This window comes from Acomys minous (assembly GCF_964271855.1).
Source record: "Acomys minous genome assembly, chromosome: 7".
NCBI lineage: Eukaryota > Metazoa > Chordata > Mammalia > Rodentia > Muridae > Acomys > Acomys minous.
The window spans coordinates 44,492,606-44,636,784 of NC_140488.1; the positions used below are offsets into that span (position 1 = coordinate 44,492,606).

General features: G+C 44.7%; 1 protein-coding gene and 1 long non-coding RNA gene across 9 annotated transcripts; one reads left to right on the forward strand and one right to left on the reverse strand.

Moving 5' to 3' along the window:
* The first annotated feature begins 10,790 nt into the window (after positions 1–10,790).
* Positions 10,791–75,352, forward strand: TSC22D3 (TSC22 domain family member 3). Of its 8 annotated transcripts, none has more exons than XM_084790417.1 (4): positions 10,791–11,052; positions 12,660–13,091; positions 72,711–72,762; positions 73,824–75,352. In XM_084790417.1, exons 2-4 carry the CDS (start codon positions 12,775–12,777, stop codon positions 74,061–74,063), a joined length of 609 nt encoding a protein of 202 aa, XP_084646543.1. In that variant the 5' UTR covers positions 10,791–11,052; positions 12,660–12,774; the 3' UTR covers positions 74,064–75,352. The 8 variants fall into 8 exon arrangements, with proteins under 8 accessions (XP_084646543.1, XP_084646545.1, XP_084646542.1 ...); XM_084790419.1 differs by having other exon boundaries at positions 10,791–11,048; XM_084790416.1 differs by lacking the exon at positions 10,791–11,052 and adding an exon at positions 11,479–11,495.
* Positions 75,353–128,875: 53,523 nt separating this feature from the next.
* On the reverse strand, positions 128,876–132,756 carry LOC311601552. The gene is made up of 3 exons (XR_014780597.1): positions 132,740–132,756; positions 130,519–130,842; positions 128,876–129,102 (listed from the first exon to the last, which is right to left on the reverse strand). It is a non-coding gene; the product is annotated as an uncharacterized lncRNA (long non-coding RNA).
* Between the last annotated feature and the right edge of the window lie 11,423 nt (positions 132,757–144,179).

Below are 144,179 nucleotides of genomic sequence, written 5' to 3' on the forward strand. Positions count from 1 at the left end.
TCTACTGAATTGGCTAAGAGGCCCCTAATCAGTAGTTTAGGATTTACAACTAGTATCAGAGGCTTTGCAAGCTACATCTCCGAAGTAGTTGCCCTCTTCCTACCACACAAGCAACAGCATGTATGGGCAGCTGCCCCATACCTATATACCCCCACCCTTTGGCGTCCAGTCTTCAAGTTTATCCAACTTCCTTCTTCCTTTAGCCTGTCTTATTTTGGCACTACGAAAAACCACTGTATCTTTTCCATACAAAAAAGAAGACGACTCCTATATTGGGTAAAATAAGCTGGCCCGTTTAAAAAAAAAAAAAAGTCCTCCCAGGATGAAGAGAAATTGAAAGCTAGTAATGAAAGGCCATGAAAAAGCAAAGGAGTTAAGTCTCTTCTTCCTGTACTTGGTAGCAGTAAAATGAATTGTATCCAGAGGAGCTCTGTGTTAATGTGGCAGCAAGCCATCAGTGTCTGATGACCACTATTTATGAATACCCATTAAAATAGCCATGAGGTTCTAGAAAGACACTAAAATTTGTACTAGCTCAGCGAAGATGGGTAAAGTAAGCGGCAGTTGCTAGTGAGCTCCAGCTGCTAGAGGAAGATGGGATTGGATTGAGAAGCATAGTTCTGGCCTATTTAAACCCTACTGTCTGATCAGAAAGACCATCAGAAGTACTTCAAGAAAAGGAAGAGTGCTTTTGATTCACTTCTCTCAATCGGCTTTTTTTCGGCTTTGCAATACAGAAATTGTGCTGATGAGAAAACAGGAGTCATGTCTTTAATATATATATATATATATATATATATATATATATATATATATATATATATATATATATATATATATATATTGTTGAAGGCAACCAGAGTTCTGATCCACTTCTTTAGCCATCAACTTCTCTATTCTATATGTGCGCTTTTAGAAACTACTATTGGAGCATTCCATACAGCTGATGTCAGTGGTAGGGGCCCGAAGTTGTTACCAGAAAAAGCTCTAAGCACACTTGAAGGCATCATATCTGAAATGACGTAACATGACAAACTGCAGGGTCAAACAACCCAGAAGATCAGAGAGAAAATTCTATCTCAATCTAGGAGAAGCTAAAAATAACCATACTACTAACCGTCACCATTTGGTGTGTAATTGTCATACTTTAGGTACCGAATTAAAGACTTTACACATTATACATAGTCTCATTAATTTCTCATATCAAACAGACGTCATAAAATTTGTTTTTAATGCTCAGGTAGTTAGAATGACATCTATTGTTTACTGGACAGTTGCTATGCTCAGGTCACTAATTTTATAAACCTACTAGCTCATTACATGAACATTTAAAAGGAATTAGAAAATGGGCTGGAAATCCAAAATTAGTGATAAACACTTGTAATCCCAGTTATTTGTGAAGTAGGAAAAGGAGAGCCTCAAGTTCAAAGCCAGTTTGGACAACTCAGTGAGGCTCCATCTCAAAAACAGAAGGTTGCCAGTAAACAAACGGACCCACAAGGGATTTATAAGTTTCCTACAGCAAAGGAAACTATATGCAGAGTGAGCAGACAGCTTACAAAAGGAGAGAAAATTTTTGTGAGCGGTACCGCAGGTTAATATCTATAATATGTGAAAAATGCAAAAATAATTACACACAAAAAAGACTGCCAATGGACAATTGGGCTAATCATGTGAACAGTTTTTTTTTTCCAAAAGAAGAAACACACACAAATGGGCAATAAGTATTTTTTTTAAAGTGTTCAACATCCGTAGACATCAGGGAAATGCAAATTAAAACTATTTTCAAGTTCCATTCCACCCAGTCAGAATGGTTATCATCAAGAAAATAAATAAAACTGTGTGCTAGTGTGGATTGGATAAAGAGAAACCTTTATGCACAGGTTGTGGTAGGATAACCTAGTACAGCCACTATCGAAATCAGCGTGGAGGTTTCCCGAAAACTTAAAACGGATCTATCATAGGACCCAGCTATACCACTCCTGAGCATGTACTGAAAGGACTCTACCTACCGAGAGATACTTACACATCCATGTTGATTGCTGCATTATTTTCAATAGGAAGAAAATAGAACCAGCCTGGAGATCCATCAATAAAAGAATGATGAAAATGTGACACACACACACACACACACACACACACACACAATCTCAGTTTTAGTCTGTTGTTAAAAAAATGAAATTATAACATTTTCAGGGAAATGGATGGAACTGGAAATTATTTTAAGCAGGGTGACCTAAAAACACACAGAGATCACATAGTCTGTCTCATATCTGCATCCTACTTTATGTTTATATGAATGTAAATAAGTGGGGAAATGATTGTGAGTATAAACTATAGAAGTAGAAAGGAGACCAGGAGAGAAGAAAAAGAGATGTTTAAGAAGCAAGGGGATGGTGAGGACAACAGGATACAAGTGACTTGTGCGCGCGTGCGCACACATACACACTATATATATTTTTTTTTTCAGGATGCATAACAGATTATTTCTGCAAAACAATTCTATATACAGCATGACAGATATGTTAATTTGCTTCATTTAAGAGAATCATTTCACATTTTGTACATATAACAAACATTACTTTGTATCCTACACATACGTTTTTGTCAATTATACAAAAAAAAAACATAAGAAATAAATAAAAAGACACACACAAAAAAAAGGTGTACTGATTCCTGTCTTCTAGATTTAGAATTATGAGCCCTGAACCCATAGGTGACATGGATGTCCTAAGTGTTCAAAGATGTAGGCTGCTTTCTTCAAGCAGCTTACTCTGATGCTCTGCACTTATATCTCTGAAGTCTTTATTGTGAAAAGGTTGTGCGCACCCCCAGGTACCCATCCTGTGCTAAATAAAAGGCAAAGCCTTGGGTAGTAGAGTTAAGGATCAGGGGTGACCTGAGTATGCTAACATACTGGTGGAGCCTCAGCAAGGGGGCTTTGTCATCAAAGGATTTGCTTCTTCACAACGTCTAGAGAAAGGAAAAGGGCTGAAAGCAGAGTCACCACCTGGATGTCAGCGGTAGCTGCCTGGGGCGGGAGTCAGTGTTCTCCCGAGCTATTAAGTTTGTGTCATGAAAATGCACCGATAGAAGGGGAAAGCTAAGAAGAAAACTTGCTCTTGGATGGCAAAGTTGTGGGCGAGCTCTGAGAATTCAACATACCATCCTACACCGTCAGTTTTCCAAAATCATCTTTGTATTCCCTTTTCAATAAAACATTTATGTTCATATGCGCAAGCCGTGATAACTCTGGCAAACGGGAAAACTAGACAATTCCCCGCCTTTCATTCCTTTCCCCTGACACCCAATTTCCCCTCTAGAGGTAAGTGCTGTCAACGTTTTAGTTGGAAGCCTTCCGCAGATGAGCCTGAGCTGTGTCAACTTAAGCAACAGAAAAAAAAAGTGTGAATTCTGTGGGGAGTAAACCTTACTTGTGATAGAAGGCTGAAAAAACACCAACGTTAGAGTAAAATAAAGGGGTATTTAAGGAAGCTCCAACTTGTTGACTATAGGAGGGGGCTGACTTCTCTGAAATCTGCTGTCCTGAGAAGAGAAAAAGGAGGGGGAAGAGGAATGGGGGAGTCATGAAAAAGTAGAAATTCTTTCTTTCTTTCTTTTTTTTTTTAGACAGGGTTTCTCTGTGTAGCCTTGTCTGTCCTGGACTCACTTTGTAGATCAGGCTGGCCTCGAACTCACAGAGATCCGCCTGCCTCTGCCTGCGAGTGCTGAGATTAAAGGCGTGCGCCACCACTGCCCAGCAAAAGTAGAAATTCTTGAAGACAAGGACTGGATACCACTATTACGCTCTGACTCCTATTACTACTACTACTTTTCTGATTCTTCTTTCTGAGACAGGGTTTCCTGTCTGGCCGTCCTACAACTCTCTGTGTAGACCAGACTTACCTTGAACTCATACAAAGATCCTCCTGCCTCTGCCTCCTGAGTGCTGGAATTAAAAGATAATGGCGACTATTTGCTCCACTCAATGAGGAGGGAAAGCAGTCCTCAACAGAAATCAAGAAATCTGATGCATATGCACATTTATTCACTTTTTTGTTTGTTTTTCGAGACAGAGTTTCTCTGTGTAGCCTCGGCTGTCCTGGACTCGATTTATAGACCAGGCTGGCCTTGAACTCACAGAGATCCACCTCCCTCTGTCTCCCAGAGGGCTGAGGTTACAGGCATGTGCCACCATGCCCGGCTCATTTATATACTTTTTAAAATACAGTGCCCTCTCACTTGTACACAACCATATGCAAATATAACTCCGCATATACACAATATCAACAAATGCATATCAAAAACAGGTGACACATTTCCCAGAAATATATCCACAGTCACAAGGAGGCAAATACTCTGTATATATTTAATTTTACTACTGTTATGCATTTAAAAAAATATTTTATTTATTATTTATACATATTATGTCTGCATGTACACCTTCCTGCCAGAAGAGGGCACTAGATCTCATTGTAGATGGTTGTGAGCCACCATGTATTTGCTGGGAATTGAACTCAGGACCTTTGGAAGAACAGACAGTACTCTTAACCTCTGAGCCATCTCTCCCAGCTCCTCTTATGCATTTTTTTTAAGTTTGTTGTGTGTTTTGCTACGAGAGAGGGAGAGAGATGTGAGAGTCACAACATTGTTGTGTGTAGGGCAACTTCAAGTATCACTTGTCAGACCCACGTTGTGTGAGGCAGGGCCTTGTGGTTCAGCACTGCATGTGCCAGGCTAGCTGGTCTGTGGGGTCCTGAGGCTTCTCTGGTACCTGGCTGTCTTAGTTAGGTTCCTTGATGATGTAATTGGTTTTTTATTTTAATCAACTTGAGGAGGAAAGGGTTCATTTTACCTAACTCTTCCAGGTAACACTCCATCATAAAGGGAAGTCAGGGCAGGGACTCTGTGCAACAACCTAGAATCAGGAACCAAAGCAGAAGCCATGAAAGAGTGCTGCTTACTGACTTGCTCCCTCTCTTTTTCATGCACCTGTGATGGTTTGAATGTGTATGGCCTCCATAGGCGCCTATATTTGAATGTTTGATCCCCAGATGGTGAGACTATTTGGGAAGGATGAGGAGGTGTGGCCTCATCGAGGAGGTATGTCACTGGGCATGGGCTTCAAGGTTTCCAAAGCCCACACCATTCCTCGTTAGCTCTCCCTCAGCTTCATGCTTGTGGATCAGATGTAAGCTTTCGGCTTTTTTTTTTTTTTTTTTTTTTTTTAGACAGGGTTTCTCTGTGTAGCCTTAGCTGTCCTGGACTCGCTTTGTAGACCAGGCTGGCCTCGAATTCACAGAGATCCGCCTGCCTCTGCCTCCCGAATGCTGGGATTAATTAGGCATGCGCCACCACGCCCGGCTTGGCTACTCTTTCCAGTGCCATGCCTACCTGCCTGATGCCACACTCCTCTGAAACTGACCGCAAGCTACAAGTTCAAATCTTTGACGACTTGACTTGGTCATAGTCTCTTCACAGTAATAGAAAAGTAGCTAAGACAATATCCTAGGGCCACCTACTCAGGCATGGCACCATCTACATTGGACTAGTTCCCCCACACCAATCAGTAGTCAACAAATGCCCCCATAAGCTTGCCTTAAAGAGGCATTTTATCAATTGAATTCCCTCCTCTCAGATGACTCTAACTTGTGTGTCAACTGAAAAAGAAAAGCATGGACTCCCATCTTCCTGTAGGGGACAGGAATGGCAGAGGCATGCCAGTACTGTGTTAGGCTTTATGTGTGTTCTGGGGATCTGAACTTTTATAGTCAGGCTTGTGTGAGCAGCGTTTCCCCAACTCCTTATGCTCACTCTTTTTTTTTTTAATCTTGGCAATTTCATACATGTATGCAATGTATTGTTTTGCCTGCAATGACGTCTGTGGCCCACATGTGTGCACGTGTGTCCTTGAAGGCTAGAAAAGGCCATAGGATCCCATAGGACTGGAATTACAAATCTTTCTTCACAGCCTTGTGAGTATTGGGAAGCAAAGCCCTCCTGGAAGTACATCCAATGCTCTTAACCACTGCGCTATCTCTCCAGCACCCTCTTACTTTCGGTGCAGGTCCTTTCCTTCTAACACATGCATGTATGTTGTAGCTTTTAAAGTCTTTGCATAGAAAAAGTAAAATTCTGAGACTAAAAATGGATGGACACTAAGATCATCTGGCTCAGCCTTCTATCGGCAAACAGATACACATCATATTTGAGATTTTCGTCTATTTGATGCTCCTTGAGGGACAACCTTAAAACTTTGCCCAGTTTCCATCTCCATGTTTCATTTCTTGTCAGTCCATCAATCAACAAATTTCTCACTGAACATTTCCCAGGCCAAAGCACCGTGCTAAAAAATACTTGTGGAACCAAAGTAAATGTCCAATAACCGATGAATGGATAACAAAACTGTGGGGCTGGAGCTATAGCTCAGTTGGTACAGTGCTTGTCTAGCATGCATTAAACTCCAGGTTTTAACTCAACATCCCATAAAACAGACATGGTGGCATGTTCTTGTCATACCAGGAGTCAAGAGGTGGAGGCAAGAGGATCACAAATTCCAGAGGCAACTTCACAGTGAGTTCAAAGAGTTCCAGTCTTGAACACTAAAGTCTCTGTCTCAAAAAAAAAGTGTGTGTGTGTGTGTGTGTGTATGTGTGTGTGTGCATCCATGTATGTGTAGTGTATATGTGTATGTATATGATTATCCATGTGTGTGTATGTGTAGAGCCAGACGTTATTTAGATTACTTACTACCATATCTCTGGAAACAGAGTTCTTTCCCTGAACCCTTGGCTAGAATGGCTGACCAGAAAGCTCTGGGGATCTACCCTTGGTGCTCCCCTTCACTTGGCTGCTTGTCTCCAGACTCCATCCACCTTCTGCCTGGGATTACAGTCTTGTGCCAGCCTGTCAGGTTTTTTGGTTTACGTGAGTGCTGCCATGCTTATCCTTTTATGGGAGTGTTGGAGATTGGAACAAGGTCATCATAGAACAGGCACGTTACTGACTGCTGCATCTCCCCGGCTCCAGAAATAATTAACGGTTTTATGCCACATTACGCTTATTTTGAGTGTCTTTCAATAAACTCACATCCATTATTCTGAAGTTATCACAGTTATCAAAACTGCATCTAGAATCTTGTTTTTACTATATTACCAAGCAGGCATACACTTTTCTATTTTGTATATTTTGAAATCTGTACTTCTGTATGATTGATTTCCTTTGTAATCCTATGTGTTCATAAGCTTCCCTATACTGGCATAATGATGTGTGGCACAAAATAGAAAAGGAAGGTTATGACCACCCCGGTCTAGATTTTGTACCATTACCAGCTTTACAAGTCTGTCGTACGAAGGTGTGTGAGTTTTAATGAATCTGATTCCCTCTGTGAGGAGACGCTAACAAAATTGAGTATTGATGATATGAAATGAACTTGTCTACAACTCCCTTGGGTATATTGATTTGAACCTAACTACACTATATGTGCTTAAAGGGCAGCTACTTATAATCCAGATATGCTGTATCTTCTTTTTGGAGCTCAGTGTCCGGATCTAGTAAATGAGAATGGTGGTAGCATCTAATGCCGAGGGTTGTTGAGATAATTAATTTGTATGACGCCTAACATAATGCCTGGCTCATGATGGCCCTTCAAAACTGCACTTTTCTGCTTGCTGCCCCATCGTATAAATAAAAGTCTTTTGATATATTATACAGTAAAGTATTTGATGCATATTTGCCTCTGTGAATGTTCAATCTTCTTAAAACAGATGTTTCACTTTGTAAATATTTGATGAGCCTTCATTTTAAAAGTCACCTAATAGATAAGAACACAAGCTCTGGGGTTGGGGAAAATGTACATTCAAATCCTGACCCCAACATGTATTCCTTGTAGAACCTGAGAGCATCTGTAAAATCTGCAAGGTCTTGTCACCACTGAAATCACACCTACATCATGGTATTGTTGTGAGACGTAAATAAGGATATATACACACATACATATATATGATATGTGCATCTGTGGCACATAGTTAGGACCCAATATATGGTGTTTGTCCTTTCTTTTTCTTTTTTATTTCTTTTCTTTTTTGCTTTTGTTTGTTTGTTTTTGTTTTTCAAGACAGAGTTTCTCTGTGTGTAGCCTTGGCTGTCTTGTACTCACCTTGTAGACCAGATTGGCCTCGAACTCACAGCAAGCAATTCGCCTGCCTCTGCCTCCCAAGTGCTGGCATTACAAGTGTGCACCACCATGCCCTGCTCTATCTCTTTTCTTAATAATTATCTAAAGCAAGTCAAATTTATGGTCTTTTATGTAGCCAAAAAGTCAGTTTGAATGTTGGGATTACAAGTGTAAGCCACCACACTAGGCTCAGGACAAATTTTTTCCTTAATACTTTATATTGTGTCCCCCAAGATGTGGGCTCTGAATACCTTGCCAGCTCTCAAAGTCCATCGCTCCCGTTTTATTCTATAGTAACAAAAAACTCTTTTGGAATTCACAAAGGATCCTAACAGCCCCACTATTCTCATCCACAAACCTCACTCCACTAGTGCTTGATTTTCAAGGATTCTACTTACAAATTGTGTGTTTTATGATGGTGCAAAAGTCAATATGTGTTCAAATTTAGGATTTGGATGGTGGGAAGCTCCCAGTAAGCCAGAAGGCTAGGAGGGTCATATGGGCTCCGGTGTTGCTAAGCTACGGTGCTCAGCGAACTAAGTGGAGCCATTCCATTTTTAAATTTTATAACATTTGTATTTATAATTTTATTTTATAATATTTTCAGTTCATGGTGAATTTGTTATAATGAATCCTTACTGTAATTCAACCACGGAACATGTATAGATTGCCTTTTCGTCCCAAAGTCAGCGCCCCTCCACCTACTCCAGCACACACTGCTACGTGCCCACCAATCACTAAGTGTCTATTGTGTACCACTTGTAGTAGTAGGCTTGGGTTTTGTTTGTTTACTGTTTTTTAAAGATGCTGGTGATTGGACCTATTCGTGTTATACAAGTACTCCACCACTGAGCCATATCCTCAGCCCTTAACACACTTGCTTGTGAGCACATATGAAAAAGAGAGCTTGATTCACTCAATTGTTCAGGTTGGCCTTGAACCCATGACCCTCCTGCCTTAGCCTCCCCCAAAGCTGGGGTTTCAGGCCAGTACCACCAGACTTTGGAGTGTATCTTATTTACCTCTGAATTTTTATTAATGCTGTACCTGGCACATGACAGGTGCACAGTAAATGGCCGCTGAATTGTGCCAATAAGTAGATGTTTTTCTTCTACACCACTTTTGCCTCACCCTAAAAGCTACCATCTTTGTCTGATAGCACCCCAGACTCCCTACTTTTTAAGTTTATACAAGAACATTTGCTTGGACTCTCTCCAGCCAATCCAGTATATGTCAGTAAAGCAAAGCCTCACAGAGGAGAGCCAAGGGGGCCTTCCCTCCCAGAGGTATGCAGTCTGTCAACACAAGCTGGACTTGTGTGCACACAAATGCCAGCTCTCTGAGCTCTATCTCTATACTATCTAGATTCCTCTGTATCTCAACTCTATTTGCTCTTGATCAGCCTTGATATGATGTGTAAATCTGTACTGAATTATTAACAATACTGCTTTAGAGCAAGGACTACAATGGGGAAATGTCAAGGGGACAAAAATCTTGGATTTAACAGTGTGCCAAATGCCAAGAAGGAAATACTTCCACCAGGGCCTCATCCCAAGGTTACAGAAAGATAAGAGGGTTCAGGCAAGCATAGAAGCAAAAGGCCTAATTGTTCCCAAAACACAAATAAACATTTGTGGAAGTAATATATTTTATTATAACATTTAACATAAAATAATTGTAAACAAGAAGGAAAATAATAAACACTGTAATTAAAAAACATTTCAGTAGGCTATAAGTCCACACAATGCAGATGAAATTTTATATTCTACTACCTCCTCTGGCTTTTATCCAAGAACATTTAAAAAAAAAAACTAGATGAAAGAAGAAAAAAAATACAAGAAAGCGACGTGATGGGCTTTTAAGAGGGTGAAAAAAAAGAATTTTCGTAGTCTGTGAGGGTTAATATGTACCCTCAGTTATACTGTTCCACTCGATAACCAATGGCCTCTTTAATCCCGGCCTTTGGGATCGTCTCAGGAACCAGAGATACAGCAAAGTGTGAGATTTCTAGCCACTACAACACAAGAGTACTTCCCCAATTACCCGCATTTGGGGCCCCCATGTCACAGTCACAGGGACTGGGGAACAGGGGTGAGTTGGCTGGCTGCTCTTTGCTCCTAATTAATTACAGGGCCGGCTTGAAAGTTCATTTTTTTCCTATGAGGTGGGCTTTTTGAGACAACCTCATTATTTAGTTCAATCTGACCTGAAACTCACAAGCGTCCTGATTATGCTTATCGAGGAGGAGCTGGGATCTTGGAGTGAGCTGCAGCAGGCAGGCTAGGAGATTTCAAATGGATTCACGTTAACTCTCTACCAGGGAACTTTATTGACATAGCGGGACTCCTGTCCAGACTTAGTATCCCAATGGATCCTTCCACCAGAAGGCACCTGTAGTTCAGATTTTGAGCAGAAGATGGCGGTTGTATACTGCTCTATTTCAAATGCCTTGGGTTCTCACATGAAGCGAACGAAGGGGGCGGGGCGGGGGGGCGTTGTTAAGGAGTAGGACCTAAAAGAACTTTATCTTCGTTTAACACAAAACCTGAATATTGTGTTTGTGTTTTAATTTTTCCAAGGATCAAAAATGGCTCAATCTTCCACTTTGGACATATTCTAAGTGCCGAGACACCCTAAAAGCCGCCCTATTTGATCACCTTGCGCGTCCAGGAAGCTCAGAGAGGAGGGGTATTAACCCGCGGCACTACGCTGACCCCTATATCTGCCCTTTCGCTATACCTCCGCTTGACGCCTATGCTCCCAGATCCCTCCGCCGCCAGGAGGGACTTGTCACTCCTCTCCTGACTAGGCGTGCAGACAGTCGCAAGGCAAGTGTCTGCGAAGAGCGGAGGGCACCAGATCACCTGAAGAGGCAGGTAAGGGGTCTTTGAAACGCGGGGGTAGGAGTTTTGAGAAACAAGAAAACAGGGGAAACGAGGGAGGAAAAAGAGGGGGTGCCGACGTGATAGGGGCTAGAAATAAAACGAGGGAAATAAGGGTGGAAGGAGGTCGAGGCCGGAACAGAGAAAAGGGAGCGAGGGGCGGCCAGAGAGAAAGGGTGGGGACACGAGAAAGGGACTAGAGGAAAGTCAAGAGAAAAATCGAAGAAACGAGTTAAGAAAGTTAGAAAAGCCGCCAAAGGACCGAAATAGCGGAAAGAGCGGGAGAAGAGCGGCGAGGAGACGGGGCGTGGAGGGGGGGCAGGCCAGAGGGAAGCCCCCCCCCCCCAGCGGAGTCAACGCAACCTGAGGGAGATGGCATCGAGTGGGGCGCGGGGTTCGGAGCCGGTCGCGAACCAGAGCACGCGAGAGGGTGACAAGTGAGGAGGGAGAAGCGGGCACGGAGAGTCTGGGCGTGTTTGTGGGACCTTGGAGTTGGAGGTTTTTTCTGAGGTGCTCTTGGCGTTTTCTAGCACTTTCTGAAGTCGCTGCCGCTGACTTCCCAAAAAGTCGGGCTGAGTGGCGTGGCGTGGTGGTTTAAAGGCCAGGGCATGTCAGGCCCCGGGCTGGCCCTTCTGTCATAGGAAGCCTCAGCGGGCGGGCGGGCCCGGCAAGGCAATTTTTTTGCCATTGCCCTGAGCTCGAGACCCTTGTGAACGGGGCGTCGGTGGGGCGGCTGTGGCGCGGGGTGAGGGGGGGGGATGAGGGATTGAAGGGAGCGGCTGGGGGCGCTCCTTGGAGGGAGAGTTGGACATTTAACGCGAGGAGTGCCCGTGTTGGGCAAGGCAGGCAGTGCCAGAGGCGCGCTCAGCTAGGAAACGCTGGGGCGAGCTCCTGAGGAGCGTGGGTGATCGTGCGAGCGGCCGCGTGGGCGCTGAGGGGGGGGGGGTGCTGGAGTCAAGCGCGCCAGGGGGCCTCCTAGCCCAGTTAAGGAAGCTGCGGGCGGCAGCAGCAGCGGCGGCGGCAGCAGTAGTAGTGGCGGCAGCGGCCGCAGCAGCGCGTCCTCCGCCTGCCCCTCCGGGCTAATTTAAAAGCTGTCAAGGCCCCCGGCAGGGACTCCTTGGGCTCGCACACTCGCTCTGGGTTCCTGCCACCGCTGGGTCAGCGGAGCCCGCGGGCCACGGAAGAAGAGGCTGGGAGGGCGCGCCACAGGCGATCCCTTTCTGCCCGCCCTTCCTGCCCGTTGCAGGTCCGCCCGGGAGCCTTGCTCGCACTTGGGAAACTTAGGACTGCCCCCGGGGGTGGGTGGGGTGGGGTGGGGGGTGTTTCGTGGTGGTGCGTTCACGAGTCTAGGGGGAGCTGCTGAGGGGACGGCGTGTTGGGAGCGTGGGTGGGGGTTGTAGCGGGCGAGCGGCCCGGGCTTCCAGACCAGGGGGAGGAGAAGGAAGTGGAGCCCAAAGGATCCGCTGGGAGCTGTTTGTCCAGCTGTTTCTCTTCGCACCCTGAGCTGTACAACCAGAAGGGGGCCCCGAACTGAAGGTGACCGGCATATTTTTTATTTATTTATTTATTTATTAGGCGCTAATTTCCAACTCTTCTCACAGCTTGACTTTTCCAGGCACCCTGGAGTCCCAAAAGGCCAGCACTAGCTCCTCGGAGGGTGCGCACCTGCCAGCCGCCCCTGACCTCCCTGAGCAGGCAGCCGCCAAGCCTGAGAAGATGGCCCAGTCCAAGCTCGACTGCCGCTCACCTGTCGGGCTTGACTGCTGCAACTGCTGCCTGGATCTGGCCAACAAAAGCGATCTCCAGAGAAGTGGCAGCGGGGAGAACAAGCCCGGCAGCCCCACCGTGAGCAACTTTCGGCAGCTGCGGGAGAAGCTGATCTATGAGAACCTCAACGCCGACAAGCTCAACAACATAATGCGGCAGGATTCGCTGGAGCCCGTGCTTCGGGACCCCTGCTACCTGATCAACGAGGGCATCTGCAACCGCAACATCGACCAGACCATGCTCTCCATTCTGCTCTTCTTCCACAGGTGAGGAGCTGGCCATAGAGCCACGTGGGAACATGTCCCTGCTGGCACCAGCCTCTGCTGGATCTTCTCACCTCTGACAAGGGGATGGGGGCAAATCAGGAAGGTCCCCCGGGATGTCGGGTGGGGCTGGGAGGTGGGGTCAGGCTCCTAGGCTGTCCCGCCTGGATCTTTTGGCTAGTTCGAGCTCAGGGAATTCTAGCAGGTGTAAGTGTATCTTGAGTGGTGCCTGGAAAGGTTGGCACAGTAGGGCCCAGACGGTGGGGTGGCTCCATATGGGTTGAAAGTAATTGTGAGTGCACCGTGTTGAAATGTCTATAGAGCTTAGAACGTTTCTGTCCTGGGGCTCTCTTAGGAATTTGAGTTCCACCCTACTCAGTGGAACAGAAACTGGCCTGACTGTTAAACTACCGACCATCATTGACAGTTAGGACAAGTAAAATGTCATTAACAAATTGGGCTTCTGACAAGGAAAGGTCAGGGATGAGGCACAGGAAAAACCAGAAACCTATGAGAATTTTTGAGATGGAGAGGACCCGGCCACCTCTGAAGATTACGGCCTTCCATTCTGAATACAAATGAAAAGCAACCCCAGAAGAAACTAGTTTTGGTTTTTTGTGTTTTTGTTTTGTTTTGTTTTGTTTTTTTGGAGCGGGGAGCTCTTTTAGAGAGTGGCAAAGGTGAGCAAGAGGGGGAGAAACCTGGAGAGAGCACTTGCATTTGCTCCAACTGGGAAACCAGGGGCTCTATAGGGCTTTGGTGAAGTGAGAGGGTGGGAAAAAAATAGGATCATTACTTTGAGCACTTCAAGGCCTCTATAAGACAGGAGAGTGGCTGAATCTGCCTCCTTGTGTGCATGAGATTTTTCTAGAAAGTCCAAAGGCAAGAATGGGAAAAGGGAGGAGATCAACAGTGGGAGTGCTCGAGGCAGCTGCTATCCACAACAATTAGGTACTCTGTTATTAATGACTTAAAACTGAGATAATTTAGAGGCAGGAACTTCAAGAAACCCTTCTGTGGTTTTGTGTTCTTAAAGGAGAGAGAGGGGGTGGGGAGAGAGTATGTGTGTGTGTATGTGTATGCATGCACAGGAACATGTGCCTGCATGTGCATGTGTGCAGACTGGGGTGGATTTTATTCTTGCTTAATGACACAGGTTATGTAAGAGCGACAACTCTGCTATGGGAGATCTGGGTGGTAGTACAAGTTATGCTTCGATTTGTATGAGCCTGAGCAAGAGATCCAACCTCAGTGCTCTCTCTGCAGCACTTTCTAGTTCTCAGATTCTGGGTTGTGGGCTGGTTGTGTGCCCAAAGTGATGAGAAATGCTGAGCACCCATGCATTACTTGCATGGCAGTGAAATCCAAATAGGACCTCTTAGAAGCTATGAAATGAAGGAGGCACTCATTAGCCACCATGAATGTGTTTACCTCCTTGGTCCAAAGACAAATCCACTGTCTCCTCAGCCCCAGTGATTCCTGGTGGGGACAAGCAAGGCTGCTGACTTAATGTTGTCCTAGCAAGTTGCATTTCTGAGGCATTCTTAATGCCATTGAAACATTTCCTCACTTATTTCACATTAGGCTTCAAATTATTTCATGGTCTAAAATGAAGCCAAGCTATAGACAGAACAGGTTTCAAGAGAATCTTCATTTCTGGTAAAAATAGTCCTAGAAGTGTATTCAGCTCACAGACTGAAATCTTGTAGAGCATGATCCTTAACTGGCTTGTAATGATCTGCTCACCGGCATAGCTCAGATGGAGAGTGGCAAAGGTTAGGGAGAGCACTTGCTAGCTCACTTTTGCTTCAACTGGGAAAATGGGCTCTGCTGGGGCTTTGGTGAAGTGACAGGGTAATTTCTGTCTCTGTGCCTTAGGAGGGTCTGACCTGGGTGAAGTGGGAAGCTGAGTTTGCAAAAAGATTTCACATTGTGTCACAGCCCTGGAATATTCTGGTTGTTTGAGTTTCTTGAAAGACTTCCTTTGCCATCTACTTCAGTTTTGGGGCATCTGGTTTTTGGCAAAGCTTGGAAATGCTACTGAATAGGAATGTTAAAGGCACACTGTATGAGGGAAAAGAACAAAGTAGGGGGATATGCACCTGACAGTGGCTCCTGGGACCCAGGCAACTCAGTGTTCTCTACTGCTATCTCAGAACAAGCTAGAAGGCTACCAGGCTTCTTTGAAGCTCAGTAGTGATAGAATCCTTTGGTAACAACCTAATAATTATAGTAGGATAAATCACTCTCTTTCCTTAATGACTGGTATTGGAGATCCCAAACTCAGTCTAGCCTTTGCACAGAATGACATGTTCTTTGCAAACTAGAAGACTGTTGTTGCTGGCTATGAGGTCTCTCCAGTGTCTAGGCTGGACAGCTTGCTATATGAACATTTTCTTTCTCGCTTCATTCGATTCCCTAGGTTTCTACATGTATAATCCAACCATAAATTTCACTTCTGTTCCATTCGCAATAAGATGTTTCAGGTCCCTCTTTGAGTGTGTTTTCCATTATAATTTTTCAAGGCCTCATCTACCAGAGAAGCCAGTCTTCCAGCCCCTTATCTTGTAGCCCATTCTGCTATGTCAAGGCCTCCAACATTCTTGGGAAGAAGACACGGCACATTCATGATTTGTATCTGATTCATCTATTTTGGTCTGTGCCTATCAGCCAGCTTAGGCCTTGATTTTCTTAGAACAAAGAGTGCAAGCAATCTGAGGGTAGGGCTGTGGTTTTTGTTTGTTTGTTTGTTTTTGTTTTTTTGCTTTTTACTTGGTTTCTTCTTGGCTTCTACTTATGCAGCCAATACTCAGCAAAGGGGTTTGGTTTGGTCCTGGTGATTATGGCTAACTACTTAATTGTTGATGTACTCTGAGGTAAAGATTTCACAACTTGAACTTGTGAGGGGATTGAGACCCGGTTTCCCTGTGTAGCCTTGGCTGTCCTGGACTTTCTTTGTAGACCAGGCTGGCCTTAAACACACAGAGATCCGCCTGCCTCTGCCTCCCTGAGTGCTGAGAATTATAGATGTGTGCTACCACACCTGGCTCAACTTGAACATTTTTTTTCCAAAACAGGGTTTCTCTGTGTAGCCTTGGTTGTCCTGGGCTCGCTTTGGAGACCTGGCTGGTCTTGAACTCACAGCAATCCACCTGCCTCTGCCTCCCAAGTGCTGGGATTAAAGGCGTGCACCACTATGCCAGGCTCTACATTTTTAAAGTTTGTTTTAATGGTTTTGAGGGGTGTGAAAGAGCATGTGTGCACACACAGAGAAATTACATAGCTGGTATGGGTGCTAGGAACCAAACACTCTTAACCACTGAACCATCTCCCCAACCCCACAACTTTAATCATGTGCTAGAAAATCCTTACTAGTGTTTTTTTTTTTTTTTGCGGGGGGTGGGGGGGTGGGGGGGGTGGAGGGGGTTTTGGTTTTTTGAGACAGGGTTTCTCTGTGTAGCCTTGGCTGTCCTGGACTCCCTTTGTAGACCAGGCTGGCCTCGAACTCACAGCGATCCGCCTGCCTCTGCCTCCCAAGTGCTGGGATTAAAGGCATGCACCACCACTCCCAGCCTCTTAATAGTGTTTAAATGTGGATTTTTTTTCTCTTTCAGTTTTAATTACATGTGGTAAATAATAGTATGGTAGAAGTTCTGGTGGAGTGTTTGTACATATAGGAATCAATGAGAATAAGTGCAGTTTTTGATATGTAAATGGTACTATTTGGGAGAAGAAATATATTTTAAACACCATCCCTTCAATCTTGTGTAATATAACTAATAACCAGATAGGATTAATAGCTAACAATTATTGTTTATTTATAATATATACCAAGAATAGCATATGTATAATCTCATTTAATATTTATACCAACCCAATTATTAGCACTGGTTTTCTTTACTTTTTTTTCTTTTTTGTTTTTGTTTTTTGTTTTGTTTTGTTTTTTCAAGACAGGGTTTCTCTGTGTAGCCTTGGCTGCCCTGAACTTACTTTGTAGACCAGGCTGGTCTCAAACTCACAGAGGTCCACTTCTGCCTCTGCTTTCCCGAGTATTGGGATCACAGGCCTGTACCACTGCACCTGGCTTAAAAAAGCAAAACAAAACAAAACCAAAAAAAACACAACAAAAAACCTTCTTAAATCAAAATTGTGAATGAGTTTAATTGCTTTAAACTTCTAGGTGTAGCAAACTGACATGGTAACTAGTAATATTCTGTTTTATCATTGATGTTTTTATAACCTCAAATTTATATATATATATATATATATATATATATATATATATATTTGAGATATAGAGTCTTTCACTACAGACCAAGATGGCTTGGAACTTAGACTGATCTTGGCAGGCCTAAAACTCAGCATGGCCTAGGTTTTTCTTGAACTCAACACAATCCTTTTGCCTCTGCCTCTCAAATGCTGGGATTACAAGTATGAGCTAAATCAACCTGGCTAAATCAACTGCCTTTGGTCCCAGAGCATATCTGCTCAGTGTCATCCCAAATACTCTGAATTTTAATTCCCTTTAGCTCCAAAATTTCTAGGATTGTACCTGTAAGCTGACCTGCCACCAATGAGTTCTCATACACAAATTTCAGAAATAATAAATACTTCTGATAACTTGATGTGTGATAATTCATTTGATAGTCTTTTGAGCTGTTAAACACTAGCTGGAGAAAGAGTTAGATTTAGAGATCAAGTTTTGTTCATAAAAATTTCCGTACTATTTAAGATTCTGATGGTCCTTGTACCATCAGAAACTCCTCTCCCATAGCATCAGTGGTATGTAGACCACATGGTGAGAAACCCTGAACTAGTGATTGTAACCCTTTGTCAATTAATTTACCATTTGATTTCTTCGAGGACGGAATTCTTTGTCATAGAGAGGTTTTGAGTTTCTATGTGATTAAGCCTGTCATTCTTTGCCTTTGTGATTTTTGCTTTTGGTATCGTGCTTCGAAAGTCCTTCCTTAGCCCAAAGTAATTTAAAATAACTATTTCCTGAGTGTCTAGTAGTCTGACAAACAATAGGCACTCTTGGATTAAGGGACAGCCTCCATTAAAAATACAAATGCATTTGAAAACTTAACTTGCAGGGTTTGGATGCCTCATGAGAGCCCTACCATACAAAAAATTGTCATTTTGCCAAGGCACAGATGTGAATTGCATGTGCTGGCAGTCTAGTAGACGGAGTCGACTCCATATCCCCATGAGTAAGCTCAGTGCCCTAATACCACTCACTATTACATGAATATCTCTATGTTATATATACTGTGTACGTACACATTATGTATTTTATGTGTATAGTGGTCCAATATTGGCAGTGTAAAATTTACCATTTTAACCATTGCACTCACTAAGTGGCAATATCCCCATTCTCTCCTCTCCCCAGTTCCTGGTAACCTAGTACTTTCTGTCTCTGGATTTGCCTATTCTTGCTATTTTATATAAGTGGAATTGCACAATATATGATCCTTTGTGTTTGGCTTCTTTCACTCTCATGATGTTTTCAAGATTTGTCCATGTTGTAATATGAAACTGTACTTTTATGACTGAATAATATTCCACTTTATTGCTATACCAAATTTTGCTTATGCATTCATCCAGCTGCAGACACTTGGATCATTTCAAGTTTGTGTGGCCATTATGAGGAATGCTGATGTTAACACTATACAAGCATGTGCTCCAGTAGCTGTTTACAGTTATTTGGGGGTCTATATCTGGGAATGTCATTTTTAACCTATTTTTCATCAAAAAAAATTGACCACTTATTCATAGGCCTTACTTGTCATTTACTTCCTTGTATGGAATTGTTTCTCATCTCTGGGGACAGGGTGACAGCTCATAGGAGGTAAAATTCAATGTGAATGGGACATGAGAAAGGCAAGCTTACAGAATAGAAGTGAAGAGACAGTGCTGGATTCATGAAAGGCCAGATTGGGTGGGCTGTTAACAACATGAGGCACTGAGCAACAAGAGAGCACAAGAGGTGTGCCTGGAAGGTTCAGCTCTTAAAGAGGGTCAGAATGGGGCATTAATATCATCATCTTGTCGGTTTAACCCAGAGAGGACCTACATGAGCCCATACCTTAGAAAATAACTCCTTCCAGGGTGATCTTATTTTCCCTCCCTGTCTGAAGAGGTAGTTAACACCTTTGCTTATATTTTTACTTGCAGATAAGCTGGCAAGCTCTCAATTTCAGGTAGTGTTGGCCTCTTTCCAGACTCACTCCTGAAGGCCAAGACGTCTAGATAAATGGAGATGAATGTGTCTGGCCAAGGTTTCTAGGGTCTCTGGGCCCTGTGAATGATGGAAAACAACAAAATACTAGCCCCCAGCCGTGAATTGCTTGAGAAGGATGAGGTCGTCTGTGTCTTTATGTGGTGGTAGTCATTGTGCTGTGTTTGCATTATGATTCTGCTCCTACCTGAACTTTCTCCTCTTATGTAAGGCATCCCTCAAGATAACTGCAAAGCTGTAATCTGCCATGGCTGGCTGAGTTTACATAACAAATTGGTTGGTGTCATGCAATAGTCTTTTGAGCCCTTGAGAAACCAGTGTGCTGAAAGAGGCCAAAGCTTGGGCTCATTTGGAGGGGCACTTTGTGTGCTCAGTGTACTCAAGGGAGAGCATTCCATGACCACATGGGTCAGAAAGATGAAAATTCCTTTTTAGATGAAGAGAGTAATGATGACTCTGGACATACTGTACAGTCCAATGCCTGCAATAATGGGGCAAGGGTAAGGGCTTCATTTTCTGCCAGAGCTTTGGAATTCCTCTATGGAATCAGATAGGTTAGTGGGAGCTCCATGAAAGACTGAAGGCTAGATCCCAGCTTTAGCAACCAGTGAGAGGTCAGCCTGGGAAAAATGGCTTCTGCAAGTTAGTGCCTTCCCTGCTGAAATCCAGCGTAATTAAGGAGTTGTAATAAGGATAAACTAGGGACAGAAAGCAAGCTTTTCCAAATGCTGTGCTAGGAAGGAGATGATTTTATGAGCAGACAAGGTGAGTTCACTTGTACCTTCTGCCTAGGAATCTTTCCCAGAGGAGCTCTTGAACTTTTGGAAATGTTATAAGAGGTGTAAGGTCCCCACCAATACAAGAGACTAAATGAGAAGCTTCCTAGAGTACAGACACTAGTCCAAGAGAAAACTAGGGCTGGAAGCAGGTTTAGTCAGTGCTGACCAAAGCTTATTATTGCCTTCCTTTCCTGGGAGGAACATTTCTTAGATAGATCATGCCTGAAATCAGGCCCCTGCCTATGAAAGCATCACAGTGACCTCCCTCGAAGGAAGAATTTACACAAAATATAGCCTTGGGTATCTAATACTTTCTTTTCTCTTCCCTTCAGAGGAGATGAAGAGCAGCTGCTTACAACGTAGGGGTCTGGTGAGGATTCCTACTTCTCTGAACTGTGTAGGCCAGAAATTGGCTCCGACTATCCCTGAGGAAAAGGGAGTGAGAAGTGAGAGGAGGGAATGTAGAACCAGTGGCTGTATTGTGGCTTAGCCCCTTAGCACCTCTCCTACACTGCTGCTTAGCCTCACTTTCCAAACTTGGCTGGGCCTATGCCAGCTTCAGGGCCCTGACTCATATCTCATGCAGTGCCTTATGTAATAGTGCCAGGTTACTGAGACATCAAGCTTCTGCTTGCTCAGTGGTGGGCTTCCCCCAGGGCCAGGCACTCAGAAGCCTGCTTCAGGTTTAAATGGAGCTCATACTTTCCAAGGAAAAGCTTGCTATTCCCTATGTGAGGCAAACATTTTGGCTCAGAGGTAAATGCCAGACTTCAAGGTGTGAGTCGCGTTATTCCCACACCGAGAAGCAAATATAAACAGACAAGCAAGCTGGAATGGGTTTGGTTGGACTGAAGTCATTTTGGAAGGGTACTGCTATGTTTTCCTAATAGTGTACTACTAAAGGGATGGTGTGACAGGCGTCAGAACAGGTCTCAGATAGATCCTCTTCCCTTTTTCTTTATCCGATTGTCAGATCAGAAGCTTTTCTGGATACCCTAGTCTGATAGACATTAGGCAGAAAGGTGTCCCTGAAGCTAGAGGAACCATTTAAAGAAAAGCCCCTCACATGCCAATTCTCTGTCCATTTCTCCTAAAGTCTCATAGTTCCCAGGCTTCCCTGAATTCACAATGATTTTTAGGCTTATTGTTTTGTTTGGGGTTTTCTTTTTGCATATTCAGAAAATGACATTACCAGCTTGGCACAACTGAGCCCTTGTAGTAAAGTTGCACTTGCTAGATTTTCACATTCTTCTCTACTAAACAAGTCTATAAACAACACACATATCCCCATCAGTGTAATATTCTGTTGGCTCAGTGTTTGTGACTAAGTCAGTAACTCCTCCCTGGTGTTTGCCCCAGCCTGCTCCACTATGTTGCCACCAGGTAAGTGGCTCCCAGTCTGAGGTTAGCTGAGGAGAATGCTCTGTAGTCCAAGAAAAAGAGAGAGAGAGAGAAGCAGGGAAACGAGTTTTTTTTTTTAAATGGCTTGGAAGCTACTAGCAGGCATAGTCTATGTCCAGAGATTGTGCTTATGAGCTCTTGGACAAGCCCAAGAACATTATCTCAGGACTCCTGAGAGCTGGGCACTCCAAGTTCTGAAGAAATATCATGGCTAGAATCAAGGAAAACCGTAAACCCTTACCATGATTTTAAACTTGACTTATCATTCCTCCCTCTGCCCTCAGCCTTTTTGGTTCTTAGTTGTAGTGGGGAAAGGAAATGAATGAAAAAGAAGGGGGGAAAGCATAAGAACTTCTCAGTTTTAAGACCACTTAATCTGCCTGCTCAGGTGCACAGAGAAATGAATAATGACAGCATCTCATTCAGCCTTGTACTGAGCAACCACTTCAATTAAACAATCCATCATTTATTGACCAGAGGCCTGCTACTTATTGAGCATGGTAAAGGACACAGGGATGTCAGAGGTCAAGGCTAGGATCTTAGGAGTTGAAGGTATGGTCATGGGGAGTAGAGCAGCCACCACCAAGGACTCAGGCAAGGAAGTATTGCAGGCTGCAGGCCTCTAAAAGCTGAATTGAGGCTATGCTCCTTGAGAGAAAGGTCTTAAGCTTAATAAAGCTTGGATTGTGCCAAAGCAAACTAGGAAGGGAGAGTCTCTTGATGGCGGCAGCTTCCAGCAGAGCCTTAACGAATGGGTTGGCTTTGGCAGGTGTTTAGTGGCTGGCTGACTGGCTGTAAGACATTCTGGTTGGGAGAGGAGAGGAGCCGCTTGCCAGCCCTGCAGGGATCCTGTAGGAAGGGGCTGGCCTGGGGTGGGAACACTTTTTATTCTTCCTGGGCTGGAACCCAGAGTTACTAAGCTTCAGGAGCATGAGAGAAGGCTTATTTTGGCACTCTCCCTCACTGTCCTTTTATGACTCAGAACAAGCTAGACCCCAATACCCTCTACTCAGGAACTTGGGCTATTCCTGCATAGATGGAGGCATCTAGAGAATGGGAGCATGAAGATACCTCTGTCTTTTGATCATTGGAACCAAGAAGGTTGAGTTTAGGCATATAGTAGAGGGTAAGCCCCAGAAAGAGAGCTTGGGGTGTGGCTTCATACCTGGATCTCAGCTTCCATCTCAACAAGGACCCTTTGGAAGTAAATAATAGAAGCAGAAGCAGAGGAGTATCAGGGTGCTACTGTGTTTGTGTGCGCATGTGTGAGTGTGTGCGTGTCTAAAATTGGCCCAAGTATTTCTGGGAAAAAGAGGCTGGTGGCTCTCTAGAGTGTTATTTTGGGCTTGTTTACACCTCAGCAAACTTTTTCAGATGGTCTCTAAATGAAGGCCTTTGGATAGCATTAAGGAAGGTGGCATGAAGGGACAGGGAGCTAGATAGAGTAGCAACAGAACCAGCTTCAGGTCAGCTGAGCAAGGAAGGTGTTGTTTAAGGTCAGTATTCCATCGTTAGTTTCTAGTGCTCTCTACCCCAGTCAGTGTCCTGCACACCTGTGCCCACAATCCTTACAAGTGCTCTAAAGAATCCACATTTAAGTTCATGAAATGATTCTGTCAACAAGAAATAAATGCTCCTTGTACATCTTTCATGTTCTAGGTTCAGTGGTAGACACTGAGGATACAATGGGAAACACACAAAAGGCATACATGAGCTTATCTGAGAAAGTTAGGCAGAAACCAGATTGGTGATGGTTGTTGTTGTTGCTTTGTTTGTTTGTTTGTTTCTCTGTGTAGCCTTGGCTGTCCTGGACTCACTTTGTAGACCAGGCTGGCCTTGAACTCACAGGGGACCCACCTGTGTCTGCCTTCTGAGTGCTGGAATTAAAGGCCTGTGCCACCACTGCTCGGCCCATATGGTGATGGTAATGAATATATAAATTTCAAAATACCAAGAGGGAAGAGTATAACAGAGACTCCCCAAGGAAGTGGTAACTGTGCTAAAGAAAGGAATGTCTAATATTGAAGTTCTAATTATCAGACACAGGCCAAAGGAAGACATATGCAGACAAAAGGCTTTCTAGGAACCCTTCAAGTCATACCATGCAGATAGCCTTCACACCCCTAGAAATATGTCTAGGCTGTGAGTGGCCAGCAGGTCCAAAGCAGGAGGAATAACAGCAGTCTGAACAAGTAGAAGAGATAAGTTTGAAGCCCATGAGGCAACTAGCATTTCATGCCATCCTTTGCTAAAAATAGGCCATGACAATTTGGAAGTGTGTAAAAGCTAGCCCTGGGGACCAGTGATAAAGTGGGTATAGCCTGTGGGGAGGAAAATTTGCTTTTGTAAATTATTTACTGAACAGTAACAACAACAAACAACTGAGGGATTTTCTCTTGTTTGTTTTTTCCTCCTTTGAAAGCCTTCTTCTAAACTATGAATAATTCTAATTGTGCAGAGGCAACTGGGTACAGCACTTCAGATTTCACTCCTTTCTAGGGCCCAAGGTAATGTGAGATATTTGCATAGGCTGAAACAAATAACCTGGGTGTAGAAGAGAAGGGGGACTACAGTACTGAGGAGAGCACAGAAATTGATCAAAGGACCCAAGTACTTTTCTTTCCTTTTGGGGGGGGCGTTATTTGGGTTTTTGTTATTGTTGTTTTTGTTTTTTATTTGTTTTTTTGAGACAGGGTTCATCTGTGTAGCCTTGGCTGTCCTGGACTCGCTTTGTAGACCAGGCTGGCCTCGAATTCACAGTGATCCGTCTGCCTCCTGAGTGCTGGGATTAAAGGCATGCGCCCCCACACCCGGCCCCCAAGTAGCTTTCTTTGGAGAGAAGTGACCTAATCAAAATGGAAAGGCAGGTGACAGCAAAAGGTCAACGTGATCCAAGAGAAATCTGATTGTGAATGGTCAGGATTGGGATATAGGATTTGTACAGCCAGCAAGAGGTAAACCTGGAACTGGAGCTACCTGTTTGGCAAAGCTAAGAAACTAAGATCATTGATATAAGAGGAGCTTAAATACAGAAAAGTGAAGGGTAACTAAGATAGAAACTGGTATTCAAATATAAGAAAAGACACAGCTCAGATATGTTGACTAGCTGTTTCCCAGCCACACTAGGGACAGAATAAGAGGAAATAGGCCTATATCGTAGCATGAACAACTGAGATTAGATAGAAGAGAGACCTTGCTGACTATAAGCATCCAGAGAAGCTAGGAGAATGACCAAAGAGTATTATGTATGATTTTAAAGTATGGACAGATGTAATTAGATCCGTGGATAGTTGGATAAAAGAGTGAGAGGGCTGCCTTAATAAAAGCCGTGGCAGAAGGGGACAGAGAGTTGGGGAAAGCAGAGATGTTAAGAACAAGAGCTTAAACCAGGCATGGTAGCACCCACCTTTAATCCCAGCACTCAGGAGGCAGAGGTAGGTGGATTGCTGTGAGTTCGAGGCCAGCCTGGTCTACAAAGTGACTCCAGGACAGCCAAGGCTACACAGAGAGACCCTGTCTCAACCCCCCTCCCCTGAAAAGAACAAGAGTTTATATAGAAAAGGAAAGCACATGATACAAAATGAAAATGTATGGCAGTTTTATCATAAAAATGACAATGTACGGCTGGAGTGATGATTTGGCCATTAAAAACTTTTACTGCTCTTGCAGAGGACCGAATTCTGTTCTCAGCACCCATATTGGGCAGCTTACAGTGGCCTGTATCTACAGTTTCAGGGGGATCTGACACTTCTGGGGTCCACAGGCCCCTGCACTCACACATACGTACATAATTAAAAATAGTACAAATAAATCTTTGAAAAAATTATTAATTATATTTCCACTAGAGGCAAGTCATTACAGCTAGCATATATTCTGTGTGACGGAGTAGTGTATGGGAAAGAACTAAGGAACTCTTGGGACCTCTTTGAGCATCCTCCAGCCTTCTTGTCTCCTAGCTAAATTGGTATCAGTGGGGCACTCCCATCCCCTACACTTAACAGTTTGGGAGTTTGTTTTATTCTGGAGAAAGTGGAATGAGAGTGCTATCCTGGGTGCTTGTGGGAAGGACTTCTTCCTCATGCACATGACAAAGATTAGATGCAGGGGATAGAACAAACCATGCCAGATTTCCTGCCACAGGAAACTTAAAATTTAGTAGTATAGACAGGTATCAAGTATTAATTACACAATGAAAATATTGTGCTTGATCACAGAAAAAAGGCAGGAAGCTGAAAAATAGCATACAATGTCTTCACCTGGGACTAGAAAATAGGCAAAAAGATTTTTCTTTTCCTTTTTCTTTTTCTTTTTGTTTTTTTTTTTGTTTGTTTGTTTTGTTTTGTTTTGTTTTTCTGTGTAACAGCCTGGCTGTCCTGGACTTGCTTTGTAGACCAGGCTGGCCTCGAACTCATAGCGATCTGCCTGCCTCTGCCTCCCGAGTACTGGGATTACAGGCGTGTGCCACTACTACCTGGTTAAGATAATCCCTTCTTAAGGCCTTAGCAATTGCCAGTGATGTGAGTGTGTCTTACCCAAAAATCAGTATATCAAGAAAATAAAAAAAAAGTAAGCCTAGTTGCCTTTAATGACTTCACAAGTAGATTTTGAATCTCCTCCAGTTCACTGAAGCCTTGTGAAATAAGAGCAACCCACCCCAAGGAAATTTTCTCACTGCTGAGATCACATAGCCTTGATTTAGACAGAGTGATTCTCCACGTGTCACAATGGGCTGTCAACTGAAAATCTGTGCCTTGAAGCGTTCATTACCTGCCAGGTGAACAGGATGAAGATCAATGAAATGAATAAAGAACTAACATGATGAAAGGTCTACTTAAAGACTGGCCATGGTGGCACATGTACTTGAGAGGTAGAGGCCTGAAGATCAGGAGTTCAAGGTCATTCCCATTTATTTATGTAATATATTCAAGAATAGCTTGGATTACATGAGACACTGTCTCAAATAAGAAAGAACGAGAATGAGAGAATGAAAGAAAGAAATTGCACTTGAAACTGCCCCTCCCCCAGGAATAGCCATGTCTCCATAAAATGCTATGTCCTCATTTTTTTTTTTTAATGCTAAGATTACCTTGTTTCGGCCGCAGGGAAGATCCAGTGCTGAAGAGCAAGTAGCTTGGTCCTAGGAATCTAAGGTCCTAGAGAGGTAGTGCCCCATTTTGCTGTTCTTTTATCTTTCTCTGGAAACTAATTGGTTCTGGCCTGTCTGAGAAACTAATGGACTGCTTGCTATTCAGCCTTCAAAAGTGGACTACCAAGTGGCTCAGAGGTTATCAGGCATTGTGTGTTCATGAGACGTGGGGTCTTCCCATACTATGGATAACCAGGTAACATACTTGAGCTTGCAAGTTTTAAAAAATATTTTATTCATTTATTCATATTACATCTCAGTTGTTAGCCCATCCCTTGTGTCCACCCATTCCTCCCTCCCTCCTGCTTACCCCCTACTTCCCTCCCCTATGACTGTGACTAAGGGGGACCTCCTCCCCCTGTATATGCTCACAGGGTATCAAGTCTCTTCTTGGTAGCCTGCTATCCTTCCTCTGAGTGCCACCAGGCCTCCCCATCCAGGGGACTTGGTCAAATATGGGGCACCAGAGTTCCTGTGAAAGTCAGTCCCCGCTCTCCACTCAACTGTGGAGAATGCCCTGTCCATTGGGTAGATCTGGGTAGGGGTTCGAAGTTTACTGCCCGTATTGTCCTTTTGCCAGTTTTTCTAAAACACCTTGTTGTTGTCGTATAGAAATTGGTGGCAATATGATTAGGAAAATTATGGGAGAGCACACTCCCAATAGCCTTTCATTATCTTTAGTGACATTGTATGTGATACAAGTACAAAACATTATCTGGCTCTCCTTGCCTCCCTTTCTCCCTAACTCCTCTCCCTGGGTCATCCCTATCTGCTGTCACCCACAAGCTCTTTCCTGGCCAGAACTACAACTGAAATCCAATATGGCAAGCTTTCTCTCCAGCAAGGCTTATACTCTGCCTTCATTCACTCACCTTCAGGTATGAAGGACTAAGACTACGTCTGGTTTCCCTCCTTATGGTAGTGGTGCGGGGTTGGGGGTGAGTGAGCCATGGCTTTGACATTTTTATCAGACATCAAGACATACATAAGCACAGGGGTGCCTTCCTGCATTACTAGCTAATTTGTGAAGGAGTTCAGAGCACTGTGTGGCTGGGTATAGCATCTTTGAGAGCTGAAGGAGGATTCCTCCCCAAGATGGGCTGATACTATCTTCTGTACCTTGGACAGAATATAGAGGCTGAGAACTGTAGAGAGTCTCTCGATCATCTGGTCTGACCCCTCCCAGATCATCTGGTCTGACCCCTCCCACTACAAAGGAAAAAAATGAGGCTCCAAGTGGCGTGGGTACCCACCTCAAACTGAACAGCCAGTTAGTGAGCAGCTGGATAAAGAAATCATGTCTCCTGATTCTCTGACCCAATGGTCTTCCAACTTTTAATCTCTAGATGGCTGTGTGTATACCATCCCAGTAGGTACACAACATCTCCATGCCAGGAGACCAGCTTCAGGCCCACCAAGTGCCAAAAACGTGTTTTTAAAATTTGATTTTATTTAATGGAATTGACCAGTGGTTTGGGTGTTAGGGAGTCCCAGCCCTAGAATCCTACTTCTGTTCAGGCTGGGGCTGCATGCCACAGCCACAGTCATGCAAAGGGGACAGAAAAGCTTGCTGTTCGGCTTGGAAAAGAAATCAGTTGCTGAAACATTGGTCTTTTTGAAAGTTCCAACCACAGGGCCTGGCTGGCAGAGCCTCTGTCTGGGTTCTCCAGGAGGATCCGGCCCTCCCCTTTAGTCTGGGAGTTAGTTTAGGAAGCTGGCCCAACCTCTGCAGAAGATCCTGAGGGCAGCACTTGCCTCAGGAGCTCCAGTCTTCCCTCAGAGCCACACAGGACTCTGGGCAGGGAGCATCTTCCTGTCACCCCAGCAGAGCCAGCCTAGGCTGGCCTGAGGCTCCTTGAACACTTTTTCTTTGGAGGCTGTTAAAGGGTTTCCATTTGCTCCTGCCCTAGCTAGAAAGCTACATGAAAGAGAGTGAGAGGAGAGAGAACAAGAGGAGGGAGGGAGAGGGAGAGAGAGAGAGGGAGGGAGGGAGGGAAGGGGAGAGACAGACAGATAGACACAGAGAGACAGAGACAGAGAACCAAAGTTTCTCTGTACAACTGGGAAATGAAGGTGGAAAGGCTGGAGGAATCCCAGCTCATGGAAGACCCACAGCTTGGGGAGGAGGCACAGTTCCTGGAAGAGTTACAGCTCGAGGTGGTAGAAAGTGGGTCAGATTTGGATCCAGAAGATCTGGGTTCGAGTCCAGACTTTGCCACCAATCTGATGCTTGAGCTTGAGTAAGTAACTCCCTGCCCTTTTACGGGCTTCTTACCCTCATTGTACAATGTGGGAGGGAGAAATAAGATGGTCTCTAGGGTCTCTCCCAATTTAGATACTTGGGAAGAATATGTTTGTAAATTTTCTATGTGCAGGGTTGGGTGGCAGAAAACATTGAACACCTTAATGTCAGAATAATGTTTCAAGGGCACAAGCGATTCACATGAGTAAGACAAAGAAAAAAGGTGATGAATGTGGGAGTTGTGACCCACAAAATACAGGCTTAGGAGAATATTCGTTTTAATTTTTTTAACTTAGAGATTAGCCCTGGAGCATATAAGTAGTGGGAAATGGGGTGTTTGGGGTCTCATTGATGTATAGTTGCTAATAAAATCCCTCAACCAAATGTCTCCCAGTGGCACCATCCATCCTAAAATGCAGATAACGAGCCCAGATTGTGTTTCTTGTGCTTTTCATATGTAGCTTTGGAGGAATTCTCAATTGAATAGGAGGGAGGTAATATCAGATCTTTGTTCACATGCAGAACTCCTGGCAACTCACAGCTCCCACCAGACTCACTGCTGCATGACTCAAAGCCAGACCCTTTAGAGAATCTGAAGATTCCCTCTATATAGGGCTCTCCCTCCCCTCCATGATGTGTAGATAAACTGCAAAAACTTTATCTGCTTTATGTATGCTAGTACTTGGGGCATGGCACTGTGTTCAGATTCCTTAAATACTGGTCATCTTTCCCTGGGATATATGTCAAGTGTGTGTAGGCCATAGGAGGAGACATTTCACTAGGGACCAAAGAGCTCATCATTATGACAGGCATGCTAATCTGAAGTTTCTAATATAGCAAGTCACTTACATTATCTCCTATTGTTCTTATGTCCACCAACATCTCCACTGCTGGGGAAACTGCAGTGGAGACAAGTGAGTAGTAGAACGGGAGTGATTGCCCAGATACTTGCCCACATCCCTACACACATTAATCACACATTCGTTTTCTTCACCCTCACCTTTACACTTGCCCATAATTCTGCCTGAATTCACTGTTCAATAATTTCTTGGCTGGTTTCTGGCCACTAAATTAATCTTAATAGATTTCTAAGATTGGAAAGGATCTTCTTATTTCCATAGAACAACTTAAAAAGTAGCTACAGGATGTAAAATCATTTCTGGCTACTTAGGGACTGTAAGAAGAAGAAGAAGAAGGAAAAGAAAAGGACATGATTTTTACTAAGGGTAAGAGAATGAATTTGAGGGAGAGAAGGGGAGAAGGAAATTGAGAACAAAGAAAAAACAGAGGTAAATTGTGCTACCACTTTCCCTAAGTGGAAATTATATATCTAAATAAAGTCACAAATAAGAATCTACACATGTCTTTAATGCTTGCAGGGCTTTGATCCTCAGCTGAACTGGTTTTCTTTGCCTGAGGAATTTCACACTCCCTACATAGTGGAGGTACCACATGGGTGGTACATTTAGGGAGCTCTAGGAAGCAAGGGAACCAAGTGGCCAGAGTTCCCAACCACCCATAGAATAGGTCTTCTCCCTAAGGATCTCGCATCCAGAGACCTTGGAAGTTTTTATAGATTAAGGGGTAGGGGAGGAACGGAGGGTGATTATTGTTTAGCAACCACAAAGAGGCTTGTAAACCACCAAAGGACTTTAACTTTCCAACCAAAAAAGAACCTTTTACAAATAAATCATCTATAAGCAGTGGGGACACTGCCTTGACTTAGGCAACTAGCACTAGCACAAGTAGATTGTCTTGTTGATCAGATCTGCTTGTTAGGCAGCCTATCTGTTTCACCCAAATCAAATCAGCATACATCCTTCTTGCAAGCAGAACAGTTTGGTCTTCCAGTAGTGTTCCTGCTGCGGGCCTCCTTTGTTTCTTTACCACCCAGGTAGCAGGCTACCAGCCAGAGGTGTTGCCAGCTGCAGTGTTCCCAACTAGGGGCATTTTGTGCTTCATGGGGCCTCAGTAAGCACTACATATGGCACATGGGTGGGCAGATTAGCCACTGATGTGGGCTTGAGGCACTCCAGCCCATACAACCCCTGGGGCCAAGGTGGAGGAAGTCCACTCCACAGAGTGTACTGATTGAGTTAAGTGAAGTCTAGTGTGGCATTCTGGGCAGGGGAAATAGCTTGAGGGAAGGAACACTTGACCAGGAATAAGGGCCCTGTGTTCTGTTGCAAACTCCAGCTTTGGCTGGGGCTGTCACCTGAAAAGAGAAAAATAATAACTAGCTCTGAGAGGAAGGAAGGAGGGAGCCAGGCTCATGATGGTATCCTGGCCATTTGAGGCAGTCTAAAGCCCCACCAGCTTTACATTTGGAGAAAGAAATAAAGCAGTGTTTGTTGGCTATGGGAACCATCTGTATGTATGATACAGAAAGCACTCTTTCTCCAAGTGTGGTAAACAAATGCTGGTGGTGTGTAAGATGATTTTAGGTGGTATTAGGACTAACTTTTTCTATTTTTATAGCTATTTATTGATCTAACATGTATTATGGGTAAATGTGCCTAGCACATACACTCTAATTTCAGAAATAGTATTTCTAAGAATGAGGCAATTTTAAAAGGTTAATGTGCTTAAAGTTAATTTTGAGAAAGTTGAGAAACCTTGTCTCGAAAATAAAATTTTAAAAACATGGGTTTTTTTGAGAAAATTTCTTAACTACACTGTCTTTAACAGACATGGGGCAAGAAAACCCAGGGGAAAACAGGAGCCATACAGTAAGGCCTGAGGTCTTCTTTTTCATGTGCACCTGGCTCAAAGTCACCCTCTGACAACCTTATTCCAAGCATAAGATCAACCTGCTATTTTTATATCTTTGGTGTCCTGCTCTGCCCCATGACACTCAGCACTCCAGATTAGCAGTAGCCCTTTCACTCATGGTGAGCACTGTCTTGACCACACTTTAGTAAACATCAGCTAACAAGTATTGGAGAGCTGGCGGGACTGTTCCCATCTGCCTCCATTGATTTCCTTTCAGCATTTTTCACTGGCTCATTCAACTCTAAGGTACAGATCTCCAGGAAGCAAAATGAGAGATTAGTCTTTCTTTGAATGCAGAACTACAGGAGGACAGAATCAGTCACTGAGGCAATTTTGTGTGGATTTGCACTGATTTTTGGACAGATTAGAACAAGATTTTGTGAGAAATGTGTATAAAGTCAAACTGAACAAGAGACTTCTCACTTCTGTTGGGATTCCGTAATGGGCTCTGTGTACATAAGTTTAGTTCACTTCCTCTTTCTCTTGACCTCAGACAGAGAACATGATGGTTACAGAACCTGGTGTTTAATCCTGCTTTCTCCTAGAGAAATCATAATCTCCTGGCAGATTATAAGGGTTATCCCTGAGCAAAAGCAGTGAAGGTCATTCCCCCCATATTTGGTATATATTTCCTTATGGCTAGGTTGTAAGTTGTATTCAGGAGAACTGTGTGTCTTTTTTGTATGTCTGGTCTTCTGGTTTTTTGTTTTGTTTTGTTTTGGTTTGGTTTGTTTGTTTGTTTGTTTTTTGGGTTTTTTTGTTTTTGTTTTTCTCGAGACAGGGTTTCTCTGTGTAGCCTTGGCTGTCCTGGACTCACTTTGTAGACCAGGCTGGCCTCGAACTCACAGTGATCCGCCCGCCTCTGCCTCCCGAGTGCTGGGATTAAAGGCGTGCGCCACCACGCCCGGCTATGTCTGGTCTCCTGAACTAGCTCAAGTAGAGTTGACTGATCTTCACATACCTCCAGGCAAGGAAAGGCTACCATTTTCTTTGGTCATACATTCTAGTTGTTAGCTACCCCTGCTCTGAGATAATTACTCTTAGTTTTACAGTTTTTCAGTTCTCTTATATACCACTTGGTGTTTAAATCATACTTACGTTCTTTGTTAGCTTTATTTCATAAATTTGTGAAATATATTTCTATATTTTAAATTAATTCTCTGATAGTTCCATGTAATGTATTTTGATCACATTCACCCCAACTTTTCCCCTTAAGTCATCCCAGACCCCCCTTATCTTCTTACCCTTCCCCCATATTTGTGTCCTTTAGAAAAGGAGAAAATAAAAGGACCCTATCCTCTCCAGTTTGTGCTTCTACCCATATACTTCTGGGGTAGGGCCATCTACTGGAGTGTAGTCAACCTATCAGGAACCACAAATTTAAAGAAGACTGACACTCTTAGTCCCAGAAGACAACCGTTGATAGCTACGCAATTAGAGGTGGAAAGACAGAACCCTCCCCTGCCACCACTCTATGCTAGAGTGTTGACCGGCTTAGTCTTGTACCAGTCTTGTGCAGGTGACCATGGCTGCTGTGAGTTCATGGGTGCAGTGGTCCTGTCATGTTCAAATGATAGTGTTACAGTCTAGTCATCCCTGACCTCTGACCTTGCAGCCTTTCTGCCCCTGTCTTCCACAATGATCTCTAAGCCTGAGTACTCCACTGAATCTTATTTTCTCCATTTTGAGAAGTTACAACTTTCTGTATTTGCCACCATCCATTACACAAAGAAACACTGTTGAAATCTGAGAGCTGCACGAATATATAGGTAGAGAAAGATGAATTTGATATATCCACTTAGCCAAATAATAGTAATGGGGTTTCACCCCTGAAGCTCATGAGCTCCCAAGCATTGGTTCTTGGATAGATTTATAACATGAAATCTTTTTTGTTTTTTTGTTTGTTTTTTTTGTTTGTTTGTTTTTTGAGACAAGGTTTCTCTGTGTAGCCTTGGCTGTCCTGGAATCACTTCATAGATCAAGAGATCTGTCTGCCTCTGCCTCCTGGAATGCTGGGATTACAGGCATGCACCACCGTGCTTGGCTGAAATCTATTTTTTTAATAATAACTTTAACCAGCTTGTATTTCTCCACCCTTTATATAGTTTCCAAATTCTCCAGTAAAGATTTTATTTTATTTTGGTTTTTGGAGACAGGGTTCCTCTGTGTAATAGCCCTGGCTGTCCTGGAACTCTCTTTGTAGACCAGGCTGGCCTCAAATTCACAGAGATCCACCTGCCTCTGCCTCCCTAGTTCTGGAATTAAAGGCGTACGCCACCACGCCTGGCTTTATTCTATCTTTTTTAAAGGCTTGATAAATAGCGTGAACACATTTGTTTTTAGTTAGTCACCTCAATACCACTTTTGATCACTTATGGAATGCCAGGCTTGGAAAGAACCAAAAGTAACTGGACTGTGGCTGATACACCTGCCCTAAGCCCTTCAGCTAACTGTCCTTCTGGAAACTGGAGCTGTGGGGTTTTATTAGTAGCTTAATGACCATAGAATAGAGAAAGAAAAATGACCTTGAAGATTCTACATACTTTCATATCGAGATCATCCAGGATCATGCCCTTTCCTGTAATAACACTAAATCATGTAGTAGCATTTTATTGTACTTCTGCCTTTAGCTACCCATCCATGTGTCCAACTTTGTATATGGGTAGAGCCACATCTATACTATCCATTTTAATTCATTTTGTGAATTATCCATAGCAATCCCAAAGCCTCAGGTTGCCCACTCCCATACTGTCAAGGTAGTTTCTGGGAACCTAGATGTGCTTTGATTTTGAAAGAAAAAATATACACACTTGAATTCCATAACTGAAGCATGGTTGAATTTCCCATGGTAGGATCACTAAGGTAAGATATATGACACAGGATTAATATGGAAGAAAAGCAACTTTTTTTGAGACAGGGTTTCTCTGTGTAGCTTTGGCTGTTCTGGACTCACTTTGTAGACAGGCTGGCCTCAAACTCAGAGATCTGCCTGCCTCTGCCTCCCAAGTGCTGGGACTAAAGGTGTGTACCACTACATCCGGCTATGTATAGCAAACTTTAACGTTACAGTATAGGTCACATACATTTTAGTAGCTGTGCCTTTCTACTTATTTTAGCTTATAGGAAACTGAGTTTGCATCCTTGGAGTGCATAAAAACTAGGAGAAGAGACTGGGTGTAAGGAGAAACCTAGCTGAGACTAAGCATTTTCCACAAAGTAGACGGGCCTCCAAGAAACACTTGAGAGTTGCTTTTCTAGAATATGGAAATAATTTGTTTGTCTTTTGAATGTGTTATGTTGCTGTTTACACCATGGATTTGTTCAGAAAGATCTAAGGGACTTATCTACTGAGACTTAGTTTGCTTTGGGGAGATAGAACCAAGCAATACTCAGGAAATCAGTAGCTCCCTTAACCATCCTCATTATAGCCCTGTAGCTGTATCCCTGTGCCTGGCCTGATCATTTGACCTGCATGAGTCTGCAGAAGGTGGTGTAATCCATCTGAGGAAAATCACGTCGGAGACAGGAAGGGGCACGGCAGCCTCTTTGGCCAAGGATTTATGTATCTGTCATGGGAGGGAAGTGTGAGCTGAGAAATGACTCCCAAAAGTGCAAGAATTGGCAGGGGCAGCACTGCTACCTTTAGCAGTCAGTGGTTCATTCATTGGGAATCAGTGGTACTTTAGAAGGCCAGCATACTGAACCTTTTCTCCCTTCCTTCCTTGAGTCCATTCTTCCTGCTCTCTTCTTTAACCCCTGCTCTCTTCCCTCTGGCTCAGCACATACTGAAGAAAGCAACTGAACTAGCTAAGTGCACCCTGCCACTGGCCAAGCAGTGGGTGAAGAAAGGATAGCAAGGCCTTGGACTGCTTTTTGTGTGGCAATTAGAGGCTGTGGGGACAGACACAAGATGTTTGGGTCAGCCACAGCAGGCTTGCAGCTGGTGCCATGTCACTATGGCTGGCACTAATGGCAACTAATGGGGTCCTGACAGTCCCCATAGCCTACAGAAACCAGCCAGTCACAGTTGGATTCTATCTGGTCTTAATTCTTGCTGTCTTTGTGAATTGCTTTCTGCATTTTCACTAGCCATGCATATCATTGCCTTTGGGCTCTCTGCTGAGCCTGGGACTAAGTCTTTGCTTTACATACTTTCCCCTGCTGTGAGCCTGCCAGACTGGCTCCCTTGGCAACCTCATTAGGCAATAGTGGTGTCCATGGGAATCCAAGCTGGGCAGCAGGACTCATCTTTAGGGCCCTTATCCCCCCTGATGGCTTGTAACATCTTCAATGCAAAGGGGTCCCAGCTGAAAAGTTCTATCTAGCTGTCTGGGAAACATCTACCATGCTCAAAATTCGGCCCATCACTACTAAGACAGACTAAAGAAATACCAGGCCTCAAGATGCAGCTCTTTGTTTATCCATTTCTTGTTCCTTGTTTCCTAATGACTGTTGCCATCTCCTTCTCTCAAAAAGCATGAAGTGGGTCTTGACAAGCCTTGAATTTCTGTAAAGTAGACACCTCTCAGATTCTAGACCTATCCCTTCTCTCCAGCCCATGTTCTCTGTATTACATGGGAAGAGATGAAGGAATACAATTTGAGGGGAAATTCCTCAGTGTGAAAGATTTTCCCTTTTTGATTGTTCTAAATAGAAACCATTTTCACCTGGAGTAGAAGAAGCAGACCCATCTTTCAAAAATCAGCAAATGGTGTAGGATTTGATTGTAATACTGTCCTTTCTAACTTTTTTTCTCTTCTAGCAAATGATCCTTCAAACAATCACCAGCTGTTCAAAGTTCTCAACAATAGGGTTATAGCCTATGTCATAGACCTTCTCTGATCTCCTGGCCTCTTAACCATCCATTACTTTCTAGATTTGCTAGGTGCCATTGTTCTTGTTCATGTGATAGAGTGATGCCAGGTATTCTGTAAGCAGCAAACATGCTGTCCTACCTAGGTCACATTCTATTAAGCCTGGCCTTTCAAGGGGGTAAGCCAAATAAGAGATGCACGCTCAACAGGGGGCAAGTATACAGCTTTTGGGGCATTGTCCAATCCAAATCCTCTCAAATCAAACTATGCAGGCAGCCACCCTCTCCATTTGTGTGTAAGGCCATCCTTGGCCATGGTCTTTACATAGCCATAGTGGCAGGCCCTAGCAGAAGGAGCTGGAAAAATCTTGGCTAGGTAAAGTCCCCACTTGAGCCTGCAAAATTCTGCCTAGGTCTCTAGTCCTTATTCTCACCAGTCAGCCAGGCTCTTAAGAGATGCAGACAAGAAACTACAACTCTTCCCTTCCAGTGTACCTGTTTTACATGACTTTTTTAATGTCTGAGAATGCAAGAGTGAAGTAGTTACTTGCAATAGCAAACCCACCTTTGCTTAAGGGAGGATCTCTGACAACTTACAAAGTAAGTAGGGTTTATAGTCCTCAGAAAGGTCTGCTACGAAGCTATTTTTGGCTCATTTGCTCTTCTTTCCTCTTTGAGTTCTGTTCCCTTTTAGGCCCCTCACCCTCAGGAGAGCCTCTCTCTGCCTCCTTTCTCAATGCCTGTGCTCACATAGCTTACGCAGGGGAAGTAACCCCTAGCCAAGTGATTCTCTCATCCAACACATTTTCCGAGATGGTCCCACTGGTCCTTCTAGAAGAGCAGGGACAAAGACTGTCTGGGTCAACATAACGACCTCTTCCCCTCCGCTCAAGCACACCGGAATTCCAAATGTTCTCGTTTCCTTCAAGCTCAAATGGTTTTTGCTGCTGATCCTTTGCTCTGGGTTACCCATTTCCTGCTCAACCCTGGCACAGCAAATGTGTCTCTGTAGCAGCTACCTCAGGGTAATTTGAGAAGCAGCTCTAGGCCACCACATGTGGAAAAGGAATTAGGGGAAGACACATGTGGAATAAGAATCTTCTAGAGAAAGATGTTGGGCCTTTGCAAACAGCTTTAATAGTGTAGAAATGTCAGCACCGGATGTTTCTACAATGCCAGCACAATTTAAGGTGATATTTAAATGATTATTATATCCTTCCCTGGGTTTAGTGACTTTACCAAAATCATTGATACTCTTTCATTTGCCTTGGGAAATGAACTGCTACCCATCTTCTAGCTGTGTGAATATCTTGGGCACACATACCCCTATACTTCATGGAGCCTCTAACTTGTTCCTGCAATATCTGATCAGTTTCTGCCTAGTCAGTCAGATATGCCCTGTTGCTGAGCCTGTTTGGGTAGGGAGGATGGGAAAATGGAGCAAACTGTCTAGGAGGAAGCTGTTCTCAGTTTCCCTATCTTCTGCTCTCCAGATCTCTAAACTTGTTCTGTGTCTCCGGTTTCTGGGCCCCCATCCTGATCAGGCCCAACTCCCTTACCTATAACACTTGGCGTGCATTTTTGTTCACTTTGCTACTTTGGGGCTTCCACCACTCCTTTTTTGGCTCAGTTCCTAGGGCTGGTTGCAGACATCTGCCTGCCTGGCCACTGAACCCACCTAAAGAAACCCTCTTGGTCTTTTCCTCCTCACTCTGGCAGTGTTGCTCGTTTGTGGTAGGGCTACAAGTTGGAAGTTGTTTCTTCAACTGATCTATCCTAGAAGGGCAACTGATTTCTCCCCAAATCTAAACAAGAAAGCAGGTATGTAATTCTTAATTCACCTGGACCATGGCTTTGAAATATCCATTTTGGGGTCTACATTGTTAGTAGACTTTGCATGGGTTTCCAAAGCTGGGTTCTCCTAGGCATCCAATGGACAGGTTAAACATTGGAAGAGTTGGAATATGGACCACCAGAAAGATGGGTTAGAGAATGCTGCAGAAAGGCAGGGCTAAGTGCAACATCTTCTGCCAAGTAGGCAGCTTTTTCTAAATCTCATTCATAAATTTTCAGTTATTCTAGAATGGAATTACAACTTTGGAAACCCATGCAAAGGAACTGTATTTGTTGTTGTTGTTGTTGTGGTGGTGGTGGTGGTGGTGGTAGTTTTCAAGACTGGGTTTCTCTGTGTTAGCCTTGGTTGTCCTGGGCTCTCTTCATAGACCAAGCTAAACTCATATTGATCTGCCTGCCTCTGCCTCTCCAGTGCTGGAATTAAAGGTGTGTGCCATCATGCCGCGGGGCAACACTGTCAATTGTCAGGAGTACTCCTTTGGAGCCTGAGGCCTAGGGATCTACTGGAGGGATCTTGGGGACAAATTGATGTAGGCAGTGGCAGTGAGGCCACATACATAGTCCTGCCCCTAGCCCCAACCCAAGTAGTCTTGCTTTTGCCTATTTTTATAAATAGGGCTTTGTGTATAAGGCTATGTTTGAAAGAAGAGATTAGTTTTTTAAAATCACTGCTCTAAGCCATTTGTCATGTCAGAGTTCACCTATGCCTTGCTTTCCTTCTGTCTCTGAACTCTGCTAGCAGACAGTAAAAGGGATGTAGTGCTAATCAAATAATAAACCCTAAGATGTGTTCAGTGTCTCTGACTTGCTAGAAATGCCAGTTCCTTCACCTAGTTAAAGTTGTGAGGTAAACAGACAGGTTGACACTCTGCTTCTCATTTCATGTAACTGCCTCCCCACCCATCATTAATAATAATCTCTCACATTTGCATAGTACTTGACAATTTCCACAATACTTTCACAGACTTTATCTTACTGATCCTGTGGAAGGCCTATAAGTGCTGCTAGGATAGGGGCTATTATTTATATTTTACAGACTGGAAGGCTTTACTGAAGAAACTAGTCAGGATGAGATGAAGGGATAGGTAAAGGGAACAAGAGTTGGAACAAGGGTTATGAAAAGAATGGCTAAGAAGGGAAATGAGGCAAAAGTGATTAAAAAAAAAAACCTCAACAGTACTACAGATTCACCAGCCCAATTTGGGAATCATTTCAAAAGCAATGTGGGGTTTTGGGATTGGCCTACCTAAAAAGTCCTAGAGCAGTATTCAAGTCCTAGAACTGGAAAGGACTAGCCCCTCATTTTTCCAAGAGAAGAAACAGAATCTCAGAGACAGAAAAAGGTTTACTCAAAGTCATACAATAAGGTCAAACAGAGATACATTGAAATGTGTGTGTGAGTCTGTCTTTGTCTCTGCCCCCACCTCTCTCTCTCTCTCTCTCTCTCTCTCTCTCTCTCTCTCTCTCTCTCTCTCTCTCTCTCTGTGTGTGTGTGTGTGTGTGTGTGTGTGTGTGCGCGTGCAGGAGTATGAAGAATGACTGTGGACAGTATGTTGGGAATACTTGTCTGGTGAATTGCTGTAGCTGGACCTTGTACACATATGCACTAACCCGGCTTAAAGCCATTTATAGGGCCAGGGGTATGACAGGGTGTGAGAAAGACAGGGTTCAGGATTTCTCTCCCAAGGGGATTCACCCATATAAACTGCTCCAGGTAATTAAGATCCCAGAAGAATTGGCAGCTGCTTGCTGAACAAATTAGGCTTTGCCTTTATGGGCATGTTCTGTGCTGGAGATCAGAGGGCCCTCCCTGATGTTTGGTTCATTAGTCATTGTTCCCTGTCAGAGCAAGCACTCAGAAAATTGGATGTCTGGCAACAGTCTGTATTCAGAAATTCAATAGCAGGAGCAGCAACAGCAACAGCCGAGTGTCTGGGACAGTGCTCCATGCACAGTAGGTGCTTGAAAAATGCTTGTTAGCTAACTAATGAACTGAGTAAAGAAAGCCTTTAGTCTTCTGTGCTATTCAGAATGAAACAGTGTCAATAACAGATCTGATTGCTTTTCAGCTGAGGCACAGTTGAACTTTTTAATAGGCAGGCTGGTAGAACTTGGGGTAGGGGTTGGGGAAGCAGGCTTGCTGGAGGCTTGATTTCCTTAGATATGTTGCACTATATTGTTTGGGTTGCACAAACCCACTGATCCCTCTAAACTAGCTTGTGATTTCCTTCTATTTGAGTCCAAAAGCATTTTTCCCTAGTTCTAGGCTTCTTTGGCCTGAATAGACTATGCTTGGCAGGGAACAAAAAGGCCTGGGTGCATGTATGAGGAGAGAAAAATGAGCAATCTCTAAGTGACATATAGGGCCAGTGAAATTTAAAATCAGTTCTTCCTCCATAGGCCAGGCCTGCCAGGTTAGTTTAGTCAGGCAGTTTGATACTGTTCTTAAATGTCAGGGAAAGATTTCTTGGTTTTGTTTTGTTTTATACTAAATGTTCCTAGTTCAAAATACCCAGGATTCCTTGCAAAGGTCATCTAGCATAGCAGGACCAAGAGAATCTTAGAAGCTTTTGGCAGTCACTAAAGGTTACTGCTGGTGTCTTGTCTATAGGCCAAGGGAGTGAACTCTGAGCGATTTCAAATGTCCTTGACGGACTTTTCCATCATATTCATTAACTGTCAAAAACCAAACCAAACCAAACCAAACCAAAAAACCTTCAGTTCATCTAACTGTACAGTCACTGTTTTAAATTTTATTCATTGAAGAAGGAAACACTAAGAATTTATTTAACACAGACTCTTTTAGACTTTTGTTGGGAAGGAGGATGTGCATATGTGCATGCATGTATGTAGCTATGTATGTGTGTGTTGACTTTGTGCGAGTAGCTTTGGAAGTAATATAAATGTATATAAGGAGTCTGTTTACACTGTGTAGAAAAAAGGTATAGAAAAATAGATGGTGGATATATTTATGTAGGAGAGTACCTATGTTTGATAAAGGACAGCTGAAAGGTTAACACTGGCTAGGGCTGGTGTTCCTATGTGTGTGTGACTTCTGTAACTATGTGAGCCTCTTGTTGAATATGGAACTCAAGAGTCAGGGTGATAAGAGTATATATAAAGAAGCTCTCTGTGTGGTGGGGGGTGGGGTGGGGTGGAGGGTGTGAGGTTATATATGTCTGAATACTCAAGTCTTCTGCTTTGAGAACTATCTTGGCTCCTCTTCCTTTTTCTGTTATGCTCCCCCAGTCCTCCTTAAATTCTCTGTGCTTCTTACTTCTTAGGGAGTTGTTTCCTATCATGGAGTCTCTCCCTCCCACATTTCTGTTTTTACCCTTCTCCCATGCTACCTGCAGCCTTCTAAAAAAGTGGAAGTCAGTCTACCAATGCGAAAGACGGCAATCAATGATTGAGAAACAACTTCCAAGCCAATGAAATGTCTGCCTAAAGGTTGTTCTTGGATCAATGGAGATCCTGTGGGTCACCCTTGGACCGACTAACATTGTCAAGAAATGTAATATAGATATTCAATCCTTGAGTTTTGGTGAATTAATTAAAACATTGTTTTTAGTTCTATTGGGAAGGAAAATCATTTATTATCTTTAGTCTGACTCTGTGCCTTCGAGAAAACTCTCATTCCATGAAAATAAAGGCTGAGGTAGGCAATTCACACATACTTGTGAAATCTAAGCACATTATCTCACTAATGGCTATAACTTTAATAAACTAGAGTGACCTGGGTTTAAATAAACAAATGTTTGGAGCTGGAAATTTAAGTGTAAACATGACCCTAATTAATGGTTTGGTTAATAGAGAGTAGTTCTGTCTTTAGAGATCGTTAAAAAACAAACAAACAAACAAAAACTCTGCAGTCTTTAGTAATAACATAGGCCTTTAAACTACTTTTAGATTCTTCCTGTTAGAGGCAAAAAATGTTTATCCATTTAATCTGTTTTACTCTCCTGCTTCTGAAGCAGTTGAGAAGTAAAACAGCTCCTCTTTGAAGAGTGTTTTATAAAAAATATTCCTAAATACTCAGCTTTCATATCTATAAGTAGGGTCATCAAAACCCATCTCATACTTAAATTTTAAAAAGGAGTAAATTGTATTAAGCATTTCCAACAGTTTCCTATCTGTAACTCACTCTGCAACCAGTGAAGTCACATGGGTAGATTCAAAGGAGCTACAGCTTCTAGAAAGCAACCTAAAACTTCATTGTCCAAGAGATAGATGCAACAGAATAGGTGTTAGGAAGCAGAATGTCCACCAGCTCCTGGGCTTAATGGCTGCTTGGTATGAGGTAGCACCCTTGTCCCAACTGCTTATTTGTTATTTCATGAAGATGAAATGGGGAGGGGCTGATTAAGTCAACTGAAATGCTGGCTTGGGGTGTCCCTCCCTTCAAGAATAGCTCTTTCTTTGCTGTAAGGATACATCCAGCTGCAGATTTCTGTCATCACTGGACACACTTGCCGATGAATTCAGAAATTATACTGGCTTCTCCAGTTGTTGCTGAGTTGAACAATCACTACTGAGATCATCCTTTAACCCATGCCACTGTACTGGGTGCCACAAGAGGAGGGGGAGGGGAGAAAACTACAGAAGACTTGCTCCCCACCCTTTCAGAATCTTTAGATTAGGTATTTAACATGAGATACACAGATACAAATCTCTCAGGAGTAGTAACAATTATATATTGTCCATAGATATAAGACAGAGCAAACTAAATGATGTCTCTACATCAGGTGAAATTAGGTGATAGTTACTACTATTTACAATTTTGGGGGGTTGGGTTTTTGTAGGGGGCTTTGAGACAGGGTTTCTTTGTGTAACCCTAGCTCTCCTGGGCTCACTTTGTAGACCAGGCTGGCCTCAAACTCCCAGAGATCCACCTGCCTCTGTATCCCTGAATGCTGGGATTATAAGCGTGCACCACCACACCTGACTTATTATTTACAATCTTGATGTGTGTAAGGTCAAAGAGGACTTTGTTCTACTGCATGTGTTGCACTAAAACTGCTATATGGTATGTTCCACAGTATTTGTTAAGTGTTCAGAGTAGTGGGCACAATTATTTTTCATGCTGAATTCTTTATTTTAAGAGATCGTATAGCAGATATCCAGATTACCTTATCTCAGGACTCAATGTGTACTATTTTTCCACTGGTCACAGTGAAGGGCTGGCAGTTAACAAGAGTGGAAAGTTGGTCATACCACAGAGGACAGAGCAGGGATTAACCTCTGCTTCAGCCCCTGCTCATGGCTTGAGCACTGACCTATTTGATTATAATGTTGGCCTAGGCACACTAATGTCAACATTGTGGACCTTTCTATCTGCCTGCAATCTGACCCAGAACTTACTCAACATTTAGAAAACTCTCCACAGCTCATCACCCTAAAGGTAGGAGGTACTCCCACCTAACTACTTCCTCTTCTGTGCGCTACTCCAGGCTACACACACAAGTTTCGACTAAAGTATATGTAGGGTAAGAATGCACAAATTGGGTTCTGAATCCCAAAAAGGTGATAAGGGGTACATAACTGGATTTGTTCCACATTGCCCCTACCCAACTAGTGCAAAAGAACAAGTCTGGCCTTCTGCCTCCTTCCAGAAACATAAAGAAAGAAAGAACAAAGTCTCCAATCCCATTCAGCCCATTTGATTTTGAGTCCAAATACATTTCTCATTAGGCCCAACAGTGTTGTGAAGCATGCCAATTGACCCTCTCCCCAAAAAAGGTGGGGGATAGAGTGGACCAGCTCCACAATACCATTCTAGCCAGCCTCATGTCACACTAAGTTGCACTGTCTACTTAGTCTAATACTTCTGGGTCCTGATATCCCTACTTGCTCTTAAGTTGATAGATTTTCTTTCTAGCTTTTCTGATAACTAGCAGAAATTTCATTTCCATTATGAGCCTCAGTCTCCCCATATGGAAGATGCAAAGGTTGGACTACATTATCCCTAAGGTGGCCTTCTAGCTCTGACGTCTGTCCTGTTTGTTTAAATGCTCTCTTTGTTTTCATGAGGTAAACATTTCGGGGGGGGGGGGCAAGGGATGTTTGAGAACTTCCAGTTTGGAAGCTGGAGCAAAGTTCTCGGGATGGGTTTGTTTTGTGTCATGTTTGTTTCTTCCCAACTGTTTTCCCACTGCTAAGGACGAAGGGCCACTCTTGCTTGGGCTGCAGGTGGGTGAGGTAGGGCAGTAGGTCCACTCGGCCAGTGGTTCAGGGTCACTCTGGAAGCATGGGCTAGCAGAAAAATACTGTGATCTCTATTGAGATCAGTTGCCAGAGCTCCTTATCTCAGAAGTTGCCACCGACCAGTGAGGTGACCTGAAACCTCAGATGTGCAGGCAGGCGACATTGTGAGGCTAGCTGCCTATGGGACCAAGAGCTGTTTTCAGGGTTCCTGAAAAATGAGTATTTCTCTAGAATATATGAAGATCCCATGCTGATCCCAGAATGGGATCAGATTCATGTCAAGAATCTGGAAAACTTGCATGGAGGCCCTGAGAAAGGCAGACTGTGAGCCTGGGGAGAAGTATTGCCAGTAAACTACAAATGAGAGTGAGCAGGAGCCATGCAACACTGTTTCTCCAGGGGACCTTGAAGCCAGGCCTTCTAGCCTGGATTTTCATATTTTGGGAACTGGGTAGAGGAAGGAAGAAAGGCCTCCATAAAGCCACAAGGCTGAGGGCTGAAGGGAGGGAAGATTTTTTTCTGTATGATCACTTGGTGACACTAAGACTATTTCATAGTCCCTTTGATGAAGGCACTAGTGAATTGAAAGGAAACTAGGCAGGGAGAACAGTGATACAGTGCCACACAGAAAGCACTGTCATCTTCAACAAATAAGCACAGCTTCCCAGACTAATACACAATCATATTTACAAACATTTTCCTACTATACACATGTACACACTTAAATACACATGCCAACAAATATATACAGAGGCATTATTGGAGACTCATTCCAGATCCAGAACATGGTCCCATCACACTGATTTTCTGTAAAGATGCCAGTGACCCAAGCAACAACAGCTACAGGTAGAATTTCACTTTGGACAGGTGTTAAGGAGGGGCAAGTTTTGGGGAGGGGAGTGACATTTTCTAGTATTTAAAAAAAGTAAAGAAGAAAGAAAAGAAAACAAAAGAAAGGCTGAAGTCCTCCCACAGGCCGGCTCGTGCTCTGGGTGTGCTTTTGCAGGCCAGAAAATACAGAACTGGGAGTACTGCCAAGTGCTTTATCAAAGGAAGCAGCCTGCCCAACAGCTGGAGATGGTCTCTTGCCAGCTGTGTGTGCCTCTTGGTCTCCTTCTTTTTGCTCTTCTCCTATCTCCATCTATCCATTCTCCTACAGCCTTGTACTTTACATCCTTGGACCAGAGAGAAATCCTCATGCTAAGTATCTATGCAGATCACAACCCCAGCTGGTCTAGAAGAGGCTGTCTTGAGAGGGAATGTGTTGTCCAGAAGCTGGTCTCCAAGAATTGAGCAATGAGTCTGCCACTATAGCAGCTCTTTGCTACACCTTGAGTCTTCAGGAGATACAATCCAGTAGTCTTTCCTTAGCCTCCCTGTCAACCCACAGTAGGAAGTAGGTGCCTAGCCAGACTGTGTGTGCTGGCAGTAATAGGATGTTTTTCAGCAACCTCAGCAACTTTACCATCCATATTCATGAATTAGTTAATTACTTGGATTCATTTCTCTGGGCTTAAGCTTCCCACCAGGAGAAGAAACAACGATGGTGGACAGAGGGACAGCTCAGAAGAAAGGTGTTCTTTTTCTGGGGGTAGCAGAACTACCACCAGATACTAAGAAAAGAAGGGTAGGGGGTATTTCCTGTGACTTCGCTTCCTTTCCCAGCCTGCATCCACTTCAGACTTTGGGTTTGGCAGCTGAAGTGGCCAGCACCAAAAGGTATAAATTGAGATACACTTGTGGATACAACCTCATGAAAATGAAATCCTCTGAGACTGCTAAGTTCAGAGACAGTATTCATCTCTATGTGCTGAAGGTGACAGCCACAGCCTCGGGGAGGCCTAGAGGATTTGTTCTATTCTCTGATCACACAACCTGCACCTCTTTCCTCAGTTGACCCTGCAAATGGCTGATACACACCTGGACATGCCCCAAGAACACAATCCCTGTTATGTTCATCTCTCAATCCCCAAGTGGTTGCCATTCGCTAGCTGCTTAAGTAATCAATGACCTAACTACTGGAGACATTCACTTTAAAGCTTGGATCTGAATCAGTGGGAATCAATAACTTGGTCTGTGTATGTTGCTCAAAGTTACTGTGTTAGACTACTTTGTTTTTTAGCCAAGTTTTGCTGCCATCTCATAGGTATTCTGCTGCCTATCATCCCTGTCTTTCACTTAACTTTGTTGTTCTTCTATCCTGAGAATCTTCTTCTCAGTCTTCACTTCCTCCTTACATGAAGTTTCTTCTACAAATGAAGGCATTCTTACACTTAATCACAAATGGCTCTGAAACATAATGAGCATACACTTCAAGGCCAGACCTGAATCCTTAGTCACTTCTTAATCCTGATGTAAGTTTGAATTAGTTATTCGCCTCTCTGAGCCTCAGCTTTTCTCTGGGTGGACTAAAAATGATACAGATAGTAGTAACCCCATTACTTTGGGGAGGTCTAATTGTGATTACATATATACTGTATGTGAAGTGCTTTGGACATTATTTGGCACAAAGCAGACACTCAATGACCATTAGCTGCTTGTTTTTACTATTATTCCTGTGTTTGTGTAATGGTGGAGGTGTTTGTCCCACACTGATGGGCTGTTACACCTGACTTTATGAAAAAACGGAGACCGTTACTAGGACACTGAAGACTTTTCAGTAATTTCATTTGTCCAGCCCTAGCAACTACAATTTTGAATGAAGCAAGGTGCAACAAAACAAAACAAGGGCCTAAGGCTTAGTTCAGTGCCTGCCTGATTATGTCTGTCCCAAGTAATTTCCCCTTGGGCCACATAGACTACACCAGCTTCCGAGTTAGGGGGTCTCATGTCTTCTGGGAAGTTCTACCTTCCCCACAACATGTCTAATCTGGCATCCTTATTTCCTTCATTTGAGGTCTCACCTGTTTCAACTCTCCACCCTTCCCTATGTACTAATAATACACATCCCTTGCCATATATTTCCCAGTGTGTGGTCCAAGCTTAAATGCATCTTAAAATACCAAGATCAGGACTTTAAAGGACCACTACTTCCATCACTGCTGGCTTATGACTATCTCCTGAGGGTGTGAGTGTGTGTTTACAACCTTGGAGTGCCAGTGGTAAACATTGTGACAGCAAGATTTCTTGTTCCTAGCTCAACTACAGATTGTTTAATCTGCCAGTTAGCAGTGGTCTCTGGAGTGCTGGACAGTCAGGAGGAGGCTGACATGAAATTCACATGATTTGTGATCTAGGTCTTCACTTATGGAACTTTGAGGGGCTTGACTCCTCCAGCTCCCTCAAAGAGTACTTCCTCAATACTTGGCACCAGCAGCATGTCAGCTGTGGGGAGCAAATGGCAAAAGGGGAGAGATTTCAGGTCTGCATTGGCTACCACTGATTCCTTATTTCCTCTCCTTTCCCAATTTGAGAGCATTTTTTGCTGTCTGAAGGGCTGGGCAGTGCCAATACCACAATAAACAGCTTGTCCAGTACACACAAGCTCTTTGGACCCTGAAATGTCAGCTGGCCAACTGGCTCACTGCTAGACCCTGCTGCGTGCTGTTTGCATCCGGCCCCAACAATGCCACTCAGCACTTGTAGAGCCATGTGTCATAGCAACAAGGCTGGGAGTAGAGTACCCGCAGGGACCTGGCCATAGCTCTGGGAAGCCAAGCTCAGGGGCCACACTTAGTGCCTCAAATAAAAATGACTTCCAGATCTGCTAGTCTTAGACAAGCAATGTGGCTGGTCCTTCTTCATCCTGTCCCAGGCTTGGCTCCATGGGTAGCAGCCAGACAGACTCACTATGCCCCATATGGCTGGACTGGTGTTGGACAGAAATATCTCACCCAGCAAAAGGGTGTGCGATATGTGCCTCCAGAGGATGCAGACTGAGCATAAAGGGCAAGAAAGGAAAGAGAGCAGCAATGGGGTCTGGTGGCAACAGTGCTAGGCCAGGATCCAGGAAGCCTGGGCTGTGCTCCCAGCCTTTGCCACCAACTCCCTTGGTGTCCTTGAGCAAGATCACCCAGAGGGCAGGGTTGGGGTAATAGGCACAGGGCCAAAGCCTTTGCCTAGGAGAAGATGAGCTGCAAAACCTTGTTCATAGATCTGAGAGGTGGAGGTTAGGTGTTTAATCAGGAAGTTTTATCCGGCTACTTCAATGCCTTTAAGTAACTTGGATACATTTTTACCATTAACAGAAGGAAGCTTGTATGCCCAGAGGACATATCAGAAAAACAGGGTAACTTCTTTCCAAATGCTTGTCCTTGGATTTTCTTTGGAAGTCAACAGGCAGAGATCTATGCTGCCAGAACTTAGGACAGATAGAATAGTTTCTCTTTAGCCATGCAACTCTTTGATATTATCCTAACTCCCACACTCACAACCACACAGGACAACTTCTCTGGGATAGTGAGCTTGTGCCTGGTGCTAGGCGTTTATATACGAGGAGCACCACTTCAGGTGCCTCTGTCCCAAAACTCAGGGATCTACAGCATGGCACATACTTAGTCCCAGGGCCTATTTTACATCTCATCTCAAGTTTCCTCTCAAACAACATATCTGCTATTTATCAAGTCCTGTGAGTGTTTAGTGGCAATGAATGTAGGGGGTGCGCTAGTACTCAACTGCACAAAACACATTTGATAGAGGATATCAGTGCCTGACAATTAGTAGGTGCTAAGCACATATTTTTTCAAGTGATTACCGCCTAGAATAAATACATAATACTCTCATATAGAAAGGTTGCATCTATTGGTACACATTCCAGGCAGACAGACTTCTTTCCATGGCAAGACTAGTTTGAGGGTGGGAGGTAAAGGTGGTAAGAAAAAAAACTGCCAGAAAATAGTATGGAGGTACTCACTCTCTATGTAGATAATGGGAAAGTAAGATATAAATAACTATGGTATGGTGGGAAGGATGTCTGGGCAAAGGACTCACTGCATCTTGAGAGTCTGTGAGACTTCATATCAAGGAAGGCCACCATGGTGATATCTAGTTGGCTTTTGGGATCTCTCAGTGAATTGAAATTCCAGTGTGACAAAGCTTTGTCAAAGCTGAGATTTTAAGTGCTTTGGGCAATATTATTATTTCTAACCAGATACCAGTTGCCAGGAAGTACCTTGGAGTTGGGAACCACTTCCTGGGGGAATCAGAAAGGGTTAGAGTCAGGCTCTTCACCAGTTACTGATAACAAACAACGTAGTCTTTGTCTTTATTGCTGCAGGAACTCTGAGAGCTGTGGTTTTGGCATTTGCAGATTTCTGTGCTGTCTGTACCTTCACAAAGTGATAGGTGAGAGTGACCCAAAAAGAAGGAAACACACACACACACATGAAAGAGCTCCAGGTCTTTTGTGCTATTGATTTTACAAGATTTTTCCATTGGGAGGACAGTAAACTGATCTCGTTTTGCAGCCAGGTTGGGCCTTGACACCACTTTCTAGGCCATAACCTAAGAATCACAGGAGACTGTGACCATATTTCAACACAGTTGGTGTTCACCACTCTCTACAAGGCCAAGTTGCACCTCCCATGTTGGGATATAGTATGTGTGTGATTCTAGACTTTCCCTACTGCTTCCTGTTTCCCCAGAGATGTCATATAAACCTAGGCCCACATGCTCTCAGCTCTTATCAGTGAAAGGAGGCTTTTCAAGCGTGAAGGAATAGAAAAATGATGTTGACACAGCAGAAGGATGTCTGAAAGAGCATAAGGCTTGAATTGGTGACTGTGTCCCTGCTATGCCACAGAATTAACCTTCTGAATTTAGGCAGTTAGCTTCTCCCCTCTTTGTCTTTTTTTTTTTTTAAATCTGTTAATGACTAGGTAAAGAGATTCTTTCCAGCTGTAAAATCCTATAGGCTTGTGAAAAGAAAACACAACCTTAGGAAGGAAAAAAAAGTATAAAGAAGGATTCAGATTGAAAAATTTTAGGACGGTACAGAAAAGGCAAAACAGGAAGAAACAGAGATGTCTTTCATGCCTTTAGTTCCTACAACTCAGACCATTTTGTTGTTAAGGGGGAAAGTGTGTGTGTAACATTTAAGAAATAGAATCTCCGGGTGTGATGGCGCACGTCTTTAATCCCAGTATTCGGGAGGCAGAGGCAGGCAGATTGCTGAGTTCGAGGCCAGCCTGGTCTACAAAGCCAGTCCAGAACAGCCAAGGCTACACAGAGAGACCCTGTCTCAACACCCCCCCCCAAACAACAACAACAAGAACAAGAAATAGAATCAATGGTCAGTGGTGTACATTTGAAGATGAGAGGCACTGTTTGATGGTGGATTTGGGACTAAAATCTGACACACAGGACTGTGTGACTTGAAACAAGTCATTTCTCTGCCCAAATTTAAATTCCTTCATCCATAAATGGAAGAAATTAACCTAGCTGACCTTGAAGGCTCCTTTAATCTCTCTGAATATGTAAGAAACATAACATAATAAAGAGAAGCCAGAAGATGCCAACTAAACCAAAGGCAAGCATTGTGCATTCAAGGAAGCAGTCAGCCACTGTGAATCATTTATGGCAGAAGATGTATCATGGTATTTTCAAAGCAAAAGTTGGAGGAAGGGGAAATATACAGAAAGGTAGGGTCAAAAATTGTTGGAAAAGATATTACTGCATGTTTATCAAGAGACTTGGTTAGAAGACATGTTGGTGAGAAGCCATCAGCTGGGATAGAGATGAAATGGGTTCCAGAATCAGATGTTGAAGAGGGTGGTGAGTGCTACAGCAGATTCACCAAAAGTGAACCTCGATTGAAAAAGAGGGGATGTGGAACACTTCCAGATTGGGAGCTTTCTTCCATGACAAGGTGAGGTAGTGCAGAACGTGGTCAAGGGTTGTTCATTGTTGGCTCTGTTTCTTAACAATTAAACTTTATTATACAACCCAACTAGCATACACAAGAAGGAAAAAAAGGTTAAAGGGACAAAAGAGTGAACCTTCTGGTATCCATTCCATGGGACAGGTCCTTAGGTGTCTCTCTGGCCTGAGTGCTGGTCCGGCCTGGTTGCTGCTCTCCACACGCTCTCGCCTGGGCTCAACTTGTTGTTCTCTCCTCCCCACCTCCCTCAGTCACATGGAAAGGGCGGTCTCCTTCTCCCGTTGAGGGTCAATTAGGAAAACAATAGCCCAGGTGGGGTTCCCAGGTCTACTTCCTGAATTCCAGGCCCAGGATGGCTCTACTAAGTCTATCACAAGGTATTCATGGGGTGCCCCAAGGGTAAAGCCCACCAAGATTGCTTCCACCTGTGACAAAGCTTAATCTTTACCACAGTTCATCAAGTATTTGACACTTTCAGATTTTATTTTCCTTGATAATTTGTTTATTATTTTGGGTTTTTTTTTTTTTGAGGCAGGGTCTTAATTGAACTCAGATATGTAGCTGAAGATAAGACTAAACTTCTTTCTGACCCTCCTGCTTTCACATCCCATTTATACAGTGCTAGAGGTTGAAGCCAGAGCATCGTGCATGGTAGGCAAGAACTCCCTATAGAGACAAAGTCTATGTGACTATGGATTCAAGCTATCATGAACCTTATAACAGTTTCATGGCAGAACCAGGAGCAAAAGTTGTTGGAGTTTCTGTGTGTTATTCCTCTTTCATCACCTAGGTGTTCTTAAACAAGCACCAAACTGAAATGTTAGCCTACTAGCGAAAAACCAGTAAATGAAAACTCAGTAATTCCATGTAACTGGTCTCCTAGGTCCTTAGGCCAATCTACAAAGCTGGGAACTTGATGTTTTGTTTAATTTTGTGTTTGGTTGTAGAGCCTGGCACAGGCAATAAAGGCTAGATGAGGGGGAAGAATAGGAGACTACAGTTAACTGGATCTTCAAACCTAAGCTCTGGCTTTGTAATCTTAGGCTAGTTGCAACCTCTTTGGGTTTCTGCTTCCTTATCTGTCATCTAAAATGTTTTTCATTCGGTTATTATAAGTAAATGAAATAATGTGTGAAAAGTATAGCATAATGCCTGGTACATTACCAACTTTCAATAACAGTAGTTATAATCATCATCATCCTTTATAGGATTACGTTACTACTACCACTACTGTCAGTATATGACAGTTTATTATCTACCTTGCCAACATTCCACTAACTTTATCCCTTGTTTTCTTTGGAGTACTGTCTTTGTCCAGGTCCAAAAGTCAAGCCCTGCTTTTTTTGGGACCTTCTTAACTGCTTTACGACACCAGCATTCCCACTATTCCCAGGCAGCTTCCCAGGGTGTTTTGCCTCCTCCCAACCTGCCTGCCCATGTAAGCCCCCAAAGAAGGTCACAATTGGAGACAGGTGGCAGGGGACAACCAAATGTGTGCGTTCATTGCCATCCTGTCATCAATTTTCTGGCAAGGCCTAGTAAGGTCACCTTTTGCTTCAAATTTCCTCCTTTGGGGAGAGGAAGGTTGAAATGCAGCCCAGAGGGAGCACAGATAAAAGCAAGGGCTTTGTTCCCACAAGAGAGGAAGAGAATAGGGTCAACTCGTTCCAGTATTTTCCAGTCTGAGAGACATTTCAGACCAAGGTGGCACTATTACCTTGCATGTCTCTCTTGTGCTGTGGTGAGACTCATTCTCCTACCTACCCCTAGTCCAGAACCCAGGAGCTCTTAATGCTAGGTGAGAGGTCCAGATGAGAAAGTTTTGTGGGTATGATTATTCAGAGGTAGCTGATTTCTTATGCTGAGGAAACTCAAGAGTGTGTTCCGTACTTCCTCAGCCTCTCGGATCCCTGGAGGAAAGGTGAAGTCACCAGAGAAAATCATTGGCACTAGACCAACAACTGAAATCACATTGTAGCATACATGTCCTTGAAATTAAATAAACTGCCCCATTCTCTGGGTTGAGAAGTGAAGGGAAAATGAGTGGGAAAAACAGATGGGCAAGAGCGTAATTTTGAAGAATGCAGTTGTCTGTGGCTGGGCAAGATTTCAGGGAAACCAAAGCAGACACTATGGAGTCCCCCAGTCCATGTAATCAGACAGATGTGTTTCTTTTTGTTTGGTTGGTTTTGGTTTTTGTTTTGTGTTTTTGTTGTTTTGTTTTGTTTTTTTGAGACAGGGTTTCTCTATGTAGCCTTGGCTGTCCTGGATTCCCTTTGTAGACCAGGCTGGCCTCGAACTCATAATATGCCTGCCTCTGCCTCGTGGGATTAAAAGTGTGTGTCACCACACCCAGCCAATGATGAGTTTCTTGAGCACATGATTTTACCAGTCTAGTCCAGTCATTGCCCTCCTTGAGTCCCTTCCTCTTTAATGCTTTGGTGGGGAGAGCCTTAGCTCAGTGCTAGGAAAGCAGGGCCACAGACTAAAGTGGAGAACATGGCAAGAAGCTGTCACATGGTGAAAGAAAGCCTGAAGGGACAGGATAGGTGGGAAGGGGTATGAAGGTCAGGCAGGAGAAGCTATTAAATAGGGTGGAGGTGCACAGGATATCCAGTGTGCTAAGGGCCAGGCTCCGGAGGAGAGAGAAAAGTTAGGAGAGAGGGAAGAAGATAGGCCTAGAACATGTGGGTAGTTTTTGGTGTTGATTTGTTTGTTTAAATTACAATCATAGACCATGGGTAGGGGGGAGGCAGCATATCTGATAACTCATCCAAGTCCTTGCCCTTTAAAAAGTCTCTGGATCACTTGTTCTTTGGCTGCTGTGCCCCTCCCCCCAACGAATCTTAATTTTCATTATATCCTTGCCAAAGTGGATAGGTCAGAGTTAATTATCTCCATTTCACAGACGAAGAAATGAGATACGGATTAAAACAATTAACACAGGCCATTTTAATGGCAGACATGGGATCATAACTTTGGTTATAGTGAAGGTAAGATTTGTCTAATGAGTGGCCTCCTTCAGAGTATTGTTTCAAGACTCCTAGACACTCCTTCTATTTGGATTTAAACTGTAGCTCATTAGAAATGAAAGAGGCTAGTGAAGGCAAAAGTAGAGAGGGCAAGGGAGAATGTCTCAACACCTCAGAATCTGGGAGTGTTCCTAGGAGTGGGCCTGAGCTATGGCTCTGGTGGAGTAGGGCAGGGGGTATATAGGGAGGGAAGGAGCTGGTAGTGGCTGGTGAGCCTCACCCCATTTGCATAAAGAGTGGAGGAGTTGTGTCTGAGTAAATTCAAGCCGTACTGGGAGGGAGCAAGTCTGTCCAGAAGCAAGGCTGATCTCAGACAGCCCTAAAAGGTGATTGTACCAACCAACTAAATCCTTGGAAAGGAGTTTGGGAAAGACGTTCATGTAGCCTTTGTGTGGGGAAGGGGAAGGAAAAAAAAAAAACCTTGACAGTGGCTTGAGAAGGAAGCAGATTGACCTAAGAAGCTGGAATTATGGAGGGGCAGAGTCGTGGAGCTATTCAGGGAGCTGGCCTGGAGCCAGAGGCTAGTCCCAAGGGGGTGAGCAGAGGCTTGAGAGCTCCGGGACCCAGTCCAACTTCTGACCTTGAGTCACCATGCAACTCGGCACTTTTCCTACCTCAGCTCAGACCCATCAGGTCTCTGTTATCTTGCCTTCCTGTTTTACAGAAAACCATATAGAAGTTACTCCCCTGGCTTCTCCTCCTGACTGACCCTGACTTTCCTATAACCCTCATACCACCCCCTTACACCTAGTCCAGCATCCTGCAAACTTCTTGCTCTTTTGGTTCCCAGAAACCATCTCTGCACATTACAGACTACCCATGAACACAATGGTATAGACATAACTAGTTCTGCAAGCAAGAGCCTGACCTGGTTTTGGGACTCTTGACTCGAAGGTATACCTAAAAATCACTGCATCTGAGGTCATTGCAGAAAATATTAGAGCTGGTGTCAAATATAAAAGTTGGTTTTACTATTTACTTGATCACTGTTTGTTGAGCATATACTATGTGACAGATGCTGCTGTGGGTACTGAGGATATTATGCCTGAGTTTATGGATCTCAGTCTACATAAGTGTGTTGTTTGTTAAAGAAGCACCCAAACTGTATAAATTTGCAACCCTGGCCCTCTCATCTTATAGTTAAAAGGAATTTGGACCTGAAATGGTTATAGGACTTTTCAAAGTTATTTTGGTAGCCAGAGACAACCAAGCCCAACTCGGCTTTCCTCACTACTATTCCAGCACTATTTTTCTGTGATCTGGAAGGAATACAATACAGCTATAAGAGAGTAGTATTTATCCCTATACATACACTCAGAATGACCTTCTGTGAGAGCATGCCATGGCCTTCTTGGAAATATTTTTTAAAAACCCACTCATTTGCAGTCTCTACCATTACTTTCTTCACCTAAATTATATCATTGACTAGCTGGGCGGTAGTGGTGCATGCCTTTAATCCCAGCGCTTGGGAGGTAGAGGCAGGCAGATCTCTGTGAGTTTGAGGCCAGCCTCATCTACAAAGCTAGTCCAGGACAGTCAAGGCTACACAGAGAAACCCTGTCTGGGAAAAAAATTACACCATTGACTTAACCTCTTTGGGTTAAAGCACCTGCCATCTGACCAAGGAAAATGTAAACAAACTAATTTGTTCTTTAGGGCTAGCCTAAATGCTAGATACATTTCTTTTATGGACGATAGACCTGGAGTTTTCCTGAAAGACAGCATTGCCATGGAGAAGCCAGTGCCCAACCAACCCTGAAACTCCCAGGTAGTGTGAGCGCAAGGACACAGGTCACCTGAGGATAAAAGCAACAGGAAGGCACCTGAAAAGGAAGCAGGAAAGTTCTAAATACAGGCTTCTACTTCAGGTTTGGGGGGGGGGTTGCAGCCCTGCAAAGACACTGTAATGGGTGACAGTTTGTTTCAAAGTACATATTTACCTTTGCTCTTTCCTTATACTGCATTATACTCAATCTTTTGTCCCTTCTCTATTAGGGCCCATTGGGTAGTTTACACCTGTTTCCAGTACAAAGGGGCCAGTCATGGGGCCTGGAGAGATGGCTCAGAGGTTAAGAGCACTGTCTGCTCTTCCAAAGGTCCTGAGTTCAATTCCTAGCAGCCACATTGGTGGCTCACAACCATTTTTAATGTGATATGATGCCCTCTTCTGGTACGCAGGTGTACATGTAAGCAGAGCACCGTATACATAATAATAAATAAATCTTTTAAAAAGGGGGGGGCCAGTCAATGCATTGAAATGCAGTTATTCCATCTTAACACCCTAGAGGGCCTCACTTGTCCTGGGAGTTTGATGCTTTGGGATTCCTCCTTGAACTTGTTAAGGACTCCTTCCCAATTCCCATGCAGCCGAGAGGAAAGAAATTCCCCAAGAAGTGACATCAGGTGTAAGTTACAGTCACTTCCAAGAATACAACTGTTCCTGAGCACAACTAAAAAAAAAAAGATACAAGGGACTAGAAGTATATATGTTACTGATGCAGTACTTCACTTCAAACAAGCCACTACCACTGGGTGTGGTGGCACACACCTTTATTACCAGCGCTCAGGAAGCAGAGGCAGGAGGATTGCTGTGAGTTTAAGGCCAGCCTGGTCTACAAAGTGAGTCCAGGACAGCCAAGGCTACACAAAGAAACCCTGTCTCTAAAAACAAAAAACAAAACAAAAAACTAAACAAGCCACCACCAAAACTCACAGTGCACAGTTAGAGGCAAGCCAATGCTTTGGAATAGAAGGTCGATGAGTCTTATCTGGCCTGTGACACTAGCTTTGCAATTCCAGAAAAGTTATTTAATGGTTTAACATCTCTGACTCCCATCCATACAGTAGACCTAAGATCATAAGACTCAAAATGCTGAAGGGATAAAAGAAAAACAAAACCAAAAGTAGAAACTGCTTTTAGCAGAGGTAATCAGGATTTGAGAGTTGTTGCTTTTATGGTTTGGCCAGGTGGGGCTTTGGGATCTCTCATTAGGTCAAGGCCTTACAGATCTTTACTCCTGCTGTTTTCTTGTATCCATTTGCTTTAAACAAGGCCCACATCTCTTTGCTGGTGATTCAAGGGTGAGAAACATTCCACTCACCTATTTTAAGCTGTTCTACATTTTCTACCCCTGAGGTAGATGTGTTTATGCAGGGGAGGACAGTCCCAGTCAAAACAAGATGAAAATACACTGCTGGCTGGAAGCCCCAGGCTAACTGGTTTCAGGTCCTCTCCCAGCTGTCAACACCTCACAACAGGGCCCCTGGGGTGGGAGAACACCCAGACTATTCCCTTGCCACCTTCAGCAGCTCCATCTGGATCTGGTGTCTTCTGAGTTATCTCCAAGTTGGGCTCAAAGACCACAAATTGTATTGCTTTTACAGCTGCCCCTTGCATGTAGTTTGGTTTCTTGACAGCTGGTCTTGAATACTTTGGCTCACTTTGAATGTTCCTAGGCCACCAGGTAAGCAGTATTCTTTCCAATTCAGGCCAGTCTAAGATTATCACCTTCCTTGATTAAAAACCAAAGGGTTTTCTCTTTGAAAGACTTTTCATTTTAATAGAATGTCTGAAGGTTTCAAACCCAAGGGTGACATTGACAGAGAATTTCCTTTATCTTAGTGGATGTTAGGATATTTTTATCTAGAAGGCTTTTGTCTCTCCCTCCCGTTCCACCATTCAAGTTATACCACTGTCACTCAGGCCTGCTAGCCCTAAATCCTTCTTTGATATCGGTGCCAGTTGAGATTTGGCTGCCCTGCTCCTGGACTTTTATCCCCCTCTAGTGCTCCCTGTGGGTAACCTGCTCCAAACTGACTCAGCCCCTCTAGCTAAAGATGGAAACTGACCAAAGAAACAAGAGTACATACTCAGGCAAAGTGTCCCTTTTATTTAAGTGGTTGGGACTTGCTTACAAGTTATCAGTGGCCACTTACTCAGTTAGACTGTATCTTGGTTTGCAATGAATGTTTGAGTTTTCAAAGATCTTTCATGTGTTAACTGTAAAATTACTCTCAGACATGGAGTATTCCAAAGTTTTAAGTGTTAATGAAAGGCCAATACATTAATTCGCCTATAGTTCTTCCTCACTGAAGCTATTAACAAAGTTCTAGCTTTGCATTTCTATGCAGTTAGAATACTCATTTGGAATTGAAGCTGTGAAACTTCACCTTTGATTTTACACTTTTAGTATTGAATATATATTATGCACTTATATACCAACAAAATCGGAAAATCCATGACACAGTTAGAACTAGGAAAACAACTAGCTTTACATCCTCTTTCAAAGTTTGTGGTTCACCTGCATTCAGCCCTTTCTTGTCCCCTTGTTTTTACGCCTTTCTTGTTCTCTTTTCTTCATGTTACACTTTTCCACGTGCATATTTGTTTACATATATATTGTTCGCTACATTCTGCATTATAAATGAGAACATGCATGGTGGGGTTCTTCTGATATTGTGTGATCTTGGTTGGTTATGCATTCTAATTTACATATTGATGCCATTTTCATATTAATTCCTCAAACCACCTCCCTCCACATAAGCAGTATAAACAACTGCTGAAACCATAAGATCAAAAATAAAAACTGGACAGAAAGTTTGAAACAGCACTGAAAGGCTTTCACAATTAGCCATTTTTCTAGCCATGTTTTTAGGATCATGGAGTATATCATATTCACCCTTTTAACTCTCCAACAAATTAAGAAATATGACCTCCCCCCCCAATCATCTACAGCATCTTTGTTCTGTTAAAAGTAAAGCAGAATTATCTGTTTCCAGACCTGAAGGTGTTCATAACATAGGTCTATGAGGCATGATGGTTATTATGAGGTAGCCAGGTGGTGGTGGCACACGCCTTTAATCCCACCACTTGGGAGGCAGAGACAGGCAGATCTCTATGAGTTCAAGGTCAGCCTGGTGTGCAGAACAAGTTCCAGGATAGCCAGAGCTATACAGAGAAACTCTGTCTCGAAAAACAAACAAACAAAAAGTTGTATGAGGGGTGTTACTATTAAAAATAGAGTGAGGTGCAACAGATCTGATATGGAGAGATTTATTGTAGAAGCATAGGGAGAGAAAGAAGAGGGGAGGGATGCCCCAGAGAGACAGAGAGACAGATGGAGCACAAGAGTGAGAGAGAGGTGGCCTAGTTGGTTCTTTTGTATCTGGTGCCTCTGGCACACACCTGGTGGCCGGTGGCAGGTGATGACATCAGAGGTTGCTAAGCAACCTAGAGACAAGCTACAGGGGCTTCCAGATGCTAACAAGGGGAAGGACACAGTTCCATTTTTATGGATGAGGCTCTAGCAACATAAGGGGTTTAGAAGCCATCCATGCTATCTTCCAGCTAGCCAGTAGCCAATGAGAAAAAATTATTCTGGTCAACTGACAAAAATTTTTTTCCTGTTTGACAAAGTTTGTTTAGGGTGGATATTAGAATATCTGTATCCGTCAAAAATACATTAAGGGAATACCTCTTACTCTTCTGTCATTACCATCTGTCTTAGGGCCCAGTATCTCTTAAATGTGCCAAATCTATTATTGTAACTGTCTATAGAGCAATCACTGATAACATGACAGATAACCTTCTAAGTTATCTCCTAACTCTGCTCAGGCCCTGGCTTCCCAAGAAGTTCAGGGAGTACCTTTTAAAATCTCTTCTTAGCCATAGATGTAATAGCTACCTATACTTGGATAGTCCTCATTTTCCATATTTATTTTATTTCTCTTGCAACTCTGTCAACAAACCCCATGGTATTATTAGTTTCAACAAATAACAGGATGTCAGAATTATTGACCAGGATTCATTAGGTTGCTGTTAGAGCTCTATCCCAGGATACAGGAGCTAGTGTTCTTGTTTTCAAGATGTATGAACTTTGGCAAGATTTTCCTGGTCAGGCCCACCAACTCTGATGTCTGGGGTCTTAAAGGCTTCTTATGCCCACAATATCTCCACCCACAGTGACCCAGGCACATCTGCCTTTATTTATTGGCACAAACACAGCTGTAAGTTGTTCAAAAAAAATCTATGCTGGCACTTTGAATTTTTTGTTTCTGTGCTTTATCCATACACTCTTCTTCTTCTTCTTCTTTTTTGTTTTTTTGTTTTGTTTTGTTTTGTTTTGTTTTTTCAAGACAGGGTTTCTCTGTGTAGCCTTGGCTGTCCTGAACTCATTTTGTAGATCAGGCTGTCCTGGAACTCACAGAGATCCGCCTGCCTCTGCCTCCCAAGTGCTGGGATTAAAGGCGTGCACCAACACCACCCCCGGCCCCATACAGTCTTCTTGTGGCCTTTCAAGTAAGTCTGTACTTGATAAGGTGATTTCACTACTTCATATGCATGTCAGGAAGGCCTGAGAGCTAATAATGCTTTTTCATCACTATCTGACAAAATACCTGAGAACAACTACAAGTCCATTGTCTTTGGTTTCATTGATTCTAGACCTGTGGTTAGTCAGAACAGTATGGTGGCAGGAGCATGTGGCAGAGGCTACTCACCTAGTGGTGGACAGGAAACAGTGAAAGAAAGGCATGGGGAATGGGTATAATCTTCAGAGGGCAGGCTAACATGGACCTGCTTCTTTCCAGATAGGCCCAAACTCCTCCTAAAATAGCGTCACCAGTTAGGGACCAAACAGTCAACACATGAGTCTGTTGGGGTAAATTCATAGTCAAACCATAATAACTGGTGTTTTTGGCTGGCACCAAGATTTTCAAAGTTTTTGACACAAAGTATCTTTCTTTTAAAGCCTTATCCACAACACTGTTTCAATGAGCAACAGAAGAGAAAAGGTTAATAAAAGCACTCTGTTGCTGGCAGGCAACCAGGAAGTCCAGGCCTTGGGGAAAAGCATAGCCTTTGCTTATTTCTAAGCTCCAAAACATAGCAGCCAAAAAAAAAAAAAAGAAAGAAAGAAAGAAAAAGAAAAGAAATACAAAGCCAGGCATGTTGATGCACACCTGTCAATCCCCACACCTTTAATCCCAGCACTCACGAGGCAGAGGCAAGTGGATCTCTGTGAGTTTGAGGCTGCCCTCATCTACAGCATGAATTCTATGACAGCCAGGTCTACACAGAGAAACCTTGTCTCAAAAAGCCAAAAAAAGAAATAAAAGAAAAAAGAAACAGAATGCCCAAATACAGGCCACAGATCTGATTCATATCACAGAGAGCAATGAATTTCCCTACTGCTACCCCTTGATACAGGGCAGGCTCATAAATCATAGCACAGGGTGATAGTGATGAGAGAGGTAAGTTTTCAGCCTTGGATCAGGGTAGGGATGGCCATATGTGTAGCAAACAAGGGGCTGGGTAGTGGTAGCTCACGCCTTGATCCCAGCACTTGGGAGGCAGAGGCAGGCGGATTGCTGTGAGTTCAAGGCCAGCCTGTCTACAAAGTGAGTTCAGGACAGTCAAGGCTACACATAGAGACCCTGTCTCAGAAAAAAAAAAAAGAAAGAAAGAAAAAAGAAAAAAATGTGTAGCAAACAATCCCCAACTAGTCTTTTGTAGTCATCCCTAGCAAATTGCTTATGGGGAATGAGTCGTCATAGCCCTACAGCAAATTTGGGAAACTACTCAGCCCACATTTGACTGGGTAGATGTCAAGAATGGACCTTCAGTAGAGCTAGCTTCTACATATGAAGTTAAAGCTTGTTCATTGACCAGACTGTGATGTTCCGAAAAATCATACCCTTCCTATTCTCTGGCCTGAGTTCTCTCTTCCCTAATGTAGTGTCCTATTTCCAACCTCCTCCGCTTCACAGGCTAAGAATTCCCAAAGAGGTAAAGTTCTCCAATATTTAGATAAAAATCAAAGTACTTCATGAAGGCTAGCCATGGTGACACATCCATGTAATCCCAGCACTGAGAGGGCTGAAGCAGGATGATCTCCACAAATTCAAGGTCAACATGGGCTACAAAGCAAATTCAAGGCCAGTCAAGGCTGTATAGCAGGACCCTGTCTCAACACCTCTGGCCCCCTTAAAAAAGGAGTAGGTTTGAGATTATTTCCCTAATAGTAGCTTTCTTGTGGTTTGATCAAGTTTCTAAGAGTGAGAAGCATGGAAAATTAGGTAGCTGGCCATGATTTGATCACTGACTTGATTTAAAGTGTCCTGTCTTGCTATATTGCCACATGCTGTGGCCTTCTTACCTTACTGAGAGTGATAGGGAAGCTGGTAACCTAGGAGAAAGGGAGATGAGGCCCCTCTTTGCCTGCCTATCTTTAGGAATCAGACTGTGTGAAAGACTGGAGGAGGTATTTGCATAACTGTGTATATGTGTGCTTAGTGTTTCTCTTTCTAATAGATTTGTGAATTGTCAGCAGCACTTAAAAACAGTTCCTTGAACTAGTGTAGAAGAGTTGTATCCAAATCACCTAAAAAATAACCTTCCCCTTCTCCTGACAAAGTTAGAGCCAGAACAGCTCACTGGAGTGGCCCATCACTTTCTCTCTATGTTAAGATTTACTTTCTATGAATCTAAATTATGTTCTTAAGTAGATTGTTCACTGACTACAGAAATTACTGTAACACTTGAAATATTAGAGGCTGCATGTGGCACTTCTTTAGGGTTGCTTTCCATTGGTAAAGGAACTTTTCTAGTTCCTCAAAGTGTAACTCCAGAAGATACCACTGAGACCCGGAGTCATGACCATAACGATAGTCTTTATAGGCACCACAGTTGCAAGTATGGATAACAACTAAGATGATTTTTTCCTCTGCCCTTCAAATCACACGCAGAGGTAGCTGGAGAGGTAGCTGGTCACAGAAGGTACTTATGCCAGGACTGGACCTAACTATCCTTAGGAAGAGGCTGTGGAGTCATTTCTTAGGCATCCTATATGATCTATATTGTGCACAGATGGCACATGTCTTTAGTTCTCATTTATTTGAAAGACTCTATTATAATGTATGACTGACAACTTTAAAAACTGTAGTCCTGGCAGTGCCAAGGATTTCCTGTTCCCAGTGTGCAATGCTTAAAGCTGGTTTCTCAGTGACTATCTGAATGCCACTCCAAGTTTCTTCTAAGATCCTGTCACCTGTGACTTCTATACAACACATAGCTAGCTCTGAATGTCAGAATAGAGGCCATGACTTTTTAAATACTGACTTAAACTCTAGAGTTTATTTCCTCTTGTCAGATCTTATCTTCTCTCTGAGGACATAGGGAATGTGAAAATAGCAGAAGAAGAGCAAAGGGAGGGAGGGAGGGAGGGAGAAAGAGACTGTAGAAGGAATGGCCTTCTTTTCCTGTCTCTGGAAATAGGACTATATGAAAGGCTGAGGAAGGTATTTGCATGAGAAAGAGAGAATGTGAGAGAGTGGTTTTTTTCTCTCTCTCTCTCTTTCTTCCTTAGGTGTGTGTGTTTCTTATCAGAATTTCTGAAACAGTTGATAGGCTTTCCTTAACCGCTTCCATCACTCCTTGAGTGTTCTCTGGCACTGTTTCCATGGTTGGGGGGGCACTGCCCAAGGAATAATTAGATCTATTTCTCTTTCTGTCTTAAGAGAAATGTACCCCCTGTTTCCCAAGCATTTTCTGTATTCCCATCACTGTCTCCTATTCAATCTGGGCTGCCTTCTAACCATCCAGGAAGCCACAGGGTAGGATATGGACAGACCAGACCCTTTGAAATCTGCATAGCCTCTCTCCACAAGTTGAAGAGTCCCACAAAAGAGGCCCAAGGATCCACCTCCCGTGAGTGTTTGGTGATGTAAAAGAGGCTTTACTGAGCACAATGTAAAACCAGTTGTAGCTTCAAAGCCCTGAAGAGGCTGGCATTATTAACCATCCATATATTTCTTAGAGACCTTGTATCACTCCAAAAGTCACATCCTCTATTGTGGGACACACAGTGGAGCCCACTGTTCAACCTTAGAAATTCTGCCCTCTTCACAAACTCCTTGCCTGCTAGCTCTGCCTCCCTAACAAGGTCCTCTGCCTTATTTGCAAGCCCCTCGTCTGCTGGCTATGCCACTCTAACAGAGTCGTCTTGGTTTTTGTCTCCTAAGCATTTTTAGTAGCCCCTTGATGTACCAATCAAAGTAACCTTGGCAACTGCTAGGGAAAAATGATTTGGAATTTTGGCTCTCACGATGGCTTTAAAGAGCAACGAGGACAAAAAGAAGGCCCTGCTAGTGTCTCTTTGGCCTGAATAAGCTGAGACAGATTAACAAATATTCTTGTCTGCCATATTATACTCTTGTTTTCCCCAGACCTTGTAAGACAACAGTGCACCAAGATTTTTAGAGAATAGTTATTTGCCTTTGTGAACATGTCTCTTGGCCTGGAGGTGCAAACAACCTCATTACCTGCTTCATAAATGATATAGAATGAGTATCATTCTGGCCAAGGGAGAAAGGGAAAGCATATGGCAGGGTAAAGGGAACCAACTCCATATTGGCTTTAAATTACAAACCCTTCTTGGCACTGTCAGCTCCAGTATCAGGAAAAAACATAGGGCCTACAAAATCTTCATATTTTGTGGCTGCTTTATTACCAGCTCCACGTAAGCAATGGCCAAAGAGGACAGGGGGGATGGAATAAGAAAAACTCAGCCCTCATTGAGGAGTGAAGTTAGGCTCAGAAGTAGGAGTGCTATGATCCCCATAAAATCCAAGCTACATTCCTATGACAAACCCTAGTTCTTGCATTGTTACATTTTGTTTAAATAAACCTTTACAAAGGTTTAACAGTAGTGAAAACTTCTGAACATGCTTCAAACAAGATATTCTAGAAGGAAGCATATTTTATGTCTTATGTTACCAGTATTCTTTCACTTAGGTTTATTTTACAAACTTATTTTTCAGGAAGTTTACAGATAGATATTGGTAAGGGTGAAAATGAGAAGAGGGCATGGAAAAATTGGAGGCTGATTGTACCAGCCACAAGGCATAAAGGGAAAGGACACGGGCATAAATACTGATACAAGGTTCATGAAATTTAAGGTCCACTGAGGTTAAACTGCATTCCTGAGTAAATTATTATTATTTCCAGTCTTGCTGACATTCTTAATCCAAGACCTCCCAATAGTTAGCTATCAGAGTTGGGGTGAAAAAGATGGTTTGACAAGAGCAGTTTTTATGTCTGTGAATGAGGGCGAGGAGAGAACAGAATGCGTCATTTAAATGGAGTTCAGTTCTGCCTGCCATCCCTAGTGTCACATAGAGATTGTGAAGCTCACTTGGGACGCTGTCCAAGAGGGTGCTGAAAGGAACAATTCATTGCTCTTACCATCATCCCAATATTAGGATGTACCCCAAATAACTTGCTAGAGCTGCTTCTCCAAGAGAGTATCCATCTTTCTACCAGGATTCTCCTTGTCCCCCTCCAACAGCATTGCCTTCTGCATTTGTATCTACATCTTCCCCACTTTCCTGACCAACAAAGTTAGGGCTCTGGGCCCTGACCACGCAAGGCAATCTACATGATCTACAGAGAACAAGGCACGTTCTCTGTCACCCGTCTTTTCTTCTTGCTTCTCTCCTTTTGGACTTTGGGGATTTTCCATGAAGTCAAAATAACTGTGTAAGTGGCAGTGGACTTCCTGTCTATAGTCTCCCACATTGGAGTGGAACCAGAGGGGAAGAGAAAAGATAAAAAAGAAACGAGGACAGATTATACCATGGCATTTCAGCCTCCTTTTTTCCCCAGCCTCTTCAGAAAAGGAACAATTAAGTAGTCAGAACTAGATAGAGCCTCCAATAGGAGGGGGCTGTGGTGGAGGAGTAAGTGGTGAAGGAGTTTTGATCCACCATGTTAACGCTGTACTAATGCCCAGGCATTCAATATCCTTTTTGTATTTCCCTTTCTAGCTCCTAACCCAGTGTTTGTTTTTGTGGCTGGTCCCAAACCTCTCGCATCATGTCCTTTTCCGCTTCTCCTGACATAGGACCCTGTGTTTTGCTGGCAATATTGCTGAATCCTTGGGTGGAACATTCCCTGTAGAAAATACGGAAGACTTGCCTATAAATAGTTTCCTTCTGGCTGTGTGGTACACAATGCTTCAAGTGTGACAAAAAGGGAAGTAAGATGTTCTCCCTCACTGCCTCCTCCAACCTGCCACACCCACCCGAGCCTACTCTCCACCCTTTTGCAGCATGCTGAGATCCAATGTGAGGCTTCTGGCCTGTGGGAGCCCCCAAGTAGCAGGAGCCCTTGTCCTGATGACTTTGGCTTTTAAAGTAGAACAGACCAATGGGAATATGTCACATTCTCCCATCTCAATCAATAAACTACCTTCCAAGGCCTCCTTAAATGAAGAGAGTTGGTTCCATCCTCATTACAACACTCTCCTTTAGGAGGTCACCCCTGAGAGAGGTAGGGCAAGTTATGGCTGTTTCATTGTGAAGTACTGTGATTAGGCCTAAAAATGAAAGGCAGTGAAGGGCCTAGCTCATCAGCAAATGCTTCTGGTATGCTGGCTCTAGATCTAGGCTATGTTCATAAGTTATGGGTATAAGAGGCTTAGAAATATTTCTGAATGTTGATTTTACTGGGATGTTGAAGCCTTAGGTTACTAGTTCCTTATGGAGTCTACTTGTGCAAGACACAGGGATAATATCAGCACTTTACTCAGTAGTATGAGACCAGATCATGGATATAATATACTGTACAATCTTCCACTCACTTCAGAGTTTGGTGCAACTGTTTTGAGAAGAGGACTTTTCTGATGCTATGAGGCTTAACCAGAAAACTAACCATTTAGGTTCTCCTGCATCTCTAATTTCCCTTGTCCTTGTTACTAGAAAATCTTTGTATAGAGTTGTTCAATTGTTTTCTTTCATCTGACCCTGGGATCCTGTCATTCTTTGGAAACTGAGATAAAGCCTACTTTTCACACAACAGAAGTATGGGCATATACAGGAAGAGGGGTTGGTCTAAGTGTGGGCTCAATCCACAGGATAGTCGCTCAGTCAGGGGGAAAAAGACTAAGTTCTTAGTATAAGCTCCTTCTTTCCTTCCTTCCATCCTTCCTTCCATCCTCCCTCCCTCTCTTCCTCACTCCTTTCCTTCCTTCCTTTCTTTCTCTTTGACAAGAGTTTTCTGTGTAGCCCTGGCTAGCCTGGTACTCACTATGTATACCAGGCTGGCCTTGAACTCACAGAAATCTTCCTGCCTCTGCCTCCAACTCTCAGGATTAAAAGCATGTGCCACAATGCCCAGCAAAGTTTGTTTTTCTTACTAACCTCATTCTACAGTAAGAAAAAAATGGGGATTTTTTTTCCCCCGAGACAGGGTTTCTCTGTGTTTTCTTGGCTGCCCCGGACTCAGTAAACCAGGCTGGCCTCAAACTCACAGAGATCTGGCTGCCTCTGCCTCCTTGAGTGCTGGGATTAAAGGCGTGCACCACCAAAAATGGGAAAATTTAATTAAGGATGGCGGTAAGTTGGAGCCCAAAAACTTGAGGTTTGACTAGATTGTAATTGTTGTTCCAAGACTACACGCTTTATTTGGAATAGTGTGTGCTCTAGAACCATATATTCATGCCTTTCTGGAACTGCTAGATTAGATTAGTGGCTCCCATTTCTTAAACTGACATGACTTTGAGGACTTCTCAACAGTGTTTTGAACCGATCTGAATGAACATGGCCCTCTTCTAAAGTTCTTGGGTTTTGTTTTTGTTTTTGTTTTGTTTTGTTTTGTTTTTCGAGACAGGGTTTCTCTGTGTAGCCTTGGCTATCCTGGACTCCCTTTGTCACCCAGGCTGGGCTCAAACTCACAGCAATCCACCTGCCTCTGCCTCCCGAGTTGCTGGGATTAAAGGCGTGCGCCACAACATCCGGCTCTCTTCTAAAGTTCTTAAGGACAGTTTAAATATTTTCTCCATCTCCAAAATGTCAGAAAAGCTGGCTATGCTTAAAACTGAAAGTTGGTCTTAGAACCTCTTCAATACCACCAATGTTGCTGCCATTCTAGAGGCATTTTCCCTTCCCCTTTTCCCTTCTCTGACACCTCCAATTCATCTCTCCAACTTCAGTAACATCTACTTGTTTTCAGTAAACCTACTTATTGACCCACAATTATCAAATAGCTAGTATAGTAGAAAACAAACCTGGTTTATAGGTCAGTAGATTTGGCTAGAATCCTAGCTCTGCAATGTATTCACCATCTTGGGCAAAGTAGCCAGACCCTCAGTTTCTTCACTTGTAAAGGGTAGTGCCTATATAATGCAGGGTTTGTGGTGCAGTAGCATAGTGTCACCCAATAGCTAGTGCACCGTTAATGCTAACTATTAGAGTCAGTGAGCCTCAAACTCAGCTTGTTTTTTAATTAAAGTGTAATTAATGAGCAATTCAATGCAACCTTGTGAGCAACCCCTATTTCCTCTTTTCTCCTCAAACTACCTGGATTTCTCTGCCACCAAAATGGTGGTTTTACTTCTGTTCGATATCCCATTTTCTGGGTGGTATTTTGCTTCTAGCTACCTGCCTCATCCATACCTCCCACTGTCTTCTCACCATCTCCCTTGGAAGCTTGGGGTGAGTAGCAGTAGTTTAGGAAAAACTAAGAAAGGAATAAAAAGAAATCAACCCAGAGGCTCTGTCAGACCAAGAAAGCTCTAAGCAGCAGAGAGCGGATTCATAGAGAACTCCAAGAGCAGCTAAGCTGTTAATTTAAAAGGGCTTTTGGTTGGTTGGTTAGGTTGGGTTGGGTTGAATTGAATTGGGTTGAGTTTTGTTTTTGTTTTTGTTTTTGTTTTTTTTTTGAGACTGGGTTTCTCTGTGTAACCATGGCTATCCTGGGACTCACTCTGTAGGTCAGGCTGGCCTTGAACTCAGAGATCCCTGCTCCTTGCATCCCGAGTGCTGGGATTAAAGGCATGTGCCACCACTTCGGGGCAAGGAATTTTTTTTTCTTCTTTAGATAACGTTCTTGATGACCTATAAATACTATCTATACTTTGTTCTGTCTGCTACACACCGCTTAGTTGCAAATGCCAGATTCAGAGAGGCTGAAGTTTAAAATGCCCTGAAGTTGGCATTATCTCTCACCTAACATGATATGAAATGGGCTTATCAAAAGGTATGCTTGGAGAGTTCATTGGTCAGTTCTTTGCAACTGCAGGGAGCATTGATTGTGATACTATTAATGGATCCCCGTTTCAAAGCTGAAAACAGTGACCGTTCGGTGGCATAAATGCACTACAAGCCAGGAGGAAGTCAAGGCCTTCTGATTGCGCTTGGCTGGGGCCTTGTCCAGGATGTCTGTACTAGGTACCTGTTTAAGAGAAATATCCTGAAGCAAATAATTACCTCCTTTGCTGATAAGAGGTCCCAGTACTTTTCCAATAGCATGGTTACACTAGAATATTTCACTGGACCTTAGCTTGTGGAGCACTGATTTATAGGTACTTACCTTAAGATCATGCAAACCATTGTATATGTTGATGGAACCTAATGTTCCTCTAGTCGTGAGTTGGTGTAAACGATATTGGTGATTGCATCACTTATTCCTTTCACTGCCCATGTTGTTCCTTATGTTTGCAGTTCAAATTTTGTCCACGAGGTGGCATCTCTTAGAAAGAAGCAGGAGGAAAGAACCTCAAGGCTAAGGTGCCACCTTCTTTTTCATTCTTTTTCTTTCCTTCTTTCTTTTTTTTAATGCCAAAAAGAATGATGCAAACATGTGTAATTTTCATCAGACAAAAATAATTTAATTCCTTATGGCATCATTAAGCACTCTTCAATGGTATATATTTGGACAAATTACTATTAGACAGTAAGGTCCATAATATATCATCTGAGTTGTCTTTATATTTTAAAGAAAACAGAAGTTGGTAAAGAAAAGTGAGTTTACCCATAGTTTGGCAGAATACCCCCAGGGGTAGAGTTTCTCTTGGGATTCCCTGTATCATTCATCATTTCATATCTTATAAGAATAATGAAACAAAAGGTTTTTTTAAAAAACTAGGAAATATGCACATGAAGGTGGAACTGTTATGAGCAGTTTGAGATTCCTGGGAGGCATATACCCCTTGGTGTTGATGCTTCAGGGTTCTCTGCTTGGGGACACCTGGAGAAATCCTAAATCTTCTTTTCCTAAGGTTCCTGTCTATACTGTTACATCATCACAGGAAGGTATTTTTCTGAGGCAGTTTATATGTCACTTTGGTTTGTAGTTTTCTCTTCAGCTTGTTGATTATAAGAAAGTAGCAATTTTTTTGTTTTTAAAAAATAGCCAAATCATGTTGATGTGGCCTATAATCCCAGCATTTAGTGTGATTGGAGGCCAGCCTGAGCCACATAGGCAGACCCTGCCCAGGACAGAAGGAAGGGAGGAAAAAGGAAGGGTTGGAGAGGTTGCTCAGGAGAAAGAGCACTGGCTGCTCTTCCAGAGGATCAGGTCGATTGGCAGCATGCACATGGTGGCTCACAACTTTCTGTAACTCCGGTCTCAGAGGATCCATCCAGGCACTCATGTGGTGCACAGTCATACATACCAGCAGAACACCCATACACATAAAATAAAAATAGTGACATGTGCTCTCAGGTAATGGCATTGAGTATAATTTCTTTGCAGAGTAGCATGTAGAGACCAAAGACAAAAGGACTGGCATCTGTTGTCACTCCATTGCTAACTCCAGTACCTTGTCTGCTTTCAACATCCTCTGTCAGTCACCCACCTAGTGCCCCCTCCTCTGTGTCCATCCCATATTACATGCAGACCCCTGATTATTCCCATACCTGTACTTCTCAAGGAACAGATGAACTGAGTGGGTTCTGGAGTTTGGACCAGGCTGGGTAAGCATCTGGCTGGATGAGATGACAGTTGCTTTGCTCAGTGAGTAAACATGCAGAAGGAAAGTCTGTGTCCAAGGAAAGAGACTGACTGAGGGGCCAGTCAGCTGCAGAAAGTGATACTTGTAATGATGGGGGAATAGGCATTCAGAGAGTAACAGGAGAGCATTGCAAAAGCCAGTTAGAACAAGATGACTGGCACCCGAAAAGCTTTTAAATAACAGTACCACCCTCTACTGAATGTTTTCTACCTCCTATTATGGAGCATTTCTTTCTCTAGAAATCAGCTTCAGTTTGGGTTTTACCAGCCTCCAAAGTTCTCTTTGGAGATGCCAATTGGCACAAGAAAGTGCTGAACTGTTTACAGTTCCTGACTAAGGTTCAGGGAGGGGATGTGGTTTAACTAGGCCACAAAGCTCAGTACAGGACTCATTTGCATGGCCCCTGACGCCATGTGACGCAGCCGGCTCCTCCTATATAAAGAAGCGGGAGCCGAAATTATCTCTGAGTCTGGGTTGGACTGGCGGCTGTGGAGTTTGTGACACACTAGGAGACACCCCTGGAGCCACTTCCCTTCCACTCCAGCTTGGACGTGCCTGCCTGGCTCAGGGTCTGCACTGCAGCCTTCTTCCCACTCCTAGCTCCAGGGCTGGATTGCGGCGCCAGAGCCAATCCCATAACTGCGCCACCCAAACGAGCCACAGCTCCCCCGCAGCCCGAATCATGAACACCGAAATGTATCAGACCCCCATGGAGGTGGCGGTCTATCAACTTCACAATTTCTCCATCTCCTTCTTCTCTTCTCTGCTTGGAGGGGATGTGGTTTCCGTTAAACTGGATAACAGGTAACCACCGGCCCTAGCTTGCGCGCTGAAGCAAGCCAGGGAGCCTGCGGGGGGGTGGCGAGGGCGCTGGGCTCCAAATTGGATTTCAGAGCTAGTTAGCTAGCCTAGCGCTGGTCCTTGTTCCCCGCGGTGTAGCATCCTGGGAAGGGGCGGGGGTAGGAGACGCTGGAAGGGGGGAAGGGGTGTCACCGCGCTAGGATCCACCGCGGGAGCGTCCTGCGGCTGCTGCGCGGTGAGAACTAGCAGCTGCAGCTGCAAAAGCGAGGGCCAGCAGGCCAGGCAGGGCTGGGGCAAGCTCTCCACCGCCTGGGAGAAGACCGGAAGCTTCTGAATCGAGAAGGCATTCCTAGCTAGGTTTGGAGTTCGGTAGGTTTGCCCTGGACCATTGGGGCCCACAATGGGGGCTTCCCACAGGCCTACAATGGGGGCTTCCCACAGACGCGCGCTCCATTGTTTGCAAATCGCCCAAAAGCAGGCCACAGAGGCCTGGGCTCCTCAGAAACAGCGCAGGGCTCCAATCGCTTGGAACTCAGTGTGGCCTCTAAGCAAAGATAAAGGGGTTAGAGAAGCGAAGCAGGAGCTGGAGAGGGACCTAAAGACTAAAGTGCCTGGAACTCAGGCCAGGGAGGCAGGAGAGAGGAAGACCTTAGGCAGATGGAGGACTTTGGCCCCAGTTGCCTTGTACTTAGGAGTGTGTAATGGGTGGCTTTGCTTTTTGTCTTGGCAGTGCCTCCGGAGCCAGCGTGGTGGCCCTAGACAACAAGATTGAGCAGGCCATGGTGAGTGGCATCACTGCGTCATTACCTTTGACTTAGCTGCAGCTTATGTAATTCTGGACAGGTCTGAGGGATGGATGCAAAAGTGCTTACTTAGCCAGTACCCCAAGGAAAACAGCGGCCAGCTTCCCAAAGCTGGAGTACAATTAGTGGGATACCTTTTAGGGCATTCCCAGTGTGCCCTTGTTCCACTGCCTCCTATTTAATTCATCCTCCGCCCCAGGGCTTTGCAGCAGCCTCTGGCTCCTTCCCGAATGGTGCAAGGTGAGAGCTGCTACTCTTGCATTTGTCTGTCTCCTGCAGTGGCAGGGACCAGAGCTCATTGGATACAGTTGCACTGCAGTGCCTCTGCAGAACCTGGGCTGGGGTCAGGAGTCCAGAGGAAACAGAAAGCAAAGCACCCCACCCTTTTGCTGGCCTGCTTCTTTAACTAGGTAGAGGTTATCCTTCACCAAGCAGCCAAAATGCTGCAGAAGCTTGAGACTTCTTGCCGTGAGAAGCTGTGCTGTGAAGCTTAATGTCACAGTTCCCTATCCCTCAGTAAATCCAAAGAGTATAGAAAGCCCTGTACCTTCCCCAGAGCAAGGTTCCTCTGTCCTATCTGAGTCTGCAAGGCAACTGTGACTCTGAGTTACGTGCAGAGAAGGAAATGCCAAATAGATGGCATTTTTAGGAGAAAACAATTCCATATTCTTGGAGAATATTTGTAAAGCAGACCAACAATATAGGGTGCACTGTAAGCATACCCCAGATTTCTGCCAGCATCAGGACAAACTAAGAGAGCTCTTACCCTAGTCAGACTTGAAAATCATTAGTAATTTAGAGGGAACCTGCCTGGACCAAAGCTGTCCTCCCAATCCTGGTATGGCCCAAATCCTGCAACTCTCCTCTGAATAAGAGTCTTAAACGCTTCAGAAAGAGGGTGTGAAGAATTGAGCTTCAGGCACAAGAACGCTGTGGAAAGGCTGCATGATGGTGCCATAAAGGCCAGTGCAGCCGATTAACAGGGTGACGGTGCTGTGGAGGAGCCAAGATGGCTAATGAATAGCTTTGTTCCATGACAGGATCTAGTGAAAAATCATCTGATGTATGCTGTGAGAGAGGAGGTGGAGGTCCTAAAGGAACAGATTCGTGAGCTCGTGGAGAAGAACACCCAGCTGGAGCGTGAGAACACCCTCCTGAAGACCCTGGCAAGCCCAGAGCAGCTGGAAAAGTTCCAGTCCCAGCTGAGCTCTGAAGAGCCAGCACCTGAAGCCCCAGAAACCCCGGAAACCCCAGAAGCCCCTGATGGTTCTGCGGTGTAAGTGGCTCTGTCCTCAGGGTGGGCAGAGCCACAACTTGTTCTACCTAGTTCTTTCCAGTTTGTTTTTTGGCTCCCCAAGCGTCATCTCATGTGGAGAACTCTATACCTAACATAGCTGGTGCCAAGAGATGTCCCAAGGACATGGCCATCTGGGTCCACTCCAGTGACAGACCCCTGACAAAGAGCAGGAATCTGGAGACTGAGTTGCATGGGGCCTAATAACCCCAAGCCAGTGAGCCTGTCATGCCACCGGGCCCCAGGGGCTTTCAGGGCCTGGGCAACTTAGTTACAGCTGGCAAAGGAGAAAGTAGTTTTGAGATGTAATGCCAGTGTGCTCCAGAAAGTATAAGGGGTCTGTTTTCTCATTTTCATGGACATCTTCCACAGCTTCACCTGACAACGACTGTTCCTATGAAGAAGCCACTTGTGTTTTAAGCAGAGGCAACCTCTCTCTTGTCCTCTGTCTTGCCCAGGCAAGGGCAGGGATGGGAGAGATTGAGCCAAGTCAGCCTTCTGTTGGTTAATATGGTATATGCATGGCTTTGTGCACAGCCCAGTGTGGGATTACAGCTTTGGGATGACCGCTTATAAAGTTCTGTTTTGGTTAGTATTGGCATAGTTTTTCTATATAGCCATAAGTGCATATATATACCCATAGGGCTAGATCTCTATCTTAGTGTAGTGATGTATACATATACACATACACCTACATGTTGAAGGGCCTAACCAGCTTTGGGAGTACTGACTGGTCCCTTATCTCTTAAAGCTAAAGTTTTGACTGTGCTAATTTACCAAATTGTCCTTTAGAGTAAATAAGACTTGAGATATAAGGGAGGAAGAGGGGGACCAGCCTCACAACATGGCCACAGATGCCTTGCTGCTTCAACCCTCCCCAATCTGTCCACTGAAGAGACATGAAGTCCTCTTTTGAATGCCAAACCCACCATTCATTGGTGCTGACTACATAGAATGGGGTTGAAAGAAGATCAGTTTGGACTTCACATTTTTCGGTTTTGTTTTGTTTTGTTATGTTTTTAGTTCTTATGGGAAACTTTAGGGCTAATCAAAGGATGGATGGAGTCCTGTGGTGGACAAGAGAAGTAAATGGTTCTAATCCCTTGGGGGACCTGGGAAATATCCCCAGGAAGTGTGTGTAAGGAGGTTCTGTGACAGTGAACACTTTCCACTTTCTGACACCTTATCCTGCTGTATGTCTCCAGGATTTGGATTTGGATTTTTCAGATGTAGCTTGAAATTTCAATAAACTTTGCTCTTTTTTCAAAAAATAAACTTGGTGTCTGACTATATAAATGGACTGGGTGAGCACCTAGTAGAGGCAGGGTGTTTTGCTAGTCTGTCCAATATTTTTTGAATACCTTGTAAGGGCCAGACCTATGTTGCATCCATGATGGTGTGTCATCAACATAGTCCCTACATGAAGAACATGCTTGTGCTCATATACCTCACTGTCCACTTAAGGAAGGTGAGAGTTAGCAAGTAACTTGTCCAAAGTCACACAGCTCTTACGAAAATTTGGACTTAATTTGGCAGCCTTCCTACTCTGTCCTACTCTTTTACATGAAAGCTACAGAATGAATGGCTATTAACACCCAACTTTAGCTTGAGGATAGATTTGGAAAGATACCCCAAAGAGTGCTCCAAAGAAACAGGCAAGATATCCTTGTGAAGGAACACAGGGCAACCAAATTAACACAGGTGGGCCTCTTCCCACTTCTGGGACAGTCACCACAGACTGCATCTTAATTATCCACTTGGAGCCCTTGAGCTTGACAAAGAAACTAAAAGTGGTTTGATGAGAAAAAGGAGACACTGTGAGGTGGCAAAGCTATATTCTTTTAGTCTGCTTTTCCAACCCCACCCAAAGATGCCTTCAATACTTCCGGTAGTCCTGAGACTTCTTTCACCAGCTTTGTGCAAAGTCTATTCCGGCCTCCCTCTGCACCCTGTAGGGACTACTTATTACTACCTTCCCTATCCAAATTTCTCTGTGTCTCTGATGCACTTTCAACTGGACATGCACTACCCCCAATTCTGAGCCTACTGTGTTCCCAGGGATGTCACCCCATGTCAGTTATTTCATTTACTCTGGGCTTCTAGTAGAACATACAGCTATCATTTGGACACATGCAATTGAACAGAATTTTATTTTTCTTAAGCCATAAACCTCAAGGTGACCAAAATGACTTGGCCCAATTACTACCCAAGTTAAATCAAAACAATGTGCTTCCTTCTTTGTCAAATTCACACATAATGGCCTATTCTTTTCCAATTCTCGTAACTTCCTAGCAATACATCCCTGTTTGCTGGCTTCCTGGGCCCCAATTTCCCTACCTATTTCAATCTTGCTACTCAGGATGTCAAATTCATTCTGTACAGCTGTTAATTTGGTTATGGTGTGCAGAATACTCAGCTGCTGGCATAGATACAAATTGAGGGCTACTGCTGTGTCAGCCGCCAAGCAGCCATCCCTCATCTGACCTGGCTTTCTCCTTGTTCTCAAGCCCTTTCCTTTAAAACAAGCCAAGGGACTTTTGGACTATTCAGGACACTTATCAATAGACTACACACCTGTTTTTTACCTGAAAAATAACAAAAGGTTTGATCCTTAGTGCCAAAGATTGGGGGAAGGGGCACAAGTGGTCTTACTCTGGCAGTATACATCTGTTATAATCTCAACACTTGAGAGGCTGAGGCAAGAAGATAAGTTCAAAGACATGCTGGGATACAGGAGACCTTGTCTCAAAAAAGGGAGGGGGCATGAGGAGAGGAATAGGTCTGAGGGTGAGGGGGGGCTGGGAGGGGAGGTGGAGGGGCAGAAAGTAGCCCATCAAAGCCTCTGATCAACAAGCACTTTATGTTCTGTACAAAAAAGGGGGGAAAACTTGTCCCACAGTCCTTAGTGGTAAAGAGAACAACTTTGTTCCCTAGGTAACCCCGCCTAAACAGAAACAAACACTGCAACTTCTGAGGCCATGGCGGTTACTAGACCAGATAAGAGGAACTTCAGAGGTTTGTTATTCACACACAGGAGCAACTCTTTGTTATTGTTACTCCACAGAAAACCAGCTAGGATAGAAAAAGGCAGAAAAACATATTGTTGTGAACTTTCGTGGCTTGCATTCTGGGCTCAGCTGGTCCCATTAGACCCAGAACAAGGAAACAAACAAAACAACAACAACAACAACAACACCCCCCCACACCGAGAGCTGCAGCAGTAACCCTCCTTTCTGTTCTGGGCATGCCACCTTGCGAGGTGACCTATGATCTACTGTCTAATCGATTCTGGCAGTCCTACTGGCACAGGCAAAAAGATCACAAAGGCAACTGCTCTGTAACCCTATTAAAGACAAAACTGTGTTTCCTGCAGTTAGGGTTTCGTTCCACTAACCAGAAGAAGACTGAGAGCCAGAGAGCTCTGTGCAGCTCCCAGAGTTCCCACAGGTCTCATGAGACAGTGGCTTCCCGCCACGTCCAAATGTCAAAAATACTTTCAGAACCTCTCAATTCCATGATAGTTAAACATTGAATCTTTACTAAGAGGAAGAGAAAAAAGGAAAGGAGGAGCAAAAAGTAACAAAATTATTGAATTCAATGTGGCTTTTAAAAGAATTGCTTGTATTTGTCACAAAAGTAAAGACATCCATTTGTTTTTGTTTTTTTTTAAGACATCCATTTGAATACCAAAAAAGTAATGCATATGCTAACTAGGTTTACCTACACACAGAGAGAGAGAGACAGACAGACAGACAGACAGACAGAGAGACACACTGGAACTCAGAGGCTACTCACTGGGAGGGAGGCCTCCTGGAGACTGAGTGGAAGGCCACTTGCACATGGGGTATAGGAAGACAGGAGAATGCTCACGGGGAAAGAAAGTGAGGAGTCCCACTAGTTCCGGTGTTTTGAACATCATCCTACTTACTCAGGAAACTCTTACTTTCAAATATTACCTCTTCTCCTAGCAGCCTAAGAAGCAATCGATGGGCCAATTACAGCTTGAGAGACACCCAGTCCCTGGGAGCAGTGGTTTGCAGAGAAACCCACTCAGGCCCAGACACTGAAGTTTTATGCCGCATACCATTATGTTCATCTTATAGCTATTGGCTTTTTTCCTTTTTTTTTTTTTTCTATTGACTTCTTAAATCTTTTCCACAAACCTATGAGGTTTATCCTTTGAAGATCCCTGTTTAGAGACAGTTTAGCTCAGTGGTAGAGAGCACACCCAGTACAAATAAGGAAGGCCCCAGGCTTAATCTCCAGCCGCAAACCCATCAATAATAAACATTCTCACTTTACCAATGAGAAAATGAGCACACTAAAATAAAGTACAGAGAAATTAAGTCCCTTGGGCACAGTCATACAGCTAGTGCAACACAAAGCTTGGATGTGGAGGTGAGATGGATACCTAAAGAAATGGGATAACCAACTTCAATAGTTTTCTTAATTTCTCATGTAGTGTAATGCTTCCCTTTCCGATGGATAATGGAAACAATGTAGAAAGGCGGAAAGGAAAGGAGGCCAGTCCAAACTAGCAGAAGCTACCATTAAAAAATAAAATAAAATAAAGACCAGTGAGTTAGGTGGTGTGGACCACATGAAGACTATTGCTGCTTGACAAAGGTGGTGGCGCACGCCTTTAATCCCAGCACTCGGGAGGCAGAGGCAGGCGGATCGCTGTGAGTTCGAGGCCAGCCTGGTCTACAAAGTGAGTCCAGAACAGCCAAGGCTACACAGAGAAACCCTGTCTCAGGAAAGAAAAAGTTCCAGGATTTTGACATCACAAATCACATTCCCTTGTGGACTCCATGCCTCCTCTTTGGGGCTTGGACTCAGGCATCAGGGAACGATGAGGGTGAAGAGAGAAGAAGGAAAGGGGAGGGTGGAAGCTGGCTTGGCTGGCCCCAAGCCAAACGCCTTTAGATAGCATCTAAGAGGTCTCAGGAAAGCTTCTGAGTAGGAAAGTGATGTGAGGCAAGAATTATTTATAGACGATGGGTTCTGGCAGCTAGAGAGACTAGACCAGGGAAAGACTAATTAGTGGGCCAGCTGCTGGTATAATCCAAGTGTGAGGTGATAAGGGCCAGCCCAGGGAAGGGTGAGAACAGAGGTCACAAAAAGGAAAGGACAAAGCCAATACAAGGTAGCTACTTCTCAAGTGTGGTCTGTAATCCACCCCATCCAGGTTTTCCCGGAAATTCAAAATGCAGCTTGCAGAATGCAGAGCCTGTATCTCCCACAAGAGTCCATGTTGCTGGTGATGCTCCACCATGGGAAACTTTGAGGATCTTCTACCAGGTGATAAGTTAGCATGGCCTAGTGGCAAAATGAGTCATGTAGGGAGGCGGTACCAAAGTAGTCTAACTTAAAGATGACATGGATATTGATTTTGTGTGGTTTGCATACATAAAATAATTTGCCAGTTCAACCAGTGTTTTTTACTATATAACTCAAGATGACCACGGTCAATCAAGAGGTCTCTGCTTCCATTTTCTGAATGCTAAGATCACAGATCTGCAAAAGCATACCCAGTTTTAATCAATTAAAATTTTTTATTCATTTTATGCATATGGGTACTTGCCTGCATGTATGTCTGTATACCACATGCATGCCTTGTGCCCAAGGAGGCAAGAAGAGAGTGCTGGGTTCTGGAAAAGTAGAGTTACAAACAGCTATGAGCTGCAATGTCAGTGCTGGAAATTGAGCCTGGATCTGCTGGAGGAACAGCCAGTATTCTTGCGGCTGTGCCACCTCTCTGGTCCCATAAGCACCTTTCTTTTTAGATGAGGACCTTCCTAATACTCCTAGATTCAAGTCATTCTCCTGCCTCAGACTCTAAAGTGACTGAGATTACATGTCTGAGCAAGCAGGCCTTACTTCATTTTAACCAGTTTGGCAAGTAGCAAGCCCCGGTGCTAAGAATGTCCAGATTGGTGTGCAACGATCACTCACACATCTCCAGAATGTGGTCAATACCTTAAATTGGCACCGTGTCCCCAGGAAACATTCCCTCCACCTTACTCCCACCCCTGCCATGAAAGTGCTGTGTCTGGCAGATTGAAAGGGCTTTTCAAAGGAAATCCCAAAATTTGTGGACAAATGCATGGAACTAGAAATGATCATACTGAGTGAGTTAACCCAGAAGCAGAAAGACTCACATAGTATATACTCACTTATAATTGGGCACTAGCCCGAAAGGGATGTCCCACGAAAGTCTTCACTTACCAGGAGATTGGGATCGATGTGAGGACATCCTACTGAGACTCTAGGTAAAAGAAATATAGGAGATGGGGAAACAGAAGGACCTAGAGTGTCCTAGAAACCTACAAGAAGAACATCTTGATGGGTGGATCGGGGCCCAGGGGGGTCTGCTCAAACTATTGCACTCACCAAGGACAATACAAGTAGTAAACATTGAACCCCTACTCTGATCTAGCCAATGGACAGGACATTCTCCACAGTTATGTGGAGAGCAGGGACTGACTCTGACATGAACTCTGGTGCTCCATATTTGACCACCTCCTCTTGGTGGGGAGACCTGGTGGCACTCAAGGAAAGAATAAGCAGGCTACTAAGATGAGACTTGATAGCCTATGACCATATAGTGGGGGAGGAGGTCCGCTTCAGTCTTAGACCTAGGGGAGGGGAATAGGGTGAAAGCAGGAGGGAGGGAGGAATGGGAGGATACAAGTGATGGGATAATAATTGAGTTGTAATCTGAACAAATTAATAAAATTAAAATTAAGAAAAAGAATGTAACATCCTGATTGTGTCACGGTTCTCCTCGCCATAGGTAATCTATTGTATATATGTGTAATAATATAAATGTATATGTACAAAAATAAAATAATTTTTAAAAAGAGAGGGCTTTTCAGAAAGAAAGTGAATTACAATTTGTATTTCCGGCTGAGCTAAGTATATTTGCATATGGGAAGATCCTATGATCAACTGTGTGGACAGAAAATGTGAAGTCCAGGGCTGGAGCACATGAGCTGCCCGTGCCTGCAAGTCTGTTGGAGCTGAAATGTTGAAGTCATGTGAATAGACAGAAGTCATCACCTCTGCAAGTAATGGCTGCAGAGGATGATCAACAGAAGACAGAAAGCCCAGCAGGGAACTAGGCTGGCTGTAATGCAAGAGCTGGGGAGGACACTAATGTTTGTTGACCGCCTTTCATTTTTACCCTTTGGTCCATTCTTTCTGACGTTTCTTCTTCAGAGACCTTATTTTATAAGCCCTGCCATCCTATAACATTTAATGCACCCCTAAAGGCCACTTTGAGGAAGACTGAAGTGACTGAGGTATTCCAGAAGGCATCCAGGGGTTCTGAGCTGCTTCTTTCCTTGTCTTTCCTCGACTGTGGCTTTGTATTGGCTTCTCCAGACCTCTGTTTCACAAGCTGGAAAAAAAAAAATCCGGACTTGGCCTCCAGGTTCTCCCAGCATCCCTCAGTCTCAGTCCCTATCTGTTACAGAGCTTGGCTGGCATAGCCCGCCCTCTACCCTGAACTTTCCAGCCCAGGGACTGCACTTCGCTATATAATCCAGGCATTTTGGTTGCCCCCTGTGTCCACCGTCCCCAAGTCTGCACTACTCCCACCCCACTCCCTCTCTCTCTTTGCCACACACTTTCTTTCCCCTCTGCCAGGCCCCCTCCTGTTTCCTTGGGACTGGTGAACCTGCCCAGAGCTGCCCCTAATAAACCTGAATTTACCAACTCTAATCTGGCTTGAATTGGCTCATTTTGTTGGTGGAAGAATGCTTATCACTTTCGAAGCCCAAAGACAGAGGAGATGCCTGGCTGTAAAATTTGCACGGATTACCTCTTTGCTCTAGGGAGCTCAGTTTCCCTTCCAGCCTCTATTTTTTATTCATCCTGTCAAGTTATAAAGTTGCTCCATTGAGATCGCTTTAGAGTTGTATGCCACCTTCCTGCTACATTATTCTTTCTTTTCATTTGCTTGTTTTTTTTTTTAACCTCAGGCTATGTAGCTGAGGATAGTCTTGAAATTCTGATTCTCCTGTCTCTGCCTCCAGACTGCTGGAATCTCAGGTGTGATTCAGCATATCTGGCTTATGTCGTGTTGGAGATCAAACCCAAGATTTCATGCACACTAGGGCTCCTCACTGTATTTTCTTTTTTTTTTTAATTTTAAATTTTACTTATTTTTTAATATTTTATTAATTTATTCATATTACATCTCAATTGTTAGCCCATCCCTTGTATCCTTCCATTCCTCCCTCCTTTCTTCTTCCCCCTTACTCCCCTCTCCTATGTCTGTGACTGAGCAGGACCTCCTCCCCCTGTATATGCTCCTAGGATATCAAGTCTCTTCTTGGTAGCTTGTTATCCTTCCTCTGAGTGCCACCAGGCCTCCCCATCAAGGGGACGTGGTCAAAAGTGGGGCACCAGAGTTTGTATGAAAGTCAGACCTCACTCTCCACTCAACAGTGGAGAATGTCCTGTCCATTGGCTAGGTCTGGGTAGGGGTTCGAAGTTTACTGCCTATATTGTCCTTGGCTGGTGCCATAGTTTGAGCAGGACCCCCAGGACCCAGATCTGCCCATCATAATGTTCTTCTTGTAGGTTTCCAGGACCCTCTGAATCCTTCTATTTTCCCATTCTCCCATGCTTCTCTCACCTAGAGTCCCAGTAGGATGTCCTCCCCTCTGACCCACTTTCCTGGTAAGTAAAGTCTTTCATGGGACATGCCCCTTGGGCTAGTGTGCCATTTGTCTCTTTTTGCTTCTGGGTGAACTCACTCATTATGATAATTTCTAGTTCAATCCATTTGTCGACGAATTTCGGGAATTCCTTGTTTTTAATAGCTGAGTAGTATTCCATAGTGTAAATGTACCACAATTTCTTTATCCATTCTTCTACTGAGGGACACTTAGGCTGTTTCCAGGTTCTGGCTATTATGAATAAGGCAGCTATAAACATGATTGAACATATGTCCCTGTTGTGTGGTAGAGCATTTTCTGGGTATATTCCAAGGAGTGGAATAGCTGGGTCTTGAGGAAGCCCTATTCCCATTTTTCTGAGAAAGCGCCAGATAGGTTTCCAAAGTAGTTGTACTAGTTTGCATTCCCATCAGCAATGAAGGAGTGTTCCTCTCTCTCCACATCCTCGCCAGCATGTGGTGTCACTTGAGTTTTTGACCTTAGTCATTCTGATGGGTGTAAGATGGAATCTCAGTGTCATTTTGATTTGCATTTCTCTGATGACTAACGAGACTGAGCATTTCTTTAAGTGTTTCTCAGCCATTTGATATTTTCTGATCGCAGGAACGACAGCTCTCAGAGCAATTGTTAATGCCTAGAGATAGTAGTTAGATTAACTTTGTACTTGAATCGATTGATAGACCAGGCTCTAGACTACAGGGAGCAGTGAAGACTGTTTGGGGGAGAGTTCAGGATAAATATACTTTAATGACTTACACATCACACCACCAAGCAGGGTGTTGCACACCTGTCATCCTAGGACTTGCGAGGCTGAGAAGGGAGGACAGTCTATGCAAAGCAAGCACGGGCTACACAGTAGGCTCTAAACTAGCAGAGTTATACAACCAGACTCTGTCTCAAAACCAAACAAAGCAATAACAAAAAGACTCTATTGCCGGGCGTGGTGGCACATGCCTGTAATCCCAGTACTCGGGAGTCAGAGGCAGGCGGATCACTGTAAATTCAAGGCCAGCCTGGTCTACAAAGTGAGTCTAGAACAGCCAAGGCTGCACAGAGAAACCCTGTCTTGAAAAACCAAAAAAAAAAAAAAAAAAAAAAGACTCTATTACATGACTCAACCTCTACCTCCTCAGTGCTAGGATTAAAGGCATGCACCACCACAACCACACCCAGCTATTCTCAGGGTCTTAAGTACCATTACCTTATCAGTGGATCCAAAATCTCTATGTCTAGTTTTACTTAGTCCCCTAAACTTTTGGGAACAGGTTTTCAAAGCTTTCCTTCTTAATTCCTTTCAGGCATTTCAGAAGGACAACGGTATTTATATGACCAAATGGAAGCCTTGACTCTCAACCTTCACAGTTGTAGATCTTCAAGCACACAGTTGTTCACACAAATATATGGAGGGGGAGGGAAGCTCTTCTCTCTAGCACCATAGCCTAAGCTACCCTCACACACTGGGGCTCCCTGCTTCCACGCTGGACTCTGTCCATGCCACAGAGCAGCTACAGCGACCTTCTTAAGGCCAAATCAGATCATGGCATTCCCTTGACTTAAGCTTATCAATGGCTTATCATCACACTTAGACTAAAGTCCAAACTCCTTCCCAGGGCACACAAGCACTGCATGATCTAGCCTCCCTAGCCTCCGCTGACCTCTCTAGACTTTCCATGTGCTACTTTGTTGTTCTGGCCAAAGTCCGGCCCCCACTGAGCTCCCTCCCCCCTCCAGCAACTCCTCACACACTTTGGATATGTGCTTCTTTGCACAAAATTATCCAGCAGCCTGGCAGCCTACCCTGCTTATCCCACGGTTACTCCATCCTGTCTCTTGGTGTGCACTCTCTCAGATATTTGCTCACTACTCTCTCCAAAGAAATGTCCCCCATTGTCATTTCTTTCACGACACTTATCAGAATTGCTTGATTTATTCTTTCATTTGTGCCTCATGACTCTGGAAGCTTTCTTAGGTCAGGGTACCCCTTCTTTCTTTCTTTTTGTTTTGTTTTGCTGTTTTGTTTTGTTTTTTTTTTTTTGAGACAGGGTTTCCCTGTGTAGTCTTGGCTGTCTTGTACTCGCTTTGTAGACCAGTCTGGCCTCGAACTCACAGCGATGCACCTACATCTGCCTCCCAGGTCAGAGTACCTCTTCTACAGAGCTAAACATACTATGCAACACATGCCAATGGATTAAAAAAAAAAAATTCTGGGTGTTTTAGATCCTGTAGCCAGTGATGGAAGGTAGGTCCAGAGGCTTTTTGATGTAGGCAGGGTAGCAGATATGTCTCAAAGCCTTTCAAATAGCACACGTAAAGTGGTCCATTGGCCAAGCCAATTGTGAAAACAACGAACTGCTTGTTCAGTCAACAATTTTTAATTGAGCTGGTTCTATGTTTCTGTCAGACAGCAAGCTCAGCACCAGGAATATGCTGTTGTCAACCTAAGAGATATGGAGGAGGCTTCTTAAGGGGTTACTGCAAAGGGAGGCTGTAGATGTCCCTGCTGATATCCTAAATACTACTCTAGATGCCTGTTTCCCCCCATCTCCATGTTTTAACCTAGACAAATGCTGCTGTCTGCAAGCGGTGGTCAAGCAACATCTCTCTCGAAGAAAGGGTCCTAGTTAGTAGAATTGGCTCTGCCTGTTCTAAGAAAACCAGCAGCCACAATTGCTTTTAAGTGATAGTTGACTTATTTCTCTCATACTAGGAGTCTGAAGGTAGGCAGCCTACAAGGGTGGATACAGCATCTCTAAAGTCACCAGTGACTCAAAACCCTCCCAAGTTGCTACCCACCAGTTAGCTTAATTGTTTTATTGTCCAAGATAGCTGGCTGTGCATGCTCTGGCAAATCTACCCACCGCAAAGGTAGCAGAAAGAGCAAGGAAAAATCACACCTCGCTTCTGAGAACTCTCCCTAGACACACTGCACAGCACTTCTGCTTACGTCTCACTGTCCAGAATGTGGTCTGCTCATCCTTCTTTATAAGAAAAGCTTGCTTTTTTTCACCAGTGAACAAATTCACATTTGCACCAGACAATGCAGACGCTGGAGAGGCAGCAAGCATTTCCGCCTTCAGACATTTAGGTACTCCGAACATAATGAGGGAAGGGAGAAGGAAGAGGACGAGAACATAGAGAAAAGTTTCCCAGGATGGTCTGGAACCACTAAATGCCACAGTGCCTGCCTTGGTGGGCCACAGTTGGCTATAAGGCATGGCTGTATGCCTGGGCAACACAGTATGCAGAATAGACTCCTGGGACAAATGCTGTCTCTCCCTTCTGCTGTGGAAATAGGTTTCCAGGAATGACTCCTGTAAGGGGACCTCAGCAGGCGATCAGAGGATCTCCAGAAACAGGGAACCCAGACTATCCTGTTCAACGTCTTTCTGCAGGCAGAGGATAGACATCTTTAAAATAGTCAACTCACAGCCCAAAGCTGGGGACGCGTTGTTTCAAGCAGGAGTTCCAGCCGGGCATGGTGGCACACACCCGTAACCCCAGCCCTTGAGGGAGGCAGAGGCAGGCAGATCTCTGTAAATCTGAGGCCAGCCTGGTCTACAGAACAAGTCCAGGACAGCCAAGGCTACACAGAGAAACCCTGTCTCATAAAACCAAAAATAAATAAATAAATGAAATGAAAAGTAGGAGCTTCAGAGGAAAAAAAAGCCTCTTCATGTTAAGGCTGGAAGAAGAGGAGTGGAGAGACATCCCACCCTATTTCTTCCCACCCCTCACACCTTTCCACTCCTGCAATCTCCTGCCCCTGCCTCGAATACACGGCTTCTGCACAGATGCTCTGTTCTGAGAGTGTAGCCCATCTAAAATGTTTGCGCGTTGATTTTTCAGATGAGATCTTGCTATGGAGCCCAGACTACTTTGAATGTGGCACTCTCTTTCCTCATTTTCTCAACTGTTGGGATGACAGGCAAAGGCTACCGTACGAGGCACATGCCCCGAAGTAATGTAGCTTTTGCTCGGATCTTAAGGGTTTTCTTTGTGTGTGGATAAAATCAGTATGCAATGACACCCAGTTCTCCAAACCTAGGAGTACAGATTCATTTCAACAGTTTTCGACCTTGATGAAGAGCACTCACTACCATACAGAAGACGGCATAGAAAACGTGGTGTTTATGCTCATAGGGTATCAAGTCTCTCCTTGGTGACCTATTATCTTTCCTCTGAGTGCCACCAGGCATCTCCATCCAAGGGACATGTTCAAATATGGGGCACCAGAGTTTTGTGTGAAAGTTAGATCTCCTTCTCCACTGAACAGTGGAGAATGTCCTGTCCATCGGCTAGTCTGGGTAGGGGTTCGAGGTTTACTGCCTATTTTTTCCTTGGCTGTTGCCATAGTTTGCGGAGGACCCCAGGGCCCAGACTCGCCTGTAGTTTTCCAGGACCTGCTGGATCCTTCTATTTCCTCTTTCTCCCAGGCTTCTCATAGGGGAGAGGAGTAGGGGGGGAAGTGGGAGGAAGGGAGGAATGGGAGGATACATGGGATGGGCTAACAACTGAGATGTAATATGAATAAATTAATTAAAAAAAAGAAATTTGAAAGGAGTTAAAAAAAAAGAATTAATTAACACATTAATTTTTCTCACCAGCAAAGGCATCATAGAATATAAAACTTATTGTAACTTTCTTTAAGCCACGAGTCACTTAAAGGTATTCTATCGATTAAAGTTAGGTATTTACATATGAAAATAAAAATAATGAAGAACTACTTTCTTGTGTTTAGAATTAAGAATGTGTATTTTATGTGATAATTGGCTAATGGTATGCTTTTGTTTTGGCTTCAAATATAAGATGTTTATAACAGCAAAAAAAAAAAAAAGAAAAGAAAAGAAAACGTGGTGTTATAGAAGGGCCTCATTGCTCCCTATAATTTCCTTGTGTCTTCCCTGCAGAAACCTCCGCATGATCTCAGAAGCTTCAAGCCTGCAAGCCAGGTAGAGGCATGCATTTCTTTCACCTTTAGAAAAAGGCAAGGAGCCCGAAAGTGACAGTGCACAGCTGTTATTACAGGCCTTGGAAAGTGGAGGCAGGAGAATCACTATGAGTTCCAAGCCAGCTAGAACGGGGGTTGGGGGTGGGTTGCTACATGGTGAGTTTGAGGCCTGCTTGGGCTACATAGGGAGGCTTTGTCCCCCAAAAAAGGGGAGGAGTGAGAGAAGGGAGAAGTGGGTAAAAAGGCAAGGGTCATGCAGTAATGAAAGCCTTGTAATCTTAGCACTCAAGGAGGTTGGATGGTGGATTCTAGGCTAGCCTGGATTGTACAGCCTCAGAGAGAGCAGGGTGTGTGTATGTGTGTGTATGCATGAGTGTGTGAGAGTGTGCATGTGTGTGTGAGAGTGTGCATGAGTGTGTGTGTGTGTGTGTGTGTGTGTGTGTGTGTGTGTGTGTGTGTGTCTTCTGGTCAGGGCTCTTCTGCACTTGGTCTCAAGGGCTCCCAACTGACCTCTTCCACCTCCAATTTTTCCCTGCAGGGCCTAAAGCTTAGGCTTGTTTAATCCCCACCCCCCACCCCCAGCCTAGGAAATGGGATACCAGGGCAATGTTACAAAGGTCTGGGGAAACCAGGCTTTCAAGAAGGCATTTGCCTTGCCTCTGGGCAGGGCCCTTTCTGGTGCCAGACCTTGCTATGGAAGTTTGTCACCTGACCCTGTCTTTCCAGTGAGCAAGAATTACTCAGGCAGAACCCAACTCCTGCCCCTCCCTTGAATGCTGAACATTCTGTTTTTTTGCCCTTAGGAAGAAACTGGTAAATAACTACATTCTCTTCTCCCAGTTGCACCCCTCCCCCGCCTTCCTTACAAAATCAAGGAACTGGGTCATGTTACATAAGTCTGGTTTTGACGGGCTGAACATCAAGCTTCAAATTGTTGTCCCACACATGTTGGAGCATAGCCCCTACTCTCCCAGAGAACACGAAGGCAAGCTGCTGAGTTCCAAAGGGGGCTGGCTTGTTTTTCCACACACTTCAGTCCAGGTTAACCCATGTGACCTAGTTGCGCTCTCCTCCCCCTAGAAGGGTATTAAGCCCTTAGGAGTAGTCACAACTCGCCTGGACAGGCACCTCTTTGTGGGATGGGCAGGGAAAACTTACCAGAATCTGCCATCAAAGCATCAAGGGCGAAGCTCTCCTTCTGTAGAGTCAGCCGTTCCAGCATGCATTTGTTCAGTGAACAAATCCTTAGAGAGAACCTCTTGTATCCAGACAGCTAAGACTCCTGAACTTACATGCTTGAAAGGAAGAGAGAAAAAAAAGAAGGAAAGACCAGCATCAGGACTGGGAGGGAGGAAGAGGCCTGCCTTAGATTACACAGGCCAGACCGTGTGATGTCCAGTGTCCTTTTTTTTTTTTTTGTCACTGAACATATACTATGTTTTGAACATTTAACACCAGGCCCTGAAGGCAGAAAGTGAGTAGGACAGTTAATGAGCCAGGTTTGGTGCTGCACAGCTGTGATTACGACACAAAAAAGGCCGAAGCAGGAAGATTGGAGTTCTAGGCTACCCAAGACCACATAGTGAGACCCTGTTTTGTTTTGTTTAAAGATAAATATTTCTGTTCTTGCAGAACTGTAATATAATCATGGAGGCCAATTGAATAAACACACACAAACACATGCATACACACTCATATACACACACTCGCACACAGGCACACATACAAACACTCACACTCACACACACACACACACATACACACACACACACACACACACACACACACACACACACACACACACAGAGGGCTTCCGGTGTGGCACAGGAGGTTAGATGGCTCAGTGAGTAAGTTTGGGTCCCCAGAAATCATATAAAAAAAAGCATGACATGGCCACATACCCTCAGGTAAGCCTAACTCTGTAGGGTGCAAAGGCAAGAAAATCATTGGTGCTTCGCCAGTCAGTTTAGTGAAAAACAAACAATCAAAACAAAACAGCAAGATCCAGGTTTAGTGAGAGAGCCTGTCTCCAGGGAACAAGTTGGAAGGTGATAGAGCAAGACGTCTGAGATTCTCTTCTGGTTTCTGGAGGTGCATGCATGTGTGTGCACACCCTGCTCCCAGGGTGGACACACAGCCTCCATATAGTCATAACAAATGAAAGGCTGTAAAAAATAAAAATAAAAATAAATGAAAACTTTAACAATCTCCTGCTCCTTTTTGAGACAGGACCCCGCATAGCCCAGGGTAAACTCAAACTCTGTTTTGTACCTAAATAGAACCTTGAACTCTTTTTTTTTTTTTTTTTGAACCTTGAACTCTTGCTCTTCCAGTGAGTAGTGGTATTGGCAGGCATGTGTCCCTAGCCTAGTTAGTCTACAGAACTTTTCAAATCCACCACCTCCAAACGTATAAAGAATGAAAACTTTTCAGAACAAAAACCCCTTTGCAGTGGCCAGTGCCCGGTCAGAAAATCGCAGACTGTAATTGACAAATTGCTGGAGGCTGTGGACAAGCTTGAGAATTCCAAATGCTCCGCGTAACCCTCCCTGGGGTAGCAAAAGGCATTTGTTTTACCTCCAGGAGCTCTAGCAGCTCACAGCCAATATCAGAAACACTCCACCCTGGCTTCTGGAAGGGCGGGGGAGGAGCAAAGAAAACATTCTGAAATATGCCAGAGCATTCTGTTCTTCTTTTAAAGGCCCCAGGAAAAACAATTTTTACTAGAACTTAACCTGCTGACATGACAGCAGAGACTAACCAACTTTGGGGAATGACATAGTCAACTCCAGCACTCTGGAGCCTCCCATACAGATGATGATGATGATGATGATGATGATGATGATGATAATGTGTGTGTATGTGTGTGTGTATAGGATGTGTGTGTGAGTGACTGTGTGTGTATGTGAGTGTGTGTAGGATGTGTGTGTGAGTGACTGTGTGTGTATGATGTGTGTGTGAGTGACTGTGTGTGTATGTGTGTGTATGATGTGTGTGTGAGTGACTGTGTGTGTATGTGAGTGTGTGTAGGATGTGTGTGTGAGTGACTGTGTGTGTATGTGTGTGTAGGATGTGTGTGTGAGTGACTGTGTGTGTATGTGAGTGTGTAAGATGTGTGTGTGAGTGACTGTGTGTATAGGATGTGTGTGTGAGTGTGTGTGAGAGTGAATGTGTGTGTAAAAGTGTGTCTGTGTTTGTGTGTGTGAGTGAGTGTGGGGAGGGCTGTAGGTAAGTGGGTGGGTAGAACGGGGATTGAGGAGATGCTAGCCCCAGCCTCTTCTAGCCATCCTGCCTTGCTAAAGGGGCAAAGGGATTGAGAGACACTGGGGAAAGTCAAATCTACAGCACAACTCTTGAACCTAAGGTCAAGGGCCACTACAGAAGAGAGTGTGGTAAGACAGTAAGAGCCAGAGGGACAGGGCTTTGCCGTGAGATTGTTTCTCCTAGGGATGGCAGAAGCCACGCCCTTAAAGTCTCACCACCGTAGCTCCCTAAGCATGAGCTGAACAAGGACAATAACGAGGGACATGGTAAAGTGGACAGGGAAAGCCCATGAGGCCTCATCTCTACCCATTGTACAGGCAACAAAGGGATGCCGAGAGCAGGAGAAACAGCCTTCCCCAGGGAAGAGCACACCAGCTGGTTCTCCAATACCAAGTGCTCAGCCCTGTAAACATGTATCCTGGTAACAGTACGCAGACCGAGCAGGCTATGCTTATGTATTTAGGATTACAAATGTATATACATATACTATGTAACAGTGATTAATGGAAAAATGGCCAGGGATTTGAAAGAGAAGAAAAGGTTGTACGTGGGAGGGAGTGAAGGGAGAAAAGAGAATAGAGAACAAGTCTAGGACCCCAACTTGGATGAATTAGGCATGGTCTGCCAAAGAGAAATCAGACTCTTTATTTGGCTAATAAGTTCACACTGTTTGAGGGACCTATTATAAAAAAATATTTGAGCCCAGTGGTGGTGGTGGCGGCAGTGGTGGCACACACCTGTAGTCCCAGGAGGCAGAGGCAGGCAGATCACCATGAGGTCGAGGCCAGTCTGGTCTACAAAGCGAGTCCAGGTTAGCTGAGGCTGCACAGAAAGACCCTGTCTTGAAAAACCAAACAAAAAATGTGTACAAAGGGCTGGAGAGATGGCTCAGAGGTTAAGAGCACTGACTGCTCTTCCAAAGGTCATGAGTTCAATTCCCAGCAACTACATGTTGGCTCACAACCATCTATAACAAGATCTGTATTCATAATAAATAAATAAATCTTTTTAAAAATGTGTACAAAAATGGATCTGGACACATACCTTACATTCATCACAAAGTAGCTCAAATACGAACTACAAAAACCTGTGGGACACCATCGAGAACACCTTCAAGGTATATCCAATGTCTTGACATTATGACAGCATTTTTTTTTTTTTACAAGACAGAGTCTCTTGTGTAGCTTTGGCTGTCCTGGACTCACTTTGTAGACCAGGCTGGCCTCGAACTCACAGCGATCTGCCTGCTTCTGCCTCCCAAGTGCTGGGATTAAAGGCATGGGTCACCACCACCAAGCTGTGCCACCACTGCCCGGCGTGACATTTTATCATCGAGCTCTCACTCAAAAACTGCAGTAGAGTTACATAACTACTGACAGGACAAAATAAACCTACTTTTTCTTTAAGTAAGAGTATGATAGCCGGACAGTGGTGGCGCATGCCTTTAATCCCAGCACTTGAGTGGCAGAGTTAGGTGGATCTTTGTGGTTCGAGGCCAGTCTAGTCTACAAAGCGAGTCCAGAACAGTCAAGGCTACACAGAGGAACCTTGTCTCAAAAAACAAACAAACAAACAAACAAACAAAAAAGAGTATGACTTTTGGGTTGGGCTATATCTATAGCCATCACTACCTGTGCAGATTGGGTATGGTGATGACTTTTCAAATAAAACACCAAATGCATGATATGTGATGGGAGTAATTGATAAACTAAACGTCATTAAATTAAAAACTTCCAGGCATGCTGGTACATGCCTGTCTCCTCAGAACTGGAGAGGCTGAGGCAGAAGTACCACAAATTCAAGGACAGCCTAGGACACTGAGTGACTTCTGAGTCAATTTCAAATGCATCGTAAAAACTTGTCTTAAACATTGGATGGAGGTGCAGGGTGGAGGAAGAAGGAAAGAAAGGAGGGAGAAGTGGGAGGGATGCTGAGGGAGAGAGACAGAAGCAGATAGAGAGAGAGACAGAGGGGGGGGGCAGAGAATATGAGCACAAGACACAGAATGCCACACAAAGTTAGGTAATTTAAAAAAGAATGATCCAATGATAATAAATACTGTTTAGTATTTGCCTAGAAGACCAGAAAAGCTTGTAACAGCTTTTTGTTTGTTTGCTTGCTTTGTTTTGTTCTTCAAGACAGGATTTCTCTATGGAGCTCTGGCTGTCCTGGATTTACTTTGTAGACCAGGCTGGCCTTGAACTTAGGAAGATCCGTGCTGGGATAAAAGGCTTGCACCATCATGGCCACTGTAACAGCTTTATTCATCAGGGCCCAAACCTGGAAGCAACCAGGATGTTCTTGAGTAGGTGAATGGATAAATAAATGATAAATTCTGTTACTGGTTTTTATTTTTCAGGTCTAAAAAGAAACTGCTGGAACCACAAAAACAACATAGAGCAGCAGTTCTTCACCCACGGTCAGGGCCCCTTTGGAGGTTAGATACCCCTTTCACCAGGGTACCATATCAGATAAGTTGTATATCAGATAGTTATTATAGTTATTATTCATAACAGCAGCAAAATTACAGTTTTGAAGTAGCAACAACATAATTTTATGGTGTGTGTGTGTTAGGGGGGATTCACCACAACATAGGGAACTGTATTAAAGAGTTGCAGCATTAGAAAGGTTGGGAACCAATACTATAGAGGAACTTTAAGTGCATTCTGTGAAAGAAGCCAAAGTGAAAAGACTACAAACTATATGGGCTTAATTATGGGATACTATGGCTACCTCAAAACCTCAGGGGTAGTGAAAATCTCTAGTACTGCTAGGAGTTGGTAGGAAGGAGAAAACAGGTATGAGACAGAGGATTTGTGGGGCACTGAAACTATTCAGTGTAATGTTGTGATGGAACACACGTAGCTCAACATTTGCTAAAACCCATAGGGCACACACACCAAGCTTGGAAGACAAGCTGTGGCCTTTGGGTGAGGAGAGTGCATCATCAGTGCAGGCTCATCAACTTTAATGCGTTTTCCACTCTGGTAGGGAATGTCAACAGGCAGTCACGGAGGGAAGCCATGCACCTGTGAGCGAGGACAGGGGATGTAGGATGACTTCCTGTACTCTCAGATCAACTTTACTGTGAACCTAAAACTGCTGTAAAATGGAATATAAGGTCATTACCTTTATCCAGAAATACAGGAGGTTGGAGTCTTCAGGCACCTAGAGATGATCTGCCTACTTTACTTGTTTGGTGCATACAGCAGCCGAAGCTTAGGAAGTGGGAGGAACTTGCCCCAAACAAACACAGCGAGTTTGACGCAGAGCGAGGGTTAAAACCGCACATATTGCCTCTCTGTTCTATGTGTCACATGGCCACAAACCAAGAATCGCTCCATTGTTTTCTGTTAAACAGTGATTAGTGTTTGCGCGTATGAAGGAAAATGGCAGAACAATCATGCCAGGCTTTGTAGCCAACACCTGTATGTGATACTGGCACTTGAAAGATTGAGGGGAGATGATCTAGGGTTCAAGGAGAGAGAGAGAGAGAGAGAGAGAGAGAGAGAGAGAGAGAGAGAGAGAGAGAGAGAGAGAGAGAGAGAAGAGAGAGGGGAGAGACAGGGAGGGAGGGAGGGAGGGAGGGGAGGGGGAGGGGAGGGGGAGAGAGAGAGAAGGAGAGAGAGGGAGAAGGAGGGAGGAGAGGGGGAGGGGAGGGGAGGGGGAAGAGAGAGAGGGAAAGGGGGAGAGAAAGAGGGAGGGAGGGAGGGGAGGGGGAGGGGAAGGGAGAGGGAGAGAGAGAGAGAGAGAGAGAGAGAGAGAGAGAGAGAGAGAGAGTCTCAAAAATAAAACAAAGCAAATCCCCAAGCAAACAACAAGCCACAAAATTCAAGCTGTTGGGAATACCAGGTCTAATTTCAGCCTCAAGTTCTTCTAAACCTTTAGGGCTAGAGGCAGCCTCAGAGGCAAGAGCCAGGAAAGGCGCCGCCTAAGGCCTTTCCCTGAAGCCTGTTCTCTGCCTGTCCTCCTGCTCTTGGCTGAAGGGCAGGGCAGGGCAGGACATTAGGTAGTTGTTGAGTGTAAGATTTGAAGGGTTTTTTTGTTTGTTTCGTTTTGTTTGTTTTTGTTTTTATTTTGTCTTGCTTTGTTTTTTCTGCTGCTGCTGTCGTCACATGTTTGCTTGGACCATTGACTCCTCCTGCTTCTACTTTCCAAATACTGGAGTTATAGATCTAAGCCAATCCACTCAGTTCCTTAAAATATTGAAATTAACATATAATAATTCTACCTGTGTGTGGAGAACAGTGTCGCACCACAATATATATTACTATCTTCATAACTTATCAGATCATATACTTATCATTTCTTTGTGATGGGATATTTAAAATCTTTCCTAGGGTCAGATCTTATGGCACATTAAAGGGTCAAAAGTTCAAGACCTGCAGGGCGGTGGTGGTGCACGCCTGTAATCTCAGCACTTGGGAGGCAGAAGCAGGCGGATTGCTGTGAGTTCGAGGCCAGCCTGGTCTACAAAGCAAGTCCAGGACAGCCAAGGCTACAAAGAGAAACCCTGTCTCAGAAAACCAAAAAAAAAAAAAAGAAAAAGAAAAAAAAGAAAGTTCAAGACCTGATGGACTACAGAGTAAATTTAAAGTCAGTTTAGGCAATTTATGTGACCCTTTTTCAACTGTTTTAAACAACAACATCTTCTCTTCCACTCATTCTGGAATCTACAATGACCCAGGACATTTTTACTTATGCTCAAGGTGCAAGCCACCAACCATCCTTTCCTGGCTGACCTCAGTGGTCATAGTAGCTCCTAAGGAACCTCTCCGCCATTCCCTCACCCTCTGTAATCCACTTCACACACTCCTCAGCAGCGGAAGTGCTGCAACACTAGCTGGCTTGGATTGCCTCTTCTCAAAATACTCCTATGGCTTCCATCTCCAGTGAATTTTACACTCTGGACCATTGCCTCACAGAATGATCAGGTCTCAGTCCTGTCTGTCTCCTCCAGTGACTTTTCCCACAAAAGCCCCTTCCCACGCAATGCCTGGGTCACCTTACATGCCAAGCTGTTCCACTTCTGGGCGTTTGTTCATAACTGTTCCACCTGCCAGTAATAATCTCTCCATTAAGGTCAGCCAACCTGGTAATAGTGTATTCATCTTTTAAGGCAGCAATTGAAAACTTTCCCGAGGCTGGGCGTGGTGGCGCACGCCTTTAATCCCAGCACTAGGGAGGCAGAGGCAGGTGGATCGCTGTGAGTTCAAGGTCAGTTTAGACTACAGAGTGAGTCCAGGATAGCCAAGGCTACACAGAGAAACCCTGTGTTGAAAAACCAAAAAAAAGAAAAGAAAAGAAAACTTTCCTGAAAGCCGGGCGTAGTGGTGCACACTTTTAATCCCAGCACTAAGGAGGCAGAGTCAGGTGGATTGCTGTGAGTTCGAGGCCAGCCTGGTCTACAAAGCAAGTCCAGGACAACCAGGACTAACACAAGAGAAACCTTGTCTTGAAAAACAAAACAAAACAAACAAACAAATAAACAACTCCCCCCAAAAAACCCAAACTTTATATCTTTTGTACTTCTTTTTCATAGTCAGAAAGGAATGTAGCACAGACATACTTTTTGCACTTGTCTTTGTTTTTGTGGTATTGGCTATAGAATCCAGGGCCTCACACATAGGCTAAGCAAGTACTCTACCACTGAGTTTCATCCAGGACCATACATGTTATATTATTAACAATATAGCTATGGGGCGGTGGTGGTGCACATCTTTAATGCCAGCAGTTGGGAGGCAGAGGCAGGCAAATATCTGTAAGTTCAAGTCCAGCTTGCTCTACAAGCAAGTTCCAGGACAGTCAGGTCTACACAGAGAAACCATGTCTCGTGTGTGTGTGTGTGTGTGTGTGTGTGTGTGTGTGTGTGTGTGTATGTGTGTGTATGTGTGTGTATGTTTGTGTGTCTGTGTATGTATGTATGTATGTATGTATGTCCTGAGTGTAGTGGTTCCCACCTATAATCCAGGCACTTGACAGGCTGAGGCAGGAGGATTGCAAATTCAGGCTTGGGCTATCTAGCAAAAACTTATTTCAAAATTAATTCATTAAACAATTAAGGAACAAGCCTATAAATCAGTCCCTATCAGTTCATAGGGAGTATCTGCATTATTTTCACATAATATTCTGCTGTGAACATGCTGTAGTCTGTACAGTATGATATTTGGGCTGTTTCTAATTTATTGTATAGTATTTGGAATGGAACCCAGGGCCTTAGGAATTCAAGCAAAGCACTCTAGCAAGAGAAACTACATCTCCAGTCCCCTGGTTCTAATATTTTGCGATCATAAGCAACACTGAAACAAATACCTTTGTACATATGCATTTTCAGACTACTGAAGATAGATTCCTAGAAATGGAGGTGGTGAGTCAAAAGCTACACGCACATATGATATTGTGAGATGTTGTCAAGTTCCCCTCCAAAGGGCTGAATGAATTTTCTTTTCTCCCCCAGAACCACAGGAGAATCACCTCAGATCTTTTGCAAAGATGTTTTCTCAGAACATCAACCAGCTCCAGTTCTGAGGCTGCCCTCTCTTTACAACTGGTCTACAGGAGAGGCCCAGAGAGCCTCTGTGGGCACAGCCCTGCCCCCTTGAGCACTCACCTCTAGCGTTTCACAGGAGCCAGGGACAAAACCAAGCTCCTAAATTTCTAGAAATACTTCTGTATAGTTTGTCTTTTACATTCCTTGTTGGAGAAAAACAAAGAGAAAGCAAATTATAGTGACTTGAAGTTAGGAAGTCTATCACTCAAGCAGAAGGCAACCATCCCAAGTCCATGAAGAAACATGGAAAGAAGTACAAGGAGGAATTTACTGCTTTTCCACACTCAACAAGTAACACTTTGGTTTGTTCAAAGGGCCCTCATAAGATTGAGCAGCCATCTTATAAATAAATAAGCCATTCTATTGAGAAATAGAATAAAGTCATTTACTGTGCTTCAAGGATTACACAGTGCTTTCACACACATATTATCTCATTTGATCCCAACAGTGGAAACATCAACATAGGAACAACTGAGTTGCTGGCCAATCTTTGATGTCTATTAAATGGCTCGTGGGTTTTAACTGTGATATGTCTACCCAGACTTCAAAGGGTTAACTACCGCTGAACTGGAAACAACCTGGACTTATTAAAGGCACACTGTTGGAGGAGGCTGGGGAGCAGGAAGTGGTCAGGAAGCCAAGTGGGCCCCAGGCTCACATTTCCCTGACCAGGAGCCTCGGATGAATGATGGTGGAAAACCCCCAACTGCACTGGATCCTCTCCCATTAATTTAGGCATTTCATAAACAGATTGCATCGTTCTCCAGAAATGAGGAAAGTTAATCATTTCCTTGGATTGAGAGTTCCAAGAGGCCCTTATGGCTTTGTGTGGGCCTTCAAAAGGACTTTATGTAGACAGAGTCTGTGAAATGTTTTATACTTGTCTATTAAATATTCACTAGGCTCCCCTGCCCTCGTTAATATCTTTAGAGAAGAGAAACAAGAATCCATCCAAGATCTGTCAGGCATTGAAGAACCTAACGAGACATCACAGGACATTTTTTTTTCTTTTTGCCAGCTTCCCAGTTGTCCCTGCTTCTTTCTAGATGCCTAACCCCCTGCCCTCACCAGCCTGGCAGGAGATCACCACAAGTAAGAGAGCTTTGAAAGAAGCCTTCCCGTGACATTTCAGGTCATGCCATTGATGTGTCCACCTCTTTCCACTCATAGGCACCTCTAGAACTCCAATGAACCAGAGAGACAGGAGGCCATTTTCTCTAGTCAGACAGGACCACCTCATCATGATATAAGAATACTGTGGATGCTATACAACCTCTAACGACACTGTTTAGGGCCGAGCAGTGGTAGCGCATGCCTTTAATCCCAGCGCTCGGGAGGCAGAGGCAGAGGCAGAGGCAGGCGGGTCGTTGTGAGTTCGAGGCCAGTCTGCTCTACAAAGGGAGTCCAGGGCAGCCAAGGCTACACAGAGAAACCCTGTCTCCGAAGACACTGCCTAGGAAAGAAATTGCAACTATAGGGTATGAAGGATTAGACAGAACTGACTCCAGGCCCTAGATCTTTTTGTTTTAGTTATTTTGTTTGTTTGGTCGATTGGTTGGTTTTCAGTTTTTTGAGATAGGGTTTCTCTGTGTAGCCTTGGCTATCCTAGACTCACTGTGTAAACCAGGATAGCTTAGAACTCACAGAGATAGGCCTGCCTCTGGGTCCCTATGTGCTAGGATTATAGGAGTACGCCACCGTGCCTGGCACAAAAAGATTTAAAAAAAAATAAGATGTGGAACTCGGATGTAGCTCAGTGGTAGAGAAGTAGTCTGGATGTCCAAGGTCCTGAGTTTGATTCCCCACCATGACAAAAACAAACAAACACTGTAAAGTTTTAAGCCTGATATTAGTGCACAGACCGTTAGTATATCACACCTGAAAGTGGCTACAGAAAGTATTTCCTCTGATCTTCACATTTTTTTTAGATATAGAATAGTAACAAGATTTCTCCACCATCTACAATCCACCATATTTGCCTCCACACCAAGGAGGAGATGGGCCAAAAAGCAGACAGGTTGTGAGGCAGGACCTTGAAGTAATGGAGCCTAGGTTGGAGAGCTGACAATAGCTGGTTTGTCTGGTGCAGTTATTAATGGATAGTGATGCCCTCTTAAAGGCGAAACCTCAAGCCTCACAAGAGAAATGTTCCTAAGGTCATTTGGGGGGTTATGCACAACCAAGATGATTTCAGCTAAAGCTTTGCTTGAAACAGTATGTTTTCACCCTAATTGCTCTTAGCCTGGTCTTCCCCTAAGGTTCATCCTTCTTAGACAATTAGCAGTATGTGAGTGGTGAGCAGTCACATCTCTGCCAAGTTATTTAGACCAGGTGCAGCTGGAGGAGGACAGAAACTTCCCTCACATAGTGAAGGCAAGTTCCGAGGCGATTTCCCCAACAACAACAACCCACAAAGACAAGTGAGGGAGGGGGCCCTGAGGAAACTACCCTGACGCTGCGCCTCCTGTGGCAGGCGGGCTCTCGAAGTGGTGTGTCAAACAGCAGCCAATCCACGGCAGCCCGGGCTTCCGTGCCCCGCCCCACCTGACCTCACGTGGCCCTGCATGAGGTTTCTGTTTGCTTGCTTTGGGACCCAGGGAGCACTGGGAGTTCTGCCCAGCTCAGCACTTCGTCAGACTCCCCAGGCAGGAAGGAACTGGCCCGCCCTTAAGAACGCAGCTCCTGTCTGAGCAACCGCCAGACTAAACAGGGTTGGGATATAACCGAGGGCTAGTGCTGGCTGACTTCACTGCTCCTCTAGGCCGTGGAAGGACAAAACACTTTGAGGAGTATATTACCAGAGTCTCTTTTTCTTCCCTATCAGGACATCTCTGCGTCCAGAACTCCATATTTCCCACAATGCACTAGTGAATTTATTCTACCACAACCCACTTCGCTTCCACCCCACCCCACCCCGCTTTAGTTCTGTGCTAAACTCTCTTAAGGGGAGACTGGGACCAGAAGTGAGATAACCTTGGGCGAGTCACTCCCTGTTTTTGAGCCTCACTTTCTTCATCTGCAAACCGTGTGGGCTGAACTCTCAGTCTGGTTTCAATAGTTACCAACTTGGTATAGGTCACCGGCATAACCTCCTGTCATATCTGTCTGCTTCCATGCTTGGCTCCCATCAATCCAGTACCAACCAAGACAGCAGCCAAGCTTTATTGCACTGCCCTACTCCCAATTAAAAATTCTCCCATTCAGCAATTTGAAAAACCCAAGTCCCTGGCCCGATCCACAACATCTTATGGACTCTTGCCTCTAGTGGGCTGCCTACTGTCACCTCTGGCTTCTTACGCCCTTGCTGTCAGGAAAGCTAGGCATTGTGTGTGGAGGGGGGGGGGAGGTGTATATCTGGCGTTGAAACAACTCAGGACACAGTCATTCTCAACTACGTGTAAAAAAGACTTTGACCTCGTACGTTCTTGCAGAATGATTCGGTTCCTACGTTCAGCTACACCAGTTTCTTTGCAGGTTTTACCCAAGGGTCAGGCTTGCAGCTATGCTAGGGTCAAGCTTGCAGCTGCCTACGGTCCCGGTGACTCTTCGGCTCTGCTCCTTATCGTGCCTTGAGGTCTCAGCTCTAAGTCACTTCCTTAGATCCTTTGATAAACCCTTCCAGTAGTCCCTCTCTACTGCCCCAAGGCAAAGCCTTCCTGTTAATGTGCACGTTCAGAGCACTAGTCACAAGTGCAGTTGTTTAACATCTGTCTCTTTGGCTAAACTGTAAGCTGTGTGAGTACATGAGTCACATATGTTATGTTCATGTGTTTTGACAAGGTCTGAGGGTCGGGGCAGATTTGGCCCCTGAACAGGGTCTCACATAATCTAGGTTGGCCTCAAATCCATCCTATAGCCAAAACTGGCCTTGAAGGCCTGAACTACCTGCCTCCGCCTTCTACGAGCTGGGAGTACAGGCATGGGTCACCGAACTTAGCTCATTGTCACCTATTTATCTTTGGTATCTCATGTAGTGCCAGGCACATAAGACAAACACACTAAAAAATTAATGGACTGGTATAGCGAATGAAATAATGAGTGATGAACCTTGTCAACTCCGGTAGCCCACTGTGCCAGCCTCACAGTTCATGCTTTGGTTGTAGCAGGGTCATTATGTTCCCACCTCTCTGGGCCTATGAAGCCATGGCGTCAGGCAAGCTAGGAGGATCTATTTCACCTTGCAAGAGACTCGAGAAGCAAAGTGCATTGGCCTGTGTGATCTATATTATTCCCACACCATGCTGACTTCATGAATGGTTCAATCATTCAGTATTTACTGGCTACCTATGGTGGGCCTGGCTCTGACCTAGAGGCTGCTAGGCCAGCCGCTTTAGTCCTCCCAGACTTCTAAGCAGCTCCAGCATTCACATATCAACAAGCAGTTCCTAAACGAGACAGAGTGTGAGAAGAGTGCCCAGGAATACAGAGACAAAGAGCAGCTGAGAACTGACTGGCCTATGGAAATTTAACAGGGGAAGAAGGAGGGGCAGCAACTTGTGCAAGAGGGTAATCTGATTAGTAGCTGGGCAGGGGTGTATTTCCGGACAGAAAGATGAGCAGCAGGAAAAGATGCCTGTGCTGGGGGAGCATTTCAGGACAAGCACTCTGCCCACCAGTAGCCAGCAGGACCTGTGTGCTTGAGTGTCCGAACCGCAAGTGCCCTTAATACACCAGAACAGATCCTACATTAGCGGGCACCAGAATCTCCCCCCAGAAAGCCTGGGAAACATGTAAACACCATGCCTTCCTCTCCCCCAGATTCTTCTTTCAAGGTTCAGTTATGGGGCTCACCATCTGCATGTGTTACCTAGCTCCCCTCCTCATGGTTTAGAGACAAATGGTCTAAAGAGAGCACTTAGAGACCCACTGATGTGTGTTGGCAGGTGACTGATCTATGTGGGGACCAGTGAAAGCCTAGGAGAATTTCCATTGCGTCACAGATTGATGCTGTGTGTGGCTGAGTAGAAAAACAAAACAAAACAAAACAAAACAAAAAGCTGGGATTACAGGCGTGCACCACTGGTTTTCCTTTAATTTTTTTTCTTTACTAGTGTCTCTTTTTGGTTTGTTTGTTTGTTTTTGGTTTTGGAGACAGGGTTTCTTTGTGGAGCCTTGGCTGTTCTAAACTTGCTTTGTAGACCAGGCTGGCCTTGAACCCACAGAGATCCACCTGCCTTTGTCTCCTAGAGTGCTGCAATTAAAGGTGTGTGCCACCACGCCTGGCTCTTTTTGGTTTTTCAAGACAGAGTTGCCCTGGGTAATAGCCCTGGATGTCTTGGAGTCACTTTGTAGACCAGGCTGGCCACCAACTCACAAAAATCCACCTGCCTCTGACTACTGACTGCTGGGATCAAAGGCATGTGCCACCACACCTTAGCCTTTACTAGTGTCTTAGTTAGGGTTTTCTATTGCTGCAACGAAACACCATGACCAAATAGCAAGTTGGGGAGAAAAAGGGTTATCTGGCTTACATTTCCATATTGCTGTTCATTATTGAAAGGAGGTCAGGACAGGAACTCAAGCAGGACAGGAACCTGGAGGCAGGAGCTGATGCAGAGGCCATGGAGGGGTGCTGCTTACTGGCTTGTTTCCCATGGCTTTCTCAGCTTGCTTTCTCATAAAACCCAGGACCACCATCCCAAGCATGGCACCACCCACAATGGGCTGTGCCCTCCTATACTGATCACTAATTGAGAAAATGCCTTACAGCTGGATCTCATGGAGGCATTCCCTCAACTGAAGCACCTTCCTCTCTGATGGCTCTAGCTTGTGTCAAGCTGACACACAGAAGCAGCCAGTAGAAGTAGATTTATTATTTTAGTTTCTTTGTGTGCTTTGCTTGCCTATATGTATGTGTGCCATGTTTGTGTCTGGTGCCTGCAGAGATTATAAGAGGGCACAGATCCCCAGGAAGTGGAATTATAGACGGCTGCTAAATCCCATGTGAATGCTGGGAATGGAATCTGGTTCCTATGTAAGAGTACACATTGAACTCAATTGCTGAGACTCATCTTCTTTCTTATATGTAAAGAATTTTATTGCAGTATACTTCACATATATCTTCTGTAACTGATCCATCTAAGTGTAGAGTTTAATCACTTTTAGTATATTCACAAAGTTGTGTGACTATCACTGATTAAATTTGATTTATTTGGCCGGGCGTGGTGGCGCACGCCTTTAATCCCAGCACTCGGGAGGCAGAGGCAGGCAGATCGCTGTGAGTTCAAGGCCAGCCTGGTCTACAGAGTGAATGCAGGACAGCCAGGGCTACACAGAGAAACCCTGTCTCGAAAAACAAACAAACAAAAAAATGTGTTTATTTGAATTTTTAGTGTGTGTGTGTGTGTGTGTGTGTGTGTGTGTGTGTGTGTGTGTGTGTATGCGTGTGCATGCAGGCCTCTGTACATGTGCACTCTTGCCACTGGGGAAGACATAGGAAGGAAGGTAGTGGCTTCAATCACTTGCTGCTTTATTTCTTTAAGTCAGGATCTCCTTGACCCTAGCACTGGAAATCAGCACACCCCAGCAACTCTTCTCCCCTAGTCCCCACTCCCAGTGCTAAGGTTGCTGCTGTGTGTAAGGCCATGAGCAGCCTCGTACTTGGATTCTGGGATCTGAACTCAGACCCTCATGCTTGTGCAGCAAGCACTCTTAACCACTGAGCAATCCCTCCAGCCCTTAATTCAGTTGTAAATTTATTTGTCAAGTCTGATGCCCTGGGTTTAATCCCCAGCACCACAAAAGCAAAACAAAACAAAACAAATCGCTCCACAGAAGTCCCACATTTTCACTGGAAGTGGTTCTTTTTTTTGCCACTCTGAGCCACTGGAAAACCCTAGGCAACTTTTCTACTCCACAGAGCTACCTTTTCTGGAAATTTCATATAAATGGAATTTTAAAATGTCTTCTTTTGCATTTGACTTTCCGATTCCTTTTTTCTTTCTTTCTTTCCTTCTTTCTTTTTTTTTTTTCAAGACAGGGTTTCTCTGTTTAGCCCTGGCTGTCCTAAACTTGCTTTGTAGACCAGGCTGGCCTCAAACTCACAGAGGTCCACCTGCCTCTGCCTCCAGAGTGCTGGGATTAGAAGCATTTGCCACCACTGCCCGGCCTATTCTTTTTTTTTTTTTAATTACCATTATTTTTTATTTTATTTTATTATGTTTCCTCTTCCTATCTTTAAAAAATTTAATTAATTAGCTTCTTTGGGTCTGTGAATTGTAGTATGGTTATCCTGTACTATATGGCCAAAGGGAGAATGCTAGAATCTCACTCAGAAGAGGAAATAGAATAGATAAAGAGAGGGAACTGTGTGAGAGAGTGTGTGGGGAGGGGAGCCAGGGTGGGGATCAGGTGTGGAGGGGGGAGAGGTGAGAGGGCATGGAGAGAGAAGGGAAACAAAATGGGAGTCCTCTGTGACAAGTTGGAGACCGGCAACAGGACTCTAGCTGAGACTCTTAGCAGCCAGGGTGGGGGTGGGGCGTGGAGACTGAGGAGGCCACCTTCTAGCCTGGCAGGACTTCCAGTGGAAGGACGGAAACAATAACCCACGTGCACACAGATCTGTCCACCGCTTCCATTTTCCACAGGTCCTTTGCCCCGGCCAAGTACACGCCACACCCCTGTCACACTACATCATAAGCACCCATACACTCCAGTGACCTAACGAGCCCCGGACTCAGAAGACTCAGTCCAGAAACTTCCCTAAAGGAAGTTCACAGTCTTATGAGAGGAAAAACAAACTATCAAGCAAGCTACATCGACTGAAGTTCTCTTATGCAATGCCAGGAGGAGGAAATGAAAAAGATAAAGCAGGGCTTCGGTCCTCCGGGAGCTTGCAATCTAATCAAGAAGACACACGGACCCACAGGCTGGAATGCAAAAACGCTACATGATCAAGTGATGTCAGGTGGAATGCCTGAAGTGTCGACATTCCAGGAAAAGAGGAAAGCGAGTAACTGTCATTCAAATGCCTCCAGATAGCATAATGCAGGAGCAGCTGGGGTGGGGGTGGGGAGAGGTAGGGAGAATGTGCACAAGACTGGGAAATACACTATGCAACACTGGCCTAAGGAGCATCTCAGGATAGAGGGAGGGAAGCATGGTGTGTGTGAGATGATTACTCTTTATTCTCAGTTCAACTAGATTTGAGAACCATTATGGAAATAGACATCCGGGTATGTCTGTGAGAGTATTTTCAAGAAGATTTAATTGACAAGTAAGACCTACTCTGAATGTACAGAGCATCATTCCATGGGCCAGGGTCAGGCCCTGGGCCTGGGCCATGGGACAGGAAAAGGAGGAAGCAATTATCTTTATTTCCTGACTGAGGACACAACATGACTAGTCACCTCATGTCATCACTGCTGTGCTTTCCCTGCCATGATGGTCTCTCTTCTTTTAAACCATCATCCAAACCAAGTTCTTCCTTTACTAACTTGCTTCTTGTCAGGCATGTGGCCACAATAGTGACAAAAGTCACTAATACTAATGCTTTGGAGGATTGAGTGAGTCTGGGGGGCTCTAAAGTCAATTTGGATGCTAATGTTGTCATCCAAGACAGAGATGGAATGTTACCCTTTAGCTCCCATTCTACCAGGGAGGTACAGTTCAGGAGTCAGCGAGGAGCAACATGGGATATGACGAAAGGGACATATTGACACTAAAGAAACCTGGCCTCTTCAACAGTGGTGGAAAGTAAGCTCCGGATGAACTGTGAAAGTTCTGAGCACCCCAATATCCACCTTGTGCCCTGGGGTGGTGAAGAAGAAACTAAAAGGTTTCCACTGGGAAAACAGATGGCTCAGGTAGTATTGAGGGGGCTATAAAGCTTTGTGGAGGAAAGCTGGATGCTGTGGAAATGGTTCAGGGGAAGAGGATGGGAGAGTGAATTATGGTAGAGGCAGTGGACATAGACAGGGATGCAGGATACAGAGGTGATGCATTTAAAATTAAATCTAAGGCAACCTTAGAGTGAATTTCATGTCAGGAGCCAAAGGCATAAGGATTGCCTGCTGCCTAGCAGCCTCCAGAAGAGAAGCACCCAGTGACGGTCCCCATGGCTTCCTGCTGCCCAAAGGAAGAAGGCCAGGCTTAGGTGGAAGTGTTTAAGCAGCTGTCTTGGCAGAACCCCTCCCAGTTTCTCTCTTGGCCTGTTGGTCCTGTACACTTCCCTTTTCCCTTGGGCCCCGGCACCAATCCAGAGCACACAGTGTTCTGAGCAGATGCGATCTTACTGGGTTGGGTGAATCACTGACCCTGGCCAGAAAGGCCAGACCAAGAGACAAGGCAATCTCAAAGAACACTCCGAAGGCTTCATGTGGCAATCAGAATAGAAAGGTTTGCACAGGAGAAAACAACAGGTGTTAAAACACTGCTGGCCTTTTCTAGGGGGCCTTCCAGCACAGTTCGTAAAATGATGCCCTATCCCAGCCCTATCTGTCAGTAGTCCCTAGAAAACCCTTCTAGCTCCAACTGCATAGTCTTTGAGGATATGAAAGTCAGGAAGGCAGAAACATCTGTGCATTGACTTATTGAGCTCTAGACAGGTGTTCCAACTACCCGCAAGACCTATCCCTATCCCATGATCCTCTGTGTTGCATAACAACATACCTGCATATGGCTTTGGCAGAGAGAGGAGGCTTAGAGCAGGAAAGGCTTTCCCCCATCCACTGCAGAGGTGAAGTAGGACTCTTTCCCAAGATTGTCTGTGCATTTCTCTGGGATCTGTTGCATCCAGTGGTCCTTCTCAAAACCTGTAACAGAGTTGCTAGCACCTCCCTTGAAACCTCTTAAACCATGCAGTGCAGAGGCTGCCTCATGTTGTGTTTCCAAATGCTGGCTCTGAACACATGTGTTTCTAGGCTTCATTCCCCCTTAGACAAGCTACCCAACCTCTCTGAGCCAGAATTTCCACTACCCTGAAGAATAACATGGTGATAATAAAGACACTTAAGAGAATTAAATGAGATCATTTGTGTTAAGCATCTGGCCTTGCATCTGACACGTAATAAGCCTTTAATAAGTGTTAGCTATTAAAATTATCCCCCTTTAATCCTTCATTGAATTCTATTTCCCAAGGTCCCAACTCAGACCAACCCCTGTTGGCCACCAGTACCAGGCTACAACCTTCCCCCCCCCCCAAATTCTTCTGTGGGGCTCCCAGTTCTTGTTCTACAGATGGTGGCTCTCCTGGGGCCTTTTATCCTACCTAACTCAGAACCACTTGCCCTGTATATGTATACCTCTGCATTTTGCCTTTCCTCCCATGTGGCACAGAAGGAGCCAGAGCCAGAAGGCAAAGGGCAGGGGCCAAGAGCAAGCTGGCAAGGCTGGGTGGGGCAGCAGAGGTGCCAACTTTGTCCTGTCAGCAATTTTTTTTTTCCTTGTGGGAAGACAGCCGCTGAAGGACTAGAACTTTCTGAGAATGTTCAACCCTGCCCCTGTCTGAAGTTGGGCTGCTGGGGGGGAGGGGCGGGGAGGGGGGGAAGCGGGTTGTCACAGTTCCTCTCCAGCAAGCTCCTTGGCTCCTGGTGTGAAAGGAAAAAGGAACGCAAAGCTCACCACCCTCAGTAGACCTCCACATATTCTGCCACCCTGCAAAGCTTCCTGCAGGCACCCATGTGGCCCAATTCGCACCAAACTCTGAAAAAAGGCAAGGGACAAAGCTAGTCTTGAACAGAGAAGGGACTTGGGTGGAGGTGCTTGCTTGCTCTCCAAACTTTACACTAGGGTTTGGCACTTCAGAGGAGTGATCAAAAGTAGGTGTGAAACTATCCCTACTGTTAAGTCAATTAGGACCCCTTCTGCAACCAAGCCCTCCTTCCTCGGCTGTTACTGCACCTTCCAGTAGACTCCCATTAACCACTTTCGAAGCAGCTCCCCAGGAAAAGGGACAAGGCAAAAGAGAAAGGGAAAAAACCTAAATATCGTCTTCCTGGAGAAAACAAGCAGTCGACAGAGAAAATAAGAAAGACCCTGTGTTGACAAAAACATCTGGGAGATGGCATAAACACTTTCAAAGCACGGCTGGCTGGGGGCCTTTCCATTGGCCCTGCCCAGCTGTCTCCCTCCCACTCAGAACGAAATGTTCTGTGTTTTTGTGGTTACAACCTCTTTTCCCTTGGAAAGATTTGCCATGTCTGGACCTCAATCAGGGCTGCTTGCTGCAGACACTCTCAAGCAATAATAAATTACCCAGGCATCCTAGCTGCAAGCTCTTATCCCCCCCCCTCCCCGGCTCCGCCTAGCCAGCCCTGCCCACTTTCTTCCCCTCCCTAGGGCCTCTGAAAAGTCTCTATAGTTAGGTCTTGGTGGCTTCCAAGCCGGCGCTCCCGTCGGGCTGCCCCTCCCTGGTGACCAGCAGCACATGGCTCCCCACGCGGTTCAGTGGCCAGCCTGGAGGCAGAAGGCATGTGGCTTTCCACGCGGCAGCCAGACGGGGCTGGCCTGGGCGCTGGGTGGCCCGCCCTGGCTGCTTGCGGCTCCTGGATAGTTCTGGTTGAGAGGATTTAGGGAAGGGAGTCAGAAGGGAAAACTGAAGTGCTTAAGAATTTTCCAAATGCGTCTAACAACATACCCTCACTCAAAGATGCCCAAAGGAAACAAAACGAGCTCCATTAATAAGGGACTTTGGGGGAACAGAGGAGTAAAAGACCTAAACTCAAAACATCAGAAAAAGAATGGAAGTGGCGTTGAGCAGGGAGCCTCGCAGATGCAGCCAGGGCTGTGGAAACCAAGTTGAGAGGTTTGTTGCCCGTGCTGTAGCTGGGGAGGGGGAAACAAAGTGATCAGCTTAGAAGTGGATGGATGCTAAACTTTGTTGCAAGGTGAACTCGTCTCAGTAGCTCTTAACGCACCAGTGTGTAGAACCTCCAGCATGTCCTTAGAGCCAGAATCTGGGCCCTCACCTCCGGGGGAGGGGGTCGGGGGTGGGGGGGGGAGACAAGCTTGGCTCACCACCCCCATCCCCAAAGTGTCAATTAAAAAAGACAAGTAATAGCAAAAATCAGACAAAGATTCATTCAATGTGGCCGTACTGGGAACAGGAACAAATAAAGAGGTCCAACTACCTCTCAAACCTTTGGAGTTCTGACGTTGAGTGAGATTTAGGTTAAACAGAAGGCAAGAGATGAGATATACATAGGCGAAGCTCCAGTTTCTCCTGCAACATAGTCTCACAAGTTGTCAGAACTGTGTGAAATCTCTTCTTAGGAAGCAACTTCCTCCTCAGGCTGGCATGGGGCTTCAGCACTTCTCTTTCCTAGCAGGACTTCCTGGGGAAACTGTAATTCTTTGGGGTTCACTGTTTTGAGAGAGAGAGAGAGAGAGGGAGGGAGGGAGGGAGAGTTTTAAAACTGTCTTCTCTCCTCCCAGGACACAAGTGCCTTGAGAGGAAATGAAATTGCTGGGTGATTGACAGAGGAGTTAAGCCAAGGGATTAAACAAAACAAAATCCTGCCCAGATGGTTTCGATGTGCAGCAAAAGTAGAAACCAGCCCTGCATACCAGTGCCCTGGTCCACACCTGAGAGCTCATCAGAAATGCAGGGGCTTGTGTGCAACCCTAGCATACTGGAGGCACTAGCTTTCTTTCATTCCCTAGTATGGGAAAAAGACAAGGCCCAAGCGCCAGTTTGGATCTGCTGAGTCAGCACCTGCATTTAAAAAAGAAAAGAAAACCGTTTTATTAAGATTTAATTTAGGCCAGGTGTGGTGGTTTATGCCTTTAATCCTATCACTCAGGGAGGCAGAGGCAGGCAGATCTCTGAGTCTAGGACAGCCAAGGCTACACAGGGAAACCCTGTCTTAAAAAAGCAAAATATAAAAAATAAAAACAAAGGGCCTGGAGAGATGGCTCAGTGGTTTAGAGCACTGGCTGCTCTTCTAGAGGTCCTGAGTTCAATTCCCAGCAACCACATGGTGCCTCACAGCCATCTATAATGTAATCTGATACCCTCTTCTGCAGCTAAAGCACTCATATGCAATAAATAAAATAAATAAATCTTTAACAAAATAAAAATAAAAAGATATAACTTATATACCTTAAATTTAAGCTGTGAAAATTATATTTCCACATTGTTTAGCTGTACAAACAGTACTTCTATCATGTTCCACTTGTATCCTTCCAGAAAGACACCCCATTAACAGCTGATCCTCATTTTCCTCCAACCCTCAGCCAGCAGCCACTATCATACTTCCTGTTCAATGGCTTTGCCTCCTTGGCATATTTGCATCCTCACAGATGACAGTTTGGCAACATCAGCAGCACTTCAGTCCCTTCCTTTCCCATAACCAATGTCCAGTGGACATAACGAGCCAGCATTACTAGCTGTTCTAATTTTTCAAGAGAAGTTTTAAAAATCTATTTGTGTGTGTGTGTGTGTATGTGTGTGTGTGTGTAAGAGAGAGAGAGAGAGAGAGAGAGAGAGAGAGAGAGAGAGAGAGAGAGACAGAGAGAGAGAGAGACAGAGACAGAGACAGAGAGACAGAGACAGAGAGACAGAGGGGGGGGAAACAAAATCTTACAGATGGATAGATAGAAGGTCCCACTGCATATAACAGCTTGGCCTCAAATTGACACAACTCCTGTTTCAGCCTTCCAAATGCTGGGACTACAGGTATGCGCCAGTATACCCAGATGGAACTGTTTCCAGAGTTTATAGGGTAAAAGCTCAGACCTGGCAGGCCCAACAAACTAGACACAGCCGTCATCTTCCTGAAAAGCCAATTAAATAGACAAGTGACAGTGCAAAGCAGAGACAGGAGATTTCTTCAGTGCAGCCACATCAGGAAGAGAAAGAAATAAAAAGGGGTCCAGGGACCACACAAGTTTGTCTTCGGGATCCTAACAAGATGTTTAGGCCAGGCATGGTGGCGCACGCCTTTAACCCCAGCACCCTGGAGGCAGAGGCAGGAGGATCTCTGTGAGTTCAAGGCCAGCTTGATTTACAAAGCAAGTCCATGACAGCCAAGGCTACCCAGAGAAACCCTGTCTCAAAAAAAGAAAAAAAAAAGATGTTGAGGTTTTCAGTAGAGGGCAAGAGGTACAAATAACCATTCAATTCCAGCAAGGTGTGATCCTGTCCACTAATGACCCATAACTTCCTGGGCTCCAGAATTCTCCTGCAAGGTGGTCTGACAAGTTGTGGCCGCTGAGTGAGTGCACTCCCTTCTTTCCTCCTCCGGCTGGCACCAGGCCTCAGTCTTTCCTGTCTCAAGAATGTCTCCTCTTCTGCCAGGGTAGTTACAAAATCTTCCACTTTTTAAACGGTGGCCAACTAGTTCAAATTTGGGGGGCATGCTGTTCACACCACACCAAACCTGCCTGAGGACTAGTTTCAGCCTCTTTGGTGGCAGTGGCAAGTTCTGAAGGTCGTTGGGTTCCCTCAGGTGCCCACCGCAATCCTTCACCTCCAGCCAGTCTGTTTGCTTGTTTTAGTCGCCACAGATGTCAGGAAAGGACTGCGTAGCCACGTCCTCCTGCAATCCTCTCACATCTTATTTCTCCTCCAAAAGGACATATACATTTGTTGAGGACCTAGTGTACACTTGGTACTTTGTGGTCTTGCTATCACGTAGATGTTAGTAATAACCATTATAGGTCCAGGCATGGTGGCACACACCTTTAGAAGTCCTAGCACTCAGGAGGCACAGGTCAAGACATGGGGATGAATCTCTGAGTCCGAAGTCGGCCTAATCTACATAGTGAGTTCCAGACTAGTCAGAGTTAGTTACACAATGAGACCCTGTGGTAAGAAAACCAACATCTAGCCGGACGGTGGTGGCACACGCCTGTAATCCCAGCTCTCAGGAGGCAGAGGCAGGCTGGTTTCTGTGAGTTTGAGGCCAGCCTGATCTACAGAGCAAGTTCCAGGACAGCCAAGACTGTCTTGAAAAACCAAAAGAGAAAGAGAGAGAGAGAAAAAAAGAAAAGAAAACCATCATCTTCTTCATAGTAATATTCATTATGATGGATCGTTTTGTTTGTTTGTTTGTGGGTTTTTTGTTGTTTTGTTTTTTGGTTTTTCGAGACAGCTCTGGCTGTCCTAGAACTTGCTCTGTAGACCAGGCTGGCCTTGAACTCAAGGAGATCTGCCTGTCTCTGCCTCCCAAGTGCTAGGATTAAGGGCGTGAGCCACTATCACCCAGCCTGGTGGATCATATTATTATCCCAGTTTTATAGACAAAGGCGCTAAAGCTCAAAGGGGTTTGGTTGAGCACCCTTCCTGCTACTGTGCAATCACTATGTGAGCTCTTTTTGCCTTACCACATTGCTTCCACTTCCAGCCTTTGCAGAGGCCTTGTCTTTCCACCTCTTTCTCCCTTATGGTAACTTTGTATGTGCCCTCGCCCACACCCAATATTCTGGACACAGCTGTCTTGTGAAGACTAAACTGTCACCCAAGCATGATCTCATCAAATTTAGGACTGATGGTGCCTGGGCAAAGTCTCAAACACCCAGGCTTGTTCCCTAACCCCCCCCAACCCCCCAAACCCCCCCCCCCCCCCCCCCGCCCAAGTACACTCAAGCTTGTCAAATATGTGGCTTGATCCTTGGTGTGGAAAATGTGGTCCACATCAGTGAGCTGTACTCTGTTTTGAAGCTGATTCAGATTCAGTTGTGGTGAGCACCCTCGTTCTGTGGTGTTTCCCTTGTTTGCTTGGGTTGAGTCAGATTATGCTGTTGGCTTTTGTCACTAATGAATCTCTTGCAGGAGTCCCCACTGAATTTAATCCTGGTTTCACAGGACCTCCCTCTGACCCTTCGGACTGGAAGTTTCTCCTCTCTCTTGTGGATTTGGCCCCTCCCAACCTTCTCTCATGTCCAAGTCACATTGGGATTAGAAAAACCGTTTTCAACCCTCCCCAAAGGTCCCAGCTGGTGGCCTCTCTTCACTGCTCTGGAAACTCCACTTTTGCCTCCTGAGAGATGACAGTGGCAAGTAGCAGACTCTGTTCCTCTACTTTGGGCTTATTGGCAAACCTGGCTGTACCTAGGGGTGTCGCCTCACAATGGTCTAAGACTAGAAGCTCTCCTAGGTCAGCCCCAGAGCTAATCTTGTCCCAGGAGGGTGTCAGGGGACAACGGACTTCTTCTCCAATCAGAGGCATCTTTGGTCTTAGCTGACCCTTTGGCATGCCGTCCTTTGGTTAAGTTCTAGCCCTTTGGGATATCCCATTGTTTGAGTACTAAGGAATCCCAAGCCTGTTGCTAGGCACTGCTCTCAAACAATGTAGTGTGACAGTTCCCCAGTCAGCCGAGAGGCCTCCCCAAGCCACAAGGGTGTGGTTTGAAGTCTGGGTACATTCTGTACCCTAGTCCGGGGGCGGGTTTGTGGTTGCTGGTGCTGTGCACTGGAGCCCCGCCCACGCTTTTCCTCGCCAGCCACAAAAACAAGCTTAGACACTGAGCTGGGAGGAATTGAAACAGAACGTGTTACTGTACAGCTGGCACCTGAGGCACCAAGGTGGAGCCACACCTCCCCCATCCCCCAAGGTGTCCCATGAGTCAAAGGTCAAGTGTGCCAAATGCTGTCGCTTTCCCTCCCTTCTCCTGCCTTTGTGCATGACTACCTGAGTTACAGGGTGTGGCTCAAGCTTGAGGGTGCCAGGCTGCCTTTGTCCCACAAGTCCCCAAATATTGTTTTCCTTTCTGTGTCAGTATTCAGTCTCCACGTTCCTTTGCTAGGTTTCTTGCCTCCATGCCGCCATTGTTGTTGCCTCCTTATGATCAGCTAGCACCTAACTGAGGGCCCAGAGGGTACTGGCTACTTGGAACTTTTAATCATCGCGACGACTTTGCCACTTTATGGGGCATTCCTAGCTGACACACTTCACAGTCCTACATGCAGGCACTGTGGTTGGCACTTTTTATGTCTTTTTAAAACAGCACAATTCTTAGAATAAAGAAAGATTTATTCATTTTACATGTATGAGTGTTTTGCCTACATGAATCTATGTGTACCCCGTGTGTGCCTAGTACCCATGGAGACCAGAAGAGGGTCCCTGGATCCCCTAGAACTGGAGGTACATTTGATTGTAACTACCGTGTAGGTGCTGCTGAGCTTTGAACCAGGGTCCTCTGAAAGAGTAACAATTTTTCTTTATTGCTGAGCCATCTGCCCAACCCTTAGATTTTTTTTTTTGAGATAGAGTCTACCCTAAAAATCCAAGTAGTTAATAACCCTCACCTGACTCTCCTCCCAAATCTTGGGATTGTAGACATGAAGCCCCATGCACAATTTATGTGGCAATGTGGATCGAATGCAAAACACGTTGTATGCTAGGTGAACACTCTGCCAACTGAGCTTCATTAGCAGCACCCAGTGTTGTGACTTGTTTTTCTTGAAGTAAGGACTCATGTATCCCAGATTGGCCTTGAACTCACTGTGTGAAATGACTTTGAAATTCTTATCCTTCTGCCTCTCTACCTACCAAAAGTGCTGGGACTACTTCTATGCACCACCACGCCCAGTGTAGGCTATACAGACACTGAACCCAGTGCTTTATGCACGCTCGGGGAAACTACCAACTGAGTTACACCCACAGCCTTTCTTTTAAGATTCGCGTCTCAGAATTTTACTGTGTAGCCTAGGCTAACTTCAAACTCCTGCAACTCTCCTGCCTCAGCTCCTGAGCACTGTGACTATGGGCTGGTGCTACTATTAGCCAACTCTTACAACAATTTTGAGATAGCCTTTCCTCCTGCTGGAGCTGTCATTAACCCCACTTTGCAGACAAGGAGAGAGGGGGGGGAGAGGGAACTTAGATACTGTGTTCCTGTGTCGAGGCCACTCATTGCCATTCGGGTGAATCAGACTTTGACAGTGTCTGCTGCTCAAGCACCTGACCTTTCCTTCAGTTTTGGACTGCCTCTTTACCCCTCAGGCAACCTGTGAGGGCAGATTAGCACCTATTAGCAATGTCCACTGGGAAACACTAAACTGCTTTGAGTCTCAGAGAGGAGGAGGTGCCCTCACTAAAGAAGCTGTGAATAAATTTGCTCTTTTACAGGGATTCCCCTGACTCTTTGGGAGCCTGGCCACACCCAACATCTAAAGTTAAATGGACCGGCTGTACAAGGTTGTGGGCTCAAGCAGGCACAGGGTACACTTCGAGGCGGAGTGAGGGGCGGGGAGGGCGGGGGGGGGGAGAGGGGCGGGGGAGGGTGAGGAAGTAGACTATGCGGGGCGGAGGGGGGCGGAGGGGGGCGGAGGGGGGCGGAGGAGGCGTGGGGGGGGGGAGTTGTGGGGGGGCGGCGGACGAAACGCACTGTCCCAGAGCTCTCTTGCACCCTCTTCAGACAATTTCTGATTACTGCCGGTCTTGTCCAAGTCACAAGTTTCTGTCATCTAAGGCTGAGTCTCTGGACTTAAGAAACACACCTGTTTTGTGGACCAGGCTACTGTTGAGAGATTTTGTTTGTTTGTTTTATAAGATGTTAGTTCATGTTAAGTACATATCTCAGGGGAATTGAGTAACGAACCATCTACACCCATGCATTCAGCCAATATCTGGAAATACCCAGAAAAATTATGTATTGAACATGTGCAGATTTTTTGTATTACTGCCTAAAAATTACAGTGGAATGCCTATTTGGATGGGATTGACATTGTAATGGGTATTATAAATAATCTAGGGTTGGTTTTAGAGTATACAAAAGAATGTGCATAGGTGTTTGTTTGGCTGGGTTTTTTGTTTCTTTGTTTGTTTTTGAGATAGGCTCTCTCTATGTATCCCTGCTTGTCCTGTAACTTGCTATGTAGACCAGCCTGGCCTTGAACCCATAGACCCACAGTGATTCTCCTGCCTCTGTCTCCTGAAAGCTAGAATTAAAAACATGCACCACCACAGCTTGGTGATGTGCATAGGTTTATATGCAAATGCTATGTAAAATTTGTAAGGCTTGCGCTTCCTCAGGGGCTGGGAATTATGGAACAGTTTCAAGTAGATCCTGAGCGACTAAGATACATTCCCATAGTTACGCCACCACTACCACCATCCATCATTAGAACTCATCTTGCAAAACTAAAACTATGTATACTAAATAATATTTCCCATAGCCCTCCCCCATCCCCTATAATTGCTACTCTATATTCTGTCCTTATTCAAATCCTAATGGATTTGACAGCTCTAGGTATCATAGATTGCTGGAATCACACAGTATTTTCCTGTGGTGTCTGGCTCATTTTATGTAGCACAGTCTTTGTGGTTCATCCATGTTGCTCATGTGTCAAAAACTTCATTCCTTTAAAGGCAGAGTAATATGTCACTGCATGGTAATACAACATGCTACCTGTCCTTCTATCTATTGATGAACTTTTGAGTCGTTTCCATTTGGGGGCTGTTGTGAAAAAAGTGTCACCTATATCCAAGTGTCTGCTTTCAATTAGTTCAGGTCTAGGCCTAGGAATGCAAGGGTGGAGCCACTTACTTATTCCCTGAAGCCCCCTAGCATTTGGCCGTCACAATTTTCTACTTAGTCTTGGCCTTGTCTTTATTTGTATGGCAGCATTGTTACATAGATGCCCTCACTATCCTTTCACTTCCTGTTACCAGTGATTCCTCAGAATCAACCAACCAATGAGCAGCTCTGGGCTTTATAGTTTATGTTTCTCCTTTGTGTGTTCTAGTCACATCCTCCTCCCTGGAAGATGCTGCCATACTTGATTGCCGTCATTGGTTCCTCTCCCATAGGCCAGGGTAAGTGGGAGACAGTGTTATACAGTGACGGGGGCACATGGAATACCACATGAACTACCAGGACCCTGATCTTGCCTCTCTCCGTGTAAGACCGGGGAAGTCCATGTGACTCGGTCAGCAGGTCTCGGTTTCTGATAGTCATGATACCTACCCTAAGCAGTTCTGAGAACTAAATGACAGCCACAGGGGCATCAGTGAAGAGTCTGGTAAAGAAATGGGAATGGGCGTCTATATGTTCTTCTGCTTACTGTCTGACAAAACCCATGAGGGTGATCCTAGCAGCTGTCTTGGTATGTGTTCCTGGGAGGACTGGTGTTGAATAGATGGACTTTCTTCTCTACGGCCGACCCCAGTACTAACAGCCTTCGTAGGACAACACCTCTCCCACAGGGGATCAAAACCCTTCCGTTAAGCTAATGTAAACAGTACAAAGAGCACAGAGCATGGTCTGGTCCTGCATGCAGCCAGTACACTGCAGTAGTGTACACAGTGCATCCCATAACTTGGTGTTGCTGTTGGGCTCCCATTAAGGGCCAAACTTGACTCTAGAAAGTTGCCAGCAGCTGCTGGCTCTGAGAAACCTCCCTTTCCGCTCAGGAACCTGTCAGAGAGGGGATGCATTGTTTATGCTAGGAAACAAGAAACCAGGCAGAGCATATTTCATGCTTATCTTTACAGATAGCCATATCTAGTACGTGTGTCCTGTTGGTTAAAATCCCATATTAATAGGGTCTATTAATAGCGTCAAGGCTGTCTTGCTTCAGTCTTACTGGGCTATTCTCCAAGCATTGATTGGGCACCTGTTACAAACCAGGCTCTGTGGTACATAGAGATAAGCAAAATAAGATGGCTGCCCTTGAGGCATCTGGATGGAGATAATGAGTTTACAGGCTCTGAGAGTTTGAAGAAGTCCCCTACTTCACCCCCTCCCCCTTCCCCACTCCCCACCCCTCCCCTACCCCTTCCCCACTCCCTCCCCCTCCCCCACCCCCCACCCCTGGTGCCCACAAATCCTCCTGGAAGAGTCAAGGAAGACTTTCAGGGCCGGTTTGACTTTTATGGTCATGATCTGGGACTAAGCCTTGACAGGGAAGGAACAGGAAGTTCATGGACTTAAGACTAAAACCGGTGTTGGGGGGGGGGCTGTTGAGGGAGATGGCTGAGGGTGGCTGCAGCTGAAGCACAGGGGGTAGAGTGAGGGGGCTTAGCAGAAACGTGAGAAAGGAGGAGGCAAGCAGGGGGCAAGGGAGCGAGCAGATGAGGCTGTGGAGCCTGTACCTCTCTCCAAATAGAAAAGCTTCAGCTTTTGTCCGTGTCTATAAATTTGCTCTTTTGAAAACCTAAAAGTTCCATTGTTTAAAACACCCTATCTTCGCACATGGGTTTGAAAATGAATATGCTGAATATGCTGTCAAGCCGGGTGGTGGTGCATGCCTTTAATCCCAGCACTCTGGGAGGCAGAGGCAGATGATCACTGTGAGTTCAAGGCCAGCCTGGTCTACAAAATGAGTCCAGGGCAGCCAAGGCTACACAGAGAAAGCCTGTCTTGAAAAACCAAAAAAAAAAAAAAAAAAAAAAAAAAAAAAGAATATGCTGTCAAATATAGAGCTGTATTCTTGGTATTCCCAAGGCCCTGGGTTCAAGCCCCAGTACTGCAAAACTAAAACTAAAGTAAACTAAGCACAGACAATGACTGTGGCCGACAACAGGTACACATGAAAGGATTTGGAGTGGAGGAGTTGACAGTATTTTGTGTATATGACTCATAGATGAAGATTCCCAGGGGCTGAAGAGTTTTCTCAGCAGTTAAGAGTCCCTACCTGTTGCTCTTGCAGAGGACCTGGGTTTGATTCCCAGGTGTGAGTGTTAAGGCATGCTGCATGGCGGCGTGGCTGGCATTCCTTGTCCTTTACCTAGGGGCGGGGCTTCCCCTTTTCCAGAGACCTGCACTGTATAATCCAGACATTTTGGTTCCACTGCACCCTTTTGCTCCTTTTCCCACTTCCCTCTCTCCTTCCCTTCCTTCCAACCCCCAGCATACCTCTCCCTCCCCCTCTCCTTTCCATGCTGCTTCTAATAAGCCTGCATTTATATATTATCGTTTCATCACCATTAGCTCATTCTCATATTTAATCAACCACCAGGACCCACATGGCGGCTCCTAATGGCCTGTACCTTTCCAGTTCCAGGGGATCTGACATCTTCCAACCACTGCTAGCACCAGGCACACACACACACACACACACACACACACACACACACACACACACACACACGATGCCCATGTATACATCCAGGCAAAACACTCACACGTGGAAACTAATAATGCAAATCTAAAAACTTTAAATTCAGGGCCTAATTTCTAAAAAAGAAGGAGACAGAGAAGCCAGGAAAGAGAGCATGGTGGGCTTAGGTAGAAGAGCGACTGCCAGGCTGCGAAGCGACAGGGATGTGGTCGTGCTTATATTTTATTTCTGAGACATGTATCCCAGACTAGTCTTGAGTTCACTATGTAGCACAGGGTAGCCCTGATTTTGTGGCAATTCTCCTGCCTCAGCTCCCTTAGAGCTTCCGGGATTACAAGCATTAGCCACTACACCTGGTTGGAATGGCGTTTGGTGAGTAGAACTTGGAGATGGATTAGTACTCAAGGTGGGAGATGCCAAAGATATTTCTAGATTTCTGAACAGGAACACTTGGTGAGTGCAATTTCCTGGGATGGGAAGTCTAATCTGGTTGTGAATTCCCCCCTCCCTCCCAATACAGGGTTTCTTCATGTAGCCTTGGCTGTCCTGGACTTGCTCTGTAGACCAAGCTGGCTACAGAGATCTGCCTGCTTCTGCCTCTCTTGAGTGCTGGGATCACAGGGGTGCGTCACCACGCTGGGCTCCTGGGTGTGAACTTAAGTTTGTTTTTTGACTCAAGTGATGACATACCCTGGTGGAAAGCGCATGTCATCAGCTGACTCTGAGTCTGGAGTTGATAAAGCACACAGAGAGTGGATTTAGCAGCAGCCACCGGGCTGAGTTAGCCTAAGGTTTGAGTGCAGGGGAGCACACACCAGCTTTTAGAAATCAGAAACTTGGGGCTAAAGAGATGGCTCAGTGGTTAAGAGCAGCAGTGTCTGCTCTTCCAGAGGTCCTGAGTTTCAACTCCCAGCAATTACATGAGGAGTCACAACCATCTATAATGTGATCTGATTCCCTTTTCTCGTGTCCATGAAAACAGAGCACTCATATACATAAAATAAATAAATCTTAAAAAAAAAAAAGAAATCAGAAACATGGGCTGGGCGGTGGTGGCACATGCCTTTAATCCCAGCACTTGAGAGAGGCAGAGGCAGATGGATCTCCGTGAGTTTAAGGCCAGCCTGGACTATAGAGGGAGTTCCAGGACAGCCAGAGCTGTTATACAGAGAAACCCTGTCTCAAAAAAAGCAAAAAGCAAAAACAAACAAACAAAAAACCGAAAAACCAAACCAAAACAAAACAAAAAACCAAAAACTCAAGATGGAAACCTTAAGACATCCTTATGAAGGAGACAGAGAAGGAACAGGCAATGAAGCAAGAGAAGTAGGATGCTGGCTAAGTCTGGCGGAGCAGGTCTGTAATCCCAGCTGCTTATAAAACGGATCCAGAAGAACCACAAGTTCAAGGCCAGCCTGGACTATAGAGTGAGGTCCCTATTTTACAATTTAATGGGGGAAAAAAATAACTAAAAGGAGGGGCCCAGAGAGATGACTCAGACATTAAGAGCACTTGCTGCTTTTGCAGTAAGATCTTGATTTGGTTCCCAGTACCCACACTGGTTCAGAGCTATCCCTATCACCAGTCCCAGAGGATTTGATTCTCTCTACTGACCTCCAAGGGCAAAAGGCACACATGCAGTGCACATACATATAGGCAGACAACACACTCATACACATAAAGTAAAACAGGAAAATCTAAAACAAAACAAAAAAACTAAAATGAGGCCCAGGGACATAAACTCAGTGCAAGAGTGGTTACATAGCATGTTTTTTTTTCTGGTTTTTCAAGACAGGGTCTCTCTGTGTAGCCTTGGCTGTCCTATGCTCACTTTGTAGACCAGGTTGGCCTCAAACTCACAGCGATCTGCTTGCCTCTGCCTCCCGAGTGCTGGGATTAACGGCGTGTGCCACCATGCCCAGCTGTGGTTATATAGCATGTGTGAGGCCTTGTGTTCAACCTCCAGCACCACAAACAAAGGGTTCAGAAAATGTAAAGGAGTCGGGGGCTGGAGAGATGGCTCAGAGGCTAAGAGCACTTGCTGCTCTTCCAAAGGCTCTGAGTTCAATTCCCAGCAGCCACATGGTGGCTCCCAACCATCTGTAATGAGAGCTGGTGTCCTCTTCTGGCTGGCAGGCCCACATACAGAGACAATATTGTATACATAATAAATATGAAAGTAAATATTTTAAAAACATGGAAAGGAGTCTGTGAAACCTAGTGAGGGGAGTTTCAAGGAGTAAGTAACTAATGAGGCCCAGAAACCTAGTAAGTTGAGGACAGATAAGCAGCCATTTGGGGTTGGTTAACTAGAGGGCCTTTGACAAGAATAGTATTGGTAAAGTGATGGGAACAGCATGTAAGTTAAATGCACTAAAAGAATGAACATTAAGTGAATGGAAAGGAAGATGTGGAATCCAAGCTGTGTAGTGAATTCTCTTAGATAGGAAGGTAGGTTTGAAGACATCCAGATAGGTTATGCAGTCAGGCGCACAGAGGAACAGGCCTGTTATGCAGGAGGAAGATCGAGTCTGGACGTTCACCTCTGTGAGTCCATCACTAAGTAGGTAGAGTACAAAGAGCTAAGGAATGATGGGTTAATTGGAAAGAAGATGCTTGAGGTGGGAGTAAAGATGCAAATATTTTGGTGTGTGGCTCAGAAATGGAGGAAGGTGGAGCTGGAGAGATAGATCAGCAGTTAAGAGTACTGGTAGCACCAGGCATGGTGTGGCACGTGCCTTTAATCCCAGCACTTGGGAGGCAGAGGCAGGTGAATCTCTGTGAGTTCAAGGCCAGCCTGATCTACAAAGAGAGTCCAAGACAGCCAGGACTGTGTGAAACTTTGTCTGGAAAAACCAGAAAACAAAACAAAACAAACAAACAAAAGCACGGTCTGCTCCTCCAGAGGACCTGTGTTTGACTTCCAGTACCCACATAGAGGTGCACCACAACTGTAATTCCAGTGTCAGGAAATCTGACACAGTCTTCTGGCCTTCTTGGGCAGATATAAATGTGTTACAGAGACATACATGCAGGCAAAGCACCCCTGCATATAAAACTAATGAAATAAAGTTGGGCTTGGTGGTACACGCCTTTAATCCTAGCACTCAGGGAGACAGAGGCAGGTGGATCACTGTGAGGTTGAGGCAAGCTTGGTTTGGTTTACAAAGGGAGTCCAGGACAGCCAAGGCTACACAGAGAAATCCTGTCTTGAAAAAAAAATGAAATAAAAATAAAAATAATGAAATTGAAGAAGGTTCTGGCTGACAGCCCAAAAGGAGCTAGTTAGCTTGGTTCTGTTCCAAAATAAATTAAACTAGTCCATGAAAGAGGAGTGAGAATATAGCCGAAACCCAAGACTGTGAGAAAAGTTGCAGCTTCATAGTGAGCCTGGGTGGACCCAGTTGTTGACATTATCTGGAAACTGCGTGAATAAAGCTGCCCATTACAACCAGACACAGGCTTATTCATGATGGCTCTTTCATTTTGTTGAGAAAATAATCAGTTATTTTAAAAGAGAATGGTCATTGTGACAATACATGCCAAGCATATTTATTTATGCATATTTATATGTATTTATGCATATTTATTTATGTTTTATTTGACCATTGGAATTCAGAACTTTTAAAATTCCAGTAATGCTACTCTCAGTGACAGAGCACTCATGTAATTCCAACACCTGCTACTTGGCAGCAAAAAGCTCATGAGTGTTCGGCTAGCCTGGCATCCATGACGTGACACTGATTTCAAAAGCAGCAAGAAGGGCTGCTGGTGGTGGTGCACACCTTTTATCCCAGCACTGGGGAGACAGGCAGATCTCTGTGAGTTTGAGGGCAGTGTGGTCTAAAGAGCAAGTTCCAGGACAGCCAGAGCTGTTACACAGAGAAACTTTTGTCTCAGGAAAGAAACACACACACACACACACACACACACCAAACAAACAAACAAACAAACAAAGACCATCAAGAGATAGCTCCATGGTGAAGAGCACACACTGCTCTTGCAGAGGCCCTTAGTTTGGTTCCCAGCTCACAGCTACTTGTAACTCCATGGAATTCAAAAGCCTCCTCTCCACATGTCCTCACCAGAGCACATAGATACACAGGTACACACACACACACACACACACACACACACACACACACACACACACACGATTAAAAAGTAAGTAAATGTTGAAATGCAATCTACTTAGAAACAAAGCAAAAAGAAAACCATGTAAGATTTACAGGCACACACTATGTGTTAACAGTATGAAAACATAAGAAGACCCATGCTAACTGCCAACTTCCTGTTCACAGTTGCCAACGGGGAGAGAAGAGGACTGTGACAGGAGGAACATTGTTTCTGCAGGTTTCCCCCACTCCCTGCCCCCGTTTTGGAGACAAAATTATCCGAGGAAAATTGAGCAGGTTGTTGAATCTGAGCAGGGGCGCCCTACGTGTTATTGAGATGAGTGTAACCCCATTGTGCCACGGTGAGGAATGGGTTAATTCTCTGAAGTGCTTCATTCCTGTGCCCAATAAGCCTGAGCTAGCTGGATCCACTTCTCTTGTTTCTGAACTTTGCTATGTGAATAAAAAAGATTTCGTTCTAAAATGCATCGTTGTTACTTTTGTGTTACTTGTATAAAATAGTGGGGCCTTCTTTTTGACAGCTTCACAATGACTGTCACATACTTTGATCATTTTTCACTTAGTTACGTCCCCACTTATTGTCTTGTCTTCTCCCCCTGACTACCTTTGTTCCTCCTTAATAACCTCCCTTCTGCTCTCATCATTTTAAATGTCTACACAGGAGATGAAAACATTGAACATTTGCCTTTCTGAGCCTGGTTTACTTTGCTAACTATGATCTTAGGTTCCATCTGTGTGTCTGAGCACACATGACATGATTTTGTTCTTCTTTATGACTGACCAACATTCCATTGTGTATCTATACATATACATTTTCTTTTTGTTTTGTTTTTTGTTGTTGTTGTTTCTAGACAGGGTTTCTCTGTGTAGCCTTGGCTGTCCTGGACTTGCTTTGTAGACCAGGCTGGCCTTGAACTCACAGAGATCCACCTGCCTCTGCCTCCCGAGTGCTGGGATTTACAAATTTTCTTTATTCATTCAGCTGCTGGTGGCACCTAAACTGTTCTGTGACTTGACTATTTTAAATGTTCCCCAGCAAACGTGGACTTAGAGCCTTCAGGTATATTCCAAGGAGTAGAGCACCAGGATCATATGATAGCTACAGGTTTGTTTTTTAAGTAATCTCCATGCTAATTTCTATAGAGGGTGCACTGCATTTATATTCCCTGTTGCTGCATCTTGGTTAGCATTTGTTGTCTTTGTTTCCTTTCCTGTGTGTGTGCATGCACGCACACATATGTGTGTGTTGATGGGTGCATGTAGAAGCTAGAGGAAAATCATGAAAGTCACTCCTCTGGTTGGTGTCACTGTCTGCACCGTTGGGTTTTTGAGAAAAAGTCCATCATTGGAGCTCATCTAGCAAGCCTCAGGAATCTGCCTATCTCCTCTTCTCCATCACTAGGAATCTGCCTCTCCATGACTAGGAATCTGCCTATCTCCTCCTCTCCATGACTAGGAATCTGCCTCTCCATCACTAGGAATCTGCCTATTCCCTCCTCTCCATCACTAGGAATCTGCTTCTCCATGACTAGGAATCTGCCTATCCCCTCCTCTCCATGACTATGATTCCACATTTTTAAAAAAATGTTTTCTTGATGATGATAGTCATTCTGATGAGCGTGAGGCAGGACATCAATGTAGTTTTTGTTTACATTTCCCTGATGAATAAGGACATTGAGCATTTTCATGTATTTACTAGATTTTGTATGTTTGAAAGGTGTTTGCATTCCAAAATAAATCTTTCAAAAACCAGATAGGGTCTCCCATGCAGCTCAGGTTAGGCTTGAACTTTTATTATTTAGCCTAGGGTTATCTCGAACTCCTAATCTTCCTTCCTTCACTGTTGAAGTGCTGGGATTAATATGTGTATGTCACAAAGCCCAGCAAAACATATCCATTTAAAATAAAAATTGCAAGCTGGTGAGATGGCACTTGAGCCTGATGATAGGAATTTCATCCTTGGAACCCACATGGTAGAAGGAGAGAACCAACTCCCACAGGTTGCCTTCTCATTGCATATACTCCTGGGCGTGTGCGCATGCGTGCGCTCACACAAACACACACACACAGACACACACACACACACAGACACACACACACACACACACACACACACACACACACACACACTATAGAGGCACATTCCTGCAATCTCAGCACTAGGGGGGGCTGAAGCAGGAGGACTGACAGGGAGTCTGAGGGCAGCCTGAGCTACCACAGCAGGCACAAAGCTAACCAAGGCTACATAGAGAGATCCTGTCTTTTTTTTTTTTTTAAGTCACTCTGAGGAAAACTGCTGTGGTTTTCCTTTAACTGCTGAGCACTGTCATCTCTAATGAGGCTGGTGGCTATTAACAGTAGAACAGTGAACCACCCTCATTTTGAGCCGTTCCATCTGCTGTTGGTGCCTCAGAAGGACAAAGCAAACAGCTGAGTGGTGGTCCTATCAGAGCCTCCTGCTGGGCTTCCCTTAAACTTCTTATAAGGGTCAACTTGAATCTGGATCTAGGAGCCTTGTTACCAGTTAGAAAAATTAGTAATTACGCAAAGCTCCCCTTTATGGTCAACAAGCAGAATTTTGCAGTGGTTTGGAGCCAGGCCTCGCAAACAGATGAGGCTAGGCATCTCCCTCTCCCCATGGACAGAGGCCTGACATAAAGGAATGACAGGGACTAATGGGCATGGTGCTGCATGCTGCATCCCAAAACATAGGAGGTGGGAATAAGAGCATCAGAAGGTTAGCCTGGATTACACAGAGTTCAAGAGCAGCCTGGGCTATAGGAGACCCTGTCTCAAAGACAAAAAGAAGCATAGGGGGGAGCTGGAGAGATGGCTCAGAGGTTAAGAGCACTGGCTGCTCTTCCAGAGGTCCTGAGTTCAAGTCCTAGCAACCATATGGCGGCTCACAACCATCTGTAATGTGATAGGATGCCCTCTTCTGGCCTGCAGAGTGCTGTATACATAATAAATAAATGAAATCTTAAAAAAAAAAGAAGCATAGGGAAGCTTTCCTCATAAACTCTTTTTTTTTTGTTGTTGCTGTTTTGTTTTTGTTTTTCGATACAGAGTTTCTCTGTGTAGTCTTGGCTCTCCTAGACTCACTTTGTAGACCAGGCTGGCCTCAAACTCGCAGCGATCCGCCTGCCTCTGCATCCTGAGTGCTCAGATCCTCATAAAATCTTAAAGCCAGAAAGGCCCTTAGAGATCTTCTAACTTGGTTTCATTGTTGTTGTTTCTTTGCCTGTTTTTATGAATTAGAAACCCAAGAAAAGAGTTCATGGATACTGCCTTTGCTGTTCAGTGACAGGGCTGGGATAGACAGAAATCCTAATTTTCCTGTAGGATCTTCATGCTTTTTTTCTGCAGAGTGCTTTGTATTTTTGGTCCTTTTAACTTTAAGAGATGGTTTCCCTGGAATACCGCTCCTTTCAAAGTTCATCTTGGAGTCGCTTTTGGTGGTGCACGCCTTTAATCCCAGCATTCAAGGAGGCAGACCCAGGCAGATCTCTGTGAGTTTGAGGCCAGCCTGTTGTACAGAGTGAGTGCAGGATAACCAGGAATACACAGAGAAAGCCTGTCTCGAAAAACCAAAACCCAAATCCAAAAACAAAACAAAAAAACCCAACAAATCTTCATCTCGGCTTTGCTGGTTTGGACAGATTCTTGTGAAATTCGGGCTGACCTGGAATATATGATCCATCCTGGATATTAAATGCATATGAGTTAGGGATTTAAGAAAAAAATAGTTCATCTCCACAGCATGCATGGAAGCTTGGCCCAGGTTAACATACACTGCCTTGTCCACTGCTGGCCTGGTTGCAGACTGCAGCCTTCAACTTTGAGTGGGTGGTAAATGATCCTAATGTGTTAGGTCCATGAGTGAGGGCTCGGGAGTCATGAGTACTTGCTTTTTCCAGAGGACCTGGGTTCCCAACGCCCACATGGTAGCTCAGAGCCATCCATATCTCTAGTTCCAGGAGATGTGACATCCTCTCTGACCTCTGTGGTCACCAGGTTCACACGGTGCATAGACGTGCATGCAAGCAAAACACTCATATACATGAAATTTAAAAAAGCTTTAAAACAGTTGTTTAAAGATGCTTATGTAGAGCCAAGGCCCAGAGTCTCTGTTCTAGAATGATGATAGCAGGCACAGCTGTGCACAGTGAATGTGGAAGTGGGGACAGGGACATGGAGGGGACGGTGACAAACATGATATTTCCATCATGCCTCAAAGCAGTAAAGGACAACTGAGATAAATTTTTGAGAGTGCGTGGGGGGGGGGTATATTATAGCTAAGCAAGCCAGAGGGGAGTATGGAGAAACTGCTAGAAGGATATGGTGGGGGTTAAGGGAGGTGACCATGGATAAAGGGGGCAGTGAGTGAATGGTCAGGCAGTCATTTCAGTAGCCCAAGCCTATCTCCTCTCATAAAGGATTTCAGATGCCTTATAAGGGCATGCATGATATGTTAAGGCAGCATAAGGTAAAGGGCTGAAAAACAGGAGGTGAACTCCAAGCACAGCCAAGGACAAGGCTCCGAATGCATATCATGCTGCCACGAAGGCTGGGCCCAAAAGTTGGCTTTAAGCTTTCTAGCAGCCAACAGGAAAGGGGAAACCTTGCTGTTACACAATTCACAATGTCCAGGAGATAAAAAACAAACTAATTGCTCAGAAGGGCAACTGTTCTCAGTACTAAGATCAGACAGGAATTCCTCCCAGGGGCCTCGGAGAGGATGCTGTGGGATACAATGAACAACATCCTTGACAACATCCTTCCAATGGCGGTAGCAACAAGTTTCAAAGGGCTGTTTTTCATAAGGACCCTTAGGATCAACCGCTGGTCAGTATCCCAGTAAAAGCAGGCAGTTAGAAGCTAAAAATAGCATGTGAAGGTACAGATCAAGGAATCCAGTGCTCACAGGGGTGGGAAGAAGAAGGTTATATATAGGCACACACACACATATAATGTATCTGGAAGAACAAATCGGTAACAGCAGTTGCCTCGAGGGAGAGGAAGTGGAGAACTGTGGTCTAGGATAGGAGAGAAACTTTTCACCCCACACCAGGTCATACTTCCTGGATTTTCATTAGCCATGGTTTATCTTTTTTTTTTTTTAAATAAAAGCATTGAATAATAATAATGACATTCGGGTTCAGAGGGTCAGAGGTGTTTCATCCCTGGGCTGCAGGCAGGATGAAGATTTTCAAACATTAGCTTTAATGTTCAAGTAAGGGGAGGCAGGGAGATGGCTTGTCAGGCATATGCCTTTATTTTCAGCACTAGGACACCTATGACACAGGATGACTGTGGATTCAAAACCAGTCTGATCTGCATGGTGAGATTTTGTTGTTGTTGTTGTTGAGTAAGGGGAGGGGAGGAGAGAGGGAGAGTGGGCTCAGTGTCGCAGTGTGTGGTTCACAGCTGTGGTTATCTGTGAGCCTACACTCAGAAGGCTAAGGCAGCACGATCAAAGGTTCCAAGGGAAGATCTGGGCAGAGATGGGAGAGAGGAGATTGTGATCAGAATAAACTGTATGAATTTCCAATTAAAAATTATTTCATGGTGCCAGGTGTGGTGGCGCAGGCCTTTAATCCCAGCACTCAGGGAGGCAGAGACAGGAGGATCACCGTGAATTTGAGGCCAGCCTGGTCTACAAAGTGAGTCCAGAACAGCCAAGCCTAACACAGAGAGACTCTTTCTCGAAAAAACAATCAAACAAACAAACAAAAAAAGAAAGAAAGAAAAGAAATGAAAAAGAAAACAAATTTCAAGAAAGTCTGGGCTACAATAAGAAAAAAGAAAAACAACATTTATCAAGCAACTTCTGGGTGTTAAGGGCCTTTTTAAAAACTTGCTTTATCTCATTTACTCCACATAGTTGCCCTGCTAGAGATACATTTGCTTCAGCAATCGTCCTTGGAGAAGTCACATGAGCTGAGCTGCTTTTTTTCTTTCCATAACTGATGTTTAAGATAGAGGAGCAAAGAGGGAGCAAAACATGCATGTGCAGAGAATTTTAAAAAGCAACTATCAAGTTGGAGAGATGGCTCAGTGGTTACGAGCACTGACTGCTCTTTCAGAGGACCCAGCTTCAATTCCCAGCACCCATATGGCAGCTCACAATGACTGTAACTCCACGATCCAACACCCACCTCCCACAGACATACATGTAGGCAAAACATCATTGCACATAAAATAAAAATAAGTAATTTTTTTTTAAAGCAACCAGCCGGGTGATGGTGGCGTATGCCTTTAATCCCAGCACTTGGGAGGCAGAGGCAGGCGAATCACCATGAGTTCGTGACCAGCCTGGTCTACAAAGTGAGGCCAGGACAGCTAAAGCTACACAGAGCAACCCTGTCTCAAAAAACAAACAAACAAAAAACAAACAACAACAAAACAACCAAACCAAAAAAACCCAACCCCAAAACAAACAAATAATAAAGGACTGGATAGATGGCTCAGAGGTTATGAGCACTGTCTTGCTCTTCCAGAGGTCCTGAGTTCAATTCCCAGCAACCACATGGTGACTCACAACCATCTATAATGTGATCTGGCGCCTTCTTCTGCAGGTGTACATGTAGATGGAGTACTGTATACATAATAAATAAATAAATGAATCTAAAAAACAAACAAACGAACAAACAGCCGGGCGTGGTGACACACGTCTTTAATCCCAGCACTCGGGAGGCAGAGGCAGGCAGATCGCTGTGAGTTCGAGGCCAGCATGGTCTACAAAGTGAGTCCAGGACAGCCAAGGCTACACAGAGAAACTCTGTCTCGAAAAACCAAAAAAAAAAAAAAAAAAAAAAAAAAAAAAAAAAAAAAAAAGACCTACCACCACCAACAAACAGCAAAATAATGTTAATATGGGTGTTGCCTGGCCTGGGTACTTAAAAGTTACCTTCTTTTTGTAAAACCTCGTGCAGGTGGGCAAGCATATACTTATATCCTGACTGGAGAGCAAAATCTAGGTTTATCAGTCTGTCCTTGCTGGTCTGGGTGAGTTTATGGTGCTTGACTGCAGGAGAGCAGTTGGGCTGTCTTGCCAGGTTGCCTCTTTCCTGGTCCTTTGCCTAGAGAAGCTGGATTCTTCTTTGACGTTCTTCTGTCGGCTTAGCCTGCAACCTGTCTGGCCTCCAGGCCAGGATCTATGAGGCAGAAAGAAAGCCTGGAGTGCCCACATACCGAAGTCCTGAAGTGCTAGTCAGGCTTCCTTTTTCTCCGTCTTGAAGAACATTACATTTTTAAAAAAGCATAACATTCAGTGTCATTATGTCTTTAGTTTTCAAACCTAGCAACCCTCCCCAGAATCCCAATCGCTAGTTGAGGTAGTGAACACAACTTGGGGATTTCAGAAGAATTTTCAACCAAAGAGGGGAACAATAAGAATGCTCTGTGTCCTGTCCAACCCGCATTGTCTTTTTTTTCCCCCTAAACGGAATTAAGCTGACTGGCTATTTTTCTTGCCCAGTTCTGTTAAAGTTTTACAGTGCTTCTAGAACCTTGGCTAACTTCCCTTTTCATTATTTGCCAGGGACATTGAGTTTGTGCTAACGAGGCCCTCTGCTGTCTACAGAGAGTAGGGCAAGTCCACGAATCCTGAGATGTGAGCATTTTTTTCCTCTGCAATTGACTTGCTTATGAGCTATGTCCACTTACTACAGTAGCTGACTCCCAGGGTCAGGGGATTTCTAATGCCTGATGCTACTTAATTTCACAACATTATTTCCTTCTCCTCACAGAAGTGTGTAGTGAGACAGTTTGAAAGTAAACATTATGGCAGGCGTAGTGGCGCACGCCTTTAATCCCAGCACTCGGGAGGCAGAGGCAGGGGGAATCTCTGTGAGTTTGAGGCCAGCCTGGTCTACAGAGTGAGTCCAGGACAGCCAAGGCTACACAGAGAAACCCTGTCTGGAAAAACCACCAACCAAACAACCAAACAAAAAAACAAACCAGAAAGTAAACATTATTTCAAACTGTATTTTTGACATTAAGTGACAAGTTCTCCTCTTAATACCCAAATTGGGATACTGGGGTCTGCCTTGGGGCCTCACTGAAACATGACCAGGCATGGTAACCAAAAGTGTTAGCCCAAAAGAGGAAAACACTTATAGACTCCAAGCTAGGAAGACATATAGTTCTGCTAGCCTGGACCCCTCCAGGATCTTTATTTCAGCATACCAAGAGGAGAGTAGAACGTTGTTCAAATTCAAGGGCAATGCAGACCCCCAACTTCTGCAGAAGGACTTGGCCTTCCTATCAGGAGCCTATTCTGGTCCACCAAGACCTGCTTAGGAGCTGGAGGAAGGCAGTAGCAGCTGACACTGAAATCTCAGGAAGCCCTGATAAGGACAGCAAATATTGCCCCTCATCCATCCAGGCTTCTGCCCACCTTCTGCCAATCTATGGGAAAGAGTTAGTTACCAGTGATAGTGACTCCTCATTGCTCCTCAGTAGAGGGGATGGAAGGGAACTAACACTGGGGCATGGAATCTTATCAGGCCCTCCACATAACTTTGTTATTATTTACAACAGACATAGTTAACAGTACCAAGGGCAACTGAAGGCCAGCTTCCACACTAGGTGCTGTTTTGAGCGCTTCACCTTAGCTGTTGCTTTTAATCCTTCCAACCGGGGGAAGGTTCTCTTTTCCCGCCTTAGGTTTCTGGCTTTGAATCTGGGCTTGAATAGCAAATCCTTTTACCTGCTGAGCCATCCTGCTTGCCTGCCAAGACAGTTTTAGCATGTGTCTATTGGTGTGTTACGTGTTTGTGCATGTTTATTTACCATTCTCATAGCATTCTTACTGAGGTTTCTCTGTGGAGAACTCTTATCTAAGTCTTGAATTTTAGCTGGCTTTCTCTGACTGTTTCAGAAAGGGAAGCAGGGAATGGAGTTCCACCTTATACTTGCCCTTTAGGGATAGAAGGATAGACCCCCTTCCCCTCCCCCCTCCCCCCAGCCTTCACTGACAGCCGCATTGGAAGGCTCCTGTTTACTACTGGGTGGAATAAGAGGTCTATGACTAGGCTTCCCAGGACACCTCCTGAGGCAGAGGAGTGGGAATCACTCCCTGCTGTTCCCCACATGATGCTATCCCAGTGAGGGAAGGAAAGGCTCACCGTACTACTTACTAATGGAGCTGGAAATCTGGATTCCCCATGTGATGTCCATTGTAAAGCTGAAGAGAGACCCTCGTCACTATAGTCTGGAAAGGGGTGAAGTCTCTATTCTCCCTTTATCTGTTGCTAGTAGAGTAATACTACAGCTTTTCCATGTGCACCTCCTGTGGCATAAGCAACATTTTCCAGATGGGCACTGTGGCATACACATGCCATCTAAACAACAACAACAACAACAACAACAATAATAATAATAATAATAATAATAATAAAAATAAAAGTATTTAGGATTGGGAGACATACCTTAGCAGTTAAGAACACTCCCTCCTTTTCCAGAGGATCCAAATGAGGTATCTTGTAACTCTATTGGGTAGCACACACTCACCTAAAATTCTAACTTCAATGGATTTGATACCCCTATTCAGGCCTAAGTGAGTCCTTGCACACAGAAGGCATACACTCACACAGGCATACACATCTACACATAGATAAAGATAATAAAGCAAATGTTTTCAAACTTAATAGAAGTGGGAGAAAGGCTTGAAAAGTATCTTGTTGGCTTTAGCAGTTAGATTGAAATAAATAAATAAATAAAAGTTTAAAAACAAAATAGCTGAGGGTGTAACTCACTCAGTAAAATGCTTACGCAGGATGCACAAGGTCCTCAGTTGGATGCCCAGTACCATGCAGATTGGCCAAGGAAGTGCACACCCACAGTGCCAGAACATGAAAGGCAAAGACAAAGGATGAGAAAAGGAAGCTACAATAACACTAGGTGTGGTGAGATGTCTGTAATCACAGCGCTCCGGAAGCAGAAGGATCGGAAACTCAAGGTCACCCTTTGCTACACAACAAGCTCAAGGTCAGCCAGGGCTACTTGTTTCAGAAACCAAAATCAAAGCCAACAAAACCCCTACATTTCAAGGAAGAATCACCACACTCATATAAGGACAGTCGCGAATAAATACAGTTAGTGACCGTAGCCCAAGGGGTAGGAACAGGAAGGAATGGAAGCATTTGTTTAAAGCTGGTGGGAATGTACATGGTAGGTCTGCACTAACGAAGTTCGGCAGTTTCTGAAACCGTGCAAGCACCACATGATTTGTCAATGTCACGGCTGAGCTCTGTTGCCAGAGAAACTCACACAACAACTAGACAACAAATGGTCTTAGCAAATTTTCATTTGCCCAGACAGGGTCTTGGTAGGTAGCTCAAACTGTCCTCCAGATCTCAGCAATTCTACTGCCTCAGTCTCCCACCCTGCAATTCTGAGATTATGGGTCCATCTTTCCAGGTTTGGCTTCACGGTGTGTTTCTTGATCTTTGTCTCCCAAGTTCTAGGACTGCAAGGGCACATCACCTTAACTGGGTTACATAGTACTGGGGACTGCGGTCTACCAAGTGAGCTACATCCCAGACATTATTCTTTAATGTCCAAGTCCAATTCAGTTTTATTCCACGTGTTATATGTTTGTGTGTGCTGTGGTGTGTGTACACATGTGTACACATGAGTATCCTATTCTATCACACTTACGTCTCTTGAGACATGGTTTCTCACTGAGCCTGGAGCTCATTGCTCTGGTTTAGGCCAGCTACCTGGAGAACTCCAAGATCCATCTGGTTCTGCCCTCCCAGTGTGCACAGTCATTTCCGGCTTTTTGTGGAGGGGTTGAGGAGCTGAACTCATGACTTAATGCTTACACAAAAAGAGTTCTTATCATTGTGCTATCTCTCCAAACCCCTTTACAAATTTCCATATATGCCGGGTGTGGTGGCTCACGCCTTTAATCCCAGTACTCAGGAGGCAGAGGCAGGTGGATCCCTGTGAGTTCGAGACCAGCCTGGTCTACAAAGCAAGTTCACGACAGCCAAAGCTACACAGAGAAATCCTGTCTCGAAAACCAAACAAAAATAAAAAGTTGCCATATATTATGTGTACATAGTGATGGGTTTTTATAGACATTTATAGAGGGTCTTTATTTATTTATTTATTGTTTTGTTTTTCCAGGTAGGGTTTCTCTGTGTAGCCTTGGCTGTCCTGGACTCGCTTTGTAGACCATGTTGACCTTGAACTCACAGCGATCCATCTGCCTCTGCCTACGGAGTGGTAAAAAAAAAAAAACTAAACTAAAGCTGAGCTGAGCAGTGGTGGCGCATGCCTTTAATCGCAGCACTGGGGAGGCAGAGGATCTCTGAGTTCGAGGCTATCCTGACCTAAAAAACAAGTTCCAGGACATCCAGGGCTACACACAGAAATCCTGTCTCAACAAACCAAACCAAACCATCTAAAAATGGAACTACCATATGACCCAACTATAAAGCTCCTGCACATATACCCAAAGGACTCCAAAGCAGCTTACTATAGATTCTTGTTTTGTTTTGCTTTTTTAAAAAAAATTTGTTTTGTTTTCTGTTTTTTTTTTGAGACAGGCCTCACTTTGTAGACCAGGCTGGCCTCCCAACTCATAGTGATCCCCCTGCCTCTGCCTCCCGAGTGCTGGGATTAAAGGCGTGCGCCACCACGCCCTGTGATACTTGTACATCCATCTTTATTGCTGCACTATTCCCAGTAGCCAAACCATGGAATTAGTCTAGATAGCTTTCAATAGATTGAATAAAGAACCTAAGATATGGGGCCTGGAGAGATGGCTAATGGTTGAGAGCACTTGCTCTTCTTCCAGTGGACCAGAGTTCAGCTCCTAGCACCCGCACTGGGTGACTCACAATAGCCAGTAGCCCCAGCTCGACAGGATCTAAAACTCTCTTCTCACCTTATGACCTGCCCTCACATCATATGCACATATATATGCATATATACGTTAAGATTAAAAAAGAACATTTAAAAAGAAAATGTGGTATGTACACAGAAAAGAGCTTTGTTCAACCATAAAGAACGAACTGCCTCTTTTTTTTTTTTTTTAATTTGTATTTTAGGAAAATGGACTTGAGGTCACTGTAATAAGCTGTCATACTTAGTCTTTGCAGACATACTCAGGAAGAAGGCATCTCAATTGTATCAGTCAGTGTGGCCTGGGGGGCATTTTCTTGATCATTGATTGGTAAGGGAGGGCCCAGCCCATTGTAGGTGGTGCCACGCCTTGGCTAATAATCAGGGGCTCTATAAGAAAGCAGACTGAGCAAACCATGGGGAGCAAGCCCTAAGGAGCAGCCCTGCAGGACCTCTGCCTCACTTCCTGCCCCCAGGCCCCAGTCCTGGCTTCCCTCAGGGGCGGCCTGCAACATGTACAGCAATAGCGCCTCTTCCCACTCGGTGGCTTTGGGTTCCTGTTTTATCACAGCAACAGAGAGGCAAAGTAGATATGACCTCAGTAAGTCAGACTCAGAGAAATGCAGCCTGTTTTCTCTCATTTGTGGGTCATAGATGCTATAGGTGCATAAAATCAAGCAGGTTTATAGACTATAAAAGTTTTATTCTCAGTCACCACAAACTGGAAGCACACCTGTTCACCCGAGGGTGGACGCGTCAGCAGACTGCAGCGCACTCCCATTTTCCTGCTCAGTATAGTGAAAGAACAAACCACTGATACGTGCAACTTTGGTGCAGCTCCAGGGAATCAGGCTGAGTGAAGGCAACTCTTCAGTTGGGATGTAGAACATGAGCAAGGTCTTGGATTCGGTACCTAACATTAAAGAGGAGAGGAGAGGAGGGGAAGGGAGAGAGCGGAGAGGAGAGGAAAAGAGGGGAGAAGAAGGGAGGGGAGGGGAGAGGACAGGGGAGGAGAGGAAGGGAAGGGAAGGGAGGGTAAAGGAGAGGACAAGAGAAGAGAAGAGAGACAGAAAGAAAGGCACCTCTCAAAGGCTATGTGCTGCTCGGCTGTATTTAGAAATGATTGTATTTAGAAATCAGATTTGCTGTTGCCAAGAGTTAATGAAAGGGCAGGAGTGGCTAGAAAGAACAAGGCTGGGTCCTTGCTCTGCATCTTCTTCTTCATTTTTTGTTTTTGTTTCTGTGCACCCCCCACCCCCGCCCCTGCTATTTGGAGACAGGGTTTCTCTTTGCAGTTCTGGCTGCCCTGGAACTCATTATGGAGACCAGGCTGGCCTTCCGCTCACAATGATCTATCTGTCTGCCTCTTCCTCCTAAGTGCCGGGATCAAAGGTGTGCACCACTACAGCCACCCAGCTCTGTATCTGGTTTTGGTTTGGTGTTTTGTTTTTGGTGGGGAGGGGTTTGAAACAGGGTTTCTCTGTGTAGCCTTGACTGGCCTGGACTTGCTTTGTAGACCAGGCTGGCTTCGAACTCACAGAGATCTGCCTGCCTCTGCCTCCCGAGTGCTGGGATTACAGGCATGTGCCACTGGGCCCGGCTTGTCTTTATTTTTTTTATGTCTGTTTTCCTGCCTGTATGTCTGTGTTCTATGTGGGTGCCTGGTACCTACACAGGCTAGAAGACAGTGCTGGGTCCCCTGGAACTAGAGTTACAATTACAAATGGTTGTGAGCCACAATTAAATGCTGGAAATCAAACAGGAAAAGCAGCCAAGACCCCTAAGCGTGGCGCCACCTCTTTGGCCCATGTATCCTGTAACGTACTTGTGTCAGTTGTTACCATTCAGCCCCAAGAGTCAACCAATAAGACTACATGAAATAAGCCGGGCATGGTGGCGCACGCCTTTAATCCCAGCACTCGGGAGGCAGAGGCAGGCGGATCGCTGTGAGTTCGAGGCCAGCCAAGTCTACAAAGTGAGTCCAGAATGGCCAAGGCTACACAGAGAAACCCTGTCTCGGAAAAAAAAAAAAGACTACATGAAATAAAAGTTTCAGTTGCCAGGCATGATGGCACACACCTTTAATCCCAGGAGGATCTCTATGAGGAAGGAGAAGGAAAGTCTACTAAAACACATTTTGATTTAAAATGTCATAATGAGGGGCTGGAGAAATGGCTCAGTGGGTAAGAGTACTGCCTGCTCTTTCAGAGGTCCCAGCAACCACATGGAAGCTCACAACCATTTGTAATGGGATCTGGTTTCCTCTTCTGGCATGTGTGAGGACAGATCACTCATATACATAAAAATAAATAAATATTAAAAATGCTATAATGCTATGCGCCTTGAAGGCTAGTTTTAAAAAGAAATTAAAAAGAAACACTGGGAATGATTTCACTTGCTGCATGATTCAGCAATCTCACCATGGGTTGTGTATCCAAAGCACTACCTTTTTCTAGGGAAATGTAAATGAATGTCTAGTCACACCATATAGAGAGTACAAACAGACCAAAGAAAAGAAATGCATTGTAGTAGTCTAGGTGAGCCAATGTGCTTAGTCAATATTGCTTATAGGAAATTGGCTTACCTACAGCCATGCAGACAACTTAAGATTTGGCTAAACTACCATAGAACCCTAACCACCAAAGATCAGGAACTGCATATCTCTCTTGGGTGTGTGTGTGTGGGTAGAGCCTCACAGAGCTAGTGAAGTGCTCCTGTTCGTGGAGGGCTTTGTGAATCCTCCCTCCATTCTCTGCTTCATGTACCTCACCAACCCTCTCTACCTCTCTGTGAGGAAACATTAGTGGGGCCAGTCTTATGAGGGTAGTTTGTGGCTAATCCCAGCTGCTCTAAGTTCAGGACAGCAAGGGCTATGTCATTCCTGGAGGACGGAGTTGTGTAATAAGAATGCTAAAGAGATACCTACCCTCCTATGTTTATGGCTTCACTGTTCCTGATAGATAAACTGTGGAATCAACTGAGTCGTTTATTAGCTGGTGAATTGCTAAAACTAAAAATAAAACGAGGGTGTGGTGGTGAATGAAATGAGGATTGCTCCAAGATAATGTTAAGAAGGGTTTTATTGTAGATTAAGGGAGAGTACAGCCAAAGGCATCTGGATGGGGCCAGGCTGAACTGAGCCATGAGAGGAGAGAGATCGGAGAGTGGAGGAAGGAAGAGAAGAGAGAAGAGGAGAGAGGGCAAGAGGACCAAGAGAGGAAAGAAAACCAAGAGAGCCAAGAATGTGCATACCCAAAGTGGCAGGGCTATATAGAAAAGAGAAGCTGGGGGGAAGAGGAGGGAAGCCCCTGGGCTGCAGAGGATTAGGGTAGGGAGGGGCAGGGGTGAGAAGAGCAGGGAGCAGCCACAGGTAAGCCTAGTGTGCTTTGGCATGCTAACACGCACCGCACTTAAGCCATTTGTCTTGAATTTCTTTAGAGCCTGACAGTATGTATAGAAGGAACAGATTATGATTCAATCATAAAAATAATGAAGTTCTGCCATTTTCAGCTAGAGATGGAGCCGGCATTGTGTTACTTGAAATAAGGCAGATGAAGACAAATCTCCACTTTCTGTGGAGATTAGAATTTTGATCTTGCTGTGGCACACATCTCTGATCCCCAGCACTTGGGAGAAAGAGGCAGGAGGATCTCTGTGAGTTCGAGGCCAGCCTGGTCTACAGTGTGAGTTCCAGGAGAGCCAGGGCTACAGAAAGAAACCCTATTTCAAAAAAACAAATGTACAAATCTTGAGAGAGAGAGAGAGAGAGAGAGAGAGAGAGAGAGAGAGAGAGAGAGAGAGAATCAGCAGGGTATGATGGTTTCTGCCTGTGACTATAGCTGTTTGGAAGCTGGTACGGGAGGATTGTCAGTTTGAGGCCAGCCTACGCTACATAGTAAGATCTAGGCTAGCCTGGGATACATGACAAGACCCTGTATCAGAAAAAGGAAGAAATAAACCCCAGCAGAAAGTTAAGCCCTGAATGTCTCACATCTAAGGGTGGAAGATGGACAGGAGGAGGAGACTGCATCAGTCTACTCCGGGTGGCTAAAGCCTAGGAAGGTGGGGGTAGGGAGGGTGGAAGGAGGATGGTTAATGAGGAGGCAGTACAAGTAGTGACTTCTTGGGGCTGGAGAGATGGCTCAGAGATTATGGGCCCTGGCTGCTCTTCCAAAGGTCCTGAGTTCAATTCCCAGCACCCACGTGGTGGCTCACAGCCATCTACACTGAGATCTGCTGCCTTCCTCTGGCCTGCAGGCATGCATGAAGGCAGAATACTGTATAAGTAATAAATAAATCTTTTAAAAAAAAGAGTGACTTCTTTTTTGTTGTTTCAGTTTGTTTTTTGATTTCGAGACAGGGTCTCTCTGTGTTAGCCTTGGCTGTCCTGGACTTGCTTTGTAGCCCAGGCTGGCCTTGAACTCACCTGCCTCTGCCTCCCGAGTGCTGGGATTAAAGGCGTGTGCCACCATGCCTGGCTTTCAAGGAGTGACTTCTATTGTTCTGTAGCACAGTGGATTTGGCTGACCATTCCCTATTTTTAAAAAAGCTAATAGAGTATTGTAAATGCTCCCAGCACAAAGAAATTCTAAAGCTCTGAGGTGGCACATACATGTGGATTGCCCTGATCTGACCGGTACATAGTGTGTATCGCCTCACACCTGATAACGATGGATGATGATTATATGTCAGTTAAAAAAAGTAAGGAATGCCTCCCTTTTGCAATGAGTTCCTGTTTGCCAGTCCCCATTTGGGTTACTGGTGGCACCTTCTAAGTATGGCTCTTGACTCTGTCAAGCTGTTACTTTACATTATCTTTAATTTCCTTGCTGCTGCTGTGGCCTCAACCATTTGTGGCTCCCAAATACACTGAAGCCATCATCACTATGACGGGACAACATTACACACACACACACACACACACACACACACACACACACACACACACACACACACTTTTTTCCTTTAGAGTCTTCTCCACCGGGTTCTGTTTCTCTTTCTTCCTCCCCTCTTATTAAATGTCTCACAACCCTTTTTGTTTGTTTGTTCGTTTGTTTAAACAGGGTTTCGCTGTTAAAACTGAGCCTTGGCTGCTCAGTTTTGTTTTGTTTTTCAAGACAAGGTTTCTCTGTGTAACCCTGGGTGTCCTGAACTAGCTTTGTGGACCAGGCTGGCCTAGAACTCACAACGATCCACCTGCCTCTGCCTCGGAAGAGCTGGGATTAAAGGCGTGTGCCCCCCCCACCCTGTGCCCAGCTGAATATATGTATTTAATCATGTGTTCCCAATTCCCTTGGCTCCACGTCTTTTCTGTCCTTTCCTGACAGTTTCTGAAGCTGAGTACGGTTGTATTCACTCATACATGTGGGAGGCAGAGGTAGGGAAATGAGTTTCATTCATTAAAAGATAGCATGTTTGAAGGCAGCCTGGGTTACATGAGATCCTGTTGTTCAAAAGGCACGAACGGTGGGAGTGAAGGCTCAGTGGTCAAAAGCACTGGCTTCTTTTTCAGGAGTCCTGGGTTAAATTCCCAGAATGGAAATGGTGGTTAATAACCACCTGTAACTCCTACTTCCAGGGGATATGATACCTCTTCTAGCCTCCGAGGGCATCAGGCATGCATGTCTTACACATACATGCAGGCAAAAATACCCGCATGTATAAAATGAAAAAAATACAGAAATGGAAATGATCAGACAGGTGGAAAAGGCAATAAAATGATAATCACTGAGGAGGACACTTTTTTTGTTGTTGTTGTTTGTTTTTCGAGACGGTGTTTTCTCTGTGTTAGCCTTGGTTGTCCTGGACTTGCTTTGTAGACCAGGCTGGCCTCAAACTCACAGTGATCCACCTGCCTCTGCCTCCCAAGTGCTGGGATTAAAGGCATGTGCACCACCATTGCCCGGCTTTATTTTTATTTTTATTTTTTTGAGATAAGGTTTCTGTGTATACAAAAATGTACAGTATCAACATTTTAGAGCTGGGCGTGGTGGCACATGCCTTAAATCCCAGTACTTGGGGGACAGAGGGAGGTAGATCACTGTGAGTTCGAGGCCAGCCTGGTCTACAAAATGAGTCCAGGACAGCTAATGCAACACAGAGAAACCTTGTCTCAAAAAACAAAAACAACAACAACAACAACAAAAAGTTCAGCTGTGGTTGAAGTTGTCCCAACAGTCCAACACATGTATACATAAGTTTGCTGCCTTTGTATCTTTTGTCATATCTATCTATCTATCTATCTATCTATCTATCTATAATTTTATTATTAGACTCAAAGTTACAATCCTCTTGCCTCAGTTTCCCAATTGCTGGGATTGCAGATATATGGCACTATGCTTATTGCTAACTGTAGCTTTTGTACCCTCAGATTCAATCTATCTAATTGATAGTATTTGGGAGGGGGTAGAAATTATTCTAGAAAAATGGCTTTTGGCCAGGTACAGTGGCACACGCCTATAATCCCAGCACTTAGGAATGCAGAGACAGGCAGATCACTGTGAGTTTGAAGCCAGCCTGATCCAGTTCAGGACAGCCAAGGCTACACAGAGAAACCCTGCTCAAAAAAAAAAAAAAAGCCCGGCAGTGGTAGTGCACGCCTTTTATGCTAGCACTTGGGAGGCAGAGGCAGGTGGATTGCTGTGAGTTCGAGGCCTACCTGGTCTACAAAGCAAGTCCAGGACAGTCAAGACTACATAAAGAAACTCTGTCTTGAAAAAAAAAAAAAGAATAAAGAAAAAGAAAAAGAAAAATGGCTTATACATGGAGCAGGATAGTATATACCTACAATAATAACACTTGGGAAACTGAGGCAGGAGGCTGGAGAGTTCAAGGCCAGTGTGGGGTACAGAGTGAAAGCTTGACCAAAAAGCAAAACAAGACAAAACACTCCCCTAAACAAAACAGTTGGATGCTGTGTAGCAATTTTTCTTCTGCCATAAAACTTTCCATCCTGCAGGGACCCTCCTTGAGCTCAGGAAATAAGATGCTCAAGGGCATCACGATGTCCTGGAAGCTGACTAGATACAGTAAGTCCCTCCATATAAGCAGTAAGGACTGCTGAGACACTCTCACACCAGCTGAGCTCCTTGGAAGAGGCTGGGACCAACCTGGCTTCCTCAAAGAGGCAGAGACCTGCCCAGCTGCCCAGAAGAGTCAAAAACACTCTCCAACACCTTGAGCTGCCTGCAAGCCATGTAGTATGCCCCAGAGTTTTAGCTTTCATGTGCCACAATACATGCTGGGGGCAGGGGCTTTTGTGATGCAGCTCTTTTAGCCATTCCTTTTTTTTTTTTTTTTTTGGTGGGTGTGGGTGTTCTCTGTGTAGCCTTGGCTGTCCTGGACTCACTTTGTAGACCAGGCTGAAATCTGCCCGCCTCTGCCTCCTGAGAGTTGGAATTACAGGCGTGCGCCACCCCGCCTGACTTCTTCCAGCCATTTCTGCTCCTGTAACTAACCCCTGACCCTTATTCCTGTAGGTAACTGCAAGAAAACTCACTGACTCACCAAGTTGGATTTTGGTGTATCCTTAGCTTCCCTGTCTTGGAAAAGTACTGGTTTTGTTTTGTTTTTTATGTCTCCACAGGAACAGTGTCACAAGAGCCAACAAGATGGCTGAGCAAGGAATAAAACACTTGTCTTTTGCCTGGTGATGTGAACTTGAGCCCCTAAACCTATGTGTGCTCGCTAATTTTATGCCAACTTGACACCAAGCTAGAGTTGCTTTAGAAGAGAGAACGTCAGGGCCTGGACAGATGGTTCAGCAGTTAAGAACACTTCCTGCTTTTGAGGAAGACCCAGGTTCAGTCTCTCTTTCTCACACAGTGGCTCACACCTGTCTATAACTCCAGTTCCAGAGGATTCTAGTTTTGCGAGCACCAGGTGTGTATGTGACTCAGATATACACAGGCATGTAAAACACTCACACACATAAAAACAAAATAACTATAAAAAAAGTATCTTAAAAAAATAAGAGGGAACCTCACTCGAGGTTGGCCTGTTGGCAAGCCTGTGGTGTATTTTCTTTTCTTTTCTTTCTTTCTTTCTTTCTTTCTTTCTTCTTTCTTTCTTTCTTTCTTTCTCCTCCTCCTCCTCCTTTTTTGATTTTTTCCAGACAGGGGTTCTCTGTGTAGCCCTTGCTGTCCTGGACTCACTTTGTAGACCAGGCTGGTCTTGAACTCACAGCAATCCGCCTGCCTCTGCCTCCTGAGTGCTGGGATTAAAGGCATGCGCCACCACCGCCAGGCCTGTGGTGTATTTTTTCTTTTCTTTTCTTTTTTTTTTGAGACAGGGTCTCTCTGTGTAGCCTTGGCTGTCCTAGACTCACTTTGTAGACCAGGCTGGCCTTGAACTCACAGCGATCCGCCTGCCTCTGCCTCCTGAGTGCTGGGATTAAAGGCATGCACCACCACCACCCGGCCTGTGGTGTATTTTCTTGATTAATGTTTGATATGTGGGAGTGCCCAGCTTACTGTGGATGGTGACACCCATGGTGGTCCTGGATTGTGTAAGAATGCAGGTTAAGCAAAGCATGAAGAACAAGCTAGTAAGCAGCATGTCTCTATGGCCTCTGCTTTTGTTTCTGCCTGACTTCCCTCAGTGATGAACTGTTACCTGTAAATATAGCTGAAACAAACCCTTTTTGCCCCAAGTTGTTTTGGTGATAGTGTTTTGTTTTGGAGACGGGTTCTCTGGGTAACTTTGGCTGTCCTG

Excerpts from the sequence above, each read along its gene's own strand:
- TSC22D3 (XM_084790417.1), top strand. The coding sequence starts at position 12,775 with ATGGCCCAGTCCAAGCTCGACTGCCGCTCACCTGTCGGGCTTGACTGC. Across the intron at positions 13,092-72,710 it reads ATTCTGCTCTTCTTCCACAG|TGCCTCCGGAGCCAGCGTGG; the intron begins GTGAGGAGCTGG and ends TTGTCTTGGCAG. Across the intron at positions 72,763-73,823 it reads ACAAGATTGAGCAGGCCATG|GATCTAGTGAAAAATCATCT; the intron begins GTGAGTGGCATC and ends GTTCCATGACAG.